The 144179-nt window shown below is 38.7% G+C and overlaps 3 protein-coding genes, 1 long non-coding RNA gene and 3 pseudogenes across 6 annotated transcripts; 6 read left to right on the top strand and 1 right to left on the bottom strand.

Moving 5' to 3' along the window:
• Window positions 28305–29053, top strand: Gm6303 (predicted gene 6303; annotated as a pseudogene).
• Gm45488 lies at window positions 30385–54827 on the bottom strand. The gene is made up of 3 exons (XR_003947540.1): window positions 54736–54827; window positions 30728–30873; window positions 30385–30447 (listed from the first exon to the last, which is right to left on the bottom strand). It is a non-coding gene; the product is annotated as a predicted gene 45488 (long non-coding RNA).
• Window positions 34207–35999, top strand: Gm6011 (predicted gene 6011; annotated as a pseudogene).
• A 20-nt stretch (window positions 54828–54847) lies between the features above and the next one.
• On the top strand, window positions 54848–133383 carry Adam34l (a disintegrin and metallopeptidase domain 34 like). The gene is made up of 2 exons (NM_001025240.2): window positions 54848–55001; window positions 130966–133383. The coding sequence occupies exon 2, from the start codon at window positions 131087–131089 to the stop codon at window positions 133295–133297; it is 2211 nt and encodes a 736-aa protein (NP_001020411.1). The 5' UTR covers window positions 54848–55001; window positions 130966–131086; the 3' UTR covers window positions 133298–133383.
• On the top strand, window positions 58772–84614 carry Gm5347 (predicted gene 5347). Of its 2 annotated transcripts, NM_001079931.2 has the most exons (3): window positions 58781–58827; window positions 65369–65460; window positions 82190–84614. In NM_001079931.2, the coding sequence occupies exon 3, from the start codon at window positions 82311–82313 to the stop codon at window positions 84450–84452; it is 2142 nt and encodes a 713-aa protein (NP_001073400.1). In that variant the 5' UTR covers window positions 58781–58827; window positions 65369–65460; window positions 82190–82310; the 3' UTR covers window positions 84453–84614. The 2 variants fall into 2 exon arrangements, with proteins under 2 accessions (XP_006509519.1, NP_001073400.1); XM_006509456.2 differs by lacking the exon at window positions 65369–65460 and having other exon boundaries at window positions 58772–58827; window positions 82190–84452.
• Adam34 (a disintegrin and metallopeptidase domain 34) lies at window positions 92712–107963 on the top strand. Of its 2 annotated transcripts, none has more exons than NM_145745.3 (2): window positions 92712–92800; window positions 105546–107963. In NM_145745.3, exon 2 carries the CDS (start codon window positions 105666–105668, stop codon window positions 107808–107810), a length of 2145 nt encoding a protein of 714 aa, NP_665688.2. In that variant the 5' UTR covers window positions 92712–92800; window positions 105546–105665; the 3' UTR covers window positions 107811–107963. The 2 variants fall into 2 exon arrangements, with proteins under 2 accessions (NP_665688.2, XP_006509503.1); XM_006509440.3 differs by lacking the exon at window positions 92712–92800 and adding an exon at window positions 104312–104370 and having other exon boundaries at window positions 105546–107846.
• Window positions 139501–141194, top strand: Gm19838 (predicted gene, 19838; annotated as a pseudogene).

Raw genomic sequence — 144179 nt, 5'->3', positions numbered from 1 at the left:
TTGTTGTCTGGAAAAATGTTCATATGTCTTTCCTTGATACAAAATTCTTTTCCCTGATATAGCTTTCTTGACTATCATATTTTATTTCCACTTTAACTAAAGTCATTCAGACTTCTACTTAAAATTCCATGATTATGAAGTTTCCATTGTATATGATGAGTTGTTTTTCTCTTATAAATCCCAAAATTCAATGTCTTTGACTTTTGAAAATATAATTACAATGAGTCTCAGCATAAAAAAATGTGGAAAGTATGTTTTTCACTTTCTTGTGTTTAGAATATTTGCACAATGTACATGTGTGTGCATATTTTCCTATGTGACTGCATGAATAACACATGGTGTGAGAGGTCAGACTTTGGAGTGTTTATGAGACAAGCTACCTCTGTTTCCTATAGCTTAAGGCAGGTTAGGTGGAGCTGGAACTTCTGAGGAGTCTCCTGTCTCTGCTTCCCATCTCACTTCAGGAGCTCCTGGAATACAGATGTATGTCACTTGGCCTGACTTTGTGTTACTTCTTAGGATCTAGATTAGGTTGTCACCCTTAAGCAGCATGTAATTTATATGTTGAAACATCCCCCCAGTGTGATGTTCAGCTTCTAAAGACAACTGATCTACAAAACAAACATCAAGGGTGGCATCATTATTCCATTATGGATAAGATGATCAAAAGCTAAGAAGGGAAATTTTCCTCCCTAATTTTTATAGTGATTATGTAAAAGAATTATCTCTAACGGAGTGGCTTGAAGACACATACATACATGACCTCAGCATGTCAGTGAGACAGGACTTTGGCACAGCCTTGTTGAGGTACTCTCTCCCCCAGCCCAGGTCCCAATATGTTGGAAGTGTGATATTATTCAGAAAACAATGTCATGAGAAACCAGGGAATGAATCTGATTTATTACCCTTCCCTACTCCTGTCATGTCTAGTCTTCTGCTACCAATATCTCTCAGAGTCTGGCTTTGTATTGTTTGTTGCCTACCACAGTTCTCTGCCAACTAGACAACTCACTCACCTGTTATGTTCATAGAGAAATTCAGAATATTTTGCAAATTCACCACTAATGATCTTTGAAGGAAAAAAAATGATGCTAATTACAATTTTTAACATGTCCTTTAGTCAATACTCTTATGAACCCAATACTTATTTGAGATCGCAATTTAATTATATTTGTCAAAACCTCTCTTATACCTCTCCCCTACTTCCTGCAAATTCATGCCCTCTTTATTTAAACTAATTGTTATTGAATGCCTATAAGCAGTTGAGTCTGACTAATGTTATTTGCATGTATGTTTTTAAGATTGATGCTTTGGCAATGTGGTCTTCCCTGGGTAAAACCACTTCTCTGTCTTTCTGCTCCTCCTTATTGTCTATAGTTCTTTGTATAGGTATGAAGCCGTGTGAGCTTATCGCTGACCACTTTGACATGGTAATTGGTATCATCTTTATTCAGCTCAGCTTTGGACAGTTATATGAACCCAGTACTTTTGTTTAAACTTTAAAGCCTATTCTTTTATGAAAAATTGTTGGAGATTTCTTACAAATTTGCATTTATGCAGTGAATAGTTTCTGAAAAGAAAAGAAATACATGAAACTGCAGGCTTTCTTTAATTTTTCAGGGACATGAATGGTTTATAGATACATAAGCACTACACATACTCCTTTGCATAAAGGATGCTCCAAGAGGCCTCAAAGAATACTTTCTAGTTAAGTTTTATATAGGGAGGAAGAGAATTTGCATTCACCAAATTTAGTGACCTTGTTATTGGATTATAAAATCAGAAGCAAAAAAATAAAACATTGGGAAATGAACTCTTTATAAATCATGTAACATTTAACAAGTCATGCATATTGTAGCCAAAATTTAGCATAAAAATCCCTTATCAAGCTTGTTATGGGTAAAATTGAACCTTTTATAAAAGACATTTTGTCAGAATGAAGATACATAGGATGAACAAAGTACAATGGCATACATTTATGAGGGATGCCATTACTGTGAAAGATACACTAATGAAAAGATTAAAAATAATAAAAAGTTATTATTCAATAACCAATAACATATTACTATTATTATTAAGTAAAAATATTTGCAAGGAAATATAATAAATAATTCATTAGCTTATAGAAATGAGTTAGTGTCATGTGTCACCTATTTTAAAACTCATTGTTTCCTTTCTATTTAAAATCAAATACATTTCTTTCTTTTCTTTTACACAATAGAGTTTGTTAATTTTATGTTGACCCAGAGTCGTACATCCTTTTTGGATTATATATGACAAACTCTTGTTTGTTTCTAATGAGTGATGACCAAATCAGGGTAACTGTCATTGTTATTCCCATAAGAATTATTATTTATTTGGTACAGAAAATTTCTAACTCTTCTACTTATTCCAAAATATATAAAAAAATATTGTGAACTCACTCTATATGGTTGTTCAAATCTGTAATTATTTGCATAGAGGCTTTCTTTCTGCATACTCAACCTATTGGTGAAAGTTGGATCTTTAGGAAATCTAGTAACAAATATTGATCTGATGATATTAGCTTAATATAGTTATATTTGTGTATGTTTGTTCATATATATGTATGTATACATATATATGTATTTATAAATGCATCTCTAAAACCTAACATTTTTACCATATATATTTTTGATTGCTGAATTGGGTTTTTACTTATTAGCTGTACATTATAACCTAAATAGTGGCTCATGTGAATCGTGTAAATTTAGAAATGGACAATGGCAAGTCACAAATAGCATTGTGGTGCAAAGCCTGGACAACTATTAGATGTTAAAGTAGCCTCCTGAGGAGAACGTAATGGTCAAGCAAGAACACTGGCAGGTGTCAAGACATTAATTGGTAAGTAGACTTGTTTCTTCCATTTTCTCAACCTGGGGTTGATCTTTTCTCAAGCATCATGTGGTTAATTGTCAATCAAATTTATCTCTATTATCTCATTTTATCCACTTGCCTTTTCTAAGTTCCGTTTATGCCTTAGGTTTTATGACAGATGTATTAAATAGACAAAACAGGTGTCATGAGCAGGTTGCACTGTGGGAGATATTTATTGTCCATTGAAAGACAGGAAGTGACAGATGCTTGTTTTGTTAGACTACAGTTAGATGAGGTGGAACAGGCCCTGATGTTTTGAGTTACCCAAGCTTATTCCGTAGTATTGTTTGCCATTGGAATGAAATGGAAAGAGAGCTGCGTTATGAACAGAAGTACAGGTTTCAGCCAGCTTTACTGTTCATACAATGTAAAATAAAATGGATGCAATGAAATGGGATTCATCCATACTAGAGCTCCTAAATCATACCAAGTTAGGTGTGGAAGTCAGATGTATGCACGTGGAAGAAGGCCTGGTAAGTTTATCTGAGACAGCAGAGGAGCAGTTGAGAACAATCTCAGCAGCTGCCGGGTTCTGTGGACCAGGATGCTTCGGTTGCTAGGCACATGATTGTTTTGTCCATGTGTGACAAAGGAGAACCCATGAATTCCCTTTATCATGTATAATGCCAGATGAGTGTTATGAATGAGTCTACAACAGAGGCACAATGAGAGCTATAAAGTGTCATTCCATCAGGTCTTGGAGAAGGTTCATTCCACAGGAGATAAGATAGTTCCTAAGTGAATAAACATATATCCCATACTTGTTTGCCAATTGTTCAGACTTGGAGGATGGCATTTCCTTTCCATGTTTTCTACTTTCCTCTCTTCCTTTGGTGATTCTATAGTAGTTGTTCTTGTAGTTTGTCATAATAACTGGTGTTGTGGTAGACAGATATATTCATGGGAAAACCTGCAATACTATTTTATCTGAAAAATAAATGCATGTTCTTATTTTTAAAATGTTCTGCATTATCTATTACACTTGATATTGAATAGTGGTATCAGAGCAACTGCTATGTAGTCTGAGGTTTGCTTTGAGTTTTCATGAAATTACTGAACTTCATGAGAGTATACCTTCATTTAGCCAGAGGGTGTTTGTTTTTAAATACGGACTCATGTCATTCAGGCTGGTTCTGTACTTGCTCTGTAGTCTTGAACTGCTGATCCTCTTGGCTCTTGTCCCTGAGTGCTGAAATTATAGACTTCAGAAGGTGAAACATAACTCCTTTGGCAGTTGTCACATAGCTTGTGTAATGTGTATAGTGCTCTATGGTGTTTTAATGTGATTTAATATTCTCTAAATGACAGAGAGCCAGGATGCTGTCTATGTGTGGATCAATTAGATGAAACTATAAGGAAGAAAAAAGCAATGGAAAAAAGATGTCATTTAGGAGTTGCCTGGGAGACTCTAATTCTGAACCAGATTTCCAATAAAAATATTCTATTTTCTCAGGACCTGTGTTATCTAGAATCATTGTGTCTAGTAATTTAATGAATCCAAAGTCAGATTTGCACAAATATTCTTTCCAATTTTTTTCTATTGCCCACTTCTGAAGTGTCTTTTAATAGGAGATCCTGTGAGCCACAATCTTAATAGTGCTACATTAAAATAGATAATTCCAAAAATTAAAAAATAAAAATATTAACTTACCAGAAAAAAATTAAATATGAAAGTTTCTGAATAAAACAATATAATTTCAATGACCATAAAAGATATTCCTGACAAAATTCACTGCTGTAAAACTATTAATACTCTCCAAATAGAGTAATAATTGTGACAATTTATGTCAAAATACAGTAATATATTTGATAGAAATGGCAAGCTAATTCTAAAGTTAATTTGTGAAAAATACCCAATAGTCAAAATGTTTTTAGAAAAGGAAGAAATCTGATATAAAACACACGGTAACATCACAGTATTTGGACTAACATACCTAGCATGGTGGTACATGCTTATAATGCCGGCTCTCAGGAGGCTGAAGCAGGAGGATTGTTCAAGATGAAAGATGTCATAGGCGATGTCATCAGAATGCATTTGCATCCTAGTGTCCTCTCTCATGAGTACATCAGAATTATTGGATTAATGTTCCATCTTCAAAAGCAGTCCCATCCTGAAACAATAGGAGTTGGAACTCCAGTTTGGGAGTTTATCAGTATAGTATTCCTCTCATTAAATAATTGAAATATGTTATTTAAATAAATAACAACAGAATGAGCCTTGAGAATAATCAAGTAAGGTTTCTGTAGTAAATAAGTTAGGTTTTTGTGATAGCGTTGATGTGCCTTTTAACTGTAACTTTTATTTATGCTACAGAATCCATTTGTAGAATTTGCTTGGAACAGACAGGTCTGAAGAAAAACAATAACCAATCACAGTTTTATATATTTACCCGAAGCATATGTATCTGCTACATATGTTTATATATAAAGAAACTAATACTAAAAATGAATAATTCCTTTTTTTTTATAACACAAATCTAGACACTCTAGTAATTATGAGATGTGAATCAAAACCATTGTGAACCACTTGTAACCTAGCTCAGGAAATTTTCTTTAATTTATTTTTTTCTGAAAAATTATCTTCTGTGGCCTTTTGGAACTCAGTGTGGTAATTCTCTTCTTCTTTTATGTGGTTAGCTTTTTCCACCAGTAGGACATTCTTGTACTTATAAAAACGATCACACTGGAAGTCAGAGATCACTTAGTTGATGAAGAACCTGTGCCTAAACACCAGTATATTCTTTTTTTATTAAATTATTTTATTTACTTCCATTCCAAATGTTGCCCTCCTTCTGGGTCTCCTCTCCCAGAGTGCTTTACCCCACCTTCCCTCTCCTTTGCCTCTTAGAGGGTGCTACACCACCCCCATCTACCCACCCCCATCACTCACATACCTACTCCCACATCACACCCCTGCCCCCAGCATTCCCCTTCCCTGGGTCATCAAATCTCTACAGTATTAGGCACATCTTCTCCTACTGGGGCAAGACAACCATTCTTCTGCTATGTATGTGCCAGGGGCCACAGACCAGCCCATGTATGCTCCTTGGTTGGTGGCTTAGTCTCTGGGAACTCTGAGGGGGGTCAGAGCAGCAAGTGCTTAGAATCAGAGCAGTGTTGGGAAGCAGAAACAGAGGACTGCTGGGACCATCTGTCCAGCCACCTAAACCTCTGTAGTGAGCTTCAAGTCAGTATCAGACTCTATCAAAACCAAGGTGGATAGTGATTTTGGAATGAGATAGATAAATAGATAGATAGATAGATAGATAGATAGATAGATAGATAGATAATCTCCCTCCCTCCTTCTCTCCCTACATGTCCCATCTCTCTCTTCCCCACAGAAATATACATAAATATCCACACACACACAGTCATGCATACAGTCTCACACATATGCAAATGAACACACAAACACAAACAAACCAGAAAATAATGAAGTGTTAAAAGTAAAATATAAAATCCATGTATATCCCTGCAATGTACCGATACTTTAAGATGAACTCTGTCCTATACAGAGAAAGAGTACATGTATTATGAAAGCAATCCATACGACCTGGGCATTCATGCCTACAACACACATCTACACTAAAGATCCAAATGGGAATTATGTCTGTCTTGAAAGAATCCCCTGTCACCTCTGGCACTGAGAAGCCATGGAAACAAGTAAGCATCCAATATCTACTTAATAAGCCAGAATTTGTTTTAGCTTTACAACTTAAATCATCATGACAGAAATTCAATAAAAAAATTTAAAAGACAAAAATACAAAAATAGACAACACCAATTTAGATGAGGGTTTGATTTGTTGTTGGGTAAAACTATAAATTGTTAACACTGAGAAACAATGTAAAAAAGGGGGGATAATTTTAAAAATTGGAAGTACATGATAAACACATTTCTGCAGGAACAAAAATGCTTTGAACAAACTGAGCAGAAAACTCAAGTACAGTTCATATACCTCAAGCTAAAATCAAATCCATTTTAGCCCATACTCTATAATTTTCTCTTACCTGATTTGATCACAGTTTTACTAGACCCTGGTTTGACATTCCCTGTTTCTTTTTTTTTTTTCCATTTTTTATTAGGTATTTAGCTCATTTACATTTCCAATGCTATACCAAAAGTCCCCCATATCCACCCACCCCCACTCCCCTGCCCACCCACTCCCCTTTTTTGGCCCTGGTGTTCCCCTGTACTGGGGCATATAAAGTTTGCAAGTCCAATGGGCCTCTCTTTCCAGTGATGGCCGACTAGGCCATCTTTTGATATATATGCAGCTAGAGTCAAGAGCTCCGGGGTACTGGTTAGTTCATAATGTTGTTCCACCTATAGGGTTGCAGATCCCTTTAGCTCCTTGGCTACTTTCTCTAGCTCCTCCATTGGGAGCACTATGATCCATCCATTAGCTGACTGTGAGCATCCACTTCTGTGTTTGCTAGGCCCCGGCATAGTCTCACAAGAGACAGCTACATCTGGGTCCTTTCGATAAAATCTTGCTAGTGTATGCAATGGTGTGAGCGTTTGGATGCTGATTATGGGGTGGATCCCTGGATATGGCAGTCTCTACATGGTCCATCCTTTCATCTCAGCTCCAAACTTTGTCTCTGTAACTCCTTTCATGGGTGTTTTGTTCCCAAATCTAAGGAGGGGCATAGTGTCCACACTTCAGTCTTTATTCTTCTTGAGTTTCATGTGTTTAGCAAATTATATCTTATATCTTGGGTATCCAAATGGATGGACCAGGAGGGCATCATTCTGAGTGGGGTAACACATTCACAAAGAAACTCACACAATATGTACTCACTGATAAGTGGATATTAGCCCCAAACCTAGGATATCCCTGTTTCTTTTAATCGCAGGTGCTCTGAAAAACTCTGAAAGAATGCACACCTGTAAAGCATGAACGACAGATGACTTTCGGATACAGGCTGCAGGGACTTCTGCCCCTTGTTTGTTCTCTCAAAGGAGGACACGATGAGTCTGGGTCAGCCCCTGGTGCATGTGAAGATCACGTGCCTGCAGCTTTGGCTGTGGAGACTTTTCCTTTCTGTATAGCTAAAGGATGGATGTGCTCAATGCAGCAGTCCCCCTCCCAAGAATTGATGATACACTTGATGCTCACTGTTTACAGTCTGGCTGTCCTATACCATGCACTGTGGAAGTGAGAGACACACTATCACAATGAAGCCCCACCCCCAAATACTTGATACCTAGATACTTCTCATTGTTCACCTACACTGACCTAGGTCATGTGCTTGAGGAACATCCGTTTCTCCAGAATGACTGCTATTACCATGACTGTGTGTGGAAACCCAGAGTCCACGTTGTTCTAAGCACCTGTTTTGAAGCTCTTCAAGACATATTAAGACATAAATGGCCCTACTTATGACATCATGCCCAAGAGTCCTTCTTCCTAATTTGAACATCTAGTTTACAAGTAGACATTGAGGACACATTCACTCTCAAGGAGATGTGGATTAAGAGAGAAAGAAATAGAATGGCAAATGAAAGTGAGAGTAAAATAAGCTGAGACAAAGCAGTTATGAGAGATGGTGGTTATTGATTATTAAATTATTAATATTAAATATTTTTGGTATTAGATTAAAAGTGATTTGCTGATATGGGAAATGTTACAGCCTATCAGAATTGACTTTTATAGTTATCAATGAAATGTGTACCTATTATATTCAGTTTCTTGTGTGGTTTTAGGTGGACCTGAGTTTCTCCTGAACAAAATCTGGTGTAAGTAAAGGAAAAAAAAATACACACACACACACACACACACACACACACACACACACGTGTGTGTGTGTGTGTGTGTGTGTGTGTGTGTGTGTGTGTGACGTGTGTGTGTGTGTGTGTGTGTGTGTGTGTGTGTGTGTGTGTGTGTATCAGGACTTAAAAGACTTTTCCAATTAGAAGAGAAAGAGCATGAAACATCGTAGGCATGATATTGTCATAGACTTGTGAGCAAGACAAAGATAACCTGATTATATAGGATTAGCCCCTGTTGGAACAGTTTTTGACCAGCATCAAAGTTGTAGACCCAGAATTTTCTTGTCGGACTCACTGGGTAACTTACCATATACTATAGTACACAGCTGGGTCATAATTTGGGTATGTGTCATATTGATAAGTATTAACATTTGAGAGGAAAACTACATATTGGTCCTGGAGGTGGGGAATGTTATCTAATATATTTGGCAGCTGCCGTTTTGCTTGGTTATGAAACAACATTTCCAGAAACACATGTTTGTACTAACTAGCAGCTGCAGAAAGACTAGTGACCTAGAGGTTGTGTGGGAGTAGTTTGATTGAGGAAGGAGAGTAGTATCACAGTGAATTCTGTAAAAGTCACTCATGTCCAGAGTTCTGCCTTCTGCCATCAGATGCTCCCTTTGTCATGGCATGAGTCTTTTGTAGACCAGTATCATGATGGTTTAGTTATGATAGCTCTGCAGTTTAACTCAAAATTGGGATTTGTACTACCTCCAGCCAGTCTTTGTTGTTATTGTTGTTCAGAATTATTTTGACTCTATTGGGAATTCTGCAGTTCTATACAAAATTTAATTTTTTTCTTTTCAATTTCTGTGAATAACTCAGTTGAAATTTTGATGGGGATTACATCAAATTTGTAGATTGTTCTTGGTTGGTTTGATGTTTTCATAATATAATCCTGTCAACCTATGAGTATTGGAGGTCTTTCCATATTCATGTACCTCCTTCAAACTCTTTTCACTGTCTTAAAAGAGCATTTATACAAGTAATTTACTTCCTTGTTTAAATTGGTCTGTGTGTGTGTGTGTGTATGTGTGTGTGTGTGTGTGTATATATATTCTGTCAAAGTAACATATGTTTATATGTGTATTAAGTTATTATAAATAGTATTGTTTCCTTGATTTCTTTCCTAATGTGTTTGTCATTTATATATAGGAAGATGATCAAATTTTGTATGTGAACTTTGTTTTCAGTTACTTTGCTTAATACATTAATAAGCTGTAATAGTTTTTTGTGGCTATATTAGTGACTTTTACAAATACTTCACCTGCAAATAAGGAGACTTTGTGTTCTTCCTTACTTAGCATCTCTCTATCACCTATACTTCTCTTTTGCTCAAGCTAAGCCTTCAAGCATTGTATTTAATAGGAAGGGGGAGAATGGGCATGCTTCCCTTGAACATAATTTTGATGGACATGTATCAAAGATGATATTGGGTGCTGAATTTGTTGCATATTATCTTTACTCTATGAAGATATGTCTACTGCATCTCAACTTTATGTAGGACTTTCATCATGGGTGAGGCTTGGATTTTGTCCAAGACCTGTTCTGTCTCTGAAGAAATGATTACAAGATTTCTGTCCTTATTTATGTGGTAGTGGAGGAGGTAGTGATGGTGGTGATCATAGTGGTGGTAGTGGTGTAGTGGTATGTGTGTGTGCATACATATGTTGAACTGTCACTGTGTATTTAAGATGGTGTTGACTCAATCATGTTGGATAATATTTTGATATGTTCTTATATTTGGTATCAAGTTTGATTAGAAAGTGTATATACATAGACTCATACATATATATGCATATACTCTCTAGATATCTCATCTCTTGCAGACTACAAGCCCAGTCTTTTAGTTACATATCAACTCCGTCATTACCTCAAGTTCCCCTTTTATTATCCCATGAATCAGCATTCCATGACCAAAGCCCCTTGCTTCTTAGAGACAGCCAAGCACATTTTTCAACATTGCAAATAAATTCAGAGATATTCCTGCCTTTGTGGTCATGTTTATATTCTTTCTAAATATCCTTTTATTCCAGGACAAAATATTCCTTAACATGTTTGCTCTAGCCAAACATCATTCTCCAAAGAAACCAGAAATTTCCACTTCACCTTCTCTTTCCTCCAGTGCTCCCATCTTCTCTCTCCCCAGGATCCATTTGTCGCTCTTTCCCTTCAGGAAAGGGCAGTCTTTCCAGGGAAATCAATGGAAAATGGTAAAACAGTATGCATAAGAATAGACACAAATACTCTTATCAAAGCTGAACCCAGTAGTAGGAAAAGGGACTCAATAGCAGGCAATAGAATGAGAGTTACCCCAAGTCCTACTGGTAGGAGTCCCAAGAATATCCCAAAGCTAAACAATCAACATGTGTGCAGAGGACCCAGTGAAGAACCATAGTGGTTCTGGAATTGTGTCTTCATTCTTTGTGAGTCCCTGTGAGGCCAGCTTAGTTCATTCTGTGGACTGCAAACAACCATTTCTTTTTTTATTTTTTAATTATTCTTTTTTTTTATTACGTATTTTCTTTATTTACATTTCAAATGCTATCCCCTTTCCTACTTTCTTCTCTGAAAGTCCCTATACCCTCCCCCCACTCTGCTCCACAACCCACCCACTCCTGCTTCCTGGACCTGGCATTCCCCTGTACTGGGACATATAATCTTCTCAAGACCAAGGGCCTCTCCTCCCATTGATGGGCAACTAAGCCATCATATGCAACTAGAGACACAAGATCTGGGGGGTACTGGTTAGTTCATATTGTTGTTCCTCCTATAGGGTTGCAGACCCCTTAGCTCCTTGGGTACTTTCTTTAGCTCCTCCATTGGGGGCCCTGTGTTCCATCCAATAGATGACTGTGAGCATCCACTTCTGTATTTTCTGTCATAGCCTCACAAAAGACAGCTATATCACTGATAAGTGGATATTAGCCCAGAAACTTAGAATATCCAAGATACAATTTGCAAAACACATGCAACTCAAGAAGAAAGACCAAAGTGTGGATACTTCATTCCTTCTTAGGGTGGGGAACAAAATACCCATGTCTCAGTTACTGAGAAAAAGTTCGGAGCTGAGATGGAAGGAAGGACCAACCAGAGAATGTATCACCCAGGGATCCATCCCATAAACAACCACCAAACCCAGACACTATTGCAGATGCCAGCAAGATTTTGCTAACAAGCAATTCTTTTTTTTAAAATTAGGTATTTTCTTCATTTACATTTCCAATGTTATCCCAAAAGTCCCCCATACCCTCTGCCCCACTCTCCTACCCACCCACTCCCACTTCTTGGCCCTGTTGTTCCCCTGTACTGAGGCATATAAAGTTTGCAAGACTAAGGGGCCTCTCTTTCCAATGATGGATGACTAGGCCATCTTCTGATACATATGCAGCTAGAGACACGAGCTCTGGGGTTTACTGGTTAGTACACGAGCTCTGGGGGGTACTGGTTAGTTCATATTGTTGTTCTACCTATAGGGCTGCAGACCCCTCTAGCTCCTTGGATACTTTCTCTAAGCTCTTCCATTAGGGGCCCTGTGATCCATCCAATAGCTGACTGTGAGCATCTACTTCTGTGTTTGCCAGGCACTGGCATAGCCTCACAAGAGACAGCTATATCAGGATCCTTTCAGCTAAATCTTGCTAGTGTATGCAGTAGTCCAAAGAGTTGTTTCCCTTGACATACAGAATCCAGTTTAACCTGCACCACTTGTTGAAGATGGTGTCTTTTTTCTATCTGTATTTCTGGCTTCTTTATTAAAAATTTGTGTGTAGAATTTTTTCTGGGTCTTCAATTTAATTCCATTGATCTATGCTGCTTTTATTAATAGAGATTTGTAGTACAATTTGAGACTTGGGATGGTGATATCTCTGGAAGTTTTTCTTGTTTGTTTTGTTAAAATTCTCTGGGGATTTTTTTTTTTTGCTTTGTTTGCTTTTGTTGTTGTTGTTGTTGCTTTTGAGACAGGGTTTCTCTGTATAGCCCTGGCTGTCCTGGAACTCACTCTGTAGACCAGGCTGGCCTCGAACTCAAAAATCCATTTGCCTCTGCCTCTGCCTCTGTCTCCCGAGTACTGGGATTAAAGGCATGTGCCACCATGCCCTGCTTTTGTTTGCTTTTTTATATACACTATATGTTTTAAGTATCCTGGATTTTTTTTTGTTTTTTTTTTTCAATTTTTTATTAGGTATTTAGCTCATTTACATTTCCAATGCTATACCAAAAGTCCCCCATACCCACCCACCCCCACTCCCCTACCCACCCACTCCCCCTTTTTGGCCCTGGCGTTCCCCTGTACTGGGGCATATAAAGTTTGCAAGTCCAATGGGCCTCTCTTTGCAGTGATGGCCGACTAGGCCATCTTTTGATACATATGCAGCTAGAGACAAGAGCTCCGGGGTACTGCTTAGTTCATATTGTTGTTCCACCTATAGGGTTGCAGTTCCCTTTATGCATTTCTATATGGAACTGAAATTTGTCTTTTCAAGTTATATAAAGAAAGTTGTTTGAATTTTGATAGGAATTTCACTGAATTGGTAGATTTCCTAGGTAGGATGGCCAATTTCTTGATATTGATTCTCCTGATCCATGAGCATTGGATATCTGTCTATATTCTGGTCAATCAATTTCTTTCTTCAATATCTTAAAATATTTATCACACAAGTCTTGATTAGTTCGAGTTAGGCCAAGTCTTTTCTATTTTGCTTTTTGCCATTGTGAAAGTGATTATCTCTCTATTTTACCCTCTATCAACTTGTAACCTGTCTATAGGAAATCTACTGTGTTTTGTGTATTACTTTTGTAACCTGTACTTTGCTGAAAGTATTTGTCAGCTATAGATGTTTTCTTGTATAATTTTTAGAGTTGCTTATATGCTATCATATCATTGGCCAATAAAGACACTTTGATTACCTTCCTTCCTATATGTATCCCCTTCATCTCCTTCAGCTGTCCTATTTCTCTAGATAAGACTTCAAATACTATGTTGATTAGGTGTGGAGATATTGGACAACATTTTCTTGTCCCTTGTTTTAGTGGAATTCTTTTGATTGATATCTGCTAGGAACTTGATAAAAAAACTGTATTTATTATGTTGGGGTATGTCCATTGTATCTCTAGCATCTCTGGGACTTTTATCATAAAGAATTTATTATAAGTGAAATTTGTCAGAGGCCTTTTCTGTATCTAATCATATGATCATGTAACTTTTCTGATTATTTATGCATTTGATTGTATTTATTTAGCATATATATATATTAAACATCCCAGCATATCTGGAAGGAAGCCTACTTGATAGTGGTGGATCACCTTTTTTTGTTTGTAAATATTTTATTGAGAAGTTTTACATCTATGTTCATAATGGAAACTATTCATAGTTTTCTTTCTTTGTTAGGATTTTTATGTGGTTTAATCATCAGGTTAATTTTGACCTTGTAGCAAGTATTGGGAATTCTCATTTTTCTATTTTGTGAAATAATTTTAAGAGTATTGGCACTGATTCTTCTTTGAAAAATCTTGGAGAATTCTATGTTAAAACCATCTTGCCCCGGGCTTTTATTGTGGGGGTAGTGGACTAATAATCATGGCTTCTATTTCCCTGGAAGTTATTGGTCTCTTTAAATTACTTTTCTCATTTTGATTTAACTTTAGTAAGTGGTATATATCAAGAAAAATTATTCATTAATTTTGGATTTTCCAGTTTGATGGAGTACATATCTTTGAAGTATGTCCTTATGATTCTCTAGGTTTCTTCAGTGACTTTCACTTGCCACTCCTTTTCATCTCTAATTCTGTTAATTTGGATATTCTCCCTGTGACTTTTAGCTAATTTGGCTAAGGGTCTGTCAATCTTATTGATTTTCTGAAGGAAATAACCCTTTGCTTCATTGACTCTTTGTACTGGTTTTGTTTTGTTTTTATTGTATTGATTTAGCCCTGGTTATTTCTTGCCACAAACTCCTTTTGTAACTAATTCTTCCTTTTGTTCTAGAGTGTTCGGGTTATGTATGGACTTACTTAGCACTATGAACTTACTCATTAGAACTGCCTTTACCATGCCCCATAAATTTGGGTATGTTGTATATTCATTATCATTCAGGCTTAAAAGGGTTTTTAATTTCTTTCTCAGTTTTTATCTCAACCGCTTTCATTCAGAAATGAGCTGTTCTGTGTCCATGAGTTTGTATGCTTTCTGTTGTTTCTGTTGGTGATGTCCAGATTTAGTCCACGGTGATCAGATAGTATGCAGGGTGCTATTTCAATATTTTGTTCCTGTGAACCTCGCTTTGTGTATGGATGCATGGTTAATTTTGGCGAAAGTTCCATGAGCTGATAAAAAAAAGTAGTTATATTCTATTATGTTTGAGTGAACTACTCTGAAAATATCAAGTAGGTCCATTTGGTTTATAACATCATTTAGCTGTGGAATTTCTACCTTTAGTTTTTAATCTAATATCTAATACATTATGAATATTGGTGAGAGTATGGTATTAAAGTTATCACTGGTGTCAGGGTCACTATGTGATTTTAGCCACAGTACTGTTTCTTTTGTAAACTTATGTGTGATGTTGTTTGGTCTATAGTTGTTTAGAATTGCAATAGCCTTTCAGTAGTTTTCCTTTGATGAGTACATAGCACCCTTCCCTGTCTCTTCTGATTATTTTTGCTTCGAAGACTATTTTTTTCAAGATATTAAAATGGCCTCTAGCTTGTTTCTTGAATCCATTTGCTTGGGATATCTTTTTCTAGCATTTTACCCTGAGGTAACATTTGTCCTTGCTGAAGGATGGACCTGGTTTTGAAATCAATTCATTACTCTGTCTTTTTATTGTGGACTTGAGACCATTGGCATTGAGAGATATTAATGAGAATTGTTTATTGATTCCTGTTATTTTGTTATGGCAGTGTGGGGTCCCCTCCCACTCTTCCTGTTCTGTATGTTTAGTGTTTTGATTATTATGTCATGGGAAAATTTTTCTCGGATCCAGTATATTGGGTTTTCTGTATGATTCTTATACCTTGGATAGGCATCTTCTTTAGATTAGAGAAATTCTCTTCTATGATTATCTGTGCCTTTGACCTGGATTTCTTCTACTTTTTCCTCTTCCTATTATTCATAAATTAGATCTTTTTATAGTATTCCAGGTTTCCTAAATTCTTTCTTTCTTTCTTCCTTCCTTTCTCTCTTTCTTCCTTTCTTTTCTTTCTTTCTCTCTCTCTCTCTCTCTCTCTCTCTCTCTCTCTCTCTCTCTCTCTCTCTTCCTTTCTTTCCTCCTTTTTTGTCTTTGACTAAAGTACACATAACTTTTATCATGATGCCTATGATTTTTTATTTGTATTCTGTTGGTTAGGCTTGCTTTTGAGGTTCTGGTTTATATGCCCAAATTTTTCATTTCTAGTTTTCTTTAGTACTGGGAAGTTTTAGTCGTTCTATTTCCAGTTTTCCCCTCAGTTTCAATTTTTTTCTATAGTTATTCTAGTTCCACCTTCATATCTAGAACTGTTCTCTTCATTTCAACCCATTGTTTGTGTTTTCATATATTTCTTTAACAGATTTATTGCATATTCTTTAAGGTCCTTGAACATATTCATAGTAGTAATTTTGAAGTCCTGTGCTTTAGCTATGTTGCAATTCAACCCTACTAGAGAAGAGTTGCTTGGCTCTGGTAGAACCTGGATGTCATTGTGGTTTTATGCTGTTTTCTAGACATCTAGGTTTTAGGTGACTGTATTTCTAGCTTTGTTAGATGGATGTTCTGTTCTTTGGTTTCTATGGCTCTCTCTGGACCTTAGAAGAGTGTGGTAGCTATAGGTTGCTTAGTATGGAGTGCGTCTAAGTCCTTATCATGTATGATCACTGAAAGTCCTGAGGAGAAATTGTTTCTAGGTTTTGGGATCTAACAGGAGTTGTTTCTAGGTATTAGGATATAACAGTAAGGAATGGGTATAGACTATAAAGCAGAAGGGCTGAGCATACCTACAACATGAAGGAAACCTAAGTCTGCCAGGAAGATCTGATGAATCCCTGTAGATTGAAGGCAGAGTCCCTTGCCGGGGGTCTGCTACAGAGGTAAGAATGAGACTAGGTGATTGGAGATGGAGAGCATGAAGAAGAATAACTATTACCTACCATATTTCTGGACCATGTTGCCAGATAGTGGGTTCCCAGATAGAGAGTACTCTGAGTATTTATACTTGAGACAAACCAATGGAATTAGGAAGAAAGCCTGCAGGAGTAGATATGGATAGTGACCTTGGAAAGGGCAGAGAGGAAAGAGAGGCTTTTGTGTTGACATCAAGCCATTAGATAGAATGGCTTAGACAGAAAGCCATGGCCATTAGATAGAATATAAATTGTGATTTCAATTTTCCTATATATGCTATGACATGTTTTGTGTACTGAGAGGTGGTCTTATTGGAAGAAAGTCCCCTGGGCTGTGAGAGAAACAAGAATTTTTTCATGTTTAAGCAGACTGTTGCATACTTGCCTGTGGGTAATCACTTCTGATTAGTATCAATTTAATGTCTATTTGTTGGTAGGAATGGGTTGAGTTGATGGGGTTATGGGGCAGGACAGTGCAGAGGTTCCTCCATCTTGTATTCTTGCTGATCCACAGTAATCAGAGACCCACTCTTGCAAAAAATCAAATCCAACCTGTCTTTGCTGGATTCACTCTTACAAAAACCATTAAAAACACTCCCACTCCAACTTTCACAGCCTCTTCATTTTTTTCCCAGTAGTACTAGTAAGAATATGCATGACATGTGGGTCAGGGTGAGGATGCTCCTATCTCATGAGGCACATGTGGAGGCCAGTACATAATACAATACAATTCTACAAGCTTACATGGTAGTGAAACTCAGGTCATCTGTGTAGCAGAAAGTACTTTTACAAACCCACCCATCTCTTTGTCCTTTTTTTTTTTTAAATTAAGAATAAAATAAGGAATACGGGTTAGGGTTATTTCTCAGGCCAGTGGGAAATAGGTCAAACAAGCTGGATGAACAAAACCCAGCCCACCACAGGTGACAGCTCATCAAGCCGAGAAACCTGCAGCACACTGCACAACAGATGGGTGTTCACCAGGCTGAAGCATGTCATCTCCTGGTAGGACAGTTGGCTTGAGCTACTTCTAGGCAGTTCAGTCTTTCTCCAGTCCTTCCAGTAAACTGAGTTTTCCTCTAGCTTGTCCAAGCAGATCAGCTGGTTTGAGACTATCTCTCAGCAATCCTTACACTTCCACATGATCTGGAAGGAAAGTCTTAGTGAATTTGGTAAGGATACCTGATTTTCTGAAGCTATTATTATGCTTCCTAAACTTAACAAGCTGCATTGATGAATGGAATGTTTTACCTCCCCTTAGAACATCCTGTGGACTCACCTCCTTTTCAACATCCTGTAAATCTTAGAACATTTAGTTGGTTGACATTCCTTTCAACATCCTACATTTTAAAGAGCATCTACATAATGATCACAGAAAAAAAAAATGACTACTCAACAGCCCCTCTTGCACCCATGCCAGATGCAATGCTGGGTGGCCTGAATCTATGCAGGTGTTGTTTAGGTGCCCACAGTTGCTGTGAGTTCATGATTTCAACAGCTACATTTTATGAGAAGAGAATGTATCCTTTAGATTTTATGGTATTTTGCCTTTCTGTGATATTCCCCTAAGCCATTTTTGGGGATAAACATACATAAGTCATTTATTCTAAGTAGTTGGGCTACTAATTACTCTCTGAATTAATCAATGACCATTTCACAAAATTTTTCTCTTAAAAAATGTTGAAAGCACACGTGGAGGCCAGTTCATCTTACAAGACTTAATTCTACAGGTGTGAAACTCAGGTCATCTCTGTAACAGAAAGTACTTTTACAAACTCTATGGGAAAAAAAAACATATTTGAAAACAGCTTGACAACTGATAAGTTAATGAAACAACACTAGTAATTTCCTTCCTAGAGAATGAACCCTTCAACCATCGGCCTTTAATCAGGTTTACAGTACCAGACATGAATTCCCTGTCCCGGAGTTGGCCTCAAATTCAGTTAGAAAAGACTAATTTCCTCCCCCTTAAGAGCCATGATGTTCTTTCATCAGTGGGAACATGTTGCTTGGAAAGTCAGAATTGTAACATATTGTGTCCATAGCTGGGTAAGATATTTGGTGTCTTTTCTTCCCCTGGAGCACACACACATATCACATTCTAGCACATTGAAATCTACAGAGCCAGGAGGAAGCATGCCATTCTTTCTGTTACAGATAAATTTCATTACGTTCTGCAACCAGTTTGTGGTGTTTTCTATTTTATGGAGAATACTGTATAGAATTACGGATATGATTTTTATTAGTGGGAGAATTTTGACTATCATTTCAATCCCACTTCTTGTTATAAATATCATCAAAGAGATTATTTTGGTTTAATTTTGGTGATCATATATGGCCAGTTGCTGGGATTTGAACTGAGGACATTCAGAAGAGTATTCAGTGCTCTTACCCGCTAAGCCAACTCCCCAGCCTCTGTCAAGTCTTTTATTTTTTTAAATTATTAAATCTATTTCTTTGGATTGTGATAAATCCCAATTTCATGACTTCCCTTGATAATCTGTTTTAAGGGTCTCCTTTTCGTGTATAAATGTATCAATATTTGACTTCTCTTTCCTTTTGGTTACTGTGTACAAGGGTTTTATTTATTTAATCCATCCTTGCCAAAAACAAAGCTTTGGTTTTGTTAATGTTTGTTTTGTTTTTGTTTTTTTGGTTTGGTGGTGGTGCTGTTTTATTATAATTTTGTTTTTGTTTGTTTTGTTGTCACTGTTCAGTTGGTTTGTTGTGGTGGTAATGGTTTCCATTTAATTGAATTCTGTCAAGTCTTTTCTTTTTTTTTTTTTTTTTTTTTTTTTTTTTTGGTTTTTCGAGACAGGGTTTCTCTGTGTAGCCCTGGCTGTCCTGGAACTCACTCTGTAGACCAGGCTGGCCTCGAACTCAGAAATCTGCCTGCTTCTGCGTCCCAAGTGCTGGGATTAAAGGCTTGTGCCACAACTGCCCGACTTTTCTTTTTCTTTCTTTTTTTAAATTTTTATGTATTAGTATATATGAGTGCACTGTAGCTGTCTGCAGACAGGCCAGAAGAATCCTTCATATCTTATTACGGGTGGTTGTGAGCCACCATGTAGTTGCTGGGATTTGAACTGAGGACATTCAGAAGAGTATTCAGTTCTCTTACCCGCTAAGCCAACTCGCCAGCCTCTGTCAAGTCTTTTATTTTTTTTAATTAGGCATTTTCTTCATTTAAATTTCCAATGCTATCCCAAAAGTCCCCGATACACTCTCCCCCACCCCCACTCCCCTACCCACCCACTCCCACTTCTTGGCCCTGGCGAAACCATGTACTGAGGCATATAAAGTTTGCGTGTCCAATGGGCCTCTCTTACCACTGATGGCCGACTAGGCCATCTTCTGATGCATATGCAGCTAGATACATTAGCTCCAGGGGTACAGGTTAGTTCATATTGTTGTTCCACCTATAGGGTTGCAGTTACCTTTAGCTCCATGGGTATTTTCTTTAGCTCATCCATTGGGGGCCCTGTGATCCATCCAATAGCTGACTGTGAGCATCCACTTCTGTGTTTGCCAGGCACTGGCATAGCCTCACAAGAGACAGCTATATTAGAGTCCTTTCAACAAAATCTTGCTAGTGTATGCAATGGTGTCAGCATTTGGAGGCTGATTATGGGATGGATGCCCGAATATGGCAGTCTCTAGATGGTCCATCCTTTTGTCTCAGCTCCAAACTTTGTCTCTGTAACTTCTTCCATGGATGTTTTGTCCCAATTCTAAGAAGGGGCAAAGTATCCATACTTTGGTTTGTTCTTCTTGAGTTTCATGTGTTTCACAAATTGTATCTTGTATCTTGGGTATTCTAAGTTTTTGGGCTAATATCCACTTATCAGTGAGTACATATTATGTGAGTTCTTTTGCGATTGGGTTACCTCACTAAGGATAATGCCCTTCACATCCATCCATTTCCTTGAAATTTCAAAAATTCATTCTTTTTAATAGCTGAGTAGTACTCCATTGTGTAAATGTACCACATTTTCTGTATCCATTCCTCTGTTGAGGGTCATCTGGTTCTTTCCAGCTTCTGGCTATTATAAATAAGGCTGCTATGAACATAGTGGAGCATGTGTCCTTTTTACCAGTTGGAACATCTTCTGGATATATGCACAGGAGAGGTATTGCAGGATCCTCCAGTAGTACTATGTCCAATTTTCTGAAAACCGCCAGACTGATTTCCAGAGTGGTTGTACGAGCTTGCAATCCCACCAACAATGGAGGAGTGTTCCTCTTTCTCCACATCCTCGCAAGCATCTGCTCTCACCTGAATTTTTCATCTTAGCCATTCTGACTGGTGTGAGGTGGAATCTCAGGGTTGTTTTGATTTACATTTCCCTGATGATTAAGGATGTTCAACATTTTTTCAGGTGTTTCTCTGCCAATCGGTATTCCTCAGATGAGAATTCTTTGTTTAGCACTGAGCCCCATTGTTAATGGGGTTATTTGATTTTCTGGAGTCCACCTTCTTGAGTTCTTTATATATATTGGATATTAGGCCCTATCTGATTTAGGATAGGTAAAGATCTGTTCCCAATCTGTTGGTGGCCTTTTTGTCTTATTGACAGTGTCTTTTGCCTTACAGAAGCTTTGCAATTTTATGAGGTCCCAATTGTCTATTCTCCATCTTACAGCACAAGCCATTGCTGTTCTATTCAGGAATTTTTCCCCCGTGCCCCTATCTTCGAGGCTTTTCCCCACTTTCTCCTCTATAAGTTTCACTGTCTCTGCTTTTATGTGGAGTTCCTTGATTCACTTAAATTTGACCTTAGTACAAGGAGATAGGAATGGATCAATTCAAATTCTTCTACATGATAACTGCCAGTTGTGCCAGCACCATTTGTTGAAAATGCTGTCTTTTTTCCACTGGATGGTTTTAGCTCCCTTGTTAAAGATCAAGTGACCATAGGCGTGTGGGTTCATCTCTGGGTCTTCAATTCTATTCCATTGGTCTACTTGTCTGTCACTATACCAATACCACAAGTTTTTGTGACAATTGGTCTGTAGTACAGCGTTAGGTCAGGCATGGTGATTCCACCAGAGGATTTTTTATCCTTGAGAAGAGTTTTTGCTATCCTAGGATTTTTGTTATTCCTGATGAATCTGCAGATTGTCCTTTCTAATTCGTTGAAGAATTGAGTTGGAATTTTGATGGGGATTGCATTGAATCTGTAGATTGCTTTTGGCAAGATAGCCATTTTTACTGTATTGATCCTGCCAATCCATGAGCATGGGAGATCTTTCCATCTTCTGAGATCTTTAATTTCTTTCTTCAGAGACTTGAAGTTCTTTTTTTTTTCAGTAATTCTTATAATTTATTCATAAGTCATTCACAAAACTGTGAGTGTGTGGTAAATACATAAGTACACACATGGAGGAATACATATTCAATTATAAAAAGAGTAACAAGGCAAATATGTCATGAAATGTGTACTTTGGATATTGCAAAAAACAGAATATTTACTCTTAAGTAAAAGAGTATACTAAATATATTGATTGTCTATCACATGCAAAATAATAACACATGCACTGTACATCTTATTAGAGAGATTAAACATTTAAACCTTTTAAGTTATCTAATTTCAAATATGAAATGTCTGTCAAAAATATAAATTTGACTTTTAGTCTCTGCAAACCATTAGCTTTTTTTTTTTAAAGATAGGTTCCAGAAAATTAACTTTAATGTTTATTCAGTAGACTTAAGGAGGTTTTTTTTTTTTTTGAATTTGTGTATTTTTAAGTTAATGTGTCTTCACTTAAATGTCTTTTTTTTTTAATTAGGTATTTTCCTCATTTACATTTTCACTGCTATCCCAAAGGTCCCCCATACCCACCCCCCCAATCCCCTACCCACCCACTCCCCCTTTTTGGCCCTGGCGTTCCCCTGTACTGGGGCATATAAAGTTTGCAAGTCCAATGGGCCTCTCTTTGCAGTGATGGCCGACTAGGCCATCTTTTGATACATATGCAGCTAAAGACAAGAGCTCCCGGGTACAAGTTAGTTCATATTGTTGTTCCACCTATAGGGTTGCAGTTCCCTTTAGCTCCTTGGATAATTTCTCTAGCTCCTCCATTGGGGGCCGTGTGAGCCATCCAATAGATGACTGTGATCATCCACTTCTGTGTTTGCTAGGCCCCGGCATACTCTCACAAGAGAGAGTTATATCTGGGTCCTTTCAGCAATATGTTGCTAGTGTATGCAATGGTGTCAGCATTTGGATGCTGATTATGGGATGATCCCTGCATATGGCAATCACTAGATGGTCCATCCTTTCGTCACAGCTCCAAGTTTTGTCTCTGTAACTCCTTCCATGGGTGTTTTGTTCCCAATTCTAAAAAGGGTAAAGTGTCCACACTTTGGTCTTCGTTCTTCTTGAATTTCATGCATTTGGAAAGTTGTATCTTATATCTTGGGTATCCTAAGATTCAGGGCTAATATCCACTTATCAGTGAGTACATATTATGTGAGTTCTTTTGCGATTGGGTTACCTCACTAAGGATGATGCCCTTCACGTCCATCCATTTCCTTGAAATTTCAAAAATTCATTCTTTTTAATAGCTGAGTAGTACTCCATTGTGTAAATGTACCACATTTTCTGTATCCATTCCTCTGTTGAGGGTCATCTGGTTCTTACCAGCTTCTGGCTATTATAAATAAGGCTGCTAGGAACATAGTGGAGCATGTGTTCTTTTTACCAGTTGGAACATCTTCTGGATATATGCACAGGAGAGGTATTGCAGGATCCTCCAGTAGTACTATGTCCAATTTTCTGAAAACCGCCAGACTGATTTCCAGAGTGGTTGAACGAGCTTGCAATCCCACCAACAATGGAGGAGTGTTCCTCTTTCTCCACATCCTCGCAAGCATCTGCTCTCACCTGAATTTTTCATCTTAGCCATTCTGACTGGTGTGAGGTGGAATCTCAGGGTTGTTTTGATTTACATTTCCCTGATGATTAAGGATGTTCAACATTTTTTCAGGTGTTTCTCTGCCAATCGGTATTCCTCAGATGAGAATTCTTTGTTTAGCACTGAGCCCCATTGTTAATGGGGTTATTTGATTTTCTGGAGTCCACCTTCTTGAGTTCTTTATATATATTGGATATTAGGCCCTATCTGATTTAGGATAGGTAAAGATCTGTTCCCAATCTGTTGGGCCTTTTTGTCTTATTGACAGTGTCTTTTGCCTTACAGAAGCTTTGCAATTTTATGAGGTCCCAATTGTCTATTCTCCATCTTACAGCACAAGCCATTGCTGTTCTATTCAGGAATTTTTCCCCTGTGCCCCTATCTTCGAGGCTCTTCCCCATTTTCTCCTCTATAAGTTTCACTGTCTCTGCTTTTATGTGGAGTTCCTTGATTCACTTAAATTTGACCTTAGTACAAGGAGATAGGAATGGATCAATTCAAATTCTTCTACATGATAACCGCCAGTTGTGCCAGCACCATTTGTTGAAAATGCTGTCTTTTTTCCACTGGATGGTTTTAGCTCCCTTGTCAAAGATCAAGTGACCATAGGTGTGTGGATTCATCTCTGGGTCTTCAATTCTGTTCCATTGGTCTACTTGTCTGTCACTATACCAGTACCATGCAGTTTTTATCACAAGTGCTCTGTAGTACAGCTTTAGGTCAGGAATGGTGATTCCACCAGAGGTTCTTTTATCCTTGAGAAGAATTTTTGCTATCCTCAGTTTTTGTTATTCCAGATGAGTCTGCCAATTGCCCTTTCTAATTCGTTGAAGAATTGAGTTGGAATTTTGATGGGGATTGCATTGAATCTGTAGATTGCTTTTGGCAAGATAGCCATTTTTACAATGTTGATCCTGCCAATCCATGAGCATGGGAGATCTTTCCATCTTCTGAGATCTTCTTTAATTTCTTTCTTTAGAGACTTGAAGTTCTTATCATACAGATCTTTCACTTCCTTAGTTAGAGTCACGCCAAAGTATTTTATATTATTTGTGACTATTGAGAAGGGAGTTGTTTCCCTAATTTCTTTCTCAGCCTGTTTATCCTTTGCGTACAGAAAGGCCATTGAGTTGTTTGAGTTAATTTTATATCCAGCTACTTCACCGAAGCTGTTTATCAGGCTTAGGAGTTCTCTGGTGGAATTTTTAGGGACACTTATATATACTATAATATCATCTGTAAAAAGTGATATTTTGACTTCTTTCTTTCCAATTTGTATCCCCTTGATCTCCTTTTGATGTCAAATTGCTCTGGCTAGGACTTCAAGTACAATATTGAATAGGTAGGGCAAGAGTGGACAGCCTTGTCTAGTCCCTGATTTTAGTGGGATTGCTTCCAGCTTCTCTCCTTTTACTTTGACATTGGCTATTGGTTTGCTGAAGATTGCTTTTATCATGTTTAGGTATGTGCCTTGAATTCCTGATCTTTCCAAGACTTTTATCATGAATGGGTGTTGGATCTTGTCAAATGCTTTCTCCGCATCTAATGAGATAATCATGTGGTTTTTGGCTTTGAGTTTTTTACATAGCGGATTACAATGATAGATTTTCATATTTTAAACCATCCCTGCATCTCTGGAATGAAACCTACTTGGTCAGAATGGATGATTGTTTTGATGGGTTCTTGGATTCAGTTAGTGAGAATTTTATTGAGGATTTTTGCATGGATATTCATAAGGGAAATTTGTCTGAAGTTCTCTATCATTGTTGGGTCTTTCTATGGTTTAGAAATCAGAGTAATTGTGGCTTCTTAGAATGAATTGGGTAGAGTACCTTCTGCTTCTATTTTGTGGAACAGTTTTTGCAGAACTGGAATTAGATATTCTTTGAAGGTCTGATAGAACTCAGCACTAAACCCACCTAGTCCTGGGATTTTTTTTGGTTGTGAGGCTATTAATGACTGCTTGTATTACTTTAGGAAATATAGGACTATTTAGATCATTAACCTGATCCTGATTTAACTTTTGAACTTGGTATCTGTCTAGAAATTTATCCATTTCTTCCAGGTTTTCCAGTTTTCTTGAGTATAGCCTTTTGTAGAAGGATCTGCTGGTGTTTTGGATTTTTTCAGGATCTCTTGTTATGTCTCCCTTTTCATTTCTGATTTAGGATAAATTAGGATACTTTCCCTGTGCCCTCTAGTGAGTCTGAATAAGGGTTTATCTATCTTGTTGATTTTCTGAAAGAACCAGCTCCTCCTTTGGTTGATTTTTTTTGAATAGTTCTTCTTGTTTCCCCTTGGTTGATTTCGCACCTGAGTTTGATTACTTCCTGGTGTCTACTCTTCTTAGGTGAATTTGCTTCCTTTTGTTCTAGAGCTTTTAGGGTGCTGTCAAGCTGCTAGTGTGTGCTCTCTCTAGTTTCCTTTTGAAGGCACTCAGAGCTATGAGTTTTCCTCTTAAAAATGCTTTCATTGTGTCCCAAAAGTTTGGGTTTGTTATGGATTCATTTTCATTAAACTCTAAAAAGTCTTTAATCTCTTTCTTTATTCCTTCCTTGACCAAGGTATCATTGAGAAGAGTGTTGTTCAGTTTCCATGTGAATGTTGGCTTTCTATTATTTATGTTGTTATTGAAGATCAGCCTTAGTCCATGGTGATCTGATAGGATGCATGGGACAACTTCAATATTTTTGTATCTCTTGAGGCCTTTTTGTGACCAATTATATGGTCAATTCTGGAGAAGGTACCATGAGGTTCTGAGAAGGTATATCCTTTTGTTTTAGGATAAAATGTTCTGTAGATATCTGTTAGATACATTTGTTTCATAACTTCTGATAGTTTCATTGTGTCCCTGTTTAGTTTCTGTTTTTACAATCCATCCATTGATGAAAGTGTTGTGTTGAAGACTCCCACTATTATTGTTTGAGGTGCAAGATGTGATTTAAGCTTTACCAAACTTTCCTTAATGAATGTGGCTGCCCTTGCAGTTGGAGCATAGATATTCAGAATTAGGGTTTGTCTTGGAAGATTTTACCTTTGATGAGTATGAAGTGTCCCTCCTTGTCCTTTTTGATAACTTTGGGTTGGAAGTCGATTTTATTCTATATCAGAATGGCTACTCCAGCTTGTTTCTTCAGACCATTTGCTTGGAAAATTGTTTTCCAGCCTTTCATTCTGAGGTAGTATCTGTCTTTTTCCCTGAGATGGGTTTCCTGTAAACAGCAAAATGTTGGGTCCTGTTTGTGTAGCCAGTCTGTTAGTCTATGTCTTTTTATTTGGGAGTTTAGTCCATTGATATTAAGGAAAAGTAATTGTTGCTTCTTATTATTTTTTATTGTTAAAGTTGGCATTCTGTTCTTGTGGCTGTCTTCTTTTAGGTTTGTTGAAGGATTGCTTTCTTGCTTTTTCTAGGGCTTTTTTTCTGTCCTTGTATTGTTTTTTTTTTTTTTTTCTGTTATTATCCTTTGAAGGGCTGGATTCGTGGAAAGACAATGTGTAAATTTGGTTTGTCATGGAATACTTTGGTTTCTCCATCTACAGTAATTGAAAGTTTGGCTGGGTATAGTATCTTTGGTCCATTTGAAGTGTTGTTTTTCTGTTTTTTTGTTTTTTGTTTTTTAATTTGAAAGGCAGCATGAGACATAAGGATCACTTTTCCTATCATAGAAATATATCCTTTGTTATCAGCATCATGTGTTAAAAATGTTGGCATTTCTCCAATGTTGTGAATTGGGCACCTCTTTCAAAATCAATTGGCTGTAGTTATGGGAACACATCTTTGAATCTTCTGTGCTATTAATATACATTTCTGTTTTTCACTCAGCTACCAGATGTTTTGGTTATTTTGGCTTTGTGATAGAGCTTTAAATCAGACACAGTGACACGTTAAGCAATGTGGTTTTTCTTGGGACTGAATTAGTTATCCAACCTCTACTGTACTTTCCTTTTAATGGACTTAATAAAATATCCATTTTAACATTATTTGTTTTATATTGCTGGCTCTTTGAAGAATTTAATTAGAATAGAAGTACATTGAATTTGTAGAAGGTTTTTGGTTGGGTGATTTTCACCTTATTATTTATTTCAATCTGTGATCATAAGAGGTCCAGAGAGCTAAAAGTCTTCATATGTCTTCCTCACTGACTTCCTCATTCATAAATGTGTTCATTATAGAGGTTTTTCACTTCTGTTTAGAGTTATTCTATGCTTCCTTTTAAAAAGCTATTTTGAATGAATTTATTTGCCTTGTTTCTTTGTTAGTGTGATTGTCATTTATAAAGACAGAGTCTGGTTCCAGGCACATTGGAACACATTTCAGTTATGTTCTTCTCGCCATTTTCTATGCTCTTTCCGTTTGATCTTTTGAAGTTATAGACTATGTGATTGGATCATGATGTTTTAGTTAGAATTCATTGGTAAATTTTTTTTCTGTACTTTATGTGAATTTTTCTTTGGGCCCAGAGTGTTCCTCTGCAACACTGCCCTTTCGTTTTTGAGGGAAGATTTCACATTGAACCTTATGGTTACATTTCTACTAAGGTTCCTGTCAAGAAACCCACGGAATCATACTCTCTCCTTCACTTTGAAGAACTAGTGTTAAAAATACATCTATTACTTCTGGGTCAAAGCCGTGGCGGTGGCAAATTCAAGTCCAGTCAATCCAGTGGTCTTCTTTGATGTCAGCCAGGAAGTTGGTCTCATTCAGATTGAGCTTTTTGCAGACATGGTGCCTAAAAACACCATAAAACTTTAGGCAATTCTGCACTGGAGAGTTCAGAAGAGATGGTGTTCCAATAGGATACAAAGGAAGCACCTTCCACAGGGTCATAAAGGTTTCATGATTCAGGGTAGAGATTTTGTTAATGGTGATGGTACTGGAGTCGCCAATATTTACCGGAGTCTACTTGGGGATGAAAATTTTAAACTCAGACACTCAGCTTCAGGCTGGCTTTCCATGGCAAACGGTGGTCTCACTACAAATGGCTACCAGTTCTTTATCACGTGTTCTAAGTGTGATAGGCTGGGTGGAAAGCATATAGAGTTTGGAAAAATCACTGATGGACTTCTAGTGATGAGGAAGATCAAGAATGTTCCCCAAGGCCCCAACAATAAGCCCAAACTGCCAGTGATGATCTCACAGTGTAGAGAAATGTAATGTAGACAAGACGGAACCAGTCCTATCTCTACCATTTGGGTACTCTGCTGTTTTGGTGTGACATGCCCTCTTGAGTCTGACAAGCTGGACGAGCCTCTATATTTGCTTACCTGTCTCCACAGTATGTGATCCAGGACCTGAAAGTATCACAGATCAGACTCAATAATCCTGTTTAAATTTTGAACTGCAAATAAAGGATTTTTTTTACAAAAAATACATCTATTAAACACACATTAAAGACAAATTTTGGGGGGCAGTCTGGGCTCCAGAAATCTGAACTCAGATGTTGCTTGTATTGTTGTATTGATGTTTGCAAGCCCTTCATCTGCTATGCCCTTTCCTTTCTACAACTCAAGTTGGGAAGGGGTGTTATTTTTCTTTAAATGATTCATACAATATATTTTGGTAACATGATTTTCCTTACACAAACTACTTTCAGATTCCCTAATATGTGTGTAAATTCTTCCTGTGAAGAGCTCCTATTGCCCCTTGGTTCCATACCAGACACCTAACGTCTTCGTGTAATCAAATAAAGCACATATATCTAAACCAATTAAACTAACATCCATATTTAAGAAACACACGTCATGCTGGTCTTTCTTGGTCTGGCTTACCTTCCTTGGATGATTCCATAACTTACTGACAAATTTGATAATTTTGAAAAGTGAATACTATTCCTTGGTGTAAAATACCACTTTTTGTTGTCTTTTCATCAATTGATCATCTTTTTGCCATTGTCTTGGATAATATGAATAAAGTAGTAATAAAGAAGGATGAGCAGTTATATCTACAGTAAGGTGTAGAGTCCTTTTGGTCGATATTTGTACAGATAGAGCTTGTTATAAATCTATTTTACCTTTTCAAGTAAACTCCATGTTGATTTCCACAAAACTATACTAGTTTGCACTCCTACCAGCAATTAATACTATTTCACATTATCTACATCTTAGCCAGCATATGTCTGCTTTCAGTAATGTTGCCCATTGAATCTGAAATAAAATGAAGTCTTAAAGTAACTTCAATTAATTTACTACTTAATGTTGGTTATATCTGGAAGGTTGGTACATGTTAATGTTCCCCCTTGATCTTTTCTTCATCATATTTCCATATCTGTACTATGACTCTCTTTGGACTTTCAGATCTTTTTATGGTATACATCATAACAACTTCTTTGTAAAAAGTTAACATTTGACCTGATGTTTTCTACTTTCTTAATTTTCTATAATGTTCATTTTAAGCTAACATTAACTGACTACATGAAATAGTATAAATTTGTTGTCTGGAAGATTTAGAGACAAGAATCTCAGTAATGTGATGTCCCCAGAGCCAAACTTCCTCTTATGTTGCTAAGGAATAATTAATTACAAGATGATTCTTCAGTCCGGTAGTTCCTTGAGCAGTAGACATGATGCTACTTGTTACCTACAATTATAGGTGTTCAAATTTTACTCCATTTAGACGAGTTGTGAATTATATCAGGAAACGTAGTTATTAAAAATCATTCTAAGAGTAAAAGCAAGCCTTACATGATAAAATGTCAATTGTAACATTTTCCATTCAGTACTTGATGGACAGGTAGGCTCTTTTGAATTGATGCATACTATCAACAGAGAAGCAACAAATATGAATTACAAAGTAATTCTGTAATAACATGCAGAGTCATTTGGGTATGTGCCTCTGAGTGCTATAGTTGCATATTGTGGTTGATTATTTTTTTTATTTTATTTTATTTTATTTTAGCTTTTAAAGAAATCTCTACACTGCCTTACACCATGGGATATAAATTTATACTCTCTCTTACTTGAAATGTTATTGCTAGGATAAAACCCTGACTAAAGGCAACTTGGTGAGAAAAGGCTTATTCTTGCTTACGGGCTCACCTCAGGGCCATCTGAGAAGGAAGTGAGGAAAGGAACTGAAGCAGTGCAGGAAGCTGCAGGCGAGAACTGAAGCAAAGGCCACTTCCTTATTTGTCACTGTCTATCATGTAAGGAAGTCAGGACAGGAACTCAAACAGGGCAGGAACCTGGAGACAGGAATTGAGACAGAGGCCATGGAACGAAGGGTGGTACATGCTGGTTTGCTCTTTCTGGCTTGTTCAGCCCATTTTCTTATAAAACCAATGATCAATAGCCCAGAAGTGGCATCGCCAACAATGGACAGGAACCTCCCCCATCAATCATTAAATGAGACAGTGTTCTACAGAATTGTCTATAGCCTATTCTTGAAAGGACATTTTCTCAATCGAGGTTTCCTATGCCCAAGTGACTGTACATTGTGTCAGGTTAAGAACAGCACTATTATTAACTCTAAGTATTCAGCATAACTAGGAAACATCACACTCAAAATTATGATCGTAGGTCTCTGAGTCCTCTACTGTTTCCAGACCTGACAGCACCAAAGCCTGCCCCTAGTGACTAGCTTCCCACATCCATGCAAGAGCCATCAAAACACTAAACAACTCTCCATCCCTTCTTCCACTTGATCTCTAGTCCCACTGTAGAGAGCTTAGCACTCAAGTGAACTCCCTTGGTCATCTCACAGGTGACTGTTTCTAATTGCAGAATGATAGTACACTTTATTCCTTACTGAAATCTGAGTTCCTTTATTAACGTGAGGAGTAATTACAGCTTGGATATTGTTTTCTTAAAACCTATAACAAAAAAAAAAAACCAAACATACAAACAAAAACGGTAAATCCTGATGCTCAACATTTATTCAGCTCTGTTATAAAATGAAATCATGAGGATATTTACAAATTTGTGTCAGATTAAATAAATACGGGCAAAGTCGGTTTTCTTTGGAAATTAAATTAAAATTTCCTCATAAATGTTTTTTTTAATTAAATGTCCTCAAAGCAGCACTGGGGCCCCAGTCTAAGCTAAGCACAAGCCTGCCTGATAGCCACTCTTTAGCTTTCCCCAAACACCATCTGGTGTGTGTCTACCCACAAGCCTCTTCTCTGTTGATGCCACCACACCATTCCATTCTCAGAAATATTATCCCAAAGATCCACCATGACTGAAGGAGAACAAAAGTTTTCCCGTGATGAAAACAACCTAGAAAGGTTGTGTCAGACAAATCAAACTAAAGGAAAAAACAGGGAACAATATTTGGGGCAAAAGAAAGAAAACAGTATAACATAGAGAGTGTGGCTAGAAATATGAAACCATAAAACACAACATACCATTAAGAACAAAATCAACTTGATGACCGTAGCTGACATATTTTAATAGTAACTAAACGGTGTCAACTCTCCATTCAAAAAGCATAGGCTCACTAAATAGATTTTTTTAAAATCTACTTATCTGTTGTCTACAACAAATACAGCTCAATTTTAAAGATAGGCACTGCCTGAGCGTAAAAGGACAGACAAAATTACTCCAATCAAATGAGACCAGGCAGTAATCAGGCTAAACTTCCATAGTCTCCGACAAAGTAAACTTCAGTTTAAATTTAATCAGGGGAGATAGAGAGGGACACTTCATTCTATTACATGGAAAAGTTAGTCAAGAAAACCTTTCTGTCTTCAACATACATGTACCAAACTCTAATGTACTCTCTTTCTTAAAATTTACCACAGGGTTTAAAGGCATAGATTAACATCCATCCATTAATAGTAGGTGATCTCAATACCCCACTTTCTCCAATAAGCATGTGATTTAGAAAAAAAATGTGCAAAGAAATAAAATTAATTGACATCAAGCATCTTAATGGGCTCAATACATATCTGCAGGCTATTGCACACAAACACCAAAGAATAAACACGTTCTTTTCATTAGCATCTAAAAGTATTGGGGACCAGGACGATCCAAGGCTTTCTCAGAGGCCCTAATAGGGAAAAAAAGTGTGTGTGTATGTGTGTGTGTGTGTGTGTGTGTGTGTGTGTGTGTGTGTGTGTGTGTGTTGGGGGAGAGGGAGTTAAGTTCTGTGTTCTTGCCCAGTAGACAAGGACCACAAGGGAGTCAAGTTTTCAATTCCCGGGAACTCTGCTTTCCCAGAGAAAGACTGTGATTATCATTCCCAAAGCTGCTGTGTGCTTGATCTGTGACACACGTGGGAGAGCCTGTTGTCCTTTGCATGATATTGTTTAATAAGCTTCCTGCTGATGCTGATCTGTTCTGTGATAACTTTCTCCTGACTTTATCTATGTTCCCCACTGCAAACAGTCCAGGAGACACAGTGCTGCCGAAAGATCTTGCGGGCATGAGCCACCAGCTCATGTAGTCATCCTGACACCAGATTTCTGTCCTCTTTATTTTCTTATCCCTGCTTTTCCCTTTGAAACTTTGAAGTTCAGGACCTTTATTTGTGCAGATCAAGTCACTGAAGCTTTTCCAAATCAGACAACATTAAGGGCCACAAAGCAGATAACAACAAATGCAAAGAGGCGGGATCACTTATTATATCATATATCTGATGATAATGCAATAAAATTTAAAACTGATAGAAAACAAAATTTTAGCATATATGCTAATTCAGAGATTAAACTACTCATTACTCTGTGATTGGTGGGTCAAATAAATAAAAAAAAATTCTGAAACTATATGAAACTGAAACACAACCAAACTTCTGGAACACACAGAATGTGATTACAGATACAAATATCTACATTAAGAAATAGAGGCGGTGCTGGGCAGCGGTGGCGCTCACCTTTAATCCCAGCACTTGGAAGGCAAACGCAGGCAGGTTTCTGAGCTAGAGTCCAGCCTGGTCTACAGAGTGAGTTCCAGGACAGCCAGGGCTGCACAGAGAAACCCTGTCTCCAAAAACCAAAAGAAAAGAGGGGGGGGGCGCGGGGAGGGAGGGGACAGGAGAGGAGGGAAGGGAAAGGAAGGGAAGTCGGGAAGACGGGGAAGACGGGGGGGGGGGGGGGGAGGGAGACGGGGGGGGGGAAGACGGGGGAAGACAGGAAGACGGGAAGACGGGAAGACGGGAAGGGAAGGGAAGGGAAAGGAAGGGAAGAAATCACAGTTGGAGGGGCACAACTCTTCTAGATGGCAGTGCCTGGGTGGTTGACAGAGAGGCAGAGGTGAAGGTCCCATTCACAGAAAGTACTCAGGGACCACCCGGTATTCGCTCTCGCCATCCCAGGAGCCACACAGTAGTTCTATTTCTTTCTTTCTTTCTTTCTTTCTTTCTTTCTTTCTTTCTTTCTTTCTTTCTTTCTTTCTTTCTTTCTTTTCTTTCCTTCCTTCCTTCCTTCCTTCCTTCTTTCTCTCTCTCTCTTTCTTTCTTTCTTTTCTTTCTCTCTTTTCTTTCTTTTCTTTCTCTCTTTTCTTTCTTTCTTTCTTTCTTTCTTTCTTTCTTTCTTTCTTTCTTTCTTTCAATGAAGAAGTAAATCACATAAATTGTCAACATGGGATGAAAATCAACATCTTCCACCAAGAGTGGGAATTTTATAAATCCCATAGAGCAAGCCCCGAAAGGAAGCCCGGAAGAGTGCTTTAAAAGGAACAAAAAACAGTGCATAATGGTCCGAGCTGTGATTTTGAAGATGAAAAATCCCAAACAGATTACTCGGGACATGGGAAAATTGAATGAAATAGAATTTAACCCAGTTCAACAGCCACAGTTGAATGAAAAAGTACTGAAAGACAAGTGGGAAGAGCTGCTGGAAACTTTTGAACTACTTTATGAAGAAGAAAACCCAGATATTTACGAAGAATCGAGAAAGCTAGAAGTAGAATATGAACAGAAGAAAGCTCAACTGAGCAAGTATTTTGATGCCTTTAAGAATGCTCAGCGTGTGGAAGTAGAGAGCATCCCTTTGCTAGACATGCCGCATGCTCCTTCCAGCATCTTGGTCCAGGACATTCCTCTTCCTGGTGCCCAGACACTCTCCACCTTGAAGAAAGCCTCAGTATATGGGCCTCCAACTCAAGCAGTTTCTATCCTTCCTCTCCTGGGGCATGGTGTTCCACATTTGTCCCCTGGCAGAAAACTGCCAGGCTCTCCACTTGGCCCACCTTCTCCTCAAGTTCTGCAGATGTATGACTGTAAAGTGGGCTTTGCTCTAGATCTTCCTTCTCATGCTGTACAGTCCAAACTTGCTTAACAGGGTCATGATGATGACACGTCCAGCACCAGTGAAGATGAAGGCTATCCCGAGGACATGGATCAAGATAAGCATGGTGATAGTAGTGAGACTGACAGATAGAACACAGAGAGTGACGGGGATGAGTTTGGGCACAGCAATAACAGTGAGCACGACAATGATGAGTAGAAGAAGTCAGGTCTCAGAGTCTGATTTGCAGATAAGCCTGGGAAATCAAGGAAGAAGAACATGAAAGAGCTGACTCCTCTTCAAGCCATGATGCTTTGAATGGCAGGTCAGGAAACCCCTGGGGAAGAACGGGAAGTGGAGGAATTTTCAGAGGATGATGATAACAGATGATTCAGATGATTCCAAAGAAGAAAAGCAATCGCAAAAGCAATATGAAGAAGATTCTCACTCTGATGGCACATCTGCTTCCTCTTCACAGAAGCAGGCTCCTCCAACTTCTCAGATACAAGCACCTCCCATGCCAGGACCACTGCCTCTTAGACCACCACCTGCCGACCCTTACAGCCTCCTGAGCCACCTCCAGGGGCTCCTCCATTCCTGAGACTACCAGGAACTTCAGGAATCTGAGACTTTTACCTCCAGGACCACCATCAGGCTGACATCCTGGCCCTTCCCCAGGCCCACCTCCAGGTCTGCCCGCTGAATCCCCTCCTTGAGGACCTCCACCAAGGCTACCTCCTCCTGCACCTCCAGGTATCCCTCCTCCTCATCCTGGCATGATGCACTCACACTTGATACCTCCTCTTGGACCTGCCCCCACCTGGCCTTTTGAGTATCCCGCTGAGCCTCATTCAGCCACTGAAGGCAGATGATGCAAGTTCAGTCACCATCAAGAAGAAAGCCACAGCGACCATCAGTGTCAAGCCCCAGATCACCAATCCCAAGACAGAGCTCACACAGTTTGTGCCCACTGCACTGAGGGTGCGCTGCGAGAATAAGGGGGCTACTGCTCTTCCCCAAAGAAGGTCAGAAGATGACTCTGCTGTGCTTGTGCCAAGCAGTCCCAATATCTGGACCCTCAGTTTCTGTCTCAGTACAAACTACGGGACAATGTTTGTAAAGCGTTTATGAAAGAGGTGGAAGGGCCAATGTAACAGATTCTCCTGCCAGGACAGGCTTCTGTTCCGAATACTGGTTTGTGGAACAAGAGGCTCCGAAAGTGAAGAGCAACGTCCACTGTCAGTTATTTTCCAAGTCCGTTTCCAGGAGCCTTGTAATGTTTGCCTGGTGAGAGATCTGTTTAAAAGCACTTTGGTAACATGTCTCTTTTGTCTCTTCTCTCAGCAATCTCTATTTCTCTTTGAATCTTGCAAGCTTGATTATAATAGGTGAGGAGACTGCCTCATTTCTTAAAATTTTATTAGTGATTTTTCAGAACTGGCTCCTACAACGTGGGGCATAGCCAGATGGTGAGTACCCCAATTGTCAACCCATGCAGACCCACATCGAAACTCCAGATTAATCAAGGATCCTGAGTAAAGTCTGACACTAGCTCCAAAGACCCAGGCCTCTCCACTCTGAAGACACTCTGTCTTCTGACTTTTGTTTTAAGCAGAGTTACTACACCAGACCCTCCTTCTAAATCTAGATAGCCCAACGGACAGATCCCCCCTCTTGCTCATGTGTTCCTGCCAGCCTTTCCTCTACCCCTCTGATTTTCTTCTCTCCCTGACTCTCGTCCACCCCTCCCCAAGCCCCACCACCAGGCGCTTTGTGGAGTGAAGCCCAAAGGCCAGCCAGCAAGCTTGCTCTCTCCCAACACCTGCTTAAGTTCTAGCACCGCTGCCTCCAAGATGCGGTCCCACTACCTCTAGCTCTGTGAAACAGTGCCACCACGTCTCTATGACTTTCCTCTCTCCACTCTACTTTTAGCGTGTACTCCTTCTATCAATACCAGCCAAGAAAAAACAAGCAGGGTGGGGCGGTGAGTAGGCAAAAAGAACCTGCCTCACGAGGACAATAGATAAGATCTTACCGCTGGGACACTCTTAACCCACATTTTTTTCATGCTTCTTTATTTAAATGTTTGTTTTCCTCCCTAACATCCATGCCTTCTAGCCTAAAATTGTCCTAAAGATGTTCAATTCATTTAAAATCTCTTTGAAGTTTCAAAAATCATATTTAATCTACTCCCACAGGTCAAACCAACTACACTGATAACCATTATTTGATCCTTAAGTAACAACCAGTTTCCTTTTACAGACAAGCTATTACTGCCTATTCCAGATTCGTAGTTAACATGGTATTTTCTTCTTTAGCCATCCAAAGCAGATAAATCCTCAACTCTTCTCTGTTTTTCTTAATACCACACAGGTTAACTCCTGACTTAAGGATGTGTACCTTATTTTCCTTAAACACCCTATACACTACCCATGCAGACATCCCCCTGTGGGGGTTCTCTGTTCCTCTGTTATGATGACTCTTCAGATTTTTCCCTACAAAAGAGAAAAAGACAGGGCTGCCACCACAGGCTAGATAGAGACAGAGACTGATCTGCCATCTACTTGAAACTGCCAGGGCAATGAAGCTGCCTTTGTCTAGATACATCAACTGATTGAAGACTTCCAAGACAAACATGCTGAGACCCACAGATGACAGCTGAGACACACAGATGACAGACTTGGGACTTTCCAGGAGCAAATAAACTCTCTTGCCTGAGCCTAATGTCTACCAAACTTGGGGAAACTTACATGGTGTCTATGTAAAACTAATATTAGTACCCTCACAAACTGTACAATCCACTGAACAATTAATTGTTTCCATAATCCCTTGTCTTCCTAGCCCCCACCCCTTATTATCCCTCTGGTTTATGTTGTGTTACTCCTCTGGTTTATGTTGTGCCGCCCCTCTGGCTTATGTCTTGGTTTATTTTGATGCTTACACCCATCCCACATAACAATTTCACTACAAAAACATTAAAGACAGTCAGTCCAATCACACCTCTCCTTTATAAAAAGAATAGGAGGAGCTGTGAGACAATGGGCCATGCTAGGAAACTTTGTAAAGTAGAGCAGGTCTGAGACCCCAGTACCAGGTACCCAACTACCTGAGACAGTGGGTGTCTCCCTGCTCCCTACCAGATTCCTGGCCTGGAACACATGCCACACTTCCCACATAAGGGAACATGGTCTGTGGTCACGTAGCTCCAGGACACGGTTCTCCATGCTAATAAGGTACTTAGAGGCCCTGAGGGTTTAGCCAATGAGCTTCACCTTCCAGCATATTCTTCCCTGAAAAAGATGTTTAATCTCTGGTCCACCCTCAGAAGTTGGTATGCATCCATTTTCTAAAATGAACAGTCAATAATTGGTATCGATAAACATGGACTGTCTCTTTCATTGAGAACTGCTGTGGGGAGCCTGGATACGGCTTCACCTTCACCTACAGAGCCACAACCTAAGTCTCCTGTAAAAGGCCTCTCTGAACTTCCAGACAGCCAGTGCTACTTTTCCCGATGAGCTAAGCTGGAGTTCCCCATTTCCCCTGCCCCAGGTTCATTGTCATCCTCTGTCTGCCTGCAGGCCCCCAATGGTCTCACCCCAGTGGCTGTGTGGAACCCAGGCACCACAAAGGAGCTTTCCCCCTACTCATCTTTACCAGGCCCTACATCTAATTCCTTGCCTTTAGTTCCTACCCCAGTTCCCTTTATTATGGACTACAAGCTGTGAAATGAAGTCAACTCTTTCCTTGACAAGTTGATTTTGTCATCACCTTTGATCACAGCCTAGAGGGTCACCCATTACAATGCCTCCTAAGGGTAATGAATATAGTGTTGACAATTCCTGTTAGACGAGTTAAAAGAAAGAAGAGGAACATATACCATATACATATACATATATATATATATATATATATATATATATGTATGTATATATATATATATATATATATATATAATTTTGGTGCTCTCTTATTTTTCTAAGTTACTTTCATGTAAGAAAAAATGATCCCATAAGAAAGGCTGCAGTTTTCAAATATCACCTGAAAAAGAACAGAACGTTATCTAAATTTCAGCTGAGAAAGCAGATCTCAGTATTCAAATTTCACCAAAAAAGAAAGTGTTCAATGTCAAAACCTCACCTAATTAAAAAATAAAATAGCTCAACGCTCAAGTTGCATGTGGAGAGCAAAATTATTTAGTTTCATAAAATAATCCCACATTCACGTGCAATTTCCCCATGTATTGGTCTGTAATGTTCTGGTAGTAGGGAGGTTGCTGTTTGTGTCAGAAAGCTCCACAGAGGGCAACATTACTTTAGGATCTTAAGGTTTCCAGACTACATATTAACAAGTCCTAACATATTCATACTTCATTATTTTAAAGCCATTTTACTTTACTTTTAATGAAATTGGTGTGTGTGTGACCCAAAACAAACAAACAAACAAAAACAAAAACAAAAAAACAAAAACAGAGCTAGTCATGGATCCTCCATTTTATGGATTTCTGCTGAGAATCTCCGTTTCAAAACATGGTCCACTTTCCACCTTGCTTGGTCCCTTACAGAGATGGAACCTACAAATCCTATCTGGTTTAACCAGTCCTCCCTAATAGAGTCTGCATCCAGAGGAGCCTGATTTGGACCAGGAAACAAAAAGGAGCAACTGTTTGAATGAAGTTCTTTTCAGTGCTGCTTTGTCACAACTCTCATCAAGGTGGTATATGAAGGTTCCTTCTGAGGTTAATTAGCATGGAGACCAAGCTGTTCTTTCAGCATCTGCACTGAAAGCCTTGGAGATACAGCACTGCTCTTCAACAACCTACCTAGTACCCGATTGGAGAACTTTGAGTCCTCTAGAAATTTCCAGAGGGTCTATCACCAATGTTGCTGTACCCTTTCCTAAGGGACTTCTAGGTTCTTAAGTGCTAGATCTATACATACTAAAGCCCTGGTTGACTATCCCCTAATCCTTCCACTTGATCTGTCCAGTGGACAAAGCTAGTCAATCTTGTTATCCACTCTTAGTTACATCAGGGGGTGTGTGCTTTCATTCTGGAAGTAAACTAAAGGATACTCATGGTCTACTATGGGCATAGTTTACAACTTGATGTCAGAATTTTCCACAGTGTTTTAGACTCAAAGAAATGATTTAAGGTTAAGTAGAATTTCATTAAAAATCCATTAACATAAAATAATAGGCTTATCCACTCAACACTTTACTTGTAAAATGGGTTCATGGGGCTGGCAAGATGACTGAGTTCATACAGGCCACTGTGACACATGCCTGTTGAAATGAATTTGATCTCTAAAACTCACATGTGAAAGGATAGAACTGAACCCTGAACATGTCTGTGACTTGCCCATGGTTACCCATGCACAGGTGCTTGTGTGTTTCTATGCAAGTGAAAACAAGACGCAAACACACAAAGACATAATTAAACATATGTATGCAAACACATATACACATATAAAATCATGTCATGAACAATTTAGAATCTTATGTTTTATCAAAGAAATATTAACAAATCAGGTTTTCTTTGAAAATAAAACCCAAACCTCAATTGAACTTTAAAAAATAGTATTTGAAAGGCAGATGCATTGGCTGAGAGTCAATGGTCGAAGCAATAATGAAATAAATGACCATTCCAAATACAGAAAACCATTTTGAAATAAGATGGGCTCCCCTCATTCTCTTTTCTGCAGCACTAGCTGAGCCTGTGAGTCAGAGGAGGATGGGACTTCCCTCAGTCAGAGAAAAGGATATCTGCTTAGAAGAGAAAAATTCAAATTCTCTAAGTCCTACACAAGATGTTCATAGATTAGGTATGGGAAGGTCTTAATTGCTTACCATTATATCCCATTTTATCTGTTTTATACTTTTACTGACATGTTCTTCTACAATTTTACTAGGTAAAATGTGAATCTTCAGTGTTTGTCATAATATTTTCCAGTCCCATTTGTTTTCTTCACAAAATCTTCATTTCGTTGTTAAGTGGATACCAACTGCATCATTTATATGAACCATATTTACATTATCGATTCATTGGTTTATGGCCACTTTGTACTATTCCAATTTTTTGTCTGTAGGAACACTTCTATAACACATGAATATGCAAGTATCACTTCATTGAATGTGGAGACATTTAAGAGACGTGTACAGGAATACTACAGTAGTATTATATACTGTTGCAGGCTGTAGCTGTTTGGAAAATTTCTATAATGATTTCTGGAGTTGTTGCCATCAAATATTTCCATTATTAGTAAATGACTATCACTATATACATCCTTAGCCACACTTGTCATTACTTTCATTTAATTTTTAAAAGTTCTTTGAACATTTCTTATAATGAATCTTGATCAAATTTATTGTATTCCAAACTCATCTGTTTCACTCCACCTTCTTTACCAACATAGCTTTTGTCCCTGTTTTCATTTCTTTAAACCTTTGGAGACCAAAATGTGCTGCTCAAATAGTTCAGTAGGTCCAGTCTTACATAGGTTTACTTCCCAGTGCCCATATTCTAAGAAAATCTAGTCTCTTCCTCTGAAGTAGCTAGTAATTGCCAATACTAGTCAGTTACATCTAGGGGAGGGATTGCATGGTCAATTTCCATCACCATGATGGAACTTAGCCTGGCTTGGACTTGTACAGGTATTATTCATGCTGTTTCAATTACTGTGAGTTCCTTCCTATGTGCAGCTGCATTACTGTGTACAGAAGAAACTAGCTCTTTGTGGTCAGTCATCTACCACCTTTGGCTCTTAAATTCTTTCTGGCCCCTCTTCCACAATGACTCCTGGCCTTGCAAAGAGGTGAGGTGGCATCTAAGTTCCATTTTTTACTTAGTGTTCTATAGTCTCTTATCTCTGCACCATGGCCACTTGTATGTCTCTGTGTTAATCACCATCAAATGCAAGTAGAAACCTCTGAGGAGGGTCAAGAGAAGCATTTAGATATTGTGTAATGAAAAGATATTAGGAGTCATATCAATATATTATCCATTTAGCTAAACAATAATAGCAGGTTTTTCTTGGGACTTTGACTTCTGTAGCAACTGGCTTTGGTCCAATAATGTTGTCAGATATGGGCTTATCTTATGGAGTGGGACATAAATCCAATCTGAAATTTTTCTATTATTTCCATGATGTTTGGTAATTACTGCTCCAGTAGGCATGTCTTGTCATAGCAGTCATTATTTGTACCTCACAGAATTCAGAACTGTGTATGACTGATAATAATTTTTTTAATCCAGTAACATGAATAGTACCTTCCAGAACTTTGGAAGTTAGGGCATAAAAATGACGATGCCTGGTGTTTATTGCCTTCATATCCACGCTTACTATAAAACGCACTGTTTCCAATTTTATTATTGACATTTTATCAAAAATAAATTAACTGTAAGCATGGGTTTATGTCTAGGCTCTCTATTCTCTTCTGTTTCCATTCATATTTGTGCAAACTTTTTATTTTTTTAAAGCCTATCTTTATTTAGCTAAACAATAGTAGCAGTTTTGGAAAGTTTTAGTAGTAGTAGAGTTTGGAAAGAAGATAGTAGCTATTCCTCTAGAAGTTTTTATCTTAAAACTACTTTGGAATTTCACTATCTTTTGAAGTCACATATGAGTCAATGTTAATGTTAATTTGAGAGGACTTTCTTTTTCCTATGCCTATAAAGAACATCAATGGAATTGTATCAAACATTACATTGAATCTGTTGAATATGAAGGGTTCAAAACATATATTAATAGCATGCATTCTTCTATCAAAAGAACACAAAAGACCTTACTTTTGTATCCTCCTACTTACTTTTACAATTTCTGCAGCTATCATTGTTACATTCGGTCATTTTCTTGGATGAAACTATCCAATATATCTTATATGTATTTAGCTATGGTAAATGAAACTGCTTGTTAAATTTCTCTTGCCAAATTGTGATAAAAACTGCATGGTACTGGTATAGTGACAAACAAGTAGACCAATGAAATAGAATTGAAGATTCAGAACTGAACCCACACACCTATGGTCACTTGATCTTCGACAAGGGGACTAAAACCATCCAGTGGAAGAAAGACAGCATTTTCAACAAATGGTGCTGGCACAACTGGTTGTTATCATGTAGAAGAATGCAAATCGATCCATTCCTATCTCCTTGTACTAAGGTCAAATTTAAGTGGATCAAGGAACTCCACATAAAACCAGAGACACTGAAACTTATAGAGGAGAAAGTGGGGAAAAGCCATGAAGATATGGGCACAGGGGAAAAATTCCTGAATAGAACAGCAATGGCTTGTGCTGTAAGATCGAGAATTGACAAATGGGACCTCATGAAACTGCAAAGCTTCTGCAAGGCAAAAGACACCGTCAATAAGACAAAAAGACCACCAACAGATTGGGAAAGGATCTTTACCTATTCTAAATCATATAGGGGACTAATATCCAATATATATATATATATAAAGAACTCAAGAAGGTGAACTCCAGAAAATCAAATAACCCCATTAAAAATGGGGCTCAGAACTAAACAAAGAATTCTCACCTGAGGAATACCGAATGGCAGAGAAGCACCTGAAAAAATGTTCAACATCCTTAATCATAAGGGAAATGCAAATCAAAACAACCCCGAGATTCCACCTCACACCAGTCAGAATGGCTAAGATAAAAAATTCAGGTGACAGCAGATGCTGGTGAGGATGTGGAGAAAGAGGAACACTCCTCCATTGTTGGTGGGATTGCAAGCTTCTACAACCTCTCTGGAAATCAGTCTGGCGGTTCCTTAGAAAATTGGACATAGTACTTCCGGAGGATCCAGCAATACCTCTTCTGGGCATATATCCAGAAGATGTCCCAACCGGTATGAAGGACACATGCTCCACTATGTTCATAGCAGCCTTATTTATAATAGCCAGAAGCTGGAAAGAACCCAGATACCCCTCAACAGAGGAATGGATGCAGAAAATGTGGTACATTTACACAATGGAGTACTACTCAGCTATTAAAAAGAATGAATTTATGAAATTCCTAGGCAAATGGATGGACCTGGAGGGCATCATCCTGAGTGAGGTAATACAATCACAAAGGAACTCACACAATATGTACTCATTGATAAGTGGATATTAGCCCAAAACTTAGGATACCCAAGATATAACCTACAATTTGCTAAACGCATGAAACTCAAGAAGAATGAAGACCAAAGTGTGGACATTGTGCCCCTTTTTAGAATTGGGAACAAAACACCCATGGAAGGAGTAACAGAGACAAAGTTTGGAGCTGTGTCGAAATGATGGACCATCTAGAGACTGCCATATCCAGGGATCTACCCCATAGTCAGCTTCCAAACGCTGACACCATTGCATACACTAGCAACATTTTGCTGAAAGGACCCAGATATAGCTGTGTCTTGTGAGACTATGCCGGGGCCTAGCAAACACAGAAGTGGATGCTCACAGTCAGCTATTGGATGGATCACAGGGCCCCCAATGGAGGAGCTAGAGAAAGTACCCAAGGAGCTAAAGGGATCTGCAACCCTATAGGTGAAACAACATTATGAACTAACCAGTACCCCAGAGCTTTGACCATAGCTACATATGTATCAAAAGATGGCCTAGTCGGCCATCACTGGAAAGAGAGGCCCATTGGACACACAAACTGTATATGCCCCAGTACAGGGGAACACCAGGGCCAAAAAAATGGGAGCGGGTCGGTAGGAAAGTGGGGGGGAGGGTATGGGGAACTTTTGGGATAGCATTGGAAATGTAATTGAGGAAAATACGTAATAAAAAAAAATTTTTAATTTTAAAAAATTTCTCTTGCCGAAAGATCACTCATGGATAGCAATAAGAGTTATTCCTATATGACTATTTTGCATCTAATAATTTTATTTATTATATTACCTCTAAAAGTTTTGTATTATTTTCCTGTAGTTGTTGAGGTTTTCTAAACATAAGAAAACATCCTTTGAAACCAGGAATAATTTCTCTTCCTGATCACAGATTTGGATTTTTCTTTCTTTCTTCGACACATTTTTCTCTGCCTGAACTTGCAGGTTTATGTGGAATAACGGCCATCTTGTAATTGAATTTATCTTGGTTCAGACTTTACATACAATTTAGTAACCCTTTTCTCCTTCAGTATCATGGTGGCTTCATGTTGAAAACACACAACTTAATAAGTTGAGTCCCTTCGATAACTAATGCAGTCAGAGGATTTTTTTTGTCATTAAGAGATATTAAATTTTGTAAGTTTTTCTCACAATCATTTTTTTAAGGAGATGCTGTCCTAGCAATTCAGTCTGATATTGTCATGTATAATCGTTATTGATGCATGTATGTTTACCTATTCTTGTATCCCTGCAATAAATTTCATTGGTCTGATAAATGGTCTTTTTAATATACTATTGAATCATTTTAACTGGTATTTTCTTAAGAATTTTTACCATACATTCATCAAAAATACCAACCTATAGTTTTCTTTAATTCATATGGATTTATCTGGTTTGCTGATCAATGTAATGCTGGTTTTACAGAATATATTTCAAAGAATTCCTTTGCCTTCACATTTCTTATTTTCTTAAAAATATAACTTTTTAAACTCTTTATAGAAATGAAAACTGAAGAGATAAAGTTATTAGCTCCTGAGCTGACTCTGATGGAGACAATATCTTACTACCTCAGTCATGGTATTGACTATTTCTATGCCCAAGATCTTGCACATTTCTTCTGGCTTATGCAATTTATTGCTGCATAATTATCCCTTATGATCTGCAGTGAGCTTTTGTCTTTCTGTGGTATCTAATATATTGCCATTTCCCACCCTTTTACTAGGTTTAAATTTTCTCTTTCTCTATTACATTTTTACCTGGTCTGGAGAACATTTCATTCATTTTTATCATTTCAGACCCACCATATTTTTCAGTTATCTTTCTAATATTTTCATTTAAACTCATTATTAACTTTACTTGGATATTTAGTTTTGTTTCCTCTAACAATTTTGTGCTTAGTTTGTATGTGACCTAAAGCATTCTAATATTTATATGAAGTATGCCTTTCTTTATATGTACCTGCTTATTTTCTACTAAACGACTTTAGTAGAAGCTAGATTATAATACATCATGGGATCAACCTATTTTACTTAAAATACATTGATATTTTTGCCAGCCCTATTTGGATTTTTCTGAGTTCAACATATTTGCTTTTAATAGGTCATCTTGAAGCCCCGAGTTTGTTCCTCTCTAACTCTGCCCTGTAGTTTTGGACAGAGGATCTCTCATTAAACCAGATGCTCACCATTTCTGCTACAGTTGCTGACAAGCAAACCACGGAATCTGCTTACCCTCATTCACTTCGAAGAGCTGGTCTTAAAGACATCTACCATTCCCACTCTCTTCTCTGGGTTCTGGAAACCAGAACTGAGTTGCTGATTGCATGGTAAGCATTTTGTCCACTAGGGTCTTGCCACATTGCAAGCTCTTTTTTTTTTATATTATCCGTACACTATATGTTACTCATATATTCCCTTACACAAAATTCTTTCAGATTCCCTGACATGTGTAAATTCATATTTTCTCTGAAAATGCCAAAGCCAACACTTAAACTCCCACAAGTACACATGTGTACAAACACACAAACCAAGTAAGCCTGAGAAGCCTATTTCATATTGCCCACCTATGCCTGAGTATTGTCTGGAATGGAGCTGATGTACAGTGTCATTCTATTGAAGAATACAGATTTTCCTCTCACCCAGGAGCAATCAATTACAAATAGCTTCTTAGGCAAAGACTCATCTTTATGTATATTTTCCATTATCCCTGCTGAGACTTGATTTGTTTGAAGTTGTACAGAATTTTGGTGTGCTCTCTCCACCTCTGTAAGTTCTTGTGTATATCATCCCAGTTGTGTCTGTAAAGTGCTGTTTCCCTAGAGTCATCCACCTCCTGTAGCTCTTTCAACCTTTCTGCTTTCTCTTCCATAGAGATACATGAATTGAGGGTAGGGGAATGATACAGGTACTTAGGGGTCTGTGTGCTCTGCATGAGGTCTAGTTGCGGATCTGCATGTTCATTGCCATCTATTAGAAGAAGCAGCTTCTCTGGAGAGTTCAATCATGTAGTGATCTACAAATATAACATAGTGTCATTAGAAGTCATTTTATTTCTATGTCCATTATGTAGAATATTTGTTACATCTTTTCCCTGAAGACACCTGTGTACTCTAGTGACAAGTTCTTGACAAGTTCTAGCAGTGTCAAGTATCGCTTCAATCTCATGAAGTGGGCCTTAAAAAAAAAATTAAAACTTGTGCTATCTGCCCTTGCTGTCTCTGACTCGAGCCTGTCCCTCTTGTGATCCTGGTTGTGTCAGAACTCCTCAGAGTCCAGCTGTTTCTGTGACTCTTTGATTCTGAGATTCTGTGATCCTGAGATCCTGGCTGTGTCAGAGCACCTGGAAGTCAAGCTTTCTTTGGGTGTTGCAGGGGTGAGCAGGGAGCCAGAGTCCTACGTTTGCTCCGGGCACAGGTGCAAGCTGGAAGGAACTCGTGCCTCTGGCTGGGAGGGGGTTTGTGTTTCCTTGGTTCTTGGAGGGGAGGGGGCAGTTACACTGGGTGTTGGGAAAGATGTTGTGGCCTCAGCTGTGATCTTGAATGTGTCAGAGCTCCACTGCTCCTGGATATGTCTGGACTTCTGGGAGTCGAGCTTCCTCTGGTTTTTTGAGAGTGGGTGCAAAGCCAGCACCCTAGGTCTGCTACAGGTGCAGGTTCAGACCACAAGGAACCTGTGCCATTGGCTGGGCATGGTTCCTGCATCCCTGGATCCTGAGGGACTGGGGGGTCCCATTTACTTAGATCATTAGGGTAGATGTTGTGGCCACCTCACCTGTGACCCTGGGCATGTTGTAGTACCTGGGAGTGGAGCTTCCTCTGGGTGTTGTGGGACTGGGTACAGAGCCAGTGCCCAAGGTCTGCTCAGGGCACAGGCTCAGACTGGAAGGAACCCACACCACTGGCAGGGCACACAGTTACTCTGGGCATTGGGGAAGACTACATGAAGCTCAAAAAGAAGGAAGAGCAAAGTATGGATGCTTTGGTCCTTCTCAAAAGAGGGAACAAAATACTCATGTGAGGAATTACAGAGACAAATTGTGGAGCAGAGACTGAAAGAGAAGCCATCCAGAGACTACCCCACCTGGGGGTTCATCCCATATATACAGTCACCAAACCCAGACACTATTGTGGATAGCAAGAAGTGCTTGCTGACAGGAGCCTGATATAGCTATCTCCTGAGAGGCTTTGCCAGAGCCTGACAAATACAGAGGCAGATGCTTGCAGACAACTATTGGACTGGCATGGAGTTCCCAATAGAGGTGTTAGAAAAAGGACTGAAGGAGCTGAAGGAGTTGAAGGGGTTTGTAACCCATAGGAAGAACAACAATATCAACCATCCAGATGTGCCCCCCCAAAGCTCTCAGGGACTAAACCACCAACCAAAGGATACACATGGAGGGACCCATGGCTCCAGCTGTATATGTAGCAGAGGATGGCCTAGTCAGACATCAATGCAAGGAGAGTCCCTTGGTCCTGTGAAGGCTCAATGCCCCAGTATAGGGGAATGGCAGTGCAGGGAGAATGGGGTGGGTGGGTGGGTAGGGGAACACCCTCATAGAAGCAGAGGAATGGGGGTGGGGTAGGGGGTCTGGGGCAGAGGGAACCGGGAAAGGAGATAATATTTGAAATGTAAATAAAGAAAATATCTAATAAACAATTTTCAAGAAAATAAAAATAAAAAAATAAATAAAACAATATGATCAAAGTATATTGTATGAAAACATTTTAAGTAAAAAATGTTCCAACCGGTAATAAGAACACATGTTCCACTATGTTCATAGCAGTCTTATTTATAATAGCCAGAAGCTGGAAAGAACCCAGATGTCCCTCAATAGAGGAATGGATATAGAAAATGTGGTACATTTACACAATGGAGCACTACTCAACTATTAAAAACAATGAATTTATGAAATTCTTAGGCAAATGGATGGATCTAGAGGATACCATCCTGAGTGGGGTAACCCAATCACAAAAGAACTCACATGATATGCACTCACCGATAAGTGGATATTAGCCCAGAAATTTAGAATACCCAAGATACAATTTGCAAAACACATGAAACTCAAGAAGGAACACCAAAGTGTGGATACTTCAACCCTCCTTCGAATGGGGAACAAAATACCTATGAAAAGAGTTACAGAGACAAAGTTTGGAGCTGAGAAGGAAGGAAGGACCATCCAGACATTGCCCAACATTGGGATCCATACCATAATCAGCCACCAAACGCAGACACTATTGCATACGCCAGCAAGATTTTGCTGAAAGGACCCTGATATAGCTGTCTCAGTGCCTTGCAAATACAGAAGTGGATGCTCACAGTCATCTATTGGATGGAACACAGGACCTCCAATAGAGGAGCTAGAGAAAGTACTGAAGGAGCTGAAGGGGTCTGTGACCTTATAGGACGAACAACAATATGAACTAAACGGTACCCGCTGAACTTGTGTCTCTAGCTGCATATGTAGCAGAAGATGGCCTAGTTGTCCATCATTGAGAGGAGATGCCCTTGGTCTTGCAAAGATTATATGCCCTAGTACAGGGGAATGCCAGGACAAGGAAGCTGGAGTGGGTGGGTTGGGGAGCAGGGGGGGGAGTGTATAGAGGACTTTTGGGATAGCATTTGAAATGTAAATGAAGAAAATATCTAATAAAAATTGTTTTAAAGAAAGAAATCAGCTTATAGTAGATTTTATTTGTTCTTAGCACAAATAAAAAATAAAGAAAATATCCAATAAAAAAGAGAAAAATTAAAACTTGAGTGGTTTCACCTGTAATATTTGTGGCCCTATTGTATCAGGAGGCTGTATTGTATCTTCGGGATTCTTAGATGATGAGGATTATATGATGGCTACTTTTTTCCTTCAGTAAAATGCAGAGTGACTTCTAGATCTATGAACACAAGTCAATAGGGGGAAAGATTCTAGTTGGAAACCGATTTACTTTCTCCATGTTTGAAGATATACGCATGTGACATCTTTAGCAACAGTGTCTCTGGCTCCACCTACTTACTTACAAACTTTATAATTTCATTTCTACCAACAGGTATTAATATGATATATTACAAGCAGAAATACATCATATTTTCATCATCCATTCATCAGTCAATGGAAAGAAGGCTGTTGCTACTTTCTTGCTGCTAGGAGAGCTTCAGAGCTTCAATAAACATGGACAAGCCAGAATCATTGTAGAAAGGAAGCTGTGAGTGTTGGGTAGATGAACAAGTATAGCCCTGGATATTGAGGTAGGACATTCTCAGATTTTTAGACTTTCATATTGATTTCCATAATGGTTCAACCAGTTTGCACTCCTAACAGTAACGAATAACCATTACTTTTTACAAACAACCTCCCTATAATCTGCTACTTTTTGTTCTATTGATGTTTGCCATACTGATTTGGGTAAGATAAAAATCACAAAGTTTTTATCATTTGTATTTCCCTGAGGACAGTAGGAACATTTTAATTGTTTCACAATCATTTTATTTTTTGTATTTTTTTTAATTGGGAACTTTTTGTTTAGTTATATATCTCATTTTTAATTTGGGTGATTTGTTTTATGGATGTCCATGTTTTTAAGTTCTTGGAATATTATAAATGACACTTTGTCAGATACATCATTGCTAAGAAGTTTTGCCCTTTCTTTTTGCTTGAATCATGGTTTCCTTTGCTCCCTAGAAGAGTTTTAGATTTGTGATGATGGTGAATGATTGAAGAAAAAGGCCTCAGCTCATTTTGGCAATGCCAACTCAAGGTTGGTGGTCCTCCATGCTGTAATAAATTAGCCTGACCTAGAAAGAAAATGAGTGAGTAAATAACATCCCTTAATGGTTCTGCTTCAGTTCCTGCTTCCAGTCTCCTGTTCTGTTGTCGTTCCTACCTGAGTTCCTTCAGTGATAGACTGTGATTTAAAACCTGGAAGCAGAAATAAACCTTTCCCCATCAAGTTGCGTTGGTCCTGTTGTTTTACCCCTAGAAGTAGCAATCTAAGTAGGAAAGAGTATAGATCACTAAATAAGCCAATATGATAGTTCCTCAAATAAAAGAAAGAAAGAAAAAAAACCCTGAGAATAAATCAATCGCAATAACTGGCTATATCATTCTGGAGCACATATGCAGAGACTCTGCCTAATAGAGAAATGTTTGCTGTCTCTGTGAGGGTTTCCATTGCTGTGAAGAGACACCATGACCAAGGACAACATTTAATTGGGTCTGGCTTACAGAAACAATCCATTATCATCAAGGCAGAAATCATGGCAGCACCCAGGCATGCATGGCACTGGAGAATGAGCTTAGCGTTCTACATCGTGCTCTAAAGGGAGCCAGGAGAAGACTCAGAATTCTAGGCAGCTAAGAAGAGGTCTCCAAGCCCACCTCCACAGTGACACACTTACTCCAACAAGAACACACCTCCTAATAGTGTGACTCTCTGGGCCAAGCACATTCAAACGACACTTGCTAATCCATATTTTATACTAATCTATTCATAGTAGCCAGCAATTAGAAGTGGCCTAGATGTCCATCAACTGCTGAATGAATAATATTAAAATTCTTTTTTTTTTTTTTTGAGCCAGGGTTTCTCTGTATAGCCCTGGCTGGCCTGGCTGGCCTCGAACTCAGAAATCCGCCTGCCTCTGCCTCCCAAGTGCTGGAATGAAAGGCATGTGGCACCACGAATATTAAAATTTTTAGTTTAGCATGTATGACTTTTACTCTCAAGATAGTTTTCTTAACAACTATGCTTTATGATATAACTCAAAGTTTATTTAAATGGAGTAAAATTTGGACACAAATAAGCGTAGGTTATAAATAATACAATGTTCCACTGCTCAGGGAACCACCACACTGAAGAAAAAAATTTCGAAGTTATTTATTCCTTAGCATCATGAGAGAAAGTTTGTTTCTGGGGACATCATGTTATGTTGAGTATGGGCTCTAAGTCTGTCAGACAAAAAAATATTATGTTATTATTAACATTATAGAAAATTATTAAGGAATGGAAAGCCTCATGTCAAAATTGGGCTGTTTAGAAGTTTTTATGATGTCGAGAAGAAAAAAATATGAATTTCCAAATAGGGACATAGTAAAAATATAAAAAAGAAGACAAAATTATTAAGAAAGGATATTAGTATGTACTAAGCTTCCAGATTTAAACAATGTTAACTAGCAAAGAATTAAACTTACTTTAAATTTTTATTTTATTAAATAATCTTGCAATGGGCAAGATTAAGGGAAGAAGACATGATATGCTATCTCTGATGTAGATAATGGGGACACTTTATTACTATGGATAGGAGTACAAACTAGTGTAACCACTATGGAAATCAGTGTGGATTATTCAAAACCAGGAAAATAGACTTATCACAAGATCAATCTGTACAAATTTTGAGCATATACAACAAAGTACTCTACAACTTACATTAGGTGTAATTACTTGTCTTTGTTCATAGCTGATCTATTCATACTAGCCAGAAATATCAAACAGCACAGATGAACATCAGTTAAGTAGAAGATAATGAAGATATGGCACTGTTACACTATAGAATATTATGCAGCTGTTAAGAAAACTGAAATTTGCAGGCATATTTATGGAAATAGGAAAACTCATCTCAAGGAAGTGGAATAAGACCAAGAAAAACAAACATTGAATATTGCTCTTAAATATCCATGGTATTTTGTATGGTTTAGATGTGTGTGTTGCGTATAGAAAATAAACAAATGCTAAGTGCTTAAGGGACCGGCAGGCAATAAGGAATCTTTGCAGGAAGGATATATGGAATATAAAAAAAATAAAAGGAGAAATTAGAACAGGATAAACTAATTTATATAGATGAAGATATATACATATATAAAAACATACCTGTGTATATATGTATAAAAATAAATTACACATACATTTATGTAATTTAAATGGAGTTACTGTATAATTGGAGAAACTGTGCACCAAACGGTTGTCTAAAGTGACCAAATAATTACTCCAGTACATAGAATGGATTACATTTTATTTAGTTGTGGATCAGTCACTACAGAGGGTCTATGATAACACTATTGATTACCAACTAGCACTAATTGGAAGACACTTTTACATCACATTTATCATGTAACACAGAAAATATAGATGATAATAAACTAGATGCTTCATTCATACTATATATATATGTGTGTGTGTATATATACATATATATATATATATATATGCTATTATAGCTTAGAGGAGATATAGATATATGATACTGAACTAGAGAAGTACCCATCAATCTAATCCAGTTGTAATATGGCTATTTAATTTATAGTATCGATATGCATGCAAGATGTCTTCACTGGTAAATAATAGAAATAGTGCTGAGAATGTTACGGAGACATCATCTAATTGTAATTGGATTTAAGCTACACTTCATGATATGAAACCAGTACTTGATATTGTTTATTTAGCCAAGAATCATAGACCAGAAGTCACCATAGGTAGGCAGAAATTCACTACTATTAATATGACAATAAAATGACTCAATGCTAGATTATTGTATCTCTAGATCAGAGTATTACTCAACCCTAACCAAAGAAGTGTTTTCATGAAGTGGATGGTAAGTAACAAAGTACCCACAACTGCAGAAAGTGAGAGACTTTGGAATGTTAAGACTTAAGTAGGATATCTTTATATCTTTACCAAGCCTCTCCCCTAAAGTCCCAGAGACCTACGGAGGGGGGGTGGTAAAACCCAGAAGTAGGAGATGACTTTAAGAGAACTGCATTCTTAATACACGATAGGGCAGACATACAGAACTCACAGAAACTGTGATAATAAGACCTACATGAGCTCAAGGTAGACAGAATTCCAACAAGAAAGAGAAGTGGGTCCTATCCCTAGAGACATATGGTCAAAAGGTATTGTGTGTATGGGTGTGGGGGTGGAATTTAAAGGAAGTTCATGAGGCTCCACCCCTAGCCGGGAAGGTCTTAGTGAGTCATAACTGCTAACAGTAGAAAACTTGGTTTTCTTTGATTCAGTGGAACAGGATACATCAACCTCACTCACTGACTATCTCCAGCCCTGATCCCAAGATAGCCTCCACAAACTGGGCTTCATATGGTTGTTGACTTTTCCTTTTTATTTTTATTTTGTTTTTTATTAGAGAGATACACCTTGAAGTTGGGTAGATTGGGAGAAGAACTCTAGGTGAAGTTCAGAGATGGGAAAGAATATACTATAAATACAAAGTATACATTTCTCAGAGAAAATAGTACTTAAAAGATGGGTGGATGAAACACAATAGGAGTTAACCAAGGTCTCAGACATTGCAACCTTAATCAGCAAATAAACTTGTTTCTACCATTTACACTCAACAACTTAAAAAATATACTCTAGTTGCAGATTGATATTTTCTCAATCAGCTAATTAAATGCCAAAGAGATTTATTCCTATGCTGTTAGTCACTGTTCCTCTCCAAAATTCACTTTATGTATTACTTTTAATAACAGATATATAAAAAGATAAACATCTACAGGTGCAGCTGTTCAGTGTAGCTGAGATTATAGTGGCAGATACTCGAATCCAAAGAGCATTTTCCAAAAAGGAGTGAAATTACTTTCTAGGATTAGAAGCACATTGACTATTACATATTTGTTCAAAACTGTGTAAATAACTAGGAATAACAAATACAAGATGAACAAATATTCAGAATTTAGCTAACTTTAGAGTGTATGAAGAAAACTATCAGTCAGAAAAAAAATGGGATTTATTCACACTGGAAATCCTGGAGTATAGCATATGAAAGAAAGAAAATTGAACTTACTGACATGGAAGAGGAAACCAAAGGTGAAGTGGGAGAGGATCCATTGGGAAGAACCTCCACAGTTGCCAGGTTCTGAGAAATGAGCAGCTCTTGTTGCTAGGCACATGAATCTAGAACTTAGTCAATGAGAGACAAAGAAAAGAAAGAGTTTATACTCTCTTATGAATCCCCAAACAAAAGATAAAACACTTTGTTACTAAGGTGGGCTTTACTAAGGTGAGCAAGGGCATCACTAGAAGGGACCACGGGCATCACTGCACCAGATGGTAAGTCTCTTAGAGAATCCTGTTTAGAGGACAGAAACACAAAACACACCACTTACTTCCTTGCCAAGTGTTCAGATCTGAGGATGGTTATTCCTTTCCTTATTTCTACAATCATCTATTTTATTGTTATGACTTTAGAACTTTTAGTGTGATAAATACACCCTAAATAGATGGATAGAGAGCTTGGGTGGTCCATGGCTAGCCATTGAAAAATGTGCTGAAGTTGTTGTGAGAAAAGAGGGTAAGGTAAAAACGACATCTAAGAGCCAACTGAAAGTCTCTGTTGTTATTACCAAATCTTGGGTGAAAATATTGTCTTTTCTCCATAGTCCTAGATATGATAGAATTATTGCTAACTGTAATTAAATTAATACAAGACTAGGCCTGCTCAATTATTCATTAAGATGTTTTTCTTAACTTTCTGTTTATTACTGCAGTTTTAGTCATTAATTCTGACATGCACTTCTTGGTGCAATCTCAATATTACTGTATTGGAAATAATTCTTTTCCACAAGCCACCAATCTACATGCTATAATAACTATGGAAGATAAATCAGAACACTCATGGATAGTGAATCAGCATGTCAGGATTTTGATCAGAATTTCATTATAGTGTTCTTAAATGTTTCTATTGCTATTTTTCTTTTGTATATTTTTGGCATTGTATTTGGTAATGCATTTTTTTTTCTAACTTGATTTCTTTTCAAATAAGCAAATGCTAAGTTGAGGATACAGGACCACGAGGATAATTCAGTTGTTAAAGTGAATGCTTCTCGGGCTTGGAAACATGAGAATGATCCTCAGTGTCGATGTAAAACACCAGGGTTGGGGGTCTTCACTTGCACTACCAGCAATGGGGAGGCAGAGACAAGCACATTGCTAAAACTTGTTGGACAGCCATCTTCCCCTCTTTAGTGGTTAGTACGTAAGAGATCAACTTTGTGTCCAAAACTAAGATGCTGGTGTTGTTTTAGGAAAGATACACAAGACTAATGGTTGTCCTCTACATAGACACATACATACACACACACTCATACACTCATACCAATGAAAACACAAAGTAAATGGATAAGATATTAAGATTTAAAATATAGATAGGTAAACAAAATATTTGGTTACTGAGGACCCATTCCATGCATATGTTAACAGGCACAGAGCTTGAAATTCACATCTAGGGTATATGCTTTCCTGTATTACTAACAATAACAAAGATAAAACATGGAAAATATAAGAAAAATGTTCACACTGAGAGGAGTTTCTAACTAGCCATGGCAAGGCAAAAATGAAAAAAAAACCATAAATTTACTCATTAGACAGGAAAGTATTTAGTGTTTTTGATGATAAATTCATGTTGAAATACAAAAGCAAAAGTAATGTTATCAGCTGGCGAATTTTTTTCATTGCAATTGAGGAAAAGTTGAAAATTAAAGCATTCGGGAACAATGTGGGAAAGAAGGCAAGTTATTAAAAGCTGGGAGTATATTTGAAATATATTTGCACAGGAAAAGGTATACCTTACTACAATTAAACAGAAAATCTGTGAACATTGCTGGTACACTTTGAAACTGTCACTAACTGATTTTTAGCCCAATACGTCCTGTTTTATCTTCTAGCCTAACTTTATCAGGAGTTGCCTATAGCCATGTTTGCCCTTGACTTCACTTTCTTTTAGTCCTGCTGCTCTGACTTCTCGACTCTACTAGAAGACACATCAGTAAAGGCCAATGTTTCATTCAATGAGACAAAGTAAGGACGAGGAGAGCGATGCTTTCTGGAGTCTGTGGGTGAGACCATGATGCATAAAACGGTAATGCTTCTTCATCTCTCCTGTTGATATTGCTCTTCCCCTCTGCATGGTCGCCAACTGGACATGCTGACTAAAGTAGCCCTCCAGAAGCAGTGATACCCTTAAGGGTCACTGGTACTAAAAAACATACTTCCCCAGGCTGGCTGTCCTATATCCTGCAATTTGGAGGAAAAAGACATATTATCACCATGAAACCCAAGAAAAACTTGATGTCCAGAAACTTCATACTATTAACTTACACTCAGCAAGGTGATCTCCTTGAAGAACAGCCTTTTGTGCAGAATGACTGCTACTACCATGGCTGTGTGGCTGAAGACCCAGAATCCTCAGTCATTGTTAACACATGTTTGGGGTGGGGGGGGTTGCAAGGCACACTTGAGGTAAATGGCACAACTTATGAAATCTTGCCCAAGAGCTCAACTTCAACAGTTGAACATCTGGCTTACAAAATGGACAGTGGGGTGTCAGAATCATTTCACATGAGATGCGGCTTAACAGAAGAGGAAATAGCACGACAGACAAATGAAGCTTCAAAAAGGCAATGACTCCACACTTTTACAAAACCCATATAAGAATTGGTGGATCCACTGTAGGTCGATTGACTATTTTGTGGTAAAAGACCACAAACACTCTGTTCATAGAAATAGCAATGCCACAGCTTGTACCCAAGATATGTTGCAAATAGTCAATGGAATAAATGGTAATTATCTTCAAATAGATACTGAAGTGGTTTTAACTACTCTTGAAGTGTGGAATGAAAATAACCATGCCAATGTAGAACAAAATATACACAATGTCCTAAATGATTTCTGCAGTTGGAAGCAAAATAGCATAGGCAATCGCATTAGACATGATACCATACACCTCTTTGTCAGACAGAGATATGATATGTATTTAGCATTAGCTTTTGTAGGTAGAGTTTGTACAGAAAATAATTGTGAAGTTAATAGTTTCATCTCTGATTCAATGTCAGACATGGCATTCATGAGATGGGTCATAACCTGGGCATGCTGCATGATGTAAGTGCATGTACATGTGGGTTACGTAGCTGCATAATGGCCCCATATAAATCAAATTTTCCAAAATTCAGCAACTGTAGTTATGAAGAAATGTTTTCAGTTGTTACCAAAAGAAATTGTTTGTATGATATTCCAGATATACTAAGAACAACAAACCTGATGCCGACCGTGTGTGGGGATAACTTGGTTGAAGAAGGAGAGCAGTGTGATTGTGGGAACTCTGAATCCTGTTTACAAGATCCATGCTATAGCAGCGACTGTGTTCTCAAACCTGGTGCTCAATGTGCTTTTGGACTTTGTTGCCAAGATTGCCAGTTCCTTCAAACAGGCACTGTGTGTAGACAAGAGAAAAATGAGTGTGACCTTCCAGAGTGGTGCAATGGAACTTCAGCTGAGTGTCCAGAAGATGTGTACATAGTGAATGGAAGCCCTTGCTCAGGTGGAGGTTATTGCTATAAAATGACATGTCATGAACGTGAGACACAGTGTAAGAGGATATTTGGCAAGGAAGCCAGGAGTGCAAATAAAGTTTGCTATATGGAAATGAACAAACTGGGTGACCATTTCGGTAAGTGTGGTAAAAGTAGCTCTAACTACATAGGATGTGACATGGCTGATGTACTCTGTGGAAAAATTCAGTGTGATAATGTGGAAGAGATTCCACTTAGGAGAAACCATGAAACACTGCATTGAACTCACTTCACGGCTGGACTATGGACTATCATTTTGGTAGTACTATAGAGGACAGCGGAGCAGTGGACGATGGCACAGCTTGTGGACCAGAACATATATGCATTGAAAGAAAGTGTGTCAGTAAGTCTATTTTGTTTAGTAACTGTTCAGAAAGTCTATGCAATATGCAAGGTGTCTGCAAATAAACACCACTGCCATTGTGATGTCATATGGGAACTACCAGACTGTTGACTACCTGGCTTAGGAGGTAGTATAGACAGTGGACCATCTTCTGGGACATTGCCTAGCAAGAGGAAATCTGGTAAAGGTAAAAATCCTGGTGGGGCTTATTATTCCTTTTACTATTGGAATGTTCTTCTTAATTTTGCTGATTTTGGTGATAGCATCACCCTGAAAAGGAAAAGCAGTAAAAGAACCAGATCCTAATGCTCACACTTCACCTAAAACATCAAGTGTGGAACGTAATAAAAGTAAAAGGAAATCCAAAAGGGAATCCAGAAAAGAGGAACCAAAAGAGGAACAAAAGAGGAATCAAAAAGGGAACCAAAAGGGGATCAAAAAGGGAATCAAAAAAGACAAAAGAATAAAACATGATTCCTTCTGGACCTTCATCTATTACTACAAAGACTTCTCACTGAAAGAATATCACTATGGGTGTATCTGGAATCACAGGCCAGAAGTGCTAGAGACCAGTTACCCTTGTTTGAATATCGAAAGCATTTACCACCAAATAAAAGGACGTCAGATGCATTCCCACCTTTCTTTATTGTAAGCAATCTGTTGCCTTATTTTTCAACAGAATTTGTGTCTGTGTCCTATAGCATAGGCCCAAACCATGGCCCTTTGAATGTGTTTCTTTCCATTTGGTTTGTCACAGCATTAAGCCCCTTTCCCTTTCTATTGTTTTGTACACACACACACACACACACAGAGGGAGTCTCCAAATCCCATTTCCTGGTGGCAACTCCTGTCTACTAAAATCTGCTCCTAGGAGAGCCAGATTGAAATTGGAAACCAGAGAGAATAATTTAGGTTCATCTCACAGTTGCTGTAGTTTCTCCTGCATGGTATAAGTAGATTTCATTCTGCAGGTGACTGTCACACAGAGTTCAAAATTACCCCAACAAACCTCTCTGGTTAAGTGTACTGTTGCTGCAATGAAACACTATAACCAAACAACCTGATGAGCAAAGGGCATATTTCTTACACTTCCTTATCACTGTCTATCATCAAAGGAAGTCAGGGCAGGAACTTAAAGAGGGTAGGAACCACTGCCATTTTGGATCAACACCCTAATATCAGCAACAATGGGCTGGGCCCTCCATCAGTTATTAAATAAAAGAAAATGTTCTACAGGTACTTCTACATGTTCAACATCCTGATCTTATGGGGCATTTTCTCAGCCAACTGGCATAAATCAAGCCAACATTAACACTATTGTCAACTCTAGAAATTCAGCACAACTAGGAAAGATCACACCCACAATTCTGATTGCTATGATCTAAGCCCTCCACTGATGCCAGAAATTTCAGCATCCAACTCAGCTCTTGAAGATTAGCTTCCCTCAGCCAATGGGACATTCTTCAATACTCTGCACAACAATCCATGCCTTCTTCCCTTTAATCCCTAGATCCAGTATAGAAAGCTACATATTCTGGTTAGCACCCTTGGTCATCTCAGGGGTAAGGCTTTCTCATTATAGAGTAAGGGGACACTTTGTCCTATGCTGAACCTTGAGTTTCATCATTTCCCTTTACCAATCTAGGAAGGTAATTAAAGCTTGGATATTATTTCCTGAAAATATATAACAGAAAATGATAGGTCCTGACACCTAATCGTTAATCAACTTTGTCTATAAAATGAGATCATGCAGATATTTACAAATATATGATGGATAAAATAAATATAAGCAAACCCTGTTTTCTTTGAAAATAAAATTTATATTCCCTATTTAATGTTAAAAAATAATTTAAAGTCAGACAGCCTGTCCTCAAAATAATGACAGGGCCTCAGCATAATCTGCCAACCCAGCTTGCTTGTAGCTAAGTTCTAGCATCCCCCCAATATCCACCCCATCCCCACAGGTTCCTTCTGTGTTGCTTCCACTACACCATTCCATACCAGGTGTCTGGTCTGCTGAACACCCCAAATGGCCTCATCAATATGATTCTGCAAAATGTTTAATTTAACCCTGGTCCCAAACCAAGGCTTTGAAAGGATAAAAGGAACTTTAATTCTGGTACTGGGTCCAGGTCCTCAAGGGATTCAAGTTTTCACTCTCTAGAAACTCTACTTTGCCCCTGAAAGGCAGTAGTTATCAGTCCCAAAGCTATTGTGTGCACTCTATATAACACTAGAGAACGCTTGTGTTCGTTCCCTTTGCACAACATTGCTTGATCAACTTCCTGCTGACTCTGTCCCGTTTGTGATAGGTTTCTGCTGATTTTGTCCATGTTTCCAAATGTAAGCAGTGCACGAGACACAGTGCTCCTTAACAAATTGCAGGTGTGAGCCATCAGCTTATAAAGGCTTTCTGTCCTATTTATTTTCACATCCTTGGTTCTCCCCTCATTGAAACCTCACAGTTCAGAACTCCCCCTCCAGCAGATTCAAGGATCTGTAGCTTTTATAAAATAAACCTAACTGGGAGACACAAAGCAAATAACTACAAATTCGAAGCTAGCAAATCACTCATTCTATCATATCTGAGGGTAAGGGTTTGTTCTGACCAACCAGAACTCTACTGACTTTTTACTAACAAAAGGTCCTTCACAGCCTTACATTCTGGTTTCTTTAGCTTCAAGGGAGATCACCTTGTGTAGGTCAAGTTGTCCTGAAGGCTCAATAAGCTTTTGGATTCCCTCAGTTTCTGTTGTTTGTTGTCAGGATTGTGTGTCTCTCCTGTATTATCTAAAGGCTTATTATCAGATAAAGGGATGCCCATGTTCTTTTCTTATTATGGTCTTGCCCACAAAATATTTTAAAACCCATCTTGGAATAAAGATTGTTGTGTGAGAATTCACAAGAGACTATAAATACTTCATCTGTCTTCACCTGGCTTTTATGCGTCTCGCAACAGAAGCCAATCCTGACAATGCTACACAAAATAATTATTTTCCTCACACCAGAACACAAATGCTATAATTACTAAAACTAAGTCAAAGCACTCATGGATAGTGACCCAGCATGTAAGAGTCTGAATGACAGTTTCATTACCTTGCCCTCAGATGTCTTTTATTTATTCTTTTACTTAAGCAAGAGGTTCTTAGCACCTTATATGGTAATGCATTATATCTTTTAACTTTTTTTTTCCAAATAACAATACAGTAAAGATGACAAGGCCAGAAAAGGGAGAGCACTCATTCAATAAAATGAATGTTTCACAAGCATACAGACGTGACAATGATCCCCAGAACCGAGATGAAAAGCCTGGTTTGTGGCCTGTGCCTTCAAGGCCAGCAATGAGGAGGCAGGCCGATGTGGACTGCTAAGGCTTGCTAAACAGTTAGTATTTCCCCTATTAGCGACCAGCTCTGCATCAAAAAGCGATCCATGGCCTCTGCAAAAAGAAACATGAAAACATGATTATATCTACACAAGTACTATACATAAATAAAATGTTGAACTGTGAGAAGTAACTACCTAAGCAGGGTGTGTAGTTTTCAAGGACTTACTAGCCAGGAAGAACCATGCCCTCCACACACAAATTAATGTGCACACAAGCTTCACATCTGCACTAGTGTACACACTCAGATAGTCATCATAATAACAAGGAAGAAAATGTCAAATACACATGTGAATGATACCCACAGAGAAATGTGTGCCACCCATGGCAATAACAAGGGCAGACAGAAAGAAGCATATAAATGTACTTAATAACCAGGGAAGCATTTTGGGGGGGTTAGAATTTGAATCACACACACACACACACACACACACACACACATACATAAATGTACACACACACACACACACACACACACACACACACACACACATATATATACTTACATATACTTAATTTTCAGCTAAGGACGTTTTCAATTGATCTTGATGAACAGTCAACAATTCAGACATTCAGAAACAATGTGGAAAGGAGTACATGTTACTAAAAGCTGTGAGTGTTATGATAACTATATCTGTACAGGAACAAGTATACTTTACAACACTTTAATTTTAGTCATTCTCTGCTTTTTTCTTCTCTAACCTGACTTGACCCTGATTTACCTATAGCTACATCTGCCCTTATTTACCTAGCTTTTGTTTTAGTTTTCCTTTTTGTTTGTCCTGCTGCTCTTATGAATCATTAAAGACTAATGCTGACTGCAACCATACTGAGGATTAGGAGAGCAAGGATTTCACAAGCTCCTCCTTGGCTCTTCAAAAGGATATAATGACTGGGGCTAAGGCCCTGGTCCATAAAAGGAACATGTTCCTTAAATTCTGCCTATGTGAAGATGTTCTTCCTCTTCTGCATGGTCGCCAACTATATGTGCTTAATACAGTAGCCTTCCAAAAGTAGTGATGCCCTTGAGGATAACTGTCAATACCTGAAATAATATTACCCCAGGCTAGCCTACACTTTGGGGGACAGAGACACATAATCGCTATGAAAACCAAGAAATACTTGATATCCAGAAACTTCTCACTACAGTAACCAAGGTCATCTTGAAATCTCCTTTTGTGCAAAATGGCTCCTACTACCATGGCCATGGGGATGAAGACCCATAACCTACCAAAACTTGTTTAGGAAGGTTTTCTAGGCATACTAGAGAAAAATGACAGAGCTTACAAAATCATGCCCAAGAACTCAACTTTCACATATGAACATTTGCTTTAAAAGTTGAATAGTGATGAGTCAGAATCATTTCCCATGAGATGTGGGTTAACAATAGGAATAGAAAGAGCAGTAAGTGTTCTCTGCCACTGAGCCATCTCCACTGATGTACATACAAAAGTCTTGAATGGCAGTTCTATTCCCTTAGGCACAAGGATGATCTCTTGTATGTCCTCTTCCCCTTAGGATTTTTGATGAGGAGTCAAGTTCCAGTCATATTGGAACACACTTCTGCCATTTCCTTGTTTAGCTTGTTGCTTTCTGCATTCTCTCTAGTTAGTATGGGTGTTAGTATGAAGTTAGTATGTGATGGGAATCATCATGTCTTACTTAAATTTATTTCATGAATTTATACACACACACACACACACAGAGAGAGAGAGAGAAGCTTCAGGAAGGTATATCTTTTTCCACACCTTCCTGAAGCTCCCGGTGTGTTCCTATATAATATTCTTCTTTAGCTTTTGAGACATAGTATCTTATAGAATCTGATGTTCTCGATTTATGCTATCATTACTAGCAAGCAACCCACAGAATCTTCTTGGCTTCTCTCACTTCAAAGAGCTAGTGTTGACAGATGTCATTAACCTCCCCAACCTCTGTGGGCTCTGTGAATCTAAATTTTCGTGTTATACTATTGTAAGCACTTCATCCACTGGGCCCTTTTTCCAAACCCAAACTAGTTTGTTTGCTTTAATTTTATTATTTATTTATTTATCAGACAAAAATATGTGTCTTTATCTTTCAATTCAACAAAATCCTTCCAGATATCCCCCTGGACAAATATCCCCAATTCATACTGCTTCCTTAAAAAAAGAGAGAGAAAATAAGCAAAGTCAAATAAAACTAAAGCATGTATATAACACAGAGACACCAAAACAAGACAAAACAGTGGAGTCTACTTTGTGTTGGCCAGCTATTTGCCCTCTTGGCTGTGGTTGATATACTCAGGGTCATTCTACTAAAGAAAACTGATTATTTATGACCCAGAAGGTATTATTTACACATAACTTCTTAATTAGCAGTGGAATATAGTGTTGTTTTGAATAGGAATAGTCCACATAGATTCATATGTCTGATTGCCTGTTCACCAGGGAGGGACATTATTAGGAGATATGAATTCTTTGGAGTAGGTATGGCCTTGTTAGAGGAAGTATGTTACTGGTGAAGGGGGGTGGCTTGATGTTTCAAATGCTCAAGCTAGGCCCAGTCTCTTTCTTCTTGTTGTCTGCCAAGAATGCCTCTATGATTTCTGCCAAGATGATAATGGACTAAACCTCTAAATCTGTAAGACTGTCCCAATTAAAAGTTTTCCTCATAAGAGTTGCTGTGGCCATGGTGTCTCTTCACAGCAATAAAACCCTAACACACACATTGTCCTCATTTCCCATTATCCACTCAGGGATTTTGTTTGCTTTGAAAGTATGCAAAATTAGGGTATGGTATCTACAACTCTATAAATTCATGTGTACATCGGTCTAGCTGTGTCTGGAATATGTTGTTTCCTAGGAGTCTTTACTTCATCTGGCTCTTATAATCTTCTTTCCTCTTCCTCTGCATACATCCCAAGACACTGACGGTACAAGTGTAACACAGAAATACCATTTAGGATTGAGTACTCCAAAGTCTCTTACTCTCTGCATGCTGTCCAGTAGTGGGTCTCACTGTTAGTTGCTGTAAGAAGCTTCTGTGATGAGAAACCAGTGATAAAGTGATCTGTGGGCATAGCAAATGGCCAGGAGTCATTTTATTGCTATGTTCATTTAGCAGAATGTTTCTTGTAGGGCTTCCCTCAGATGCATAGTTGACCTAGTATCAGGTTCTTAACCACTTTAGCCATGTCAGGTATGGGGTTCTTTTTATGGAAAGGGCCTTAAAGACAATAAAAATTGGTGGGTTATACCCATAACATTGGGAGTCCTATTGCACTAGTGGCTGTACTGTGCCAGCAGGCTATTGTAGCTAACAGGGTTAGTAGTTTGTGGGACTAATGGCTACTTTTCTCCTGCAGCAGCATTCAGAGTAACTCCAAGCCCTATGAATACTAGTCAATAGGAGAGAAGATTCTAGTAGAACACCAATTCATTTTCCCAGTGTCTTTGTGTAAGTATGTGGTATGTTCAGAAATAGTATCCTACCATAATGTTGTGAAGGATAACCTATTAGCTGTCAATATAAGATTAGGATTGCCTATGGAACCCTTTTAGACAACAATTCAAAAAATATATAATTTACTTATGGTGTTGGCTATTTAATTCTGTAGTATATAATGATAATTTCAGGCATTGGATTCCTTGCCATAGAGTAACTCCATTTAAATTCCATTTATATAAATACAAATTTAGAAAACTACTATAGTTAGATTCTATACAGATTTTCAAAAGGCTTTTAGGATTAGTTATCCCTCCTCATATCACCCCGTAGATATTGTCCTCCCATCAGTTCTCCAGTTCACCCCTCTCTTCTAAATTTCTCTTTATGTCTTTATAAAACGGTGCTCCATTTCTGAATCTTCTCTGGCACCTAACTAGCTTCCTAAATTATGTGGATAGTCTAAATGAAGCAGACAGGTTGAAAGGCTGTCACCTTCAGAAGAAAAATCATGCAACGGTTTTGTTTCTGGATTACTACCATCAGGATATTGTCTCTAGTCCTAACTACATACCTGCAAATTTCATAATTACATTTTTCTTAACAGTTGAGCAGTGTGACATACAGAAATATTTCATATTTTCATCATCTACTTATCAGGTGAGGGACATCGATGCTGCTTTAGATTTCTGGCGACAAAGACTAGAACTTCAGTGAACATGGATAAATAGGTACCTCTGTCGAAAGATAAGTACTTTGGATAGATGCTCTGTTATGGTAGAGTTGGATCTTGTGGTCAATCATTCCAGCTTTTTGAGAAACCTTCATACTGATTTAAACAGTGGTTCACAACTACAGAAGCTAACAGCTTCTGGGACAGGTGGGAGCCACAGAGCTTCTGAAGCAGCACCCTTTTCGGGCTCCAGACATCCGGGCACCTTCCCGGCCAGAGGATAGATGTCTGCCCAGCCCTGGAGGGCTTTGCCTCAGCATCTGGGGAAGACATCTTGGTTCCGAGACTCCACCAAAAGTAGTCTTTACAGGTGAGAGTGTGGACTACAGAAGCTAACAGCTTCTGTGACAGGGCAAAGCAACACAGCTTCTGGGAAAGGTCCTTTTTGGGCCTTCATCTTAGGCCAGGAGGGAGGTCCGAAGGCCAGATATCTGTGCACCTTCCCTGTAAGAGGAGAGCTTGCCTGCAGAGATTACTCTGACCACTGAAACTCAGAGGAGAGAACTAGTCTCCCAGGTCTGCTGATAGAGGGTAACAAAATCACCAGAGGAACAATCTCTAAACAGAGATAACTATAACAACCAACTCCAGACATTACCAGATGGTGAAAGGTAAACTTAAGAATCTTACTAACAGAAACCAAGACCATTCACCGTCATCAGAACCCAGCACTCCCACTTCGCCCAGTCCAGGGCATCCCAACACACCCCAAAAGCTGGACCTGGATGTAAAAAGCATATCTCATGATGATGGTAGAGGAAATAAAGAAGGACTTTAATAACTCACTTAAAGAAATACAGGAGAACAGTACTAAACAGGTAGAAAAGATTAAAGAGGAAGCACAAAAATCCCTTAAAGAATTGCAGGAAAACACAACCAAACAGGAGATGGAATTGAATGCAACCATCGAAGACCTAAAAAGGGAAGTAGACACTAAAAAAAACCCAAAGTGAGGCAACGCTGGAGATAGAAACCCTAGGAAAGAAATCTGGAACCATAGATGCGAGCATTAGCAACAGAATACAAGAGATGGAAGAGAGAATTTCAGGTGCAGAAGATTCCATAGAGAACATCGGAACAACAATCAAAGAAAATGGAAAATGCAAAAAGACCCTAACTCAAAACATCCAGGAAATCCAGGACACAATGTGAAGACCAAACCTACGGATAACAGGAATAGATGAGAATGAAGATTTTCTTTCTTTTTTTTTATTTTAAATATACAAAATTTATTTATCAATTATATCTCAATAAATATGAAAAATAATTCTTTTAAAGGATGCAGGATCTACTCAAAGAATAATCAATAAAAATTATTATTTTCTCTTTCTTTATATTTCCCAATCCCTAATATACAGAACCCTAAAATTCACTGAATATAAGTCTCAACAGTTACTGGAGTGTCCCTGCCCATCACTACAAAGGTTTTTAAAACTAACTTAATCTCAAAAAAAAAAAAAAAAAAAAAAAAAAAAAAAAAAAAAAAGCCCAGCAGAGACTTGGTTCTCTGGTTAAGTCTCATGAAGAATGTTTTGAACAAGAATAGCAAGCTTAGAAAGGAAAAATATAAAATACATGGTTTGAGTATTAAAGGGGTACCAGGAAGTGATATGGACATGAATCCTGTGTTCAAGAATATTATATTGAATGAAGGAGTAGTAATTTGGGGCAAGATTCCACCCACCTAAGTTTAGGTCAAGGCATGGCAGGAGACAAAATCCCAGGAGGCAAAGGCAAGCAGATCTTTTGAGTTCAAAGACAGCCTAGAATAGAGCAAGTTCTAGGTTAAGAAAAACTTAAATCCAGGCTTGGTGAACGACACCTTTTTTTTTTGTAAAATAATATACATTTTATATATGTACATATATGTGTATTAATGGATTAAAGAGCATCTACTCATAAACAGTACCACAGACTCTCAACGGCTTGACATAAGCCCGATAATATTTCAGACGCTGCCTCGATGGGAATCACCACATCACAAACAACTGCTCTTCAGGATGAGATCTGCGAGATGACCAATTGGATTTACTCTTTTTTTTCCATTTTTATTAGGTATTTAGTTCATTTACTTTTCCAATGCTATACCAAAAGTCCCCCATACCCACCCACTCCCACTCCCCTACCCACCCACTCCCCCTTTTTGGCCCTGGCGTTCCCCTGTACTGGGGCATATAAAGTTTGCTTGTCCAATGGGCCTCTCTTTGCAGTGATGGCCGACTAGGCCATCTTTTGATACATATGCAGCTAGAGTCAAGAGCTCCGGGGTACTGGTTAGTTCATAATGTTGTTCCACCTATAGGGTTGCAGATCCCGTTGGCTCCTTGGCTACTTTCTCTAGCTCCTCCATTGGGAGCCCTGTGATCCATCCATTAGCTGACTGTGAGCATCCACTTCTGTGTTTGCTAGACCCTGGCATAGTCTCACAAGAGACAGCTACATCTGGGTCCTTTCAATAAAATCTTGCTAGTGTATGCAATTGTGTCAGCATTTGGATGCTGAATATGGGGTGGATCCCTGGATATGGCAGTCTCTACATGGTCCATCCTTTCAACTCAGTTCCAAACTTTGTCTCTGTAACTCCTTCCATGGGTGTTTTGTTCCCAATTCTAAGGAGGGGCATAGTGTCCACACTTCAGTCTTCATTCTTCTTGAGTTTCATGTGTTTGGCGAATTGTATCTTATATCTTGGGTATCCTAGGTTTGGGGCTAGTATCCACTTATCAGTGAGTACATATTGTGTGAGTTCCTTTGTGAATGTGTTACCTCACACAGGATGATGCCCTCCAGGTCCATCCATTTGGCTAGGAATTTCATAAATTCATTCTTTTTAACAGCTGAGTAGTACTCCATTGTGTAGATGTACCACATTTTCTGTATCCATTCCTCTGTTGAGGGGCATCTGCGTTCTTTCCAGCTTCTGGCTATTATAAATAAGACTGCTATGAACATAGTGGAGCATGCGTCCTTCTTACCAGTTGGGGCATCTTCTGGATATATGCCCAGGAGAGGTATTGCTGGATCCTCCGGTAATACTATGTCCAATTTTCTGAGGAACCACCAGAATGATTTCCAGAGTGGTTGTACAAGCCTGCAATCCCACCAACAATGGAGGAGTGTTCCTCATTCTCCACATACACGCCAGCATCTGCTGTCACCTGAATTTTTGATCTTAGCCATTCTGACTGTTGTGAGGTGGAATCTCAGGGTTGTTTTGATTTGCATTTCCCTGATGATTAAGGATGTTGAACATTTTTTCAGGTGCTTCTCTGCCATTCGGTATTCCTCAGGTGAGAATTCTTTGTTCAGTTCTGAGCCCCAATTTTAATGGGGTTATTTGATTTTCTGAAGTTCACCTTATTGAGTTCTTTATATATGTTGGATATTAGTCCCCTATCTGATTTAGAATAGGTAAAGAACCTTTCCCGATCTGTTGGTGGTCTTTTTGTCTTATTGACGGTGTCTTTTGCCTTGCAGAAACTTTGGAGTTTCATTAGGTCTCATTTGTCAATTCTCGATCTTACAGCACAAGCCATTGCTGTTCTGTTCAGGAATTTTTCCCCTGTGCCCATATCTTCAAGGCTTTTTCCCACTTTCTCCTCTATAAGTTTCAGTGTCTCTGGTTTATTTGAGGTTCCTTGATCCACTTAGATTTGACCTTAGTACAAGGAGATAAGTATGGATCGATTCGAATTCTTCTACATGATAACAACCAGTTGTGCCAGCACCATTTATTGAAAATGCTGTCTTTCTTCCACTGGATGGTTATAGCTCCCTTGTCGAAGTTCAAGTGACCATAGGTGTGTGGGTTCATTTCCGGGTCTTCAATTATATTCCATTGGTCTACTTGTCTGTCTCTGTACCAGTACCATGCAGTTTTTATCACAATTGCTCTGTAGTAAAGCTTTAGGTGAGGCATGGTGATTCCACCAGAGGTTCTTTTATCCTTGAGAAGACTTTTTATCTATCCTAGGTTTTTTGTTATTCCAGATAAATTTGCAAATTGCTCGTTCTAATTCATTGAAGAATTGAGTTGGAATTTTAATGGGGAATGCATTGAATCTGTAGATTGCTTTTGGCAAGATAGCCATTTTTACAATGTTGATCCTGCCAATCCATGAGCATGGAAGATCTTTCCATCTTCTGAGATCTTCTTTAATTTCTTTCTTCAGAGATTTGAAGTTTTTATACAGATCTTTCACCTCCGTAGTTAGAGTCATGCCAAGATATTTTATATTATTTGTGACTATTGAGAAGGGTGTTGTTTCCCTAATTTCTTTCTCAGCCTGTTTATTCTTTGTATAGAGAAAGGCCATTGACTTGTTTGAGTTTATTTTATATCCAGCTACTTCACCGAAGCTGTTTATCAGGTTTAGGAGTTCTCTGGTAGAATTTTAGGGTCACTTATATATACTATCATATCATCTGCAAAAAGTGATATTTTGACTTCCTCTTTTCCAATTTGTATCCCCTTGATCTCCTTTTGTTGTCGAATTGCTCTGGCTAATACTTCAAGTACTATGTTGAAAAGGTAGGGAGAAAGTTGGCAGCCTTGTCTAGTCCCTGATTTTAGTGGGATTGCTTCCAGCTTCTCTCCATTTACTTTGATGTTGCCTACTGGTTTGCTGTAGATTGCTTTTATCATGTTTAGGTATGGGCCTTGAATTCCTGATCTTTCCAAAACTTTTATCATGAATGGGTGTTGGATCTTGTCAAATGCTTTTTCTGCATCTAATGAGATGATCATGTGGTTTTTGTCTTTGAGTTTGTTCATATAATGGATTACATTGATGGATTTTCGTATATTAAACCATCCCTGCATCCCTGGAATAAAACCTACTTGGTCAGGATGGATGATTGCTTTAATGTGTTCTTGGATTCGGTTAGCGAGAATTTTATTGAGGATTTTTGCATCGATATTCATAAGAGAAATTGGTCTGAAGTTTTCTATCTTTGTTGGGTCTTTCTGTGGTTTAGGTATCAGAGTAATAGTGGCTTCATAGAATGAGTTGTGTGAGTACCTTTTACTTCTATTTTGTGAAATAGTTTGTGCAGAACTGGAATTAGATCTTCTTTGAAGGTCTGATAGAACTCTGCACTAAACCCGGCTGGTCCTGGGCTTTTTTTGGCTGGGAGACTATTAAAAACTGCTTCTATATCTTTAGGTGATATGGGACTGTTTAGATGGTCAACTTGATCCTGATTCAACTTTGGTACCTAGATTCTGTCCAGAAATTTGTCCATTTCGTCCAGGTTTTCCAGTTTTGTTGAGTATAGCCTTTTGTAGAAGGATCTGATGGTATTTTGGATTTCTTCAGGATCTGTTGTTATGTCTCCCTTTTCATTTCTGATTTTGTTAATTAGGATGCTTTCCCTGTGCCCTTTAGTGAGTCTAGCTAAGGGTTTATCTATCTTGTTGATTTTCTCAAAGAACCAACTCCTCGTTTGGTTAATTCTTTGAATAGTTCTTCTTGTTTCCACTTGGTTGATTTCACCCCTTGAGTTTGATTATTTCCTGCCTTCTACTCCTTTTGGATGAATTTGCTTCCTTTTTTTCTAGAGCTTTTAGATGTGTTGTCAAGCTGCTAGTATGTGCTCTCTCCAGTTTCTTCTTGGAGGCACTCAGAGCTATGAGTTTCCCTCTTAGAAATGCTTTCATTGTGTCCCATAGGTTTGGGTACGTTGTGGCTTCATTTTCATTAAACTCTAAAAAGTCTTTAATTTCTTTCTTTATTCCTTCCTTGACCAAGGTATCATTGAGAAGAGTGTTGTTCAGTTTCCATGTGAATGTTGGCTTTTCGTTATTTATGTTGTTATTGAAGATCAGTCTTAGGCCATGGTGGTCTGATAGGATACATGGGACAATTTCAATATTTTTGTATCTGTTGAGGCCTGTTTTGTGACCAATTATATGGTCAATTTTGGAGAAGGTCCTGTGAGGTGCTGAGAAGAAGGTATATCCTTTTGTTTTAGGATAAAATGTTCTGTATATATCTGTCAGGTCCATTTGTTTCATAACTTCTGTTAGTTTCACTGTGTCCCTGTTTAGTTTCTGTTTCCACGATCTGTCCATTGATGAAAGTGGTGTGTTGAAGTCTCCCACTATTATTGTGTGAGGTGCAATGTGTGCTTTGAGCTTTACTAAAGTGTCTTTAATGAATGTGGCTGCCCTTGCATTTGGAGGATAGATATTCAGAATTGAGAGTTCCCCTTGGAGGATTTTACCTTTGATGAGTATGAAGTGTCCCTCCTTGTCTTTTTTGATAACTTTGGGTTGGAAGTCGATTTTATCCAATATTAGAATGGCTACTCCAGCCTGTTTCTTCAGACCATTTGCTTGGAAAATTATTTTCAAGCCTTTCACTCTGAGGTAGTGTCTGTCTTTTTCCCTGAGATGTGTTTCCTGTAAGCAGCAGAATGTTGGGTCCTGTTTGTGTAGCCAGTCTGTTAGTCTATGTCCTTTTATTGGGGAATTGAGTCCATTGATATTAAGAGATATTAAGGAAAAGTAATTGTTGCTTCCTTTTATTTTTGTTGTTAGAGTTGGCATTCTGTTCTTGTGGCTGTCTTCTTTTTGATTTGTTGAGGGATTACTTTCTTGCTTGTTCTAGGGCCTAACTTCCGTCCTTGTATTGCTTCTTTTCTGTTATTATCCTTTGAAGGGCTGGATTCGTGGAAAGATATTGCATGAATTTGGTTTTGTCGTGGAATACTTTGGTTTCTCCATCTATGGTAATTGAGAGTTTGGCCGGGTATAGAAGCCTGGGCTGGCATTTGTATTCTCTTCGTGTCTGTATAACATCTGTCCAGACTCTTCTGGATTTCATATTCTCTGGTGAAAAGTCTGGTGTAATTCTGATAGGCCTTCCTTTATATGTTACTTGACCTTTCTCCCTTACTGCTTTTAATATTCTATCTTTATTTAGTGCATTTGTTGTTCTGATTATCATGTGTCGGGAGGAATTTCTTTTCTGGTCCAGTCTATTTGGAGTTCTGTAGGCTTCTTGTATGATCATGGGCATGTCTTTCTTTAGGTTTGGGAAGTTTTCTTCTATTATTTTGTTGAAGATATTAGCTGGCCCTTTAAGTTGAAAATCTTCATTCTCATCAATTCCTATTATCCGTAGGTTTGGTCTTCTCATTGTGTCCTGGATTTCCTGGATGTTTTGAGTTAGGATCCTTTTGCATTTTGTATTTTCTTTGACTGTTGTGTCGATGTTCTCTATGGAATCTTCTGCACCTGAGATTCTCTCTTCCATTTCTTTTATTCTGTTGCTGATGCTCGCATCTATGGTTCCAGGTCTCTTTCCTAGGGTTTCTATCTCCAGCGTTGCCTCGCTTTATGTTTTCTTTATTGTGTCTACTTCCCTTTTTACTTCTAGTATGGTTTTGTTCATTTCCATTTCCTGTTTGGATGTGTTTTCCTATTTTTCTTTAAGGACTTCTACCTGTTTGGCTGTGTTTTCCTGCTTTTCTTTAAGGACTTGTAACTCTTTAGCAGTGCTCTCCTGTAATTCTTTAAGTGACTTATGAAAGTCCTTCTTCATGTCCTCTATCATCATCATGAGAAATGTTTTTAAATCTGGGTCTAGATTTTCGGTTGTGTTGGGGTGCCCAGGACTAGGTGGGGTGGGAGTGCTGCGTTCTGATGATGGTGAGTGGTCTTGATTTCTTTTAGTAGGATTCTTACGTTTGCCTTTCGCCATCTGGTAATCTCTGAAGCTAGCTGTTATAGTTGTCTCTGTTAAGAGCTTGTTCTTCAGGTGAATCTGTTAGCCTCTATAAGCAGACCTGAAAGGGTAGCACTCTCCTTAGTTTCCATGGGCAGAGTATTCTCTGAAGGCAAGCTCTCTTCTTTCAGGGAATGTACCCAGATATCTGGTGTTCGAACCGGACTCCTGGCAGGAGTTGTGTTCCACTAACTAGAGGTCTTAGGATCCCATGTGGAATCCTGTGTGGGCCCTTGCAGGTGTCAGGCGACTCCGCTGGCAAGGTAGCCCGGGGCTCGAGTGGAGTGGAAGGGGCTTGTGCCCCAGGTCAGGCCCGGGTAGTCTGCTTCCCTATGTACCGCAGTCTCAGGTTCTGCGCGATTGGATTGGGGCAGTCGCTGTGTTCCACTCACCAGAGGTCTTAGGATCCCGTGGGGAATCCTGTGTGGGCCCTTGCGGGTGTCAGGCAACTCCGCTGGCAAGGTAGCCCTAGGCTCGAGTGGAGCGGAAGGGGCTTGTGTTGGCTTTCCGTTATTTATGTTTTTATTGAAGATCAGTCTTAGGCCATGGTGGTCTGATAGGATACATGGGACAATTTCAATATTTTTGTATCTGTTGAGGCCTGTTTTGTGACCAATTATGGTCAATTTTGGAGTAGGTCCCGCGAGGTGGAAACTGAACAACACTCTTCTCAATGATAACTTGGTCAAGGAAGAAATAAAGAAATTAAGGACTTTTTGGAGTTTAATGAAAATGAAGCCACAACATACCCAAACTTATGGGACACAATGAAAGCATGTTTAAGAGGAAAACACATAGCTCTGAGTGCCTCCAAAAAGAAACTAGAGAGAGCACACATTAGCAGCTTGACAAAACACCTAAAAGCTCTAGAACAAATGGAAGCAAATTCACCCAAGACGAGTAGATGGCAGGAAATAAAAAAACTCAGGGGCGAAATCAACCAAGTGGAAACAAGAAGAACTATTCAAAGAATTAACCAAACGAGGAGCTGGTTCTTTGAGAAAATCAACAAGATAGATAAACCCTTGGCCAGAATCACTAGAAGGCACAGGGAAAGCATCCTAATTAACAAAATCAGAAATGAAAAGAGAGACATAATAACAGATCCTGAAGAAATCCAAAACACCATCAGATCCTTCTACAAAAGGCTATACTCAACAAAACAGGAAAACCTGGATTAAATGGACAAGTTTCTAGTCAGATACGAGGTACCAAAGTTAAATCATGATCAGATTAATGATCTAAACAGCCCTATATCCCCTAAAGCAATAGAAGCAGTCATTAATAGACTCCCTACCAAAAAAGGCCGAGGACCAGATGAGTTTAATGCAGAGTTCTATCAGAGCTTCAAAGAAGATCTAATCCTAGTTCTTCACAAACAATTCCACAGAATAGAAACAGAATTTTCTCTACCCAACTCATTCTATGAAGCCACAATTACTCTGATACCTAAACCACAAAAAGACCCAACAAAGATAGAGAACTTCAGACCAATTTCCCTTATGAATCAATGCAAAAATCCTAAATAAAGTTCTCGCTAATCGAATCCAAGAACACATCAAAACAATCATCCATCCTGACCAAGTAGGTTTCATCCCAGGAATGCAGGGATGATTCAATATATGGAAATAAATCAACATAATCCAGCATATAAACAAACTCAAAGACAAAAACCACATTATCATCTTGTTAGATGTAGAGAAAGCTTTTGACAAAATCCAATCATGATAAAAGACTTGGAAAGATCAGGAATTCAAGGCCCATACCTAACCATGATAAAAGCAATCTACAGCAAACCAGTATCCAACATCAAAGTAAATGTTGAGAAGCTGGAAGCAATCCCACTAAAATCAGGGACTAGACAAGGCTGTCAGACTCTCTCCCTACCTATTCAACATTGTGCTTGAATTCCTAGCCAGAGGAATTAGACAACAAAAGGAGATCAAGGGGATACAAATTGGAAAGGAAGAAGTCAAAATATCACTTTTTGCAGACGATATGATAGTATTTATAAGTGACCCTAAAAATTCCAACAGAGAACTCCTAATCCTGATAAACAGTTTCAATGAAGTAGCTGGATATAAAATTAACTCAAACAAGTCAATGGCGTTTCTGTACACAAAGGATAAACAGGCTGAGAAAGAAATTAGGGGAACAACATCTTTCTCAATAATCACAAATAATATAAAATACCTTGGCATCACTCTAAAAAAAGAAAGTGAAAGATCTGTATGATAAGAACTTCAAGTCTCTAAAGAAAGAAATTAAAGAAGATCTCAGAAGATGGAAAGATCTCCCATGCTCATGGATTGGCAGGATCAATATAGTAAAAATGGCTATTTTACCAAAAGCAATCTACAGATTCTATGCAATCCCCATCAAAATCCCAACTCAATTCTTCAACGAATTAGAACGGGCAATCAGCAAACTTATCTGGAATAACAAAAAACCTAGGATAGCAAAAAATCTTCTCAAGGATAAAAGAACCTCTGGTGGAATCACCATGCCTGACCTAAAGCTGTACTACAGAGCACTTGTGATAAAAACTGCATGGTAATGGTATAGTGACAGACAAGTAGACCAATGGAACAGAATTGAAGACCCAGAGATGAACCCACACTCCTATGGTCACTTGATCTTTGACAAGGGAGCTAAAACCATCCGGTGAAAAAACGACAGCATTTTCAACAAATGGTGCTGGCACAACTGGATGTTATCATGTAGAAAAATGTGAATTGGTCCATTCCTATCTCCTTGTACTAAGGTCAAAACTAAGTGGATTAAGGAACTCCACATAAAAACAGAGACACTGAAACTTATAGAGGAGAATGTAGGGAAAGCCCTCGAAGATATGGGCACAGGGGAAAAATTCCTGAATAGAACAGCTATGGCTTGTGCTGTAAGATCGAGAATTGATAAATGGGACCTCATAAAATTGCAAAGCTTCTGCAAAGCAAAAGACACCATCAATAAGACAAAAAGACAACCAACAGATTGGGAAAGGATCTTTACCTATCCCAAATCAGATAGGGGACTAATATCCAATATATATAACGAACTCAAGAAGGTGAACTCCAGAAAAATCAAATAATTCCATTAAAAAATGTGGTTCAGAGCTGAACAAAGAATTCTCACCTGAAGAATACCGAATGGCAGAGAAGCACCTGAAAAAATGTTCAGCATTTTTAATCATCAGGGAAATGCAACTCAAAACAACCCTGAGATTCCACCTCACAACAGTCAGAATGGCTAAGACCAAAAATTCAGGTGACAGCAGATGCTGGTGAGGATGTGGGGAAAGAGGAACACTCCACCATTGTTGGTGGGATTGCAAGCTTCTACAACCACTCTGGAAATCAGTCTGGTGGTTCCTCAGAAAATTGGACATAGTACTACCAGAGGATCCTGAAATACCTCTCCTGGGCATATATCCAGAAGATGTCCAAATCGGTAATCGGACACATTCTCCACTATGTTCATAGCAGCCTTATTTATAATAGCCAGAAGCTGGAAAGAACCCAGATGCCCCTCAACAGAGGAATGGATACAGAAAATGTGTTACATGTACACAATGGAGTACTACTCAGCTAGTCAAAGAATGAATTTATGAAATTCCTAGGCAAGTGGATGTACCTGGAGGGCAACATTCTGAGTGAGGAAACCCAATCAAAAAGGAACTCACACAATATGTACTCACTGATAAGTGGATATTAGCCCAGAAACTTAGGATACCCAAGATATAAGATACAGTTTGCTAAACGCTTGAAACTCAAAAAGAACGAAGACCAAAGTGTGGACACTTTGCCCCTTTTTAGAATTGGGAAGAAAACACCCATGAAAGGAGTTACAGAGACACAGTTTGGAGTTGTGACGAAAGGATGGAACATCTAGAGACTGTCATGTCCAGGGATCTACCCCATAATCAGCTTCCAAACGCTGACACCATTGCATACACTAAGCGTTGGCTGAAAGGACCCTGATATAGCTATCTCTTGTGAGACTATGCCAGGGCCGAGCAAACACAGAAGTGGATGCTCACAGTCAGCTATTGGATAGATCACAGGGAACCCAATGGAGGAGCTAGAGAAAGTACCCAAGGAGCTAAAGGGATCTGCAACCCTATAGGTGGAACAACATTATGAACTAACCAGTACCCCAGAGCTCTTGACTCTAGCTGCATATGTATCAAAAGATGGCCTAGTCGGCCATCACTGGAAAGAGAGGCCCATTGGACACACAAACTTTATATGCCCCAGTACAGGGGAATGCCAGGGCCAAAAAGTGGGAGTGGGTGGGTAGGGGAGTTGGGGGGGAGTGTATTGGGGACTTTTTGGATAGCATTTGAAATGTAAATGAGGAAAATACCTAATTAAAAAAAATTAATTCTAAAAAAAATATTTTAAAAAAAGAATTTGGAATAAAACACCCATGGAAGGAGTTACGGAGTCAAAGTTTGGAGCTGTGACGAAAGGATGGAACATCTAGAGACTGCCATACCCGGGGATGAATCCCATAATCAGCTTCCAAACGCTGACACCATTGCATACACTAGCAATATTTTCCTGAAATTACCCAGATATAGCTGTCTCTTATGTGGCTATGCCAGGGGCCTAGTAAACACAGAAGTGGATGCTCACAGTCAGCTATTGAATGGATCACAGGGCCCCCAATGGAGGAGCTATAGAAAATATCCAAGGAGCTGGGGGGATTTGCAACCCTATAGGTGGAACAACATTATGAACTAACTAGTACCCGGGAGCTCTTGACTCTAGTGGCATATGTATCAAAAGATGGCCTAGTTGGCCATCAATGTAAAGAGAGGCCCATTGGACTTGTAAACTTTATGTGCCCCAGTACAGGGGAATGCCAGTGCCAAAAAGTGGGAGTGGGAGTGGTTGGGTAGGGTAGTGTGGTTGAGGGTATGGGGGACTTTTGGGATAGCATTGGAAATGTAAATGAGGAAAATACCTAATAAAAATTATTTAAAAAAAACAGTGGCTCTATCAGCCTGTGTGCATATAAGTAATGAATGAACATTATTCTTTAACTATATCCTCTCTAGCACCTCCAGTCATTTGTTTTATTGACCTTGCCCATTCTGGCTTGAGTAATATAATATCTCAAAATAGTGGTCATTTGGATGTCCTGTGGTCTTCAGAGCTTTAACCTTTTAAATGTTGTACAACCATTTTATGCTACCTCATGAGAACTCTTTCATTCTATTCCATGATTATAATTAGGTTACTTGTTGTCCTGATGTTCAGTGTTTGTGTTTGGTTTGGGCCTTTTCTGGGTTTGTTTCTTTGTAGTTGTTTGGATATTCTATGTAATGACCCTCTATCAGATTTACAATTGGTAAAGAGTTTTACCCAGTTTTATAATGACTTTTTGTTTGAATTATAGTATTTGTTAGTTTTGGCCATTGTGACTGGAATAAAATGAAATTTGAAAGCATTTCAAAGTTTTCTGTTGAAAGTGGGGTATCTGGAAGCTTAGTTCATAAAGATATTCTTCCTTGAGACCTCCTCCTCTTTCTCTTTCTTTTCCTCCTTCTCTTCCTCCTTCTACTCTTACTTCTTCATTTTTGTTACTATTTATCTCCTTATTTGTTTTTTCCTTTTTGTTCTTTTGTGACAGTTTCTATGTTCTTTCCTGTCTGTTATAACCCTCACTGTGTAGACCAGGTTGGCCTGAAACTCAGAGATCTGCCTGCCTCTGCCTCCCCAGTTCCAGAAATAAAGGCATGTGCCATAGGTCCCTGATGATCCTTCCTTCTGCCCTATGCCCCTGTTTGGATTTCCAACTCTTGCTCATTTAGATGTTATAACACTTTGTTTCTAAACAGCACATAATTGACCTTGTGTTTTCACTCCTTGATAATTTTCTATAATGGTATCATTAGGTAGAACAAACGCACTGTATTACTAAATGGAATAAATCCATTGTCTGGAAAATGCAGAATCTAAAACCTGTACAACATGATGCCCTCATTGTCAAACTTCCTCTCATATTGCTAAGGAATGACAAACTTTAGGATGCTTCTTCAGTGTGATGGTTTCTCAAGTAGTAGAACATTGTGCTCTCTGTTATCTACCGTCTTAGTCAGGGTTTCTACTCCTGCACAAACTTCATGACCAAGAAGCAAGTTTTGGAGGAAAGGATTTATTCAGCTTACATTTCCACATTTCTGCTCATCACCAAAGGAAGTCAGGACTGGGACTCAAACAGGTCAGGAAGCAGGAGCTGATGCAGAGGCCATGGAGGGATGTTACTTACTAGCTTGCTTCCCCTGGCTTGCTCAGCCTGCTTTCTTATAGAACCCAAGACTACCAGTTCAGGGAAGGCACCACCCACAATGGGCCCTCCCACCCTTGATCACTAATTGAGAAAATGCCTAACAGCTGGATCTAAGGGAGGGAGGAATTTTGTCAACCTGGTCTACACAGTGAGACTTATGACAGACAAGACAGAACATAGAAACTGTCTCAAAAGAACAAAAAGGAACAAATAAATAAGGAGATAAATAATAACAAAAATGAAGAAGTAAGAGTAGAAGGAGGAAGAGGAGGAGGAAGAGGAGGAAGAGAAAGAGGAGTAAGTCTCAAGGAAGAATATCTTTATGAACTAAGCTTCCAGATGTACCCCACTTTCAACAGAAAACTTTGGAATGCTTTCAAATTTCATTTTATTCCAGTCACAAAGGACAAAACTAACAAAATTAAAAATAACACATACTGACAGCAGTGAGATAACAGGAACAATTACTTAGGGCTTGGAGGAGTATAAACTGGTGCAACTAATAAGGAAATCAGAATGGAGATTCCTCAAACATAGGAAAATAGATTTACTCCAAGATATATCTGTCTGAACCTTGAACATATAACCAAAGGACTCAACACTTCAATGGAGGAATAATTACTCATCCATGTTTGTAGCTTCCCTATTTATAAGAGTCAGAAATGGCAAAGAGCCCAGAAGAACATCCTTGATGATGAGATAATGAAATGTAGTACATTTACAAAATGGACTATTCTTCAACTATTAAGAAACATGTAATTTTCTTATAAGTTGATGGAGTTAAAAACAATCATCCTGAGGAAGGTAAGACAAACATTGCATATTTCTCTTAGAAGTGAATGTTACCATTTTTGGCTTGGCTATCTATGTATCATTTATCATACACAAGAAGTTATCTGTCTAGTAAAGAATGAGGGAGAAGAGGAAGATAGTCCCAGGAAAATATATATAGAGAAAATTATAGCAGGATGACTAAGAGTCATGGATGATGTGAGGACTGCATAAGGCAGAAATATATGATGAGTGATAACTGATAGTAAAACCTACAACTATAAAAGCAGGGGCATAGAGAGACATATATATATGTGTGTGTGTGTGTGTGTGTGTGTGTATATATATGTATATATATACATGTTATATATTTTTATTTATATATACATATATTTTTAATTCATTTGATTATAAAGAGAAAGACTATGCCTCAAATTAAGCTGCCTAAAATTCTCTCCAGTACGTAAAATGGATTACATCTTTTTGAGCTGTTTTCCAAGGACATTGTCAATCACTACAGGATATTGCTAATGCTATAAGTACAAAGGTACAGGTAAAGCGAAAACAATATTGATGAGGATACCACATGCTTAAGGAAAAATAATACAGATACCGTATTACTAGATGGTAGTAAACTTGGGAATTTGACATTTAGGCAATTTTTCATATATATCTAAAAATTCCCTATTGGTTTCCAGAGTAAAGATGACAATAATCTTACCCATATGTCACATACCTATTACAAGCTATAATGGTGGACTGCCTATAAGTTGCTCATGGTTTCAATAGTAAAAAAAAAAAAAAAAAAAAAAAAAAAAAGGAAGCTCACCAGTTCAGATTGAATTTAAGTCATAATAGGGAACCCATATTTATAATATTTATGTTTAGACTAAATGTCATATAACCTAGGAGGATATCTATAGCTATGAGTTCACTTAATGAATATTACAATAAAATGACTCCTAATGACATATTGTCTCCAGTGTGAACAAATCTCATTTCCAAATTCAACCCATAGACCAGTTCGTTGCTCAGCATAAGGCCAAAGTGTATACAATCATATCTAAGGAAAAATGGAAACAAACTGTTAAAATATCTTGGAACAATGACTAATTGATTTTAACCCATTCTCTGCAGTTATGCCATCTAACTTAACTTGACCATGATTTACCAATAGCTGTGTTTGAGCTTATTTGCCTGTTTTTTTTAGTCCTGCCACCCTTATGACTCAACTCTGTCAGAAGAGACCAGTGCTGCCTGCAACCACACAAAGTGAGGATTGGGACACCAAGGACTTCTCAAGCTCCTCCTTGACGCTCTAATAAAATATAATGACTGGGGCTAAGGTCCTGGTCCATAAAAGGAACATGTTCCTTAAGTTCTGCCTGTGGAAGATGCTCTTCTCTGCATATTCACCAATTGGACATGCTAAGTACAGTAGCCTTCCAGAAGTAGTGATACCCTTGAGGGTCACTGTCACTAGAGGAAATAATATTTCACCAGGTTGGCTGTCCTATAGCCTGAACATTGGGGGGCAGAGGCACATAATCACTATGAAACCCAAGAAAAACTTGATATCCAGAAACTTCTTATTATTCACTTATAGTGACCAAGGTGATCTCCTTGAAGAACAGCCTTTTGTGCAGAACGACTGCTACTACCATGGCTATGTGGATGAAGACCCAGAGTCCCTGGTCATTGTCAATACCTGTTTTGGGAGCTTGCAAGGCACACTAGAGATAAATGGCACAACTTATGAAATCATGCCCAAGAGCTCAACGTCAACATTTGAACATCTGGCTTATAAAATGGAGAGTGGGGAGTCAGAACCATCTCCCATGAGATGTGGGTTATCAGAAGAGGAAATAGCACGACAAATGAAGCTTCAAGAAAGCAATGCCTCTACTCTTTTGCAAATCCCCTATGAGAATTGGTGGACCCATCACAGGTTTATTGATTATTTTGTAGTAATAGATCATAAACGATACGTTCATAGAAATAACAATACCACGACTTGTATTCAAGATATGTTGCAAGTAGTCAATGGAATAAATGGTTATTATCTTCAAATACAAACTGATGTGGTTTTAACCAAACTTGAAGTGTGGAGTCAAAATAATCTTATCAATGTAGAACAAGAAATGTCAAAGGTCCTAGGTGCATTCTGTAATTGGAAGATAAAAACGATTGGGAAACGTGTTAGACATGATATCATACACCTTTTTGTCAGACGTAGTTATGGTATATATTTAGGGTTAGCTTATGTAGGTACAGTTTGTTTAACTCTTAACTGTGCAGTTAACAGTTTTCTTTCTGATTCGTTATCAGATATGGCATTCATCATAGCACATGAGATGGGTCATAACTTTGGCATGATGCATGATGGAAGTGCATGTACATGTGGGTTACATAGCTGCATAATGGCCCCACATAAATCGAATTCTCCAAAATTCAGTAACTGTAGTTATGAAGAAATGTTTTCAGTTGTTACCAAAAGAAGTTGCTTGTATGATATTCCAGATGCACTAAAAACAATAAACCTGATGCCGACCAAGTGTGGCAATAACTTGGTTGAAGAAGGAGAGCAGTGTGATTGTGGGAACTCTGAATCCTGTTTACAAGATCCTTGCTGTAGCAGCAACTGTGTTTTCAAACCAGGTGCTAAATGTGCTTTTGGACGTTGTTGTAAAAATTGCCAGTTCCTTAAAGCAGGCACTGTGTGTAGACAAGAGAAAAATGAGTGTGACCTTCCAGAGTGGTGCAATGGAACTTCAGGTGAGTGTCCAGGAGATGTGTATAAAGCAGATGGAATCCGTTGCAGTCGTGGTGGTTATTGCTATAAAATGGAATGTCAACGACATAATAGGCAGTGTCGGGAGATTTTTGGCAAGAGAAGTAGAAGTGCAGATGAAATTTGCTACATGGAAATGAACAGACGTGGTGACCGCTTTGGGAACTGTGGCAATGATAGCTCTAAGTATAAAATATGCGAGCTCACTGATGTACTCTGTGGGCGAATTCAGTGTGAGAATGTGATACAACTTCCCCAAAGGAGAAACCATGAGACAGTGCATTTTACTCACTTCAGTAATAACACCTGCTGGACTATGGACTATCATTTTGGGATCACCATAGATGACGTTGGAGCAGTGAGCGATGGCACACCTTGTGCTCCAGACCATATATGTCTTGACAGAAAGTGTGTCAGCAAGTCTGTTCTGGTAAGTAACTGTACACCACAGTTATGCCATATGCAAGGAGTCTGCAACAATAAAGACCACTGCCATTGTAATAACACATGGGAACCACCAGACTGTCAACTACGTGGCCATGGAGGTAGTATAGACAGTGGACCACCTCCAGTGCCTTTATCTCCTTCCAACTGGAGTATGTACTTCCTAGCTTTTATAATTATGTATGTGCTTGGCTTTATTGCTTTGTATGGCATTCATGAATTAAGGAAAATATCCTAAAATAACCGGTGCCAGACTCAGAATCTGGTGATAAAAATCTCACTAGAAAAAAAAAAAAAAAAACAGGATCTCTGATGTTCAGACTTAGAAAATCTGAAGAAGATGCAACAGTTAAAACAAAACAAAATAATAATAATAATAAAATGTATCCTATAAAACTTCCTTCAGGTATTAATGTGTAGATATTTTAATATCTCTCTCTCTCTCTCTCTCTCTCTCTCTCTCTCTCTCTCTCTCTCTCTCTCTCTCTTTCCCTCTCTCTGTTTCAATGTATGTGTGTATGTGTGTCCATGTGCACATGTACACATGCGCACTCATGTGTTTGTGTGAAATCCCAGATCAGAACTTTTGCAGCTTCTAATTTGCTTTAGAGTCAAAAGCATTCACCAACAAGTTAAAGAAAGTCCTATACAGTCAGAATTTCCTTTCTTAAGTTTTGACCTGTTACTCATAGAGTTGGTGTCTGTCTTCAATAAACATGGGTCCAACCCATGAGCATCCATGTGTTTCTTGGCATTTGGTGTCCCTCACCTTGCTAGTCCTTCTCCCTTTTCATTCTGCCTTTTCATGAAAAGAATGGAAGCAGCCAGTACCATTTCTTCACGACAATTCCTAAGCACTAAAGTTTGGCCCTAGCAGAGCCAGAGTGAGTCTGGAAATCTGAGAGAACAATATGAGGTTCCTGGTTTGGTTGCTGTATTCTCAGATCTTTAAATGCTTCTCAGTCATTCAAGATTTCTCTGAGGAGAGTTTTCAGTTTTAGGTCTGCACTGAATTTTTTAATTGGATTATTTGGATTCTTTGTCTTAACTTCTTTAGTACTTTAAATATTTGGAGTTTAACCCTCTGTCTGCTTTAGGGTGATTGAAGATCTTTTACAAATCTGTAGAATCTCAACTGGTCCTATTGGTGGTATCCTTTGACTTACAGAAGCTTTTCAGTGTCATGAAGTCCATGTATGTATTTTTTTATCTGTTTTTAATTAGATTATTTATTTATTCTCTTTACAACCCGCTATCAGCCCTCCTCCCCTGACATTACTCCCACATGTAAGTAATCCTACAAATACCCCTTCCCCTTCTGTTTAGAGAATGGGAAGCCAGGCTCTGGGTGTCCACTACCCACACATACCAAGTCACTGTGGGACTAGGCAAATCCTTTCTCACTGAGGCCAGAAACAGCTGTCTGTTCAGTGGCACAGGATCCACAGGCAGAGAGGGAAGGAACAAGCATGGATAGAGCCCCTGCTCAGGTTGATTGTGGGACCTGTAATGCCTGAGACACTGTGCTTGTTCAGCAAACTGTCTCCTGTACTGATGACCTCAAGGCTATGCCCATGACCTGTCCTATTAGATTTAAACCAGGAGCATTTGTTGAGCATGCACTCCCTTTCCCATTGGACGGTTTTGGCTTCCTTGTCAAATAATCAAGTGTCAATAGGTCTGTGGATTTATTTCAGTGCCCTTAATTAGATTCTGTTGATCAACCTATCAATTTCTATATCAAAATCATGCAGTTTTTCCTACTATTTTCCTGTAGTAAATGTTGAAGTCAGTGATAGGGATACCTCCACAGGTTCTTTTATTGTTCAGGGGTGCTTTAGCTATCCTGGTTTGAATGTTTGTTTCCATATGAAGTTGAAAGATTTTTTTTCAAGCCCTGTAAAGAATTGTGTTGGGATTTTGGAGGGAAATCAATTAAATCTGTACATTGGTTTTGGTAAAATAGCCATTTTCACACTATTTATCAAGTTGATCCATGTGCATGGGAAACTTTGCATCATTTGATATCTGTGGTAGGAAATATTTTAAAAGTGGCACCATCCCACTCTATACCCAGCTGCTCACTGCTCCAGCAGTCTCATGGCCTCTGCCTCTAGGCTATTCCCAGCCATGACCTATAGTGGTCTTCCCAGCTCTGGTTTGCTTGCCTCAGGGGTGCTAGTTCCTTCTCAGCCATCTACCCCCTTTGGCTACTTGTCTCAAATCCCCGTAACCCAGTAAATTAAAACTCTAGAAGCTTATAATTGATTAGTCAGATTTATATATCAATAAATTCTCAATTCATAGATGCCCACACAATAATCTCAGAGCCCATTGATAAGATTATAAACTGCCCACCTAGATAAGACAAATTATCCTATAATTATCCTTATATGATGTTCATAGCTACCTGTGACTATTTAAAGCCACCAGGAATCTAAATCGTCCTGTTCTTCCTCCATTTTCCTTCCTTCTCCTCTATCCCTATCTCTGAAAACCTTAGCTCTGCCTGTTTTTTCCCTGTCCAGTCTCAGGCTTCTTGTTGTATTAATATTTAAATTGATTGGACTACAGCTATTTTCTCCATTTTTTTTTCATCAGAGACTTGAAGTTCTTGTCCTATAGATTTTTCATTTGCTTGTCTAGAGTTACATAGAATATTTTATATTTTTGTGGCTCTTTTTCATGGTATTAACTCCCTAACCGATTTCACAGGCTGTTTATCACTTGTACAACGAGGGCTACTGGGTTTTGTGTTAATTTTATATCCAGCCACATGGATGAAGGTGTTTATCACCTGTAAAATTCTACTCTAGTAGAATTTTAGGGATCATTTATATATACTGTCATATCATATCATCTGCAAATTGTGATACTTTGTCTTCTTCATTTCCAATTTGTATCCCCATCATCTTTTGTTGTCTTAATCCTTTTGCTAGAACTTAAAGTACTATATTGGATAGGGAGAGACTGGACTTCCTTGTCCTGTCCCTGATTTTAGTGGAATGGCTTTAAGTTTTTCTTCATTTATTTTGATATTAGCTACTGCCTTGCTGTATATTGCCTTTAGTCTGTTTTGCTATGTAACCCTTGTGTTTCTAATCTCTCTAAGACTTTAAATATGAAGGGCTGTTGGATTTTTATCAAAGGCCCTTTTGGCTCCTAATAAGATGATCGTGTTTTGCTTGTTTGGTTGGTTGGATTTTTATTTACATGGTTGACTACATTGATATATTCTCATATATTGAACTACCCCTGCAATCTGGAATGGAGCCTACATGATAATGGTGGATGATGTCTTTGATGTGTTATTAGATAGATTAGGGTGAAAGTATTTTATTTAGTACTTTGCATCAATGTTCATAAGTGAAATCAGTCTGAAGTACTTTTTTGTTGTTGAATCTTTGTGTGAATTAGGTATCAAGATGACTGTGTCCTCATAAATTGATTATGTCAATGTTCCTTCTGTTTCTCTTTTGTAGAATAGTTTGAGAGTATTGGTATTATCTCTTCTTAAAATGTCTGATAGAATTTGGTACTGAAACCATCTGGCACTGGGCTTTATTTTTTGGTAGCCTGTTAATGACTACTTAGATTTTCCAATTTTGTGGAATACAGGCTTTTGAAATAACACCTAATGATTCTTGAACTTCCTCTGTATACTTTGTTTTGTCTCTCTTTTAATTTCTGATTTTGTTAATTTGGGAACAGTCATTTTACTGTTCAGTTATTTTCACTAAGGCTTTGACTATCTTGTTTGTTTCTCAAGAAATCAGCCCTGGGTTTTGTTAATTCTTCGTAATGTTCTCATTGTTTCTGATTGATTTCAGCCCAGAGTTTGACTACGTCTACTGACCTATTGGGTGTGGTTGCTTGTATTTTCTAGAGTTTTCAGGTATACTTTTTGATTCATTAGTGTTACTATTCTACAGTTTCTGTATGAATGTCCTTAGTGCTATGATTTTTCCTGTTACCACTGCTTTCATTGTGTCCCTTAAGTTTGGGTATGTTGTGTCTTCATTATTTATTTCTTCCCTGCCCCAGTGATTGCTACATAGTAAGCTGTTCAGTTTCTATGAATATATATGTGTTCTATTGTTATGTTGTTGCTGAAGTCCAACTTTAATCCATGGAGATCTGATAGGATGCAAAGGGTTATTTCAAATGTCTGATACCTGTTGAGGCTAGCTTTGTAACTGATTATATGGTCAATTATGGGTAAGGTTCAAGGAGGTGCCGAGAAGGTATATTCTTTAGTGTTTGCAAGAAGTGTTCTATTGATATCTGTTAGATCCATTGGAATTATAACCTCTGTTAGCTTCATTATTTCTCTGTTTAGCTTTTGTCTTGATGATCTGTTCTTTAGTTCAAGCGCAGTGTTGAAGTCTCCTACTATTAGTGGGGTTCAATGTGCAATTTAATCTTTTGTCATGTTTCTTTTACAAATGTGGATGCCCTTGATTTGGTACATAGATGTTCAGAATTAAAATGTCCTCCTGTTTGATTTTTCCTTTGATAAGTATAAAATATCCTTCCCCATATCTTTTGATTAATTTTGCTTGAAAGTCTATTTCAGTACATATTACAATGGCTACTCTAGCTGGCTTCTTGGGTCCATTTGCTTGGTAAATTTTCTTTTAGACTTTTACTGTAAGATAATGTCTATGTTTTTTGCTGAGATATGTTTCTTGTATACAGCAGAATGATGGATTCTGTTTACACATCCATTCTATTAGCCTAGTCTTTTTATTGGAGAATTGCAGTCATTGATGTGCCCCAAGATTTGGGTGTCAGTTGTATTCATTTTCATTTAATTTAGGATGGCTTAAATTTTCTTCTTGATTTCTTCTTTTAATCAGTGTTGATAGAGTCGCATGCTGTCGAGAGTCCATGACTTTGAGTCATCACTGTCACATGATTTGTTTTGATAGTCTGTTTTACTACTATCAACAAAATGTGATTTAATCTTGCATAGTATGAGATGGTCTCTTTTGGAGAAAGTCCCATGAGCTTGTGGAAACAGCATTCTGCTTTGTTACATTGAGAGATGGGGCCTCCAAATCCTATTTCTTGATAGTAATTCCTGTCTACTATTATCTGCCTTTAGGAAAAAAATCTAGAGTGAAATTGGAAATCTTAAAGAGCAGGTTTCTCTGGTCTCTGCTCTCACCTAGGTGGTATCCTTAGCCCTTGATCTGCAGGTAATTTTTGAAAAGATTTCAAAACTCCCCAATACATAATCCTAGGCCTATAAAGTTCAGCATAACTATGATATATCATGCCCAAAATTATGATCTAAGAAGTATAAGGGCTCCACCAACTCAGCCCACCATAAAAATCTGTCCTCCCACAGCCATGTAACAACCTCCAAAACCCTCAACATCTATCTACATCTTCTTCCCTTCAATCTCTAGTCTCAGTGTATAGAGCTCCATTTTACATGTAGCCCCCTTTGCCAATTTAGGAATGGATGTTTCTCATTATTGAGTGAGGGAACACTTTAGTACTTTTCGTCATTTTTTTTCACCATCATGGGAAGGTAATTAAAACCTGGATATTATTTCTTTAACACCCATAACTAAGAAGTAGATCATGTCAGTCAACTCTTTGTCCACTTTGCATATAAAATGGAATCATGAAGCTGTGTACAAATTTGTTTCATTGAATAACTATTAGAAAATTATATATTCTTTGGAAATACAATTTTTAATCACACTTAAACTTTTACATTATTTTTTAGTACTAAAGGAGATGTACTCAAAAGTAAAGCTAGAGGAGTTCCTATTATAAATGAATAAAGCTATCACTAAATGACTTTAATTGTCCTCTGTGCTTCCTTCCAGAATATCACCTGAGGCTCCCTGTGGGTTGAGGATAGGTTTCATTCACTCAGAAGAGAGAATTTCTGCATACATACAGGAAAAAAATCCAGTTCTCTTAAGTTTTACACAGGACCATGTATCTATATCCAAAGATGTGTGGGTTTCAATTCCATTTCTGAAATATTTTTGATATTAAAATTGTCTACTTACATGTAACATTACACATAACAGTACTTACATATAAAATTATCTAATCAGACATGGAAGTAAGACAGCTCTCTGGCAGGTAGGAAATGAGGGATAGACAAGTAAGAAGAGTGGCATACTTCTGGCTTCTTCCTCACCTTCCTGACAACAGTCAATGGCCTATTGTACTTTCCTTCCTTGAGCAGTCTTTGTCCTTCTGTCTGACTGGTATGGGTATGTTCAAGGCTAGTCCTAAATAAGGTTAACTGAAGTTGGTGGCCTATCAGCCTTGCTCTCTTTGTGTTTTCAGAAGTATGATAATGCTACCATGGCTAGGTGGGTGAAGACCCAGAATCTACTACAACTTGTTTGGGAAGGTTTCAAGGCATACTAGAGAAAAATGACAGAGCTTACAAAATCATGCCCAAGATCTCAACTTCCACATATGAACATCTGCTTTAAAAGTTGAATAGTGATGAGTCAGAATCATTTCCCATGAGATGTGGGTTAACAGAAGGAATAGCAAGAGCAGTAAGTGTTCTCTGCCACTGAGCCATCTCCACTGATGTACATACAAGAGTCTTGAATGGCAGTTCTATTCCCTTAGGCACAAGGATGATCTCTTGTATGTCCTCCTCTCCTTATGATTTCTGATGAGGAGTCAGATTCCAGGTATATTGGAACACACTTCTGCCATTTCCTTGTTTAGATTGTTGCTTTCTGCAGTCTCTCTAGTTAGTATGGTTGTTAATATGAAGTTAGTATGTGATGGGAATCATCATGTTTTACTGAAATATATTTCGTGAATTTATACACACACACACACAGAGGAGCTTCAGGAAGATATGGAATATATATTTATATAATATATAAATATATTTTTTCCACACTTTCCTGAAGCTCCTGGTGTGTTCCTATATAATTTTCTTTTTTAGCTTTTGAGACATAGTATCGTATAGAATCTGATACTCTCGATTTATGCTATCATTCCTAGAGAGAAACCCACAGAATCTTCTTGGCCTTTTCCACTTCAAAGAGCTAGTGTTGACAAATGTCATTAACCTCCCCAACTTCTGTGGGCTCTGTGAATCTAAATTTTATGTGTTATACTATTGTAAGCACTTCATCCACTGGGCCCTTTTTCCAAACCCAAACTAGTTTGTTTGATTTAATTTTATTATTTTTTTACTTATCAGACAAAAATATGTGTCTTTATCTTTCAATTCAACAAAATCCTTCCAGATATACCCCTGCACAAACATCCCCAATTCATACTGTTTCTTTAAAAAAGAGAGAGAAAATACAAAGTCAAACAAAACTAAAGCATGTATATAACACAGAGAAACCAAAGCAAGACAAAATGATGGAGTCTACTTTGTGTTGGCCAGCTATTTGCCCTCTTAGCTGTGGTTAATATACTCGGGGTTATTCTACTAAAGAAAACTGATTATTTATGATTCAGAAGGTATTATTTACACATAACTTCTTAATTAGCAGTGGAATATAGTGTTGTTTTGAATAGGAATAGTCCACATAGACTCATATGTCTGATTGCTTGTTCACCAGAGAGGGACATTATTAGGAGATATGAACTCATTGGTGTAGATATGGCCTTGTTAGAGGAAGTATGTCACTGGTGCAGGGGGGTGGCTTGAGGTTTCAAATGCTCAAGCTAGGCCCAGTCTCTTTCTTCTTGTTGTCTGCCATTCAGAATGTCTCTATGGCTTTTGCCATGATAATAATGGACTAAACCTCTAAATCTGTAAGACTGTAACAATTAAAAGTTTTCCTTATAAGAGTTCCTGTAGCCATGGTGTCTCTTCACAGCAATAAAACCCTAACACACACATTGTCCTCATTTCCCGTTATCCACTCAGGGATTTTGTTTGCTTTGAAAGTATGCAAAATTAGGGTATGGTATCTACAACTCTATAAATTCATGTGTACATCGGCCTAGCTGTGTCTAGAATATGTTGTTTCCTTGGAGTCTTTGCTACATCTGGCTCTTATAATCTTCTTTCCTCTTCCTCTGCATACATCCCAAGACACTGACGGTACAAGTGTAACACAGAAATACCATTTAGGATTGAGTACTCCAAAGTCTCTGACTCTCTGCATGCTGTCCAGTAGTGGGTCTCACTGTTAGTTGCTATAAGAAGCTGCTGTGATGAGAAACCAGTGATACAGTGATCTGTGGGCATAGCAAATGGCCAGGAGTCATTTTATTGCTATGTTCATGTAGCAGAATGTTTCTTGTAGGGCTTCCTCAAGATGCATAGTTGACCTAGTATCAGGTTCTTAACCACTTTAGCCATGTCAGGTATGAGTTTCTTCTTATAGAAAGGGCCTTACAGACAATAAAAATTGGTTGGTTCTACCCATAACATTGGGAGTCCTAATGCACTAGTGGCTGTACTGTGCCAGCAGTCTATTGTAGCTAACAGGGTTAGTAATTTGTGGGACTAATGGCTACTTTTCTTCTGCAGCAGCATTCAGAGTCACTGCAAACCCTATGAACACTAGTCAATAGGAGAGAAGATTCTAGTTGGACAACAATTCATTTTCCCTGTGTCTTTGTGTAAGTATGTGGTATGTTCAGAAATAGTATTCTACCAAAATGTTGTGAAGGATAACCTATTAGCTGTCAATATAAGATTAGGATTGTCGATGGAACCCTTTTAGACAACAATTCAAAAAAATAAATAATTTACTTATGGTGCTGGGTGTTTAATTCTGTAGTATATAATGATAATTTCAGGCATTGGATTCCTTACCATAGAGTAACTCCATTTAAATTCTGTTTATATAAATACAAATTTAGAAAGCTTCTATACTTAGATTCTATACAGATTTTCAAAAGGCTTTTAGGATTAGTTATCCCTCCTGATATCACCCCGTAGATATTGTCCTCCCATCAGTTCTCCAGTTCACCCCTCTCTTCTAAATTTCTCTTTATGTCTTTATAACACTGTGCTCGATTTCTGAATCTTGGAAGATTCCCTCCTTCTCTCTGGCACCTAACTAGCTTCCTAAATTATGTGGATAGTCTAAATGAAGCAGACAGGTTGAAGGGCTACCACCTACAGAAAAAAAAAATCATGCAACAGTTTTATTTCTGGATCACTACCATCAGGATAATTGTCTCTAGTCCTAACTACATACCTGCAAATTTCATATTACATTTTTCTTAAGAGTTGAGCAGTATGACATACAGAAATATTTCATATTTTCATCATCTACTTATCAGGTGAGGGACATCTATGTTGTTTTAGATTTCTGGTGACAAAAACTAGAACTTCAGTGAACATGGATAAACTGGTACCTCCGTTGAAAGATAAGTACTTTGGATAGATGCTCTGGTATGGTAGAGTTGGATCTTGTGGTCAATCATTCCAGCTTTTTGAGAAACCTTCATACTGATTTAAACAGTGGCTATCAGCCAGTGTGCATATAAGTAATGAATGAACATTATTCTTTAATTATATCCTCTTTAGCACTTGCTGTCATTTGTTTTATTGACCTTGCCCATTCTGGCTTGAGTAATACAATATCTCAAAATAGTTGCCATTTGGATGTCCTGTGGTCTTCAGAGCTTTAACCTTTTAAATGTTGTACAACCATTTTATTCTACCTCATGAGAACTCTTTCATTCTATTCCATGATTATAATTAGGTTACTTGTTGTCCTGATGTTCAGTGTTTGTGTTTGGTTTTGGCCTTTTCTGGGTTTGTTTCTTTGTAGTTGTTTGGATATTCTATGTAATGACCCTCTATCAGATTTACAATTGGTAAAGAGTTTTATCCAGTTTTATAATGATTTTTGTTTGAATTATAGTATTCTTTGCTGTACAAAAGATTTTCACCTTCATAGACATGGAATGTGGAAGGCCCAGCTCATTTGCTCAGCGTCATATCAGGATTTGTAGGCCTATACCCTATAGTACTTTATGCTGTTGAAATCAGCAATCTGGTGGTCTGTACTCCTTTATAATTTCTACCTAAGTTCCTGCTTCAAGCTTTCTGTTGCACCTTAGTACCTGCACTGACTTCACCTTGTAATGTGCTGTGGTGTGGGTTTATAAGATGAAATAAACGTTTTCTCAAAACATAACCTAGGTCTCAGCCATACTAATCTACGTAAGAGAAAATACAAATCAATGCAGTTCCTATATGAGAAAATGTGGAGGTTCAGCAAAAAGCTAAGACTCAATCAACCAGAGTATCCAGCTATAGAACTCTTGGGTAGGTAGCCATAGAACTCTGCATCTTACTAAAGAGGTACTTACTAAACCACATTTGCTACTCTATTGACAGTAACCAGACATTTGAAACAGATTAGTATCCAATCAATCGCTGAATGAATGATGATAAAAATTGATGTTTTATCCTGTACAACTTTCACTGTTAAAGTAGTTTTTGTTTGTTTGTTTGGTTTGTTGGTTTGGTTTTGGTTTTTGCATGCTCCCTTTGTTACAGTTTCTATTGTTGTGAAGAAACACCATGACCACAGCAGGTGGATAGGAAACACAATGAAGGAAACCATTTCATTGGGGCTGACTTACAACTTCAGAGGTTTAGTCTATTAATTTAATGGTAGGAAATACTGCACTGTGCAAATAAACATGGTGCTAGAGAAGCTGAGCATTCTATATCTTGATCCACAGGCAGTAAAAGTGAAAGCAACAGTAGGTCTAGCTTGAGTATCTGAGACCTCAAAGTGCTCCAATTCCCTCTCCCCATTGACACAATTCCTCCAACACAGTCACATCACTTAATAAGGCCACGCCTCCTAATAGTGCCAATCCCAACATGTCAAGCAGTCAAACAGATGAGTCTATGGGGTCCATTCCTATTCCAACCACCACATATTGTATGAAATAACTCACAGTTCATTTAAATGGAGTGAACTTTGCACAAGTACAATGGGACACGTACTGGCTGGTTTTATATGTCAACTTGACCCAAGATGGTGTTATCACAGAGAAAGGAACCTCCCTTGAGGAAATGCCTCCATGAGATCCAGCTGTAAGACATTTTCTTAATTAGTGACCAAGAGGGGAGGGCCGATTGTGGGTGCTGCCATCCCTGGGATGGTAGTATTAGGTTCTAAAAGAAGCTGAGGAGCTTCTGAGGCGGCGCCATCTTCGGCTGCAGACAACCGACCACCTTCCTGTGAGTGCACAGGGGTCCGCCAGCCCAAGAGGTTTGTGCCTCAGGCCCCCGGCGGGAGCCTCCTTGGCTCCGGGACTCTGCGGAGGGCAGGCTGCACGGGTGACAGTGTGGAATACAGAGGTCAGCCGTTTCTGGGACAGGAGAGAGCCAGAGAGCTTCTGAGGCGGCACCATCTTTGGCTCCAGACAACCGGCCACCTTCCTGGCCAAAGCAACACAGCTTCTGGGAAAGATCCTGTTTTGGGCCTTCATCTTCAGCCAGGAGGAGGTCCAAACACCAGATAACTGTGCACCTTCCCTGAAAGAGGAGAGCTTGCCTGCAGAGACTGCTCTGACCACTGAAACTCAGAGGAGAGAGCTAGTCTCCCACGTCTGCTGATAGAGGGTAACAAAATCAACAGAGGAACAATCTCTAAACAAAGACAACTATAACAACTAACTCCAGAGATTGCCAGATGGTGAAAGGTAAACGTAAGAATCCTATTAAGAGGAACCAAGACCACTCACCATCATCAGAACGCAGCACTCCCACTTCGCCCAGTCCAGGGCATCCTAACACACCTGAAAAGGTAGACCTGGATTTAAAAGCATTTCTCATGATGATGGTAGAGGACATAAAGAAGGAATTTAATAACTCACTTAAAGAAATACAGGAGAACACTGCTAAAGAGTTACAAGTCTTTAAAGAAAAACAGGAAAACACAGCCAAACAGGTAGAAGTCCTTATAGAAAAACAGGAAAACACATCCAAACAGGTGATAGAAATGAACAAAACCATACTAGACCTAATAAGGGAAGTAGACACAATAAAGAAAACCCAAAGTGAGGCAACGCTGGAGATAGAAACCCTAGGAAAGAAATCTGGAACCATAGATTTGAGCATCAGCAACAGAATACAAGAGATGGAAGAGAGAATCTCGGGTACAGAAGATTCCATAGAGAACATCGGCACAACAATCAAAGAAAATGGAAAATGCAAAAAGATCCTAACTCAAAACATCCAGGAAATCCAGGACACAATGAGAAGACCAAACCTACTGATAATAGGAGTGGATGAGAATGAAGATTTTCAACTCAAAGGACCAGCAAACATCTTCAACAAAATTATTGAAGAAAACTTCCCAAATCTAAAGAAAGAGATGCCCATGAACATACAAGAAGCCTACAGAACTCCAAATAGACTGGACCAGAAAAGAAATTCCTCCCGACACATAATAATCAGAACATCAAATGCACTAAATAAAGATAGAATACTAAAAGCAGTAAGGGAAAAAGGTCAAGTAACATATAAAGGCAAGCCTATCAGAATTACACCAGATTTTTCACCAGAGACTATGAAAGCCAGAAGAGCCTGGACAGATGTTATACAGACACTAAGAGAAGACAAAGTCCAGCCCAGACTACTATACCCAGCCAAACTCTCAATTACCATAGATGGAGAAACCAAAGTATTCCACAACAAAACTGAATTCACCCATTATCTCTCCACGAATGCAGCCCTTCAAAGGATAATAACAAAAAAAAACCAATACAAGGACGGGAACCACGCTCTAGAAAAAACAAGAAGATAATCCCTCAACAAAACTAAAAGAAGACAGCCACAAGAACAGAATGCCAACTTTAACAAAAAAATAACAGGAAGCAACAATTACTTTTCCTTAATATCTCTTAATATCAATGGTCTCAACTCCCCAATAAAAAGACATAGACTAACAGACTGGCTAAACAAACAGGACCCAACATTCTGCTGCTTACAGGAAACCCATCTCAGAGAAAAAGAAAGACACTACCTCAGAGTGAAAGGCTGGAAAACAATTTTCCAAGCAAATGGTCGAAAGAAACAAGCTGGAGTAGCCATTTTAATATCGGATAAAATTGATTTCCAACCCAAAGTTATCAAAAAAGACAAGGAGGGACACTTCATACTCATCAAAGGTAAAATCCTCCAAGAGGAACTCACAATTCTGAATATCTATGCTCCAAATGCAAGGGCAGCCACATTTATTAAAGACACTTTAGTAAAGCACAAAGCACACATTGAACCACACACAATAATAGTGGGAGACTTCAACACACCACTTTCATCAATGGACAGATCGTTGAAACAGAAACTAAACAGGGACACAGTGAAACTAACAGAAGTTATGAAACAAATGGACCTGACAGATATCTACAGAACATTTTATCCTAAAACAAAAGGATATACCTTCTTCTCAGCACCTCACGGGACCTTCTCCAAAATTGACCATATAATTGGTCACAAAACAGGCCTCAACAGATACAAAAATATTGAAATTGTCCCATGTATCCTATCAGAACACCATGGCCTAAGACTGATCTTCAATAACAACATAAATAATGGAAAGCCAACATTCACGTGGAAACTGAATAACACTCTTCTCAATAATACCTTGGTCAAGGAAGGAATAAAGAAAGAAATTAAAGACTTTTTAGAGTTTAATGAAAACGAAACAACAACATACCCAAACCTATGGGACACAATGAAAGCATTTCTAAGAGGGAAACTCATAGCTCTGAGTGCCTCCAAGAAGAAACGGGAGACAGCACATACTAGCAGCTTGACAACACATCTAAAAGCTCTAGAAAAAAAGGAAGCAAATTCACCTAAGAGGAGTAGAAGGCAGGAAATAATCAAACTCAAGGGGTGAAATCAACCAAGTGGAAACAAGAAGAACTATTCAAAGAATTAATCAAACGAGGAGTTGGTTCTTTGAGAAAATCAACAAGATAGATAAACCCTTAGCTAGACTCACTAAAGGGCACAGGGACAAAATCCTAATTAACAAAATCAGAAATGAAAAGGGAGACATAACAATAGATCCTGAAGAAATCCAAAACACCATCAGATCCTTCTACAAAAGGCTATACTCAACAAAACTGGAAAACCTGGACGAAATGGACAAATTTCTGGATAGATACCAGGTAGCAAAGTTGAATCAGGATCAAGTTGACCATCTAAACAGTCCCATATCACCTAAAGAAATAGAAGCAGTTATTAATAGTCTCCCAGCCAAAAAAAGCCCAGGACCAGACGGGTTTAGTGCAGAGTTCTATCAGACCTTCAAAGAAGATCTAATTCCAGTTCTGCACAAACTATTTCACAAAATAGAAGTAAAAGGTACTCACACAACTCATTCTATGAAGCCACTATTACTCTGATACCTAAACCACAGAAAGACCCAACAAAGATAGAAAACTTCAGACCAATTTCTCTTATGAATATCGATGCAAAAATCCTCAATAAAATTCTCGCTAACCGAATCCAAGAACACATTAAAGCAATCATCCATCCTGACCAAGTAGGTTTTATTCCAGGGATGCAGGGATGGTTTAATATACGAAAATCCATCAATGTAATCCATTATATGAACAAACTCAAAGACAAAAACCACATGATCATCTCATTAGATGCAGAAAAAGCATTTGACAAGATCCAACACCCATTCATGATAAAAGTTTTGGAAAGATCAGGAATTCAAGGCCCATACCTAAACATGATAAAAGCAATCTACAGCAAACCAGTAGGCAACATCAAAGTAAATGGAGAGAAGCTGGAAGCAATCCCACTAAAATCAGGGACTAGACAAGGCTGCCAACTTTCTCCCTACCTTTTCAACATAGTACTTGAAGTATTAGCCAGAGCAATTCGACAACAAAAGGAGATCAAGGGGATACAAATTGGAAAAGAGGAAGTCAAAATATCACTTTTTGCAGATGATATGATAGTATATATAAGTGACCCTAAAATTCTACCAGAGAACTCCTAAACCTGATAAACAGCTTCGGTGAAGTAGCTGGATATAAAATAAACTCAAACAAGTCAATGGCCTTTCTCTATACAAAGAATAAACAGGCTGAGAAAGAAATTAGTGAAACAACACCCTTCTCAATAGTCACAAATAATATAAAATATCTTGGCGTGACTCTAACTAAGGAAGTGAAAGATCTGTATGATAAAAACTTCAAGTCCCTGAAGAAAGAAATTAAAAAGATCACAGAAGGTGGAAAGATCTTCCATGCTCATGGATTGGCAGGATCAACATTGTAAAAATGGCTATCTTGCCAAAAGCAATCTACAGATTCAATGCAATCCCCATCAAAATTCCAACTCAATTCTTCAATGAATTAGAAGAAGAAATTTGCAAATTCATCTGGAATAACAAAAAACCTAGGATAGCAAAAAGTCTTCTCAAGGATAAAAGAACCTCTGGTGGAATCACCATGCCTGACCTAAAGCTTTACTACAGAGCAATTGTGATAAAAAATGCATGGTACTGGTATAGAGACAGACAAGTAGACCAATGGAATAGAATTGAAGACATGAACCCACACACCTATGGTCACTTGATCTTCGACAAGGGAGCTAAAACCATCCAGTGGAAGAAAGACAGCATTTTCAACAATTGGTGCTGGCACAACTGGTTGTTATCGTGTAGAAGAATGCGAATCGATCCATACTTATCTCCTTGTACTAAGGTCAAGTCTAAGTGGATCAATGAACTTCACATAAAACCAGAGACACGGAAACTTATAGAGGAGAAAGTGGGGAAAAGCCTTGAAGATATGGGCACAAGGGAAAAATTCCTGAACAGAACAGCAATGGCTTGTACTGTAAGATCGAGAATTGACAAATGTGACCTAATGAAATTCCAAAGTTTCTGCAAGGCAAAAGACACCGTCAATAAGACAAAAAGACCACCAACAGATTGGGAAAGGATCTTTACCTATCCTAAATCAGATAGGGGACTAATATTCAACATATATAAAGAAATCAAGAAGGTGGACTTCAGAAAATCAAATATCCCCATTAAAAAATGGGGCTCAGAACTGAACAAAGAATTCTCACCTGAGGAATACCTAATGGCTGAGAAGCACATGAAAAAATGTTCAACATCCTTAATCATCAGGGAAATGCAAATCAAAACAACCCTGAGATTCCACCTCATACCTGTCAGAATGGCTAAGATCAAAAATTCAGGTGACAGCAGATGCTGGCGTGGATGTGGAGAAAAAGGAACACTCCTCCATTATTGGAGGGATTGCAGGCTTGTACAACCACTCTGAAAATCAGTCTGGCGGTTCCTCAGAAAATTGGACATAGTACTACTGGAAGATCCAGCAATACCTCTCCTGGGCATATATCCAGAAGATGCCCCAACTGGTAAGAAGGACACATGCTCCACTATGTTCATAGCAGCCTTATTTATAATAGCCAGAAGCTGGAAAGAACCCAGATGCCCCTCAACAGAGGAATGGATACAGAAAATGTGGTACATCTACACAATGGAGTACTACTCAGCTATTAAAAAGAATGAATTTATGAAATTCCTATCCAAATGGATGGACCTGGAGGGCATCATCCTGAGTGAGGTAACACATTCACAAAGGACCTCACACAATATGTACTCACTGATAAGTGGATATTAGCCCCAAACCTAGGATACCCAAGATATAAGATACAATTTGCTAAACACATGAAACTCAAGAAGAATGAAGACTGAAGTGTGGACACTATGCCCCTCCTTAGAATTGGGAACAAAACACCCATGGAAGGAGTTACAGAGACAAAGTTTAGAGCTGAGATGAAAGGATGGACCATGTAGAGACTGCCATATCCAGGGATCCACCCCATAATCAGCATCCAAATGCTGACACCATTGCATACACAAGCAAGATTTTATTGAAAGGACCCAGATGTAGCTTTCTCTTGTGAGACTATGCTGGGGCCTAGCAAACACAGAAGTGGATGCTCACAGTCAGCTAATGGATGGATCATAGGGCTCCCAATGAAGGAGCTAGAGAAAGTACCCAAGGAGCTAAAGGGATCTGCAACCCTATAGGTGGAACAACATTGTGAACTAACCAGTACCCCGGAGCTCTTGACTCTAGCTGCATATGTATCAAAAGATGGCCAAAGAGCGGCCCATTGGACAAGCAAACTTTATATGCCCCAGTACAGGGGAACGCCAGGGCCAAAAATGGGGAGTGGGTGGGTAGGGGATTGGGAGTGGGTGGGTATGGGGGACTTTTGGTATAGCATTGGAAATGTAAATCAGCTAAATCCCTAATAAAAATGGAAAAAAAAAAGAAGCTGAGCAAGCCAGCAAAGCAAGCCAGTAAGTAATATCCCTCCATGGCCTCTGCATCATCTCCTGCTTCCAATCTGCCTGAGATCCTGTTCTGACTTCCTTTGGAAATGAATAGCAATGTGGAAAGTATAGGCTGAATAAACTCTTTTTTCTCTTTCTTGCTTCTTGGTCATGATGTTTTGTGCAAGAAATAGAAACCCTGACTGAGACAAAATGTTACCAGCATAATGGAGTATTCCTGTGATAACCTGACTGTGATTTGGGGAGGACTGCGAAAGGACTTTGGAACTTTGAGCTACAAGAGCCATTAGGATATTAAGAGCTCTGTGGAATGTTCTGTAGGAGCCTGGAAGATAATGTTGAGAACAGTGCAGAAGATGGAGGCCTGGCTTGTGAAATTTCAGAGGGAAGATTAAAGACTCTTATCAGGGCTGTTGATGTTTTGATTGTGAAGATACAGTGGTTTTGGTTAGCTGGGGCTGAAGAATCAGCTGTGATTAACAAGATACCAGAACTACTAAAGTGGAACCTTTGCAATACAGGGGCTATTGATGCTGGTTAGCTGGAGCTAAGAAATTAGTGGTGATTAAGAAGAGACCAGCATCATGGAGGTGAAATTTGGGAAGTGTTTTCTAAGAGCACAAAGAGGCTGTTTTCCAGAGATAGCCAAGTTTGTACCTTGTGCTGCAGCTGGACTTGGTAATGTGTAAGAGTTAGTCACCCACATGGTACTGGTTTTGAAAGCATGAAGGGGTCATGTAGAGCAACTGAGGCTTGGTGCAGTGAGAAGACATCGAAGGCCAATGGTGAAGGTGCACTCTCAGTTGCAATTGATGGCCCAGGGCCGAAGGTGTCATGCAAAGGATTTGAGGCTTGGCACCACGAAGAGAGTCTATGAGAGGCAATTGGTGAAGCCTAGTTGCAGCAAAAGATAGCAGTGTTTTGGAGATGGTAGTACCATGAGATGACGGTCAAGAACAGCTGGAGCAGTGAATTACAAGCTGTTGGAGCCTAGAAGACAAGGGGTGTGCTACAATGGACAGAATTGGAGAAGTGACCCAAGCCCATGGAGGACCCCAGAAGATTGTGAGTGGTTGCCAGACATTGGACAGTTAGACTTTTATTTTGCTTTTGATTGTGACTGTGCCCTGATATCTTTCCCTCTTGAAGAAAGAAAGTATTTTAGTGGAGCCCAGAGTTAAGAGACATTGTACTAAAAAAAGACTTTGATTTTTAAGACAGATTAGATATTTTAAAGGAATTGAAAATGTAATATGTAAAGACTGTGAAAATTTTAAAGTTATTTAGAACTTGGGGTTGAATAAGAGAGTAAGTGTTGAGCTTATTAGTGGTATGCTTGTGTGTCAAGTTGACCAGGGGTACAATTGTACTGGCCGTTTTTGTGTGTCAACTTGACAGAAGCTGAAGTTATCACAGAGAAAGGAGTCTCCCTTGACAAAATGCTTCCCTCCATGAGATCCAGCTGTTAGGCATTTTCTCAATTAGTGATCAAGGGTGGGAGGGTCCATTGTGGGTGGTGCTTTCCCTGAACTGGTAGTCCTGGATTCTATAAGAAAGCAAGCTGAGAAAGACAGGGGAAGCAAGCCAGTAAGTAACATCCCTCCATGACCTCTGCATCAGCTCCTGCTCCCTGACCTGCTTGAGTCCCAGGCCTGACTTCCTTTGGTGATGAGCAGAAATGTGGAAATGTAAGCTGAATAAATCCTTTCCTCCAAAACTTGCATCTTGGTCATGAAGTTTGTGCAGGAATAGAAACCCTGACTAAGACGGTAGATAACAGAGAGCACAATGTTCTACTACTTGAGAAACCATCACACTGAAGAAGCATCCTAAAGTTTGTCATTCCTTAGCAATATGAGAGGAAGTTTGACAATGAGGGCATCATGTTGTAGAGGTTCTAGACTCTGCATTGTCCAGGCAATGGATTCATTCTATTTAGTAATACAGTCCATTTGTTCTACCTAATGATACCATTATAGAAAATTATCAAAGAATGAAAACACAAGGTCAATTATGTGCTGTTTAGAAACAAAGTGTTATAACATCTAAATAAGCAAGAGTTGGAAATCCAAACAGGGGCATAGGGCAGAAGGAAGGATCATCGGGGAACTATGGCACATGCCTTTATTTCTGGAACTGGGGAGGCAGAGGCAGGCAGATCTCTGAGTTTCAGGCCAACCTGGTCTACACAGTGAGGGTTATGACAGACAAGACAGAACATAGAAACTGTCTCAAAAGAACAAAAAGGAACAAACAAATAAGGAGATAAATAGTAACAAAAATGAAGAAGTAAGAGTAGAAGGAGGAAGAGGAGGAGGAAGAGAAGGAAGAGAAAGTGGAGTAAGTCTCAAGGAAGAATATCTTTATGAACTAAGCTTCCAGATATACCCCACTTTCAACAGAAAATTTTGGAATGCTTTCAAATTTCATTTTATTCCAGTCACAATGGACAAAACTAACAAAATTAAAAATAGCACATACTGAGAGCAGTGAGGTCACAGGAACAATTACTTAGTTCTTGTAGGAGTATAAACTAGTGCAACTAATAAGGAAATCAGAATGGTGATTCCTCAAACATAGGAAAAGAGATTTACTCCAAGATATATCTGTCTGAACCTTGAACATATAATCAAAGGACTGAACACTTCACTGGAGGAATAATTACTCATCCATGTTCGCAGAGTCCCTATTCATAACAGTCAAAAATGGCAAAGAGCCCAGAAGAACATCCTTGATAATGAGATAATGAAATGTAGTACATTTATACAGTGGAGTATCATTCAACTATTAAGAAACATGTAATTTGCTTCCAAGTTGATGGAGCTAGAAACAATCATCCTGAGGAAGGTAAGACAAACATTGCATATTTCTCTTAGAAGTGAATGTTACCATTTTTGGTAATTGTCTATCTATGTATCATTTATCATACACGAAGAGGTTATCTGTCTAGTAAGGAATGAGGGAGAAGAGGAAGATAGTCCCAGGAATATATATATAGAGAAAGTTATAGCAGGATGACTAACAGTCATGGATGATGGGAGGACTGCATAAGGCAGAAATATATGATGAGGGATAACTGATAGTAAAATATACAACTATAGAAGCAAGGGCATAGAGAGACTATATATAATATGTGTGTATGTGTGTGTGTGTGTGTGTGTGTGTGTGTGTGTGTTATATATTTTTATTTATATATACATATATTTTTAATTCAAGTTGATTACAAAGAGAAAGACTATGCCTCAAATTAAGCTGCCTAAAATTATCTCCAGTACCTAGAATGGATTACTTCTTTTTGAATTGTTTGCCAAGGACGTTGTCAATCACTACGGGATATTGCTAATGCTATAAGTACAAAGGTACACGTAAAGCTAAAACAATATTGATGAGGATACCACATATTTATGGAAAAATAATATAGATACCGTATTACGAGATGGTAGTAAACTTGGGACTTTGACATTTAGGCAACTTTTCATATATATCTAAAAATTCCCTATTTGCTTCCAGAGTAAAGATGACAATAATCTTACCCATAAAATCAAATACCTATTACAAGCTGTAGTAATGGACTGCCTATAAGTTGCTCATGGTTTCAATAGTAAAAAAAAAAAAGAAAAAAAAATGGGAAGCTCACCAGTTTGTTTAGATTGAATTTAAGTCATGATATGGAACCCATATTTCTAATATTTGTTTAGACTAAATAAGTCATATGACCTAGGAGAATATCTATAGCTATGAGTTCACTTAATGAATATTACAATAAAATGACTCCTAGTGACATATTGTCTCCAGTGTGAATAAATCTCATTTCCAAATTCAACCCATAGACCAGTTGGTTGTTCAGCATAAGGCCAAAGTGTATACAATCATATCTTTGGAAAAATGGAAGCAGATTTTTGAAACATCTTGTAACAGTGACTAATTGATTTTAACCCATTCTCTGCAGTTATGCCATCTAATTTAACTTGACCATGATTTACCAATAGCTATGTTTGCCTTTATTTGCCTGTTTCTTTTAGTCCTACCACCTTATGACTCAACCGTATCAGAAGACATCAGTGCTACCTGCAACCACACAAAGTGAGGACTGGGACAACAAGGACTTCTCAAGCTCCTCCTTGGCTCTCTAATAGGATATAATGAGTGGGGCTAAGGCCCTGGTCCATAAAAGGAACATGTTCCTTAAGTTCTGCCTGTGGACGATGTTCTTCTTCTCTGCATGGTCATCAATTGGACATGCTAAGTACAGTAGCCTTCCAGAAGTAGTGACACCCTTGAGGGTCACTGTCACTAGAGGAAATAATATTTCACCAGGTTGGCTGTCCTATAGCCTGAACATTGAAGGGCAGAGGCACATAATCACTATGAAACCCAAGAAAAACTTGATATCCAGAAACTTCTTATTATTCACTTATAGTGACCAAGGTGATCTCCTTGAAGAACAGCCTTTTGTGCAGAACGACTGCTACTACCATGGCTATGTGGATGAAGACCCAGAGTCCCTGGTCATTGTCAATACCTGTTTTGGAAGTTTGCAAGGCACACTAGAAATAAATGGCACAACTTATGAAATCATGCCCAAGAGCACAACGTCAACATTTGAACATCTGGCTTACAAAATGGACAATGGGGAGTCCGAACCATCTCCCATGAGATGTGGGTTATCAGAGGAGGAAATAGCACAACAAATGAAGCTTCAAGAAAGCAATGCCTCCACTCTTTTGCAAATTCCCTATGAGAATTGGTGGACGCATCACAGGTTTATTGATTATTTTGTAGTAATAGATCATAACCGCTATGTTCATAGAAATAACAATACCACGACTTGTATTCAAGATATGTTGCAAGTAGTCAATGGAATAAATGGTTATTATCTTCAAATACAGACTGATGTGGTTTTGACCAAACTTGAAGTTTGGAGTCAAAATAATCTTATCAATGTAGAACAAGAAATAAGAAAGGTTCTAGGTGCATTCTGTAATTGGAAGATAAATGCGATTGGCAATCGTGTTAGACATGATATCATACACCTTTTTGTCAGACGTAGTTATGGTACATATTTAGGGTTAGCTAATGTAGGTACAGTTTGTTTAACTCTAAACTGTGCAGTTAACAGTTTTCTTTCTGATTCGTTATCAGATATGGCATTCATCATAGCACATGAGATGGGTCATAACTTGGGCATGATGCATGATGGAAGTTCATGTACATGTGGGCTAAGTAGCTGCATAATGGCCCCATATAAATCGAATTCTCCAAAATTCAGTAACTGTAGTTATGAAGAAATGTTTTCAGTTGTTACCAAAAGAAGTTGCTTGTATGATATTCCAGATGCACTAAAAACAATAAACCTGATGCCAACCATGTGTGGCAATAACTTGGTTGAAGAAGGAGAGGAGTGTGATTGTGGGAGCACTGAATCCTGTTTACAAGATCCTTGCTGTAGCAGCGACTGTGTTCTCAAACCTGGTGCTCAATGTGCTTTTGGACTTTGTTGCAAAAATTGCCAGTTCCTTAAAACAGGCACTGTGTGTAGAGAAGAGAAAAATGAGTGTGACCTTCCAGAGTGGTGCAATGGAACTTCCGCTGAGTGTCCAGGAGATGTGTATAAAGCAGACGGAATCCCTTGCAGTGGTGAGGGATATTGCTATAAAATGGAATGTCATCAACGTGATGAGCAGTGTCGGAAGATTTTTGGCAATGGAAGTAGAAGCGCAGATGAAATTTGCTACATGGAAATGAACAGACGGGGTGACCGCTTTGGAAACTGTGGCAATGATAGCTCTATGTATAGAAGATGCAACCTTGCTGATGTACTCTGTGGGCGAATTCAGTGTGAGAATGTGATACAACTTCCCCAAAGGAGAAACCATGAGACAGTGCATTATACTCACTTCAGTAATGTCACCTGCTGGACTACGGACTATCATTTTGGGATCACCATAGATGACGTTGGAGCAGTGAGCGATGGCACAACTTGTGGTCCAGACTATTTATGTGTTCACAGAAAGTGTGTCAGCAAGTCTGTTCTGGTAAGAAACTGTACACCACAGTTATGCCATATGCAAGGAGTCTGCAACAATAAAGACCACTGCCATTGTAATAACACATGGGAACCACCGGACTGTCAACTACGTGGCCATGGAGGTAGTATAGACAGTGGACCACCTCCAGTGCCTTTATCTCCTTCCAATTGGAGTATGTACTTCCTAGCTTTTATAATTATGTATGTGCTTGGCTTTATTGCTTTGTATGGCATTCGTGAATTAAAGAAAAAATCCTAAAATAATCGCTGCCAGACTCAAAATCTGGTGATAAAAATCTCACTAGAAAAAAACAGGATCTCTGATTTTCAGACTTGCAAAATCTGAAGAAGATGCCACGCTAAAAAACAAAACAAAATAATAATAATAATAAAATGTATCCTAAAAAACTTCCTTCAGGCTCTTGCTCTCTTGCTCTCTTGCTCTCTTGCTCTGGCTCTTGCTTTTGCTCTTGCTCTTGCTCTTGCTCTTGCTCTCTTGCTCCTGAAGATGTAAGCAATAAAGCTCTCTTGCTCTCTTGCTCTGGCTCTTGCTCTCTTGCTCTCTTGCTCCTGAAGATGTAAGCAATAAAGCTTTTGCCGCAGAAGAAAAAAAAAAAAAACTTCCTTCAGGTATTAATGTGTGGATATTTCAATCTCCCTCTCTCTCTCTCTCTCTCTCTCTCTCTCTCTCTCTCTCTCTCTCTCTGTTTCTCTCTCTCTCTGTCTCTCTCTCTCTCCCCCCTCTCTGTTTCTGTCAATGTTTGTGTGTGTGTGTGTGTGTGTGTCCATGTGCACATGTACACATGCTCACCCATGTGTTTGTGTGAAATCCCAGGTCAGATGTTCTGCACCCTCTATTTGCTTTAGAGTCAAAAGCATTCACCAACAAGTTAAAGAAAGTCCTATACAGTCAGAACTTCATTTCTTCAGTTTTGACCTGTTACTCATAGAATTGGTGTCAGTCTTCAATAAACATGGGTCCAACCCATGAGCATCCGTATGTGTTTCTTGGCATTTGGTGTCTCTAAGCCTGAAAGCCCTTCCCCCTTTTCATTCTGCTTTTTCATGGGAAGAATGGGAGCAGCCAGTGCTTCTCAGCCATTCAAGATTTCTCTGAGGAGAGTTTTCAGTTTCAGGTCTGTACTCCATTTTTTAATTGGATTATTTGGATTCTTTGTCTTAACTTCTCCAGTTCTTTGAATATTTTAGAGTTTAACCCTCTGTCTGCCATAGGGTAATTCAAGACCTTTTCCAAATCGGTAGACTCTCATCTGGTACTATTGATGGTATCGTTTGACTTACAGAAGCTTTTCAGTGTCATGAAGTCCATGTATGTATTTTTTGATCTGTTTTTAATTAGATTATTTATTTATTCCCTTTACAACCCACTATCAGCCCTCCTCCCCTGACATTACTCCCACATGTAAGTAATATTACATATACCCCTTCCCTTTCTGTTTAGAGAATGGGAAGCCAGTCTCTGGGTGTCCACTACCCACACATATCAAGTCACTGTGGGACTAGGCACATCCTTTCTCACAGAGGCCAGAAACAGCTGTCCGTTTAGTGGCACAGGATCCACAGGCATAGAGGGAAGGAACAAGCTTGGATAGAGCCCCTGCTCAGGTTGATTTTGGGACCTGTAATGCCTGAGACACTGTGCTTGTTCAGCAAACTGTCTCCTGTACTGATGACCTCAAGGTTATGCCCATGACCTGTCCTATTAGATTTAGACCAGGAACATTTGTTGAGCATGTACTCTGTTTCCCATTGGACAGTTTTGGCTTCCTTGACAAAAAATCAAGTGTCAATAGGTCTGTGGATTGATGTCAGTGCCCTTAATTAGATTCTGTTTATCAACCTGTCTGTTTCTATATCAAAATCATGCAGTTTTTCCTACTATTTTCCTGTAGTAAATGTTGAAGTCAGTGATGGGGATACCTCCACAGGTTCTTTTATTGTTCAGGGGTGCTTTAGCTTTCCTGGTTTGAATGTTTGTTTTCATATGAAAATGAAAGATTTTTTTCAGGCCCTGTAAAGTATTGTGTTGGAATTTTGAAGGGAAATCAATTAAATCTGTACATTGGTTTTGATAAAATAACCATTTTCACACTATTTATCAAGTTGATCCATGTGCATGGGAAACTTTGCATCATTTGATATCTGTGGTAGGAAATATTTTAAAAGTGACACCATCCCACTCTATACCCAGCTGCTCACTGCTCCAGCAGTCTCATGGCCTCTGCCTCTAGGCTATCCCCAGCCATGACCTATAGTGGTCTTCCCAGCTCTGGTTTGCTTGCCTCAGGGGTGCTAGTAACTTCTCAGCCATCTACCCCCTTTGGCTACTTGTCTCAGATCTGCTTAACCCAGTAATTTAAAACTCTAGAAGCTTATAATTGATTAGTCACATTTATATATCAATAAATTCTCAATTCACACATGCCCACACAATAATCTCAGAGCCAACTGATAAGATTATAAACTGCCCACCTAGATAAAACAAATTGTTCTATAATTATCCATCCCTTATATGATATTCATAGCTACCTGTGACTATTTAAAGCCACCGGGAATCTAGATCGTCCTGTTCTTCCTCCATTTTCCTTCCTTCTCCTCTGTCCCTATCTCTGAAAACCTTAGCTCTGCCTGTTTTTTCCCTGTCCAGTCTCAGGCTTCTTGTGGTTTTAATATTTAAATTGATTGAACTACACATATCTTCTCCATTTTTTTCTTCAGAGACTTGAATTTCTTGTCCTATAGATTTTTCATTTGCTTGTCTAGAGTTACATAGAATATTTTATATTTTTGTGGCTCTTTTTCATGGTATTACCTCCCTAACCGATTTCACAGGCTGTTTATCACTTGTACAACGAGGGCTACTGGTTTCTTTGTGTTAATTTTATATCCAGCCACATGGATGAAGGTGTTTATCACCTGTAATATTCTACTCTAGTAGAATTTTAGGAATCATTTACATATACTGTCATATCATATCATATGCAAAATGTGATACATTGTCTTCTTCATTTCCAATTTATATTCCCTTCATCACCTTTTGTTGTCTTTTGCTCTTGCTAGAACTTGAAGTACTATATTGGATAGGGAGAGACTGGACTTCCTTGTCCTGTCCCTGATTTTAGTGGAATGGCTTTAAGTTTCTCTTCATTTATTTTGATATTAGCTACTGCCTTGCTGTATATTGCCTTTACTCTGTTTTGGTATGTAACCCATGTGTTTCTAATCTCTCTAAGACTTTAAATATGAAGGGCTGTTGGATTTTATCAAAGGCCCTTTTGGCTCCTAATAAGATGATCGTGTTTTGCTTGTTTGTTTGGTTGGGTTTTTATTTACATGGTTGACTACATTTATATATTCTTATATATTGAACTACCCCTGCAATCTGGAATGGAGCCTACATGATAATGGTGGATGATGTCTTTGATGTGTTATTAGATAGATTAGGGTGAAAGTATTTTATTTAGTACTTTGCATCAATGTTCATAAGCGAAATCAGTCTGAAGTACTTTTTTGTTGTTGAATCTTTGTGTGTATTAGGTATCAAGATGACTGTGTCCTCATAAATTGATTATGTCAATGTTCCTTCTGTTTCTCTTTTGTAGAATAGTTTGAGGAGTATTGGTATTATCTCTTCTTAAAATGTCTGATAGAATTTGGTACTGAAACCATCTGGCACTGGGCTTTATTGTTTGGTATCCTGTTAAAGACTACTTAGATTTTCCAATTTTGTGGAATACAGGCTTTTGAAATAACACCTAATGATTCTTGAACTTCCTCTGTATACTTTGTTTTGTGTCCCTTTTAAATTCCGATTTTATTAATTTGGGAACGGTCATTTTACTGTTCAGTTATTTTCACTAAGGCTTTCCCTATCTTGTTGATTTCTCAAGGAATCAGCCCTGGGTTTTGTTAATTCTTCGTAGTGTTCTCATTGTTTCTGATTGATTTCAGTCCAGATTATAACTACATCTACTGACCTCTTGGGTGTGTTTGCTTCTATTTTTAGAGTTTTCAGGTATACTTTTGATTCGTTAGTGTTAGTATTCTCCCGTTTCTTTATGAATGTCCTTAGTGCTATGATTTTTCCTCTTACCACTGCTTTCATTGTGTCCCTTAAGTTTGGTTATGTTGTGTCTTCGTTATTTGTTTCCTCCCTGCCCCAGTGATTGCTACATGGTGAGCCGTTCAGTTTCTATGAATATATATGTGTTCTATTGGTATGTTGTTGCTGAAGTCCAGCTTTAATCCATGGTGATCTGATAGGAAGAAAGGGGTTATTTCTTTTTTTTTTTTTTTTTTTTTTTTTTTTTACTGATATTCTTTTTTTTTTTCCATTTTTTATTAGGTATTTAACTCATTTACATTTCCAATGCTATACCAAAAGTCCCCCATATCCACCCACCCCCACTCCCCTGCCCACCCACTCCCCCTTTTTGGCCCTGGTATTCCCCTGTACTGGGGCATATAAAGTTTGCAAGTCCAATGGGCCTCTCTTTCCAGTGATGGCCGACTAGGCCATCTTTTGATATATATGCAGCTAGAGTCAAGAGCTCCGGGGTACTGGTTAGCTCATAATGTTGTTCCACCTATAGGGTTGCAGATCCCTTTAGCTCCTTGGCTACTTTCTCTAGCTCCTCCATTGGGAGCCCTGCGATCCATCCATTAGCTGACTGTGAGCATCCACTTCTGTGTTTGCTGGGCCCCGGCATAGTCTCACAAGAGACAGCTACATCTGCGTCCTTTCAATAAAATCTTGCTAGTGTATGCAATGGTGTCAGCGTTTGGATGCTGATTATGGGGTGGATCCCTGGCTATGGCAGTCTCTACATGGTCCATCCTTTCATCTCAGCTCCAAACTCCGTCTCTGTAACTCCTTCCATGGGTGTTTTGTTCCCAAATCTAAGGAGGGGCATAGTGTCCACACTTCAGTCTTCATTCTCCTTGAGTTTCATGTGTTTAGCAAATTATATCTTATATCTTGGGTATCCTAGGTTTGGGGCTAATATCCACTTATCAGTGAATACATATTGTGTGAGTTTCTTTGTGAATGTGTTACCTCACTCAGGATGATGCCCTCCAGGTCCATCCATTTGGCTAGGAATTTCATAAATTCATTCTTTTTAATAGCTGAGTAGTACTCCATTGTGTAGATGTACCACATTTTCTGTATCCATTCCTCTGTTGAGGGGCATCTGGGTTCTTTCCAGCTTCTGGCTATTATAAATAAGGCTGCTATGAACATAGTGGAGCATGTGTCCTTCTTACCAGTTGGGGCATCTTCTGGATATATGCCCAGGAGAGGTATTGCTGGATCCTCCGGTAGTACTATGTCCAGTTTTCTGAGGAACCGCCAGACTGATTTCCAGAGTGGTTGTACAAGCCTGCACTCCCACCAACAATGGAGGAGTGTTCCTCTTTCTCCACATCCTCGCCAGCATCTGCTGTCACCTGAATTTTTGATCTTAGCCATTCTGACTGGTGTGAGGTGGAATCTCAGGGTTGTTTTGATTTGCATTTCCCTGATGATTAAGGATGTTGAACATTTTTTCAAGTGCTTCTCTGCCATTCGGTATTCCTCAGGTGAGAATTCTTTGTTCAGTTCTGAGCCCCATTTTTTAATGGGGTTATTTGATTTTCTGAAGTCCACCTTCTTGAGTTCTTTATATATGTTGGATATTAGTCCCCTATCTGATTTAGGATAGGTAAAGATCCTTTCCCAATCTGTTGGTGGTCTTTTTGTCTTATTGATGGTGTCTTTTGCCTTGCAGAAACTTTGGAGTTTCATTAGGTCCCATTTGTCAATTCTCGATCTTACAGCACATGCCATTGCTGTTCTGTTCAGGAATTTTTCCCCTGTGCCCATATCTTCAAGGCTTTTCCCCACTTTCTCCTCTATAAGTTTCAGTGTCTCTGGTTTTATGTGAAGTTCTTTGATCCACTTAGATTTGACCTTAGTACAAGGAGATAAGTATGGATCGATTCGCATTCTTCTACATGATAACAACCAGTTGTGCCAGCACCAATTGTTGAAAATGCTGTCTTTCTTCCACTGGATGGTTTTAGCTCCCTTGTCGAAGATCAAGTGACCATAGGTGTGTGGGTTCATTTCTGGGTCTTCAATTCTATTCCATTGGTCTACTTGTCTGTTTCTATACCAGTACCATGCAGTTTTTATCACAATTGCTCTGTAGTAAAGCTTTAGGTCAGGCATGGTGATTCCACCAGAGGTTCTTTTATCCTTGAGAAGACTTTTTGCTATCCTAGGTTTTTTGTTATTCCAGATGAATTTGCAAATTTCTCCTTCTAATTCATTGAAGAATTGAGTTGGAATTTTGATGGGGATTGCATTGAATCTGTAGATTGCTTTTGGCAAGATAGCCATTTTTACAATGTTGATCCTGCCAATCCATGAGCATGGAAGATCTTTCCACCTTCTGTGATCTTTTTAATTTCTTTCTTCAGGGACTTGAAGTTTTTATCATACAGATCTTTCACTTCCTTAGTTAGAGTCACGCCAAGATATTTTATATTATTTGTGACTATTGAGAAGGGTGTTGTTTCACTAATTTCTTTCTCAGCCTGTTTATTCTTTGTATAGAGAAAGGCCATTGACTTGTTTGAGTTTATTTTATATCCAGCTACTTCACCGAAGCTGTTTATCAGGTTTAGGAGTTCTCTGGTAGAATTTTTAGGGTCACTTATATATACTATCATATCATCTGCAAAAAGTGATATTTTGACTTCCTCTTTTCCAATTTGTATCCCCTTGATCTCCTTTTGTTGTCGAATTGCTCTGGCTAATGCTTCAAGTACTATGTTGAAAAGGTAGGGAGAAAGTTGGCAGCCTTGTCTAGTCCCTGTTTTTATTGGGATTGCTTCCAGCTTCTCTCCATTTACTTTGATGTTGGCTACTGGTTTGCTGTAGATTGCTTTTATCATGTTTAGGTATGGGCCTTGAATTCCTGATCTTTCCAAAACTTTTATCATGAATGGGTGTTGAATCTGTCAAATGCTTTTTCTGCATCTAACGAGATGATCATGTGGTTTTTGTCTTTGAGTTTGTTTATATAATGGATTACATTGATGGATTTTCGTATATTAAACGATCCCTGGATTCCTGGAATAAAACCTACTTGGTCAGGATGGATGGTTGCTTTAATATGTTCTTGGATTCGGTTAGCAAGAATTTTATTGAGGATTTTTGCATCAATATTCATAAGAGAAATTGGTCTGAAGTTCTCTATCTTTGTTGAATCTTTCTGTGGTTTAGGTATCAGAGTAATAGTGGCTTCATAAAATGAGTTGGGTAGAGTACCTTCTACTTCTATTTTGTGAAATAGTTTGTGCAGAACTGGAATTAGATCTTCTTTGAAGGTCTGATAGAACTCTGCACTAAACCCGTCTGGTCCTGGGCTTTTTTTGGCTGGGAGACTATTAATAACTGCTTCTATTTCTTTAGGTGATATGGGACTGTTTAGATGGTCAACTTGATCCTGACTCAACTTTGGTACCTGGTATCTATCCAGAAATTTGTCCATTTCATCGAGGTTTTCCAGTTTTGTTGAGTATAACCTTTTGTAGAAGGATCTGATGGTGTTTTGGATTTCTTCAGGATCTGTTGTTATGTCTCCCTTTTCATTTCTGATTTTGTTAATTAGGATTTTGTCCCTGTGCCCTCTAGTAAGTCTAGCTAAGGGTTTATCTATCTTGTTGATTTTCTCAAAGAACCAACTCCTCATTTGGTTAATTCTTTGAATAGTTCTTCTTGTTTCCACTTGGTTGATTTCACCCCTGAGTTTGATTATTTCCTGCCGTCTACTCCTCTTAGGTGAATTTGCTTCCTTTTTTTCTAGAGCTTTTAGATGTGTTGTCAAGCTGCTAGTATGTGCTCTCTCCCGTTTCTTCTTGGAGGCACTCAGAGTTTCCCTCTTAGAAATGCTTTCATTGTGTCCCAAAGGTTTGGGTACGTTGTGGCTTCATTTTCATTAAACTCTAAAAAGTCTTTAATTTCTTTCTTTATTCCTTCCTTGACCAAGGTATCATTGAGAAGAGTGTTGTTCAGTTTCCACGTGAATGTTGGCTTTCCATTATTTATGTTGTTACTGAAGATCAGTCTTAGGCCATGGTGTTCTGATAGGATACATGGGACAATTTCAATATTTTTGTATCTGTTGAGGCCTGTTTTGTGACCAATTATATGGTCAATTTTGGAGAAGGTCCCGTGAGGTGCTGAGAAGAAGGTATATCCTTTTGTTTTAGGATAAAATGTTCTGTAGATATCTGTTAGGTCCATTTGTTTCATAACTTCTGTTAGTTTCACTGTGTCCCTGTTTAGGTTCTGTTTCCACGATCTGTCCCTTGATGAAAGTGGTATGTTGAAGTCTCCCACTATTATTGTGTGAGGTGCAATGTGTGCTTTGAGCTTTACTAAAATGTCTTTAATGAATGTGGCTGCCCTTGCATTTGCAGCGTAGATATTCAGAATTGAGAGTTCCTCTTGGAGGATTTTACCTTTGATGAGTATGAAGTGTCCCTTCTTTTCTTTTTTGATAACTTTGGGTTGGAAGTCGATTTTATCCGATATTAGAATGGCTACTCCAGCCTGTTTCTTCAGACCATTTGCTTGGAAAATTGTTTTCCAGCCTTTCACTCTGAGGTAGTGTCTGTCTTTTTCCCTGAGATGGGTTTCCTGTAAGCAGCAGAATGTTGGGTCCTGTTTGTGTAGCCAGTCTGTTAGTCTATGTCTTTTTATTGGGGAATTGAGTCCATTGATATTAAGAGATATTAAGGAAAAGTAATTGTTACTTCCTTTTATTTTTGTTATTAGAGTTGGCATTCTGTTCTTGTGGCTGTCTTCTTTATGGTTTGTTGAGGGATTACTTTCTTGTTTGTTCTAGGGCGTGATTTCTGTCCTTGTATTGCTTCTTTTCTGTTATTATCCTTTGAAGGGCTGGATTCGTGGAAAGATATTGTGTGAATTTGGTTTTGTCGTGGAATACTTTGGTTTCTCCATCTATGGTAATTGAGAGTTTGGCCGGGTATAGTAGCCTGGGCTGGCATTTGTGTTCTCTTAGTGTCTGTATAACATCTGTCCAGGCTCTTCTGGCTTTCATAGTCTCTGGTGAAAAGTCTGGTGTAATTCTGATAGGCCTTCCTTTATATGTTACTTGACCTTTCTCCCTTACTGCTTTTAATATTCTATCTTTATTTAGTGCATTTGTTGTTCTGATTATTATGTGTCGGGAGGAATTTCTTTTCTGGTCCAGTCTATTTGGAGTTCTGTAGGCTTCTTGTATGATCATGGGCATCTCTTTCTTTATGTTTGGGAAGTTTTCTTCTATTATTTTGTTGAAGATGTTTGTTGGTCCTTTGAGTTGAAAATCTTCATTTTCATCCACTCCTATTACGCGTATGTTTGGTCTTCTCATTGTGTCCTGGATTTCCTGGATGTTTTGAGTTAGGATCCTTTTGCATTTTGTATTTTCTTTGACTGTTGTGTCGATGTTCTCTATGTAATCTTCTGCACCTGAGATTCTCTCTTCCATTTCTTGTATTCTGTTGCTGATGCTCGCATCTATGGTTCCAGATCTCTTTCCTAGGGTTTCTATCTCCAGCGTTGCCTCGCTTTGGGTTTTTTTTACTGTGTCTACTTCCCTTTTTAGTTCTAGTATGGTTTTGTTCATTTCCATTACCTGTTTGGATGTGTTTTCCTGTTTTTCTTTAAGGACTTCTACCTGTTTGGCTGCGTTTTCCTGCTTTTCTTTAAGGGCCTGTAACTCTTTAGCAGTGCTCTCCTGTAATTCTTTAAGTGACTTATGAAAGTCCTTCTTGATGTCCTCTATCATCATCATGAAAAATGCTTTTAAATCTGGGTCTAGATTTTCGGTTGTGTTGGGGTGCCCAGGACTAGGTGGGGTGGGAGTGCTGTGTTCTGATGATGGTGAGTGGTCTTGATCTGTTAGTAGGATTCTTACGTTTGCCTTTCGCCATCTGGTAATCTCTGAAGCTAGCTGTTATAGTTGTCTCTGTTAAGAGCTTGTACTTCAGGTGACTCTGTTAGCCTCTATAAGCAGACCTGGGAGGGTAGCACTCTCCTTGGTTTCAGTGGGTAGAGTATTCTCTGCAGGAAAGCTCTCTTCTTGCAGGGAAGGTACCCAGATATCTGGTGTTCGAACCGGACTCCTGGCAGAAGTTGTGTTCCACTCACTAGAGGTCTTAGGATCCTGTGGGGAATCCTGTGTGGGTTCTTGCGGGTGTCAGGCAACTCCGCTGGCCAGGAAGCCCTGGGCTGGAGTGGAGTGGAAGGGGCTTTTGTCCCGGGTCAGGCCCGGGCAGTCTGCTTCCCTATGTACCGCAGTCTCAGGTTCCCTGTGACTGGATTGGGGCTGGCGCTGTGTTCCACTCACCAGAGGTCTTAGGATCCCGTGGGGAATCCTGTGGGGGCCCTTGCGGGTGTCAGGCAACTCCGCTGGCCAGGAAGCCCTGGGCTGGAGTCTAGCTTCTGTCTTGATGATCTGTTCTTTAGTTAAAGCGGGGTGTTGAAGTCTCCTTCTATTAGTGGGGTTCACTGTGCACTTTAATCTTCTGTCATGTTTCTTTTACAAATGTGGATGCCCTTGATTTGGTACATAGATGTTCAGAATTAAAATGTCCTCTTGTTCGATTTTTCATTTGATAAGTATAAAATATCCTTCCCCATTTCTTTTGATTAATTTTGCCTGAAAGTCTATTTCAGTACGTATTACAATGGCTACTCTAGCTGGCTTTTTGGGTCCATTTCCTTGGTAAATTTTCTTCCAGACTTTTACTGTGAGATAATGTCTATCTTTTTTGCTGAGATATGTTTCTTGTATACAGCAGAACGATGGATTCTGTTTACACATCCATTCTATTAGACTGGTCTTTTTATTGGAGAATTGCATCCATTGATGTGCCCCAAGATTTGGGTGTCAGTTGTATTCATTTTCATTTAATTTGGGATGTCTTAAATTTTCTTCTTGATTTCTTCTTTTAATCAGTGTTGATAGAGTCGCATGCTGTCGAGAGTCCATGACTTTGAGTCATCACTGTCACATGATTTGTTTTGATAGTCTGTTTTACTACTATCAACAAAATGTGATTTAATCTTGCATAGTATGAGATGGTCTCTTTTGGAGAAAGTCCCATGAGCTTGTGGAAACAGCATTCTGCTTTGTTACATTGAGAGATGGGGCCTCCAAATCCTATTTCTTGATAGTAATTCCTGTCTACTATTATCTGTCTTTAGGAAAAAAATCTAGATTGAAATTTGGATATCTAAAAGAGCAGTTTTCTGTGGTCTCTGCTCTCACCTAGGTGGTATCCTTAGCCCTTGATCTGCAGGTAATTTTTGAAAAGATTTCAAAACTCCCCAATACATTATACTAGGCCTATGAATTTCAGCATAACTGTGATATATCATGCCCAAAATTATGATCTAAGATCTCCAAGTGCTCCACCAACTCTGCCCACGATAAAAATCTGTCCTCCTACAGCCATGTAACAACCTCCAAAACCCTCAACATCTATCTACATCTTCTTCCCTTCAATCTCTAGTCTCAGTGTATAGAGCTCCATTTTACATGTAGTCCCCTTTGCCAATTTAGGAATGGATGTTTCTCATTATTGAGTGAAGGAACACTTTAGTACTTTTTGTCATTTTCTTTCACCATCATGGGAAGATAATTAAAACCTGGGTATTATTTCCTTAAAACCCATAACTAGAAAGTAGATCATGTCAGTCAACTCTTTGTCCACTTTGCATATAAAATGGAATCATGAAGCTATGTACAAATTTGTTTCATTGAGTAACTATTAGAAAATTATATATTCTTTGGAAATACAATTTTTAATCACACTTAAACTTCTACATTATTTTTTAGTACTAGAGGAGATGTACTCAAAAGTAAAGCTAAAGGAGTTCCTATTATAAATGAATAAAGCTATCACTAAATGACTTTAATTGTCCTCTGTGCTTCCTTCCAGAATATCACCTGAGGCTCCCTGTGGGTTGAGGATAGGTTTCATTCACTCAGAAGAGAGAATTTCTGCATAGATACAGGAAAAAAATCCAGTTCTCTTAAGTTTTACACAGGACCATGTATCTATATCCAAAGATGTGTGGGTTTCAATTCCATTTCTGAAATATTTTTGATATTAAAATTATCTACTTACATGTAACATTACACATAACAGTACTTACATATAAAATTATCTAATCAGACATGGAAGTAAGACAGCTCTCTGGCAGGTAGGAAATGAGGGATAGACAAGTAAGAAGAGTGGCATACTTCTGGCTTCTTCCTCACCTTCCTGACAACAGTCAATGGCCTATTGTACTTTCCTTCCTTGAGCAGTCTTTGTCCTTCTGTCTGACTGGTATGGGTATGTTCAAGGCTAGTCCTAAATAAGGTTAACTGAAGTTGGTGGCCTGTCAGCCTTGCTCTCTTTGTGTTTTCAGAAGTATGATAATGCTACCATGGCTAGGTGGGTGAAGACCCAGAATCTACTACAACTTGTTTGGGAAGGTTGCAAGGCATACTAGAGAAAAATGACAGAGCTTAAAAAATCATGCCCAAGATCTCAACTTCCACATATGAACATCTGCTTTAAAAGTTGAATAGTGATGAGTCAGAATCATTTCCCATGAGATGTGGGTTAACAGAAGGAATAGCAAGAGCAGTAAGTGTTCTCTGCCACTAAGCCATCTCCACTGATGTACATACAAGAGTCTTGAATGGCAGTTCTGTTCCCTTAGGCACAAGGATGATCTCTTGTATGTCCTCCTCCCTTTAGGATTTTTGAGTGAAGTCAGCTTCCAGGCATATTGGGACACACTTCTGACATTTCCTTGTTTAGCTAATTGCTTTCTGCATTCTCTCTACTTAATATGGGTGTTAGTATGAAGTTAGTATGTGATGGGAATCATCATGTTTTACTTAAATATATTTCATGAATTTATACACACACACAGAGAGCGGAGTGAGCTTCAGAAAGGTATGGAATATATATTTATATAATATATAAGTATATTTTTTCCACACCTTCCTGAAGCTCCTGGTGTATTCCTATATAATATTCTTCTTTAGCTTTTGAGACATGATATCTGATAGAATCTGATACTGTCCATTTATGCTATCATTACTATCAAGCAACCCACAGAATCTTCTTGGCCTCTCTCACTTCTAAGAGCTATTGTTGACAAATGTCATTAACCTCCCCAACCTCTGTGGGCTCTGTGAATCTAAATTTTCGTGTTATACTATTGTAAGCACTTCAACGACTGGGCCCTTTTTCCAACCCCAAACTAGTTTGTTTGCTTTAATTTTATTATGTTTTTTACTTATTAGACAAAAATATGTGTTTTTATCTTTCAATTCAACAAAATCCTTCCAGATATCCCCGTGCTCAAATATCCCCAATTCATACTGTTTCCTTAAAAAAGAGAGAGAAAATAAGCAAAGTCAAACAAAACTAAAGCATGTATATAAAACAGAGACACCAAAACAAGACAAAACAGTGGAGTCTACATTGTGTTGGCCAGCTATTTGCCCTCTTGGCTGTGGTTGATATACTCAAGGTCATTCTACTAAAGAAAACTAATTATTTATGACCCAGAAGGTATTATTTACACATAACTTCTTAATTAGTAGTGGAATATACTGTTGTTTTGAATAGGAATGGTCCACATAGACTCATATGTCTGATTCCTTGTTCACCAGGGAGGGGCACTATTAGGAGATATGAACTCGTTGGAGTAGATATGGCCTTGTTAGAGAAAGTATGTCACTGGTGCAGGGGGGTAGCTTGAGGTTTCAAATGCTCAAGCTAGGCCCAGTCTCTTTCTTCTTGTTGTCTGCCATTCAGAGTGCCTCTATGGCTTCTGCCACATGATAATTGACTAAACCTCTAAATCTGTATGACTGTCCCAATTAAAAGTTTTCCTCATAAGAGTTGCTGTGGCCATGGTGTCTCTTCACAGCAATACAACCCTAACACACACATTGTTCTCATTTCCCATTATCCACTCAGGGATTTTGTTTGCTTTGAAAGCATGCAACATTAGGGTATGGTATCTACAACTCTATAAATTCATGTGTACATCAGTCTTACTGTGTCTGGAATATGTTGTTTCCTTGGAGTCTTTGCTACATCTGGCTCTTATAATCTTCCTGCCTCTTCCTCTGCATAGATCCCAAGACACTGAGGGTACAAGTGTAACACAGAAATACTATTTAGGATTAAGTACTCCAAAGTCTCTTACTCGCTGCATTCTATCCAGTTGTGGATCTCTCTGTTAGTTGCTATAAGGAGCTTCTATGATGAGAAACCAGTAATGCAGTGATCTGTGGGCATAGCAAATGGCCAGGAGTCGTTTTATTGCTATGTTCATTTATCAGAATGTTTCTTGTAGGGCTTCCCTCAGATGCATAGTTGACCTAGTATCAGGTTCTTAACCACTTTAGCCATGTCAGGTATGGGTTTCTTCTTATGGAAAGGGCCTTAAAGACAATAAAAATTGGTGGGTTATACCCACAACATTGGGAGTCCTATTGCACTAGTGGCTGTACTATGCCAGCAGGGTATTGTAGCTAACAGGGTTAGTAGTTTGTGGGACTAATGGCTACTTTTCTCCTGCAGCAGCATTCAGAGTAACTCCAAGCCCTATGAACACATGTCAATAGGAGAGAAGATTCTAGTTGGACACCAATTCATTTTCCCTGTGTCTTTGTATAAGTATGTGGTATGTTTAGAAATAGTATCCTACCATAATGTTGTGAAGGATAACCTATTAGCTGTCAATATAAGATTAGGATTGTCGATGGAACCCTTTTAGACAACAATTCAAAAAATATATAGCTTACTTATTGTGCTGGCTGTTTAATTCTATAGTATATAATGATAATTTCAGGAACTGGATTCCTAACCATAGAGTAACTCCATTTAAATTCCATTTATATAAATACAAATTTAGAAAGCTTCTATACTTAGATTCTATACAGATTTTCAAAAGACTTTTAGCATTAGTTATCCCACCTCATATCACCCCGTAGATATTGTCCTCCCATCAGTTCTCCAGTTCACCCCTCTCTTCTAAATTTCTCTTTAAGTCTTTATAACTCTGTGCTTGATTTCTGAATCTTGGAAGATTCCCTCCTCCTCTCTGGCACCTAACTAGCTTCCTAAATTATGTGGATACTCTAAATGAAGAAAACAGGTGGAAGGGCTACCACCTACAGAAAAAAAATCATGCAACGGTTTTGTTTCTGGATTACTACCATCAGGATAATTGTCTCTAGTCCTAACTACATACCTGCAAATTTCATAATTACATTTTTCTTAACAGTTGAGCAGTGTGACATACAGAAATATTTCATATTTTCATCATCTACTTATCAGGTGAGGGACATCTATGCTGTTTTAGATTTCTGGCAACAAAGACTAGAACTTCAGTGAACATGGATAAATAGGTACCTCCGTCGAAAGATACGTACTTTGGATAGATGCTCTGGTATGGTAGAGTTGGATCTTGTGGTCAATCATTCCAGCTTTTTAAGAAACCTTCAGGATCTTTACCTATCCTAAATCAGATAGGGGACTAATATCCAACATATATAAAGAACTCAAGAAGGTGGACTTCAGAAAATCAAACAACCCCATTAAAAAATGGGGCTCAGAACTGAACAAAGAATTCTCACCTGAGGAATACCGAATGGCAGAGAAGCACCTGAAAAAATGTTCAACATCCTTAATCATCAGGGAAATGCAAATCAAAACAACCCTAAGATTCCACCTCACACCAGTCAGAATGTCTAAGATCAAAAATTCAGGTGACAGCAGATGCTGGCGAGGATGTGGAGAAAGAGGAACACTCCTCCATTGTTGGTGGGATTGCAGGCTTGTACAACCACTCTGGAAATCCGTCTGGTGGTTCCTCAGAAAATTGGACATAGTACTACCGGAGGATCCAGCAATACCTCTCCTGGGCATATATCCAGAAGATGCCCCAACTGGTAAGAAGGACACATGCTCCACTATGTTCATAGCAGCATTATTTATAATAGCCAGAAGCTGGAAAGAACCCAGATGCCCCTCAACAGAGGAATGGATACAGAAAATGTGGTACATCTACACAATGGAGTACTACTCAGCTATTAAAAAGAATGAATTTATGAAATTCCTAGCCAAATGGATGGACCTGGAGGGCATCATCCTGAGTGAGGTAACACATTCACAAAGGAACTCACACAATATGTACTCACTGATAAGTGGATATTAGCCCAAAACCTAGGATACCCAAGATATAAGATACAATTTCCTAAACACATGAAACTCAAGAAAAATGAAGACTGAAGTGTGGACACTATGCCCCTCCTTAGAAGTGGGAACAAAACACCCTTGGAAGGAGTTACAGAGACAAAGTTTGGAGCTGAGATTAAAGGGTGGACCATGTAGAGACTGCCTTATCCAGGGATCCACCCCATAATCAGCATCCAAACGCTGACACCATTGCATACACTAGCAAGATTTTATCGAAAGGACCCAGATGTAGCTGTCTCTTGTGAGACTATGCCGGGGCCTAGCAAACACAGAAGTGGATGCCCACAGTCAGCTAATGGATGGATCACAGGGCTCCCAATGGAGGAGCTAGAGAAAGTACCCAAGGAGCTAAAGGGATCTGCAACCCTATAGGTGGATCAACATTATGAACTAACCAGTACCCCGGAGCTCTTGACTCTAGCTGCATATGTATCAAAAGATGGCCTAGTCGGCCATCACTGGAAAGAGAGGCCCATTGGACACACAAACTTTATATGCCCCAGAACAGGGGAACGCCAGGGCCAAAAAGGGGGAGTGGGCGGGTAGGGGAGTGGGGGTGGGTGGGAATGGGGGACTTTTGGTATAGCATTGGAAATGTAAATGAGCTAAATACCTAATAAAAAATGGAAAGAAAAAAAAAAAAAAAAAGAAACCTTCATACTGATTTAAACAGTGGCTCTATCAGCCTGTGTGCATTTAAGTAATGAATGAACATTATTCTTTAATTATATCCTCTTTAGCACCTGCCGTCATTTGTTTTATTGACCTTGCCCATTCTGGCTTGAGTAATACAATATCTCAAAATAGTTGCCATTTGGATGTCCTGTGGTCTTCAGAGCTTTAACCTTTTAAATGTTGTACAACCATTTTATTCTACCTCATGAGAACTCTTTCATTCTATTCCATGATTATAATTAGGTTACTTGTTGTCCTGATGTTCAGTGTTTGTGTTTGGTTTTGGCCTTTTCTGGGTTTGTTTCTTTGTAGTTGTTTGGATATTCTATGTAATGACCCTCTATCAGATTTACAATTGGTAAAGAGTTTTACCCAGTTTGATAATGATTTTTGTTTGAATTATAGTATTCTTTGCTGTACAAAAGATTTTCACCTTCATAGACATGGAATGTGGAAGGCCCAGCTCATTTGGTCAGTGTCATATCAGGATTGGTGGGCCTATACTCTATAGTACTTTATGCTGTTGAAATCTGCAAGCTGGTGATCTGTACTCCTTTATAATTTCTACCTAAGTTCCTGCTTCAAGCTTTCTGTTGCACCTTAGTACGTGCACTGACTTCACCTTGTAATGTGCTGTGGTGTGGGTTTATAAGATGAAATAAACTTTTTCTCAAAACATTACCTAGGTCTCAGCCATACTAATCTACGTAAGAGAAAATACAAATCAATGCAGTTCCTATATGAGAAAATGTGGAGGTTCAGCAAAAAGCTAAGACTCAATCAACCAGAGTATCGAGCTATAGAACACTTGGGTAGATAGCCTCTGCATCTTACTACAGAGGTACTTACAAATCCACATTTGCTCTCTATTGACAGTAACCAGACATTTGAAACAGATTTGATACTAATCAATAGCTGAATGAATGATGATAGAAATTTATGTTTTTGGCTTCCCGTGGACCATAAACACATCAAGTACAAGGGGTTCCAGGATCTGCTGGACTTCTGCTACACTGCCCTGCTCATCCTTCCTGGGTAACCCCATCATGGTTCCTTCCAGCTCTTCAGAGTGGTCCCACTTGGCTCCTGAGTCCACACAGAAGTATCTGCACATATTTCACCCCTTTTCTTTACCCTCGTTATGTTGCGTTCTGCTGAGAGCAGGAGCTTCGCGTCGCCTTGATGAGGGACTCATGCCTGATGTATTTCCATCCTTCTTCCTGAGGAGAAGCAGTGCTTTAGACATAGGGGCCTTGGCTGTCTGAGGACTGTCTCTAGAAAGTTCACAGCACTGTGTTCTAAATGTGGCCTCTCAGTGTGCTGGTCACTGCCATTGTGATTTCCAAGGAAATCTTTCTCAACTGCCATGCACTGAGCCTCAGAAGCCCAGTGTGCCTCAGGTGTGGGAGGACCCAGAGTTGACTTACAAGTATGGAAGCTTGCTAAGACCTGAAGTGAGCCAGAGACACTCCTGTAGAGAAAGTGTCTGTGTCAGCAAGATTTGTCCAGAACCGTTGACCAACTTTTTAAGCCCACATGAGTCTGCACTGAACCTATGCAGACTATCCAGTGCATGTATATAAACCATTATTTAATTTTATGAAAAGTGGGTTACACTGACCTAAGTTTTTTACATATAAATTTCAGAAGAAATACAGATGTGTTTTGTGGAAAGGCTATATATACTGCTTGTAATAAATTTCTGACTCTTGCTTAATAAAAATTAAATGACCAAAAAAAATTGATGTTTTCTCATGTACAACTTTGACTGGTAAAGTAGTTTTTGGTTGTTTGGTTGGTTGGCTGGTTTGGTTTTGGTTTTTGCATGCTGCCTTAGATACAGTTTCTATTATTGTGAAGAAACACCATGACCACAGCAACTGGAAAGGAAACACAATGAAGGAAACCATTTCATTGGGGCTGACTTACAACTTCAGAGGTTTAGTCTATTAACTTAATGGTAGGAAATACTGCACCACGCAAATAAACATGGTGCTAAAGAAGCTGAGCATTCTATATCTTGATCCACAGGTAGTAAAAGTGAAAGCAACAGTAGGTCTAGCTTGAGTATCTGAGACCTCAAAGTGCTCCAATCCCCTCCCCCCATTGACACAATTCCTCCAACAAGGTCACATCATTTCAATAAGGCCACACCTCCTAAGAGTGCCAATCCCAACATGCCAAGCAGTCAAACAGATGAGTCTATGGGGTCCATTCCTATTCCAACCACCACACATTGTATGATATAACTCACAGTTCATTTAAATGGAGTGAACTTTGCACAAGTACAATGGAACATGTACTGGCTGGTTTTGTGTGTCAACTTGACCCAAGATGGTGTTATCACAGAGAAAGGAGCCTCCCTTGAGGAAATGCCTCCATGAGATCCAGCTGTAAGGCATTTTCTCAATTAGTGACCAAGAGGGGAGGGCCCATTGTGGGTGCTGCCATCCCTGGGCTGGTAGTCTTAGGTTCTAAAAGAAGCTGAGTAAGCCAGCGAAGCAAGCCAGTAAGTAATATCCCTCCATGGCCTCTGCATCATCTCCTGCTTCTGATCTGCCTGAGATCCTGTTCTGACTTCCTTTGGAGATGAATAGCAATGTGGAAAGTATAAGCTGAATAAACTCTTTCTTCTCTTGCTTGCTTCTTGGTCATGATGTTTTGTGCAAGAAATAGAAACCCTGACTAAGACAAATTGTTACCAGCATAATGGAGTATTTCTGTGACAAACTGACTGTGATTTGGAGAGGACTGTGGAAGGACTTTGAAACTTTGAGCTAGAGAGCCATTGTGATGTTAAGAGCTCTGTGGAATGTTCTGTAGGAGCCTGGAAGATGATGTTGAGAACAGTGCAGAAGATGGAGGCCTGGCTTGTGAAATTTCAGAGGGAAGATTAAAGACTCTTATCAGGGCTGTTGATGTTTTGATTGTGAAGATACAGTGGTTTTGGTTAGCTGGGGCTGAAGAATCAGCTGTGATTAACAAGATACCAGAACTACTAAAGTGGAACCTTTGCAATACAGGGGCTATTGATGCTGGTTAGCTGGAGCTAAGAAATTAGTGGTGATTAAGAAGAGACCAGCATCATGGAGGTGAAATTTGGGAAGTGTTTTCTAAGAGCAAAAAGAGGCTGTTTTCCAGAGATAGCCAAGTTTGTACCTTGTGCTGCAGCTGGACTTGGTAATGTGTAAGAGTTAGTCACCCACATGGTACTGGTTTTGAAAGCATGAAGGGGTCATGTAGAGCAACTGAGGCTTGGTGCAGTGAGAAGACATCGAAGGCCAATGGTGAAGGTGCACTCTCAGTTGCAATTGATGGCCCAGGGCCGAAGGTGTCATGCAAAGGATTTGAGGCTTGGCACCACGAAGAGAGTCTATGAGAGGCAATTGGTGAAGCCTAGTTGCAGCAAAAGATAGCAGTGTTTTTGGAGATGGTAGTACCATGAGATGACCATCAAGAACAGCAGGAGCAGTGAATTACAAGCTGTTGGAGCCTAGAAGACAAGGGGTGTGCTACAATGGACAGAATTGGAGAAGTGACCCAAGCCCATGGAGGACCCCAGAAGATTGTGAGTGGTTGCCAGACATTGGACAGTTAGACTTTTATTTTGCTTTTGATTGTGACTGTGCCCTGATATCTTTCCCTCTTGAAGAAAGAAAGTATTTTAGTGGAGCCCAGAGTTAAGAGACATTGTACTAAAAAAAGACTTTGATTTTTAAGACAGACTAGATATTTTAAAGGGATTGAAAATGTAATATGTAAAGACTGTGGGAATTTTAAAGTTATTTAGAACTTGGGGTTGAATAAGAGAGTAAGTGTTGAGCTTACTAGTGGTATGCTTGTGTATCAAGTTGACAAGGTATGCAATTGTACTGGCCATTTTTGTGTGTCAACTTGACAGACCTGAAATTATCACAGAGAAAGGAGTCTCCCTTGACAAAATGCTTCCCTCCATGAGATCCAGCTGTTAGGCATTTTCTCAATTAGTGATCAAGGTTGGGAGGGTCCATTGTGGGTGGTGCTTTCCCTGAACTGGTAGTCCTGGATTCTATAAGAAAGCAAGCTGAGAAAGACAGGGGAAGCAAGCCAATAAGTAACATCCCTCCATGACCTCTGCATCAGCTCCTGCTTCCTGACCTGCTTGAGTCCCAGGCCTGACTTCCTTTGGTGATGAGCAGAAATGTGGAAATGTAAGCTGAATAAATCCTTTCCTCCAAAACTTGCTTCTTGGTCATGATGTTTGTGCAGGAATAGAAACCCTGACTAAGACAGTAGATAACAGATAGCACAATGTTCTACTACTTGAGAAACTATCACACTGAAGAAGCATCCTAAAGTTTGTCATTCCTTAGCAATATGAGAGGAAGTTTGACAATGAGGGTATCATGTTGTAGAGGTTCTAGACTCTGCATTTTCCAGACATTGGATTCATTCTATTTAGTAATACAGTTCATTTGTTCTATATAATGATACCATTATAGAAAATTATCAAAGAATGAAAACACAAGGTCAATTATGTGCTGTTTAGAAACAAAGTGTTATAACATCTAAATGAGCAAGAGTTGGAAATCCAAACAGGGGCATGGGACAGAAGGAAGGATCATCGGGGAACTATGGCACATGCCTTTATTTCTGGAACTGGGGAGACAGAGGCAGGCAGATCTCTGAGTTTCAGGCCAACCTGGTCTACACAGTGAGGGTTATGACAGACAAGACAGAACATAGAAACTGTCTCAAAAGAACAAAAAGGAACAAACAAATAAGGAGATAAATAGTAACAAAATGAAGAAGTAAGAGTAGAAGGAGGAAGAGGAGGAGGAAGAGGAGGAGGTCTCAAGGAAGAATATCTTTATAAAATAAGCTTCCAGATGTACCCCACTTTCAACAGAAAACTTTGAAATGCTTTCAAATTTCACTTTATTCCAGTCACAATGGACAAAACTAACAAAATTAAAATAGAACATACTGAGAGCAGTGAGGTAACAGGAACAATTACTAAGGGCTTGGAGGAGTATAAACTAGTGCAACTAATAAGGAAATCAGAATGGTGATTCCTCAAACATAGGAAAAGAGATTTACTCCAAGATATATCTGTCTGAACCTTGAACATATAATCAAAGGACTCAACACTTCACTGGAGGAATAATTACTCATCCATGTTCGCAGCTTCGCTATTCATAACAGTCAAAAATGGCAAAGAGCCCAGATGAATATCCTTGATGAGGAGATAATGAAATGTAGTATATTTACACAGTGGACAATCATTCAACTATTAAGAAACATGTAATTTGCTTATAAGTTGATGGAGCTAGAAACAATCAACCTGAGGAAGGTAAGACAAACATTGCATATTTCTCTTAGAAGTGAATGTTACCCTTTTGGGCTTGGCTATCTATGTATCATTTATCATACACAAGAGGTTATCTGTCTAGTAAGGAATGAGGGAGAAGAGGAAGATAGTCCCAGGAAAATATATATAGAGAAAATTATAGCAGAATGACTAACAGCCATGGATGATGGGAGGACTGCATAAGGCAGAAATATATGCTGAGGGATAACTGATAGTATAACCTACAACTATAGAAGCAGGGGCATAGAGAGACTATATATATATACTTTTATTTATATATATATATATACTTTTATTTATATATATATACTTTTATTTATATTTATATCCATACTTTTATTTATATATACATATACTTTAATTCAAGTTGATTATAAAGAGAAAGACTATACCTCAAATTAAGATGCCTAAAATTATCTCCAGTACCTAGAATGGATTACATCTTTTTGAGCTGTTTGCCAAGGACATTGTCAATCACTATGGACTATTGCTAATGCTATAAGTACAAACGTAAAAGTAAAGCTAAAACAATATTGATGAGGATACCACATACTTATGGAAAAATAATATAGATACTATATTACTAGATGGCAGTAAACTTGCTCATGGTTTCAAAAGTAAAAAAAAAAAAAAGGGAAGCTCACCAATTTGTTCAGATTGAATTTAAGTCATGATATGGAACCCATATTTCTAATGTTTATGTTTAGACTAAGTAAGTCATATGACCAAGGAGATTATCTATAGATATGAGTTCACTTAATGAATATTACAATAAAATGACTCCTAATGACATATTGTCTCCAGTGGGAATAAATCTCATTTCCAAATTCAACCCATAGACCAGTTCGTTGCTCAGCATGAGGCCAAAGTGTATACAATCATATCTAAGGACAAATGGAAGCAGATTTTTGAAACATCTTGGAACAGTGACTAATTGATTTTAACCCATTCTCTGCAGTTATGCCATCTAAGTTAATTGTCGGTGATTTACCAATAACTATGTTTGCCTTTATTTGCCTGTTTCTTTTAGTCCTACCACCCTTATGACTCAACCGTGTCAGAAGACACCAGTGCTACCTGCAACCACACAAAGTGAGGACTGGGACAACAAGAACTTCTCAAGCTCCTCCTTGGCTCTCTAATAGGATATAATGACTGGGGCTAAGGTCGTGGTCCATAAAAGGAACATGTTCCTTAAGTTCTGCCTGTGGACAATGTTCTTCTTCTCTGCATATTCACCAATTGGACATGCTAAGTACAGTAGCCTTCCAGAAGTAGTGACACCCTTGAGGGTCACTGTCACTAGAGGAAATAATAGTTCACCAGGTTGGCTGTCCTATAGCCTGAGCATTGGGGGGCAGAGGCACATAATCACTATGAAACCCAAGGAAAACTTGATATCCAGAAACTTCTTATTATTCACTTATAGTGACCAAGGTGATCTCCTTGAAGAACATCCTTTTGTGCAGAATGACTGCTACTACCATGGCTATGTGGATGAGGACCCAGAGTCCCTGGTCATTGTCAACACCTGTTTTGGAAGTTTGCAAGGCACACTAGAAATAAATGGCACAATTTATGAAATCATGCCCAGGAGCAAAACGTCAACATTTGAACATCTGGCTTATAAAATGGACAGTGGGGAGTCAGAACCATCTCCCATGAGATGTGGGTTATCAGAAGAGGAAATAGCACAACAAATGAACCTTCAGGAAAGCAATGCCTCCACTCTTTTGCAAATCCCCTATGAGAATTGGTGGACCCATCACAGGTTTATTGATTATTTTGTAGTAATAGATCATAATTGCTATGTTCATAGAAATAACAATACCACGACTTGTATTCAAGATATGTTGCAAGTAGTCAATGGAATAAATGGTTATTTTCTTCAAATACAGACTGATGTGGTTTTAACCAAAGTTGAAGTTTGGAGTCAAAATAATCTTATCAATGTAGAAGAAGAAATGTCAGCGGCCCTAGATGCATTCTGTAGTTGGAAGAAAAATGCGATTGGCAATCGTGTTAGACATGATATCATACACCTTTTTGTCAGACACAATTATGTTAAATTTTTAGGTATGGCTAAATTAGGTCAAGTTTGTTTAACTCTTAACTGTGCAGTTAACAGTTTTCTTACTGATTCGTTATCATATCTGGCATTCATCGTAGCACATGAGATGGGTCATAACTTGGGCATGAAGCATGATGGAAGTGCATGTACATGTGGGTTACATACATGCATAATGTACCCATATGCATATATTTCTCCAAAATTCAGTAACTGTAGTTATGAAGAAATGTTTTCAGTTGTCAACAGAAGAAGTTGCTTGTACAATATTCCAGATGCACTAAAAACAATAACACTGGTGCCGACCATGTGTGGCAATAACTTGGTTGAAGAAGGAGAGCAGTGTGATTGTGGGAACTCTGAATCCTGTTTACAAGATCCTTGCTGTAGCAGCGACTGTGTTCTCAAACCTGGTGCTAAATGTGCTTTTGGACTGTGTTGCAAAGATTGCCAGTTCCTTCAAACAGGCACTGTGTGTAGACAAGAGAAAAATGAGTGTGACCTTCCAGAGTGGTGCAATGGAACTTCAGGTGAGTGTCCAGGAGATGTGTATAAAGCAGATGGAATCCGTTGCAGTCGTGGTGGTTATTGCTATAAAATGGAATGTCAACGACATGATAGGCAGTGTCGGGAGATTTTTGGCAAGAGAAGTAGAAGTGCAGATGAAATTTGCTACATGGAAATGAACAGACGTGGTGACCGCTTTGGGAACTGTGGCAATGATAGCTCTATGTATAAAAGATGCGAGCTCACTGATGTACTCTGTGGGCGAATTCAGTGTGAGAATGTGATAAAACTTCCCCAAAGGAGAAACCATGAGACAGTGCATTATACTCACTTCAGTAATAACACCTGCTGGACGATGGACTATCATTTTGGGATCACCATAGATGACGTTGGAGCAGTGAGCGATGGCACACCTTGTGCTCCAGACCATATATGTCTCGACAGAAAGTGTGTCAGCAAGTCTGTTCTGGTAAGTAACTGTACACCACACTTATGCCATATGCAAGGAGTCTGCAACAATAAACACCACTGCCATTGTACTAACACATGGGAACCACCGGACTGTCAACTACATGGCCATGGAGGTAGTATAGACAGTGGACCACCTCCAGTGCCTTTATCTCCTTCCAATTGGAGTATGTACTTCCTAGCTTTTATAATTATGTATGTGCTTGGCTTTATTGCTTTGTATGGCATTCGTGAATTAAGGAAAAAACTCCTAAAAGAATCGGTGCCAGAATCAGATTCTGGTGATAAAAATCTCACTAGAAAACAACAGGATCTCTGATCTTCAGACTTGCACAATCTGAAGAAGATGCAACAGTTAAAACAAACAAAATAATAATAGTAATAAAATGTATCCTATAAAACTTTCTTCAGGTATTAATGTGTAGATATTTTAATATCTCTCTCTCTCTCTCTCTCTCTCTCTCTCTCCTCTCCCCCCCCCCGTTTCAGTCAATGTGTGTGTGTGTGTGTGTGTGTGTGTGTGTCCAAGTGCGTGTGCACACAAACACACACACACACACACGTGCACCCATGTGTTTGTTTGAAATCCCAGGTCAGATGTTCTGCATCCTCTACTTTGCTTTAGAGTAAAAAGTATTCACCAACATGTTAAAGAAAGTCCTATACAGTCAGAATTTCATTTCTTCAGTTTTGACCTGTTACTCATAGAGTTGGTGTCTGTCTTCCATAAACATGGGTCCAAACCATGAGCCTCTGTATGTGTTTCTTGGCATTTGGTGTCTCTCAACTTGAAAGCCCTTCTCCCTTTTCATTCTGCTTTTTCATGGAAAGGATGGGAGCATCCAGTCCCGTCCACTAAAGGTTGGCCCCAGCAGAGCCAGAGTGAGTTTGGAAATCTGAGAGAACAATATGAGGTTCCTGGTTTGGTTGCTGTAGTCTCAGATCTTTAAATGCTTCTCAGTCATTCAAGATTTCTCTGAGGAGAATTTTCAGGTCTGTACTCCATTTTTAATTGGATTATTTGGATTCTTTGTCTTAACTTCTCAAGTTCTTTAAATATTTTTGGAGTTTAACCCTCTGTCTGCCGTAGGGTGATTGAAGATCTTTTCCAAATCTTTAGACTCTCACCTAGTCCTGTTGATGGTATCGTTTAACTTACAGAAGCTTTTCAGTGTTGTGAAGTCCATGTATGTATTTTTTTATCTGTTTTTAATTAGATTATTTATTTATTCTCTTTACAACCCGCTATCAGCCCTCCTCCCCTGACATTACTCCCACATGTAAGTAATCCTACAAATACCCCTTCCCCTTCTGTTTAGAGAATGGGAAGCCAGTCTCTGGGTGTCCACTACCCACACATACCAAGTCACTGTGGGACTAGGCACATCCTTTCTCACAGAGGCCAGAAACAGCTGTCCGTTTAGTGGCACAGGATCCACAGGCAGAGAGGGAAGGAACAAGCTTGGATAGAGCCCCTGCTCAGGTTGATTGTGGGACCTGTAATGCCTGAGACACTGTGCTTGTTCAGCAAATTGTCTCCTGTACTGATGACCTCAAGGCTATGCCCAGGACCTGTTCTATTAGATTTAGACCAGGAGAATTAGTTGAGCATGCACTCCCTTTCCCATTGGACGGTTTTGGCTTCCTTGTCAAATAATCAAGTGTCAATATGTCTGTGGATTGATTTCAGTGCCCTTAATTAGATTCTGTTGATCAACCTGTCTGTTTCTATATCAAAATCATGCAGGTTTTTTTTGAGATTTATTTATTTATTACATGTAAGTACACTGCAGCTGTCCTCAGACATCCCAGAAGAGGGAATCAGAGCTCATTAAGGATGGTTGTGAGCCATTATGTGGTTGCTGGGATTTGAACCTATGAACTTCAGAAGAGCTGGCAGTGCTCTTAACTGCTGAGCCATCTCTCCAGCCCAAATATCATGCAGTTTTTACTACTATTTTCCTGTAGTAAATGTTAAAGTCAATGATAGGGATACCTCCACAGGTTCTTTTATTGTTCAGGGGTGCTTTAGCTATCCTGGTTTGAATGTCTGTTTCCATAAGAATTTGAAAGTTTTCTTTCAGGCCCTGTAAAGTATTGTGTTGGTATTTTGGAGGGAAATCAATTAAATCTGTACATTGGTTTTGGTAAAATAGCCATTTTCACACTATTTATCAAGTTGATCCATGTGCATGGGAGACTTTGCATCTTTTGATATCTGTGGTAGGAAATATTTAAAAAGTGGCAACATCCCACTCTATACCCAGCTGCTCACTGCTCCAGCAGTCTCATGGCCTCTGCCTCTAGGCTATCCCCAGCCATGAGCTATAGTGGTCTTCCCAGCTCTAGTTTACTTGCCTCAGGGGTGCTAGTTCCTTCTCAGCCATCTACCCCCTTTGGCTAGTTGTCTCAAATCCCCTTAACCCAGCAAATTAAAACTCTAGAAGCTTATAATTGATTAGTCAGATTTATATATCAATAAATTCTCAATTCACACATGCCCGCACAATAATCTCAGAGCCCATTGATAAGATTATAAACAGCCCACCTAGATAAGACAAATTGTCCTATAATTATCCATCCCTTCTATGATATTCATAGCTACCTGTGACTATTTAAAGCCACCAGGAATCTAGATTGTCCTGTTCTTTCTCCATTTTCCTTCCTTCTCTTAGCTCTGCCTCTTTTTTCCCTGTCCAATCTCAGGATTCTTGTTGTATTAATATTTGAATTGATTGGACTACAGACATCTTCTCCATTTTTTTTCTTCAGAAACTTGAAGTTCTTGTCCTATAAATTTTTAATTTTCTTGGCTAGAGTTACATAGAATATTTTATATTCTTTGTTGCTCTTTTTCATGTTATTATCTCTCTAACCAATTTCACAAGCTGTTTATCACTTGTACAATGAAGACTGCTGATTTCTTTGTGTTAATTTTATATCCAGCCACATGGATGAAGGTGTTTATCACCTGTAAAACTTTTTCTAGTAGAATTTTAGGGATCATTTATAGATACTCTCATATCATATCATCTGCAAATTGTGATACTTTGTCTTCTTCATTTCCAATTTGTATCCCCTTCATCACCTTTTGTTGTCTTATTCCTTTTGCTAGAACTTCAAGTACTTTATTGGATAGGGAGAGACTGGACTTCCTTGTTCTGTCCTTGATTTTAGTGGAATGGCTTTAAGTTTCTCTTCATTTATTTTGATGTTAGCTATCTGCTTGCTGTATATTGCCTTTATTGTATTTTGGTATGTAACCTGTGTGTTTCTAATCTCTCTAAGACTTTAAATATGAAGGGCTGTTGGATTTTATCAAAGGCCCCTTTGGCTCCTAATAAGATGATCGTGTTTTGCTTGTTTGTTTGGTTGGGTTTTTATTTACATGGTTGACTACATTGATATATTCTCATATATTGAACTGCCCCTGCAATCTGGAATGGAGCCTACATGATAACGGTGGATGATATCTTTGATGTGTTATTAGACATATTAGAGTGAAAGTATTTTATTGAGTATTTTGCATGAATGTTCATAAAAGAAATCGGTCTGAAGTACTTTTTGGTTGTTGAATCTTTGTGTGAATTAGGTATCAAGATGACTGTGTCCTCATAAATTGATTATGTCAATGTTCCTTCTGTTTCTCTTTTGTAGAATAGTTTGAGGAGTATTGGTATTATCTCTTCTTTAAATGTCTGTTAGAATTTGGTACTAAAACCATCTGGCACTGGGCTTTATTGTTTGGTAGCCTGTTAATGACTACTTAGATTTTCCAATTTTGTGGAATACAGGCTTTTGAAATAACACCTAGTGATTCTTGAACTTCCTCTGTATACTTTGTTTTGTCTCCCTTTTAAATTCTGATTTTGTTAATTTGGGAAAGGTCATTTTACTGTTCAGTTATTTTCACTAAGGCTTTGCCTATCTTGTTGATTTTCTCAAGGAATCAGCCCTGGGTTTTGTTAATTCTTCGTAATGTTCTCATTGTTTCTGATTGATTTGAGCCCAGAGTTTGACTACATCTACTGACCTCTTGGATGTGCTTGCTTGTATTTTCTAGAGTTTTCAGGTATACTTTTTGATTCATTAGTCTTAGTATTCTCCCGTTTCTGTATGAATGTCCTTAGTGCTATGATTTTTCCTCTTACCACTGCTTTCATTGTGTCCCACAAGTTTGGATATGTTGTGTCTTCATTATTTATTTCTTCCCTGCCCCAGTGATTGCTACATAGTGAACTGTTCAGTTTCTATTAATATATATGTGTTCTATTGGTATGTTGTTGCTGAAGTCCAGCTTTAATCCATTGTGATCTGATAAGAAGCAAGGGGTTATTTCAAATGTCTGATATCTGTTGAGGCTAGCTTTGTGACTGATTATATGGTCAATTATGGATAAGGTTAAAGGAGTTGCAGAGAAGGTATATTCTTTAGTTTTTGCATGAAGTGTTCTATTGATATCTGTTAGATCCATTGGAATTATAACCTCTGTTAGCATCATTATTTCTCTGTTTAGCTTCTGTCTTGATGATCTGTTCTTTAGTTAAAGCAGGGTGTTGAAGTCTCCTACTATTAGTGGGGTTCAATGTGCAATTTAATCTTTTGTCATGTTTCTTTTACAAATGTGGATGCCCTTGATTTGGTACATAGAAGTTCAGAATTAAAATGTCCTCTTGTTCGATTTTTTCTTTAATAAGTATAAAATATCCTTCCCCATTTCTTTTGATTAATTTTGCTTGAAAGTCTATTTCAGTAGATATTACAATGGCTACTCTAGCTGGCTTCTTGGGTCCATTTGCTTGGTAAATTTTCTTCCAGACTTTTACTGTAAGATAATGTCTGTCTTTTTGCTGAGATATGTTTCTTGTATACAGCAGAACGATGGATTCTGTTTACACATCCATTCTATTAGACTGGTCTTTTTATTGGAGAATTGCATCCATTGATGTGCCCCAAGATTTAGGTGTCAGTTGTATTCATTTTCATTTAATTTGGGATGGCTTAAATTTTCTTCTTGATTTCTTCTTTTAATCAGTGTTGATAGAGTAGCATGCTGTCTAGAATCCATGACTTTGAGTAGTCACTGTCACATGTTTTGTTTTGAATGTCTGTTTTACCACTATCAACAACATGGAATTTAAACTTGCATACTACCAGATGGTCTCCTTTGGGGAAAGACCCATGAGCTTCTGGGAACAGCATTCTGCTTTGTCACATAGAGAGATGGAGCCTCCAAATCCTATTTCTTGATAGTAATTCCTGTCTACTATTATCTGACCCTAGGAAAAAATCTAGAGTGAAATTGGAAATCTGAAAGAACAGTTTTCTGTGGTCTCTGCTCTCACCTAGGTGGTATCCTTAGCCCTTGCTCTGCAGGTAATTTTTGAAAAGATTTCAAAACTCCCCAATACATTATACTAGGCCTATGAAGTTCAGCATAACTATGATATATCATGCCCAAAATTATGATCTAAGATCTCCAAGGGCTCCACCAACTCAGCCCACCATAATAATCTGTCCTCCCACAGCCATGTAAGAACCTCCAAAACCCTCAATATCTATCTATATCTTCTTCCCTTCAATCTCTAGTCTCAGTGTATAGAGCTCCATTTTACATGTAGCCCCCTTTGCCAATTTAGGAATGGATGTTTCTCATTATTGAGTGAGGGAACACTTTAGTACTATGCTAAAGTTGGTGTTTCATCATTTTCTTTCACCATCATGGGAAGATAATTAAAACCTGGGTATTATTTCCTTAAAACCCATAACTAAGAAGTAGATCTTGTCAGTCAACTCTTTGTCCACTTTGCATATAAAATGGAATCATGAAGCTATGTACAAATTTGTTTCATTGAGTAAGTATTAGAAAATTATATATTCTTTGGAAATACAATTTTTAATCACACTTAAACTTTTACATTATTTTTTAGTACTAAAGGAGATGTACTCAAAAGTAAAGCTAAAGGAATTCCTATTATAAATGAATAAAGCTATCACTAAATGAATTTAAATGTCCTCTGTGCTTCCTTCCAGAATATCACCTGAGGCTCCCTGTGGGTTGAGGATAGGTTTCATTCACTCAGAAGAGAGAATTTCTGCATAGATACAGGGAAAAAATCCAGTTCTCTTAAGTTTTACACAGGACCATGTATCTATATCCAAAGATGTGTGGGTTTCAATTCCATTTCTGAAATATTTTTGATATTAAAATTATCTACTTACATGTAACATTACACATAACACTACTTACATATAAAATTATCTAATCATACATGGAAGTAAGACAGCTCTCTGGCAGGTAGGAAATGAGGGATAGACAAGTAAGAAGAGTGGCATACTTCTGGCTTCTTCCTCACTTTCCTGACAACAGTCAATGGCCTATTGTACTTTCCTTCCTTGAGCAGTCTTTGTCCTTCTGTCTGACTGGTATGAGTATATTCAAGGCTAGTCCTAAACAAGCTTAACTGAAGCTGGTGGCCTATCAGCCTTGCTATCTTTGTGTTTGCAGAAGCATGATACTGCTACCATGGCTAGGTGGGTGAAGACCCAGAATCTACTACAACTTGTTTGGGAAGGTTGCAAGGCATACTAGAGATAAATGACAGAGCTAATAAAATCATGCCCAAGATCTCAACTTCCACATATGGACATCTGCTTCAAAAGTTGAATAGTGATGAGTCAGAATCATTTCCCATGAGATGTGGGTTAACAGAATAATAAATAGCATAACAAATGAACCTTCAAGAAAGCAATGATACCACTCTTATAGAAAGCAGCTACATGGGATGGTGAATCCAGCATGAAACTCTCGAATATGTTGTGATGCTAGATAATAAACAATTTGTTTACAAGGGCAGTAATGTTACTTCTAGAAATGAAGTATTCACAGTTTTCAATGGAATAAATGGCTATTATGTTTCAGTAGATATTGTTTTAATTTTTATTGGATTTAAAATCTGGACTGAACAAAACTATGTAAATTTGCAAAGTAATATAGTTTATGTTCAAATTTTTTTGTGGAAGTAGAATAGAACAACTGATAATGGTTATGATCAATACAATGTCATAATTTTTTGAGTCATGAAAGGATGGTATAAATTTAGGGATAAATTCATTTAGGTACAGTTTGTTTACAATATGCTAAATATGCTATTAACTGTTTCCTTGCCAGGGCCAGGAAGTAGGAGAGGGTATGTTGGGGAGCAGGGTGTGGGGAGGGCATAGGGGGCTTTGGGGATAGTATTTGAAATGTAAATGAAAAAAATATCTAATAAAAATGCCTTAAAAAAAAGAAAAGAAAAGAAAATGTGGCATCTCAGCCAAAGGGGGCAATGGGGAAGGCTGCATAATGGCCATAGATGTAACTAATTGTACTAAACTTAGCAACTGTACTTATGCTATGATGTGGGATTTACTTTCCCATAGGACCCGTTTATACAACATTCTATATACAGATATTGTCATGGCAGAGGCATTGTGTAGTAACAGTGTGGTTGAAGAAAGAGAGCAGTGTGGTTGTGAATCCTCTTAATCATGTAAAAGATATCAATGCTGTAGACATGAGTGTGTTATGAATTCTGGTCCTACATATATTACTGGCTGGGTTGCAAAGACTGCAATTTCATACAACTGGGTATCCTGTGTAGATGAAAGAACCATGAATGAGACCTTCCAGCATGTTGTAAAGGAACTTCAGCTGATTATCCAGAAGATATGTATGTGGAACACACAAGCCCTTGTAGTAGTGGTTATTGCTATAAAAGCCATGTAGTATCCATAAAAATCACTGTCAGAAGATTACTGTCAAGTAATCCAAGATTGTAGATGAGACTTGTTATATGAACATGAGCGGGGTGATCATTTCAGTGATGACTCCAGTCAACTCTGTGGACAAATTGAGTGTGAGAATATTATGGAGCTTCCACTTATGAGAGACTATGAAACTGTGACTTGAACTCATGTGAATAGTGTAACCTGCTGGATAATGGACTACCACTTTGTTATAAACATAGCTAACAGTGGAGCACTGAGAGATGGCTCAGTTTGTAGGCCAGACCATATATGCACTGACAGTGTGCTGATGATTCTTCATTGTTAAGTACATGTTCAGCGATACTTTGTAATATGCAAATGGTCTGTATCAATAAACACCACTACCAAAGTCACTGGAAACCACCAGACTGTCAACTATGAGGAGGTGGAGCTAGTATAGACAGATAACCTAAATAAAGTCAAACAAGTATAATTACATGATAGCTGTTTTAATTCTTTTTTCTGCTTTTGATATTTTTTATTTGCATAATTGGAAGGATGAACTAATCCGACAAAGATAAACCAGAAGCAGCACACAGCGATGAAAGCTTTCCTGAAAAACAAAACCTCAATCTTGAATGTTAACCAGCAAAGATCAGATGCTAAATGTAAATAAATAAATAAACATGCACAAAGTACCTAATAAAACAAGAGAAAATATTTATGCGACAGGAATCACTTTTCATAATAGTGTGTAAACTTCTGAACATCACTGTATCTGGATTCCCAAGCCAGAAGTTCTAGAGATCGCACTGTTTGCTTATCAAAGGCGTCATCACCAAATAAAAGGAAGTCCCTCCTCATCCACACTTTTCTTTAGTGTAAGCAACTTGTTGCCTAACTTTTAATGGAATTGATATCTGCTTCCACATCATAGAACTAAGCCACAGGTTTCTGTATGTTTTTCTATATATTTGATTTCTCTAGGCTATAAAGCCCCTTCTCTGTAGCTGCCTGCGGCCACACTAACTGGATTCCTGAGTGGGAGGCCGGAGCTGTATGGAAGGAAATGGCGAGAGAAATAATGGAGGCCAAGACATGTTTCTGTTCAAGGCCCCAAAGTTTACTAAGAGTCTGTGCTTATAAAGGGGGAGGTCCATCCCCCCCCCCCCCAATCCATTCTTGGTACCTGTTGCCAGCCTATAGGTGATCTGCCGGATGCTGTCTCTGGAATATCTCAAGGCCTCTCAGCAGGTAGCAGTTTCTTGGAGAAGAGCAGCAGCAGGTGACAGAACAAAAGAGACATCTAAGTTGGAAGGCTCCACCCCATGTGGTCTAATACTCAGTGGCAGCAAGGTCAAAGCCAGCCTACTCAAGGCTAGGGGAGGCTACACTTCCTCTTTTCATTCTGCTTTGTCACCTAGAGAGAAGCAACCTCCAAATCCTATTTCCTTGTAACAACTCCTGTCAACTAGAATCTGCCCCTAGGAGAGCCAGAGTGAGAGTGGAAACTTGAGAGAATGGTCTGAGGTCCCTGTCATGGTTGTTGTAGTCTCAGTTCTCACCTACATTATATGAGTAGCTCTCTCTATGCAGGTGATTTTCACAGGTTTCAAAACTGTCCAACACAACTGGACTACTTTGTTACTGTTGCCATGATAAGACACCAGGAGAAAAACAACCAGAGAAGCAAAGGGGATATTTGCCTTATACTTCTTTAACACTGTCATCAAAGGCAGTCAGGGCAGGAACTTAGACAGGGCAGGAATCTAGAGGCAGGAGCTGATACAGAAGCTATTATTGATAAGCTGCCACATACTGGCTTGTTCCTCCTGCTTTCTTTTATTGTATTAGATATTTTCTTTATTTACATTTCAAATGTTATCCCCTTTCCTCATTTCCCCTCCTTAACCATCTATCCTATACACCCTCCCCCTGCTCATCAACCTACACACTCCCACTTCCTGGCCTAGCATTCACCTACAATGGGTCACCAAGCCTTCACAGGACCAAAGGCCTCTTCCTATTGATGGTCGGCAAGAACATCCTCTGCTACATGTGCAGCTGGAGCCATGGGTCCCTCCATGTGTACTCTTTGGTTGGTGGTTTAGTCCCTGTGAGCTCTGGGGGTACTGGTTAGCCTCTGATGGGGCTGTAAACCCCTAGAGTTCCTTGAGTACTTTCTCTAGCTCCTTCATTGCAGACTCTGTGCTCAGTCCAATGGTTGGCTGAGAGCATTCACCTCTATATTTGTCAGGCACTGGCAGAGCCTCTCAGGAGACAGTTATATCAGGCTCATGTTATCAAGCACTTTTTGGCATCCACAATAGTGTTTGAGTTTGGTAACTGTATATGGGATGGATCCCCAGGTGGGGCAGTCTCTGGATGGCATTTCTTCAGTCTCTGCTCCACACTTTGTCTCTGTATCTCCTCCCATGGGTATTTTGTTGCCCCTTCTAAGAAGGACTGAAGCACCCACACTTTGGTCTTCCTTCTTCTAGAGCTACATGTGGTCTGTGAATTATAACTTGAGTATCTGATATAATTGAGTAATATCCACTTATCAGTGAGTGCATACCATGTGTGTTCTTTTGTAATTGGGTTACCTTCCTCGGGATGATATTTTCTAGTTCCAAACATTTGCATAAGAATTTCATGAATTCATTGTTTTTAGTTTTTAATGGCTGAGTAGTACTCCATTGTGTACCACATTTTCTGTATCCATTCCTCTGTTGAGGGACATCTGGGTTCTTTCCAGCTTCTGGCTATTATAAATAAGGCTGCTATGAACATAGTAGAGCATGTGTCCTTATTATATGTTGGATCATTTTCTGGACACTGGAAAAAAAAAGTAAGGAAGTGCCTCAAACACATGGACACAAGGGAAATTTTCCTGAACAGAACACCATTATCTTATGCTCTAAGATCAAGAATTGACAAATGGGACCTCATAAAAATTGCAAAGCTTCTGTAAGGCAAAGGACACTATCAATAGGACAAAAGGCAACCAACACATTAGGAAAAGATTTTTACCAATCCTACATCTGACAGAGGGTTAATATCCAATATGTACAAAGAACTCAAGACTCCAGAGAAACAAATAACCCTATTAAAAATGGGATACAGAGCTAAACAAAGAATTTTCAACTGAAGAATAGCAAATGGCCAAGAAGCACCTAAAGAAATGTTCAACATCCTTAAATCATCAGGGAAATGCAAATCAAAACAACCCTGAGATTCTGCCTCATACCGGTCAGAATGGCTAAGATCAAAAACTCAGATGACAGCAAATGTTGGTTAAGATGAGGAGAAAGAGGAACACTGCTTCATTGCTCGTGGGATTGCAAGCTGGTACAACTTTTCTGGAAATCAGTTTGGCAGTTCCTCAGAAAATTGGACATAGTACTACATGAGGACCCAGCTATACCACTCCTGGGCATATACCCAGA

This window comes from Mus musculus, chromosome 8 (assembly GCF_000001635.26).
Source record: "Mus musculus strain C57BL/6J chromosome 8, GRCm38.p6 C57BL/6J".
NCBI classification, from domain to species: Eukaryota; Metazoa; Chordata; class Mammalia; order Rodentia; family Muridae; genus Mus; species Mus musculus.
Note: the sequence above shows the minus strand (reverse complement) of the source record. Positions and strands in the feature narration are given on the sequence as shown.

Bases quoted from the DNA above. Each gene is read 5' to 3' on its own strand.
- Gm5347 (NM_001079931.2), top strand. From the start codon at position 82,311: ATGACTGGGGCTAAGGTCCTGGTCCATAAAAGGAACATGTTCCTTAAG.
- Adam34 (NM_145745.3), top strand. From the start codon at position 105,666: ATGAGTGGGGCTAAGGCCCTGGTCCATAAAAGGAACATGTTCCTTAAG.
- Adam34l (NM_001025240.2), top strand. From the start codon at position 131,087: ATGACTGGGGCTAAGGTCGTGGTCCATAAAAGGAACATGTTCCTTAAG.